This window comes from Carettochelys insculpta, chromosome 17 (genome assembly GCF_033958435.1).
Source record: "Carettochelys insculpta isolate YL-2023 chromosome 17, ASM3395843v1, whole genome shotgun sequence".
Lineage (NCBI taxonomy): Eukaryota > Metazoa > Chordata > Testudines > Carettochelyidae > Carettochelys > Carettochelys insculpta.
This window is the reverse complement of record NC_134153.1, coordinates 6505308-6632709: the sequence shown is the minus strand read 5'-3', so window position 1 is coordinate 6632709 and position 127402 is coordinate 6505308. Positions and strand designations below refer to the sequence as shown.

The following is a 127402-nucleotide window of genomic DNA, read 5'->3' as shown; positions in this document are numbered from 1 at the left end:
GTGGATACACTTCCCCCTTGTGCCTGATCCACGAAAGTAGTGAGCATCACAGCATGGGAGCCTAGTTTTGTATTTCCTGCTATTAGCTCTGGAAGCTCCTGAATCAGTCCGCAATGTGACCCAAGGTGGCCAATATGAGACTAGCTCCTGTCCTGAGGAACTTAAATGCTGGGCCTCTTGATCATCCATCCCTCATCCTGTACGCAGTTTTGCTGATGTCTAAAGGGACCATCTAACTAAGGGATGCAGAAGGCGGCCCATGTTCCCTCCAATCTTTTCCATCCATGTGCAGAATAATTTTTTATGTGCACCGAGACATGTGTGATGTGCATCACCATTAGAAAGCCCAAACCTAGCTGTGAGCACTCGGCTAGTAAACTGGGCAGCATTTGAATCTCTTGAGTGGTAGCACAAGCTCACTGCTTGTAGGGAACACTGAGAGAGCCCTAAATTTGAAAGCTCTCAGAGAGAAATAAAGGCCACAATGTGATGGACTAAGTAGAGGGGAGAGCAGGTGCGTAAGAATGGGATGAGAGTTTGCTCTTGGGAGACTGGCCAGGAGCAGATGACCTTGGAGCAGAGAACTCTGGAGGAAACATGCTATTAAAAAAGATCAAAATTTCCCCTGCTCCTCTGCTGCATGAGGTTTTCACTATAGGGCACCTTACTTTGAGAACAGTTTAATTTTCCTCTGGAAGGATTATTGGAGCCTCCAGTCCTACCCCTCTTAAACAAGGCTGAGTTCAGGATCTTGGGGGGAAAGGGAGTCCCTTGTTGCTCCTTCCCACTGAGGTCACTGTGTTTGGACAGCAACAGGCATTCAGTTTAGAATTGTGTTGAAAACCAGAGGCTCCTCTCAGGCTTCGATTTTATGGTTCCCAAAAGCAGGCCCCCAGGTCCCTTTCAGCAGCAGGCTTTCCAGCAATCTGCCTGCTTTGCATCCTCTCAACACACTGCCACACAATGCTTTCCAGAGAGGGGACGCATGGCTGGACAGGGGCTCTCCATTCTGGCTTTGCAGCATTCTCATTTCTTGCAGGCCTAGCCATTTGGGATGCAAACCCACATCCCCACTACACATCCATTAGAGCCCCTCACAAACACTCGAAGAGCTGTTTTGCTTCCTGACAGATTGTAAATGATGGGCCAGCGCTGCGTGGCTGACAAGCACAGTGGAAGCTGCAACGCTGTGCATGCCAAGGTGTCTGGCGTGTAAAGACCTAAATGCTGGTTGAAGCTGAAGGGAAGATTTGTTGGCCCTGCACGCAAGTGTGGGGTCAGCGGGAAGGCTCTGAATCAAACTGTCTCCAGTATCTCTGACAGCAACTGCTGTATTGCTGAACAGCTCCTGGTAACTCTCCCGATTTTGCTGTCACTCACTGATTGCAGGAGACTACAGGCCCTGAGTTCAATTGTCTTTATCAGCACAGGCCTTTCACTTTCAAATCCAGCCAACATCTCTGTAACATGTCCACAAAGGGGCAGGGGAGGAGAGAGGAAACCGAGTCAGTTACACAGCGTACACCTCAGCCTGACAACATAGAAATCAGGGACACAAGCCTCTGGGAAGATGATACCAACAAGGCAGCCACGCTAGAAAACAAGCAAGGTGGTTAACAAGAGCTAAAGGATGGGTTTGACGTACCTATGGCAGCATGGCAGATTCCCTCCTGGGAAGGGCCTCCCTGTTGTCTGCCCGATGCAGTTAATCCTGCACCCCAAAGATAGTTCATTGCAGCCCTGTAGTAACATGCAGCAGATTAAATATGAGCCTCTGGCCCAGATGGCCTTTGCTTTAATGCTAATAGAGCCTGTAGAAAAAAAGTGACGTTGGTTTCACTGCTTTTAGTTCTCTTATCTGCACCCATGACTGTCAGGTAAAGCGACAAGATCCACCACCCTGAAATTACCATACATTAGACCAAGCATTAGCCCCCAGCCTGCCCCCTCTGCCCCGGTATGGAACACACCAAAGCTTCACTACATCTTTTCCAGATCCCATTGCGAAGTTCCCATCATTTTGACCCATGTTAAGTCAGTCTCCCAGCCTTACTTTTTAAAGAGATACGTGTATAAAATTCTCCCGTGGAAGTCTCCGATGCCAAGAGCTACAATCTCTTCTCTTTCCATTGCAGCAATAACGATGTTCACATGGTGGAAACATTTTACCAGGGAAAAACCTAGTTATTCCATGAATTTCACATAGGACTATGACACCAGCTAAAGCACCCACAAATCAGGAAGCTCTTTAAAGCAAAGAAAAACATCTACAACATCCTATGACGCATTTCAGAAAAGGACCAGCAGCCTTTCTGCAAGGTTTGCTGAGAAATCCAGGGAGACTTTTCTCTTTGTTCCCAGGACTTGCTTTGTGTTATAGGTAGGAGTCTCTGGGGCTCATTGTGGATAGCCACCCCAAAAAAATGGCTGTTGAATGTTGTAGGGACAGTGCACCTCTGCCCAGTGTGAGGGCAGCTCATCTCCCTCCACAGTGATCTTCCCAAACTGGCAGAGTGATGTGGGATTTAGTCATCTCGCCAAATCTAACTCAAGTCTTCCCAGGGTTAACTTCTCTCAATCCTCTGGGTGTCAAGTTTCACTCAACCAGCTGGGGAACAGAAACATGCCTTGTGACCTTCTTGCACAAGCAAAACCAAAATGAAACAAAACAAAACAAAACAAAAACAAAAAACAAACAAAAAACAAAAAACCCACGTCAAACCTGAATGCCAAGGGTGTGTATTCATAATGAGCTTCTTTTAAAACCAAAAAACCAGGACATACCTAAAGCCAAAATTGCTTTGCCCTTTCTGTTGTAAAAAGGCTCTGAAAGAATGAAAAATATAATGCACCCTGCTCTCCTTTCTGTACTACCTATTTACTATGCCTTGAGTGCCTCTTTTATGTACATCCACCTCCCAGTTAACACCTCGTTGAGGCACACAGCTGTGAGGGTTTTACTTCTCACTGCAATCATTACCTCTAAATCACAGCCTCTCCCTTGCAGTGAGCAGAACCTTTAATAACCATTGCACAAAGCAAGGATAGATTAAATTCAAGGTTAGGAGCCTAGGCCCAGGTTTCTGAAGGCATTTAGGCATTGCAGCACCCAGTGTTGCACTGCATAAGTGATTTAGGAGCAATGCCTATATTCCTTCAAAACTCGGAGCCCTCACCCTACTTTGAAAAATCCCATTAGGTACCAGTCTGCATCTTCAGGGGTCTGAACTGCTTTGAAAAACAAACTCTAATTCCAGTCTATAACAGATGTGTCTCTTTTACAGATAGGGCACAGAAAGATATTCTTAAGTCATCTCAGTACTGGATTACCCGGGCATTGGGAAAAAGCTCTCAGGAAATACTGGGGATTTTAACAGTATCTTTAAGAAAGACCATGGGAACTAAAGTCACATACAGAACTGGGTTTTTATTATGAAAGAACCCTGCAAATACATAACAAAACGCTGTGTGCAGCATACATTTCCTGAGGCAAGTGGATCACAGTATTTATTTTTCACAGAATAACATGTAGCCTGCTATAACTTTCAGTGTGACTCTTTATTATTTAAATATTAACAGTATTCCTTCACATAAACAATTACTCAGTCGTTACATAACCAACACACAAACATGACCAAATAAATATACAAGAGCACAGTTCATTTGGACTTAAATATTAAATAAATAATAAATACAGAATTTTCATTTACTGTTAATCAGTGCCTGAAACAAAAGGAAGGAAAACAAAATCCCTAAAAGTCTCTCTTCCCCTCCCTTTGTGCCCACCCCTTCAAAAAAACAAACCAAAAAATTACCAAATGCTTCAGTTATAAAATATCTTTAAAAAATTCCCATTGTTAAAAGAATAAATAACAAAATATATAAAAATAACTTGGTTGCATCAAAATTACAAGTAAGAATTGTAGATAGGTGTTTTTTTTCCTTTTTTCCCTTTCTTTCTTTTTTTTGGAATATCTTTTTTAAGGTCAAAAAAAGTTTTACTTTTTTATTTTTTGCTTTTCTTTTCCATGGTGTGGTGTCCAGTTTAAAATAAGTAGAAAATTAATAAATAAGAAAAGTTAAATAAATAGCAAAAAAGTTAACGTAAGGTGTTGTGAATATAAATTACATACATCTTGCCAAAATTAAATAATTTACATAATTAAACTAGCTACTTTCCCCCTCTCTCTTTCTCTCTCTTCCAGGAAGTGCAATTTCTCTACTTTTAAATACTAACTGCAAGTTGGACTCTATTTACATGTTAAGAATTGTGTTTTTAACACATCAAATCACATTTGTTCCGTTTTAGTTTTGCACTTGCAATAGGTTCTAAAATAAGTGAATTCATGGGATCCGATCATGCCAGCTCTTAAGCATGTGATTAAATTTATTCATATGAGCTGCCCAGTTGACGTTAGTGGGGCTACCTACCTACTCACATGCTCAAGAACCTGCTCCTATGTGCACTGGAACCAAACGAAGTCATAAAGGACACAATATTCTTCACTTTATTATTGGTGAACAAATTCCTCTCCACCTCTTACCTCACTGGAAACGATATTAAAAACGGGGGTGGTGGCATTACGTGACAAATACTGGGGTGCTGCTAGGAGTTTCTATCTCCCTCTCGTCGAAAGTGTTATCATCAAACTGAAAAGGAATTCTGAATGATCGTTAGTGCTTGTGTGAAATAAGTTGATTAACCAAGCCTTCAGGATTTGTAATCTGCTGGGACAGACCAATACTTCTCCCCCTCTCTGCTGATTTCTTTCTTATGGATTGAAAACCACTATAATCACTGTGCTCTGCAACGCTGCATTCTTGGGTGAATGAGGTGCTGGAGAATCATTTTGCAAGGAGTTTCACGTAGTTGTACTTCTTTGAAGTGCACAGTGGGCTTCCTGTACCAAATTGCTTACAAAAGGTTTCTTTGGAAGATCAACACCCACATGCTCTTTGTGCACAATGACGTTTGCTCTGTAACCTTGCCCAAAATATGACAACCAAAACCAACCAACCAAAACAACAAAAAACCCATTGCCGTTATGTACAGCTGTAAGGAACCAGCCACAGCCCATGGCAGATAAGCACTTTGCTGGCCACCAATTAGCATCTTTCATTTTTGCTGATAAACACTTCAAATATTTCTCTGGCATTGATGTATGATGGCTGCACTGGCCATACTGCACTGCTGGAATGATGACCATAATATTGAAAAGAACCAGAACAATCCACCAAATTGACGTCCGAAAAATCATACACACTGGACCATAGCACATTTAGAATTCTTCTGTATGAAATATCTGGTATTGGTCTATTCATAATAGCTATTCTCATATTTAAGACAGACAAAGGAATACTGTAGTTGCAAACTCCAAAAGCTTCCCTGAGAACCTTTTTTTTGCCATTGCGCTTTCCACTGGAGATCCAGAACAGCTCTTCAGAAAATAAAAATAAGCTACTTTATAATACTTAAAAGTTCCCACACCCAGTGGATATCTGAATACCTTGGGGGTGAGAGGCCCAGCAGAGGTTTAGATTTACATGTAGCCTGCAGCTCCAGCTTCTCGTTTACAGTAACATATCACATAATTTACGTGTGAGTAGGAGATCTGGACATAGGACCATAAACAACACGAGGGTTTACGCCAGTCATACTCTAGTCTTAGATCAGACAAAACCCTGTTATTCTAATGTACTAACCCTTGGATCAACTCTGCTACAATGCCTTCTTGCTTATCAGTAACACATGGCAACTCATGTAGATGCATTTATCTCCACCAGCAACCAAGCCCTGCAACATATTATAGTGTCTCATTATCCATCCTCATCTACCACTTGCTACGGGTAGAAAATCCCACTCTTTGCAAGAAGGTCCAAGTTAAGTAAATGAAAACATGGAATTCAGTTCAATTCTGCTTCTTGTAAATGGCCTCTTGGTTAAATTTTGGTCCTTTTTTTTTTTTCATTCATGAGACAAGTTTTATAACTTGTAAACCTGAATACTTGGAGCGAAGGTTCCATCTTCGTACAGTTTGTTTAATTCTGCTCTCCCACGACACTAGACTTGAATTCCCTTGACAGCCTGTTTAATGCTTTCTAGCAGGTCCCTGTTTTCAGGGTTCTGGTAACACTCCTGGTTGGTGTACATGTCGGTAAGGGTATTAACATAAGCGTCAAAGTTCTGTTCACTGATTGGCTCCTGAATCCAATAAAACAAAACAAAAATATAAATTGTTAAAAAGAAGAGGGAGAGGAAGAGGAAGGAAAAAAGAGCCTAATCAGAGTGTTTATTTCTCCTGAGGGCGATACCATGACTATCAGTGGGTGTGTACCAACAAAGACTTAGGCATCTGGTTATCTTTATGCACTGACCATAACAGGACTAGTAACAGTGCTGTAAGGGACTCAAGGAAGGAGGGACTGTCTTCCCTCTGGGCTCAGCTAGTCCTGCCATACTTTTCCAGCAACCAGTGCCAGGCCTGGAGGGAGGAGAAAAGGAAGGAGCCTGGCTCAGTTTGGGGCTGACTTGCAAGGAGAGAGGAGGTGGTTCAGCAGAGGAATCACAGTGTGTTAGCTCACCAGCTGCAGGAGCATGTAAGTCCCCACATTACTCCTGGGAAAAGCAGGGAACCTACTGAGAGATCTCAACTAAGGGAGACTGACTATGGGGGCCACGCCCTACACTTAAGAACTAGTTAGGGAGTAGTTCAGGATTCCTGGGCTAGGAGCACAGGGGGCCAGCATGCTCTGCCACTTCTGCCCACCTACTCTGTGCTCTAGCCATTAGGATACCCAACCACCAGGGACCCAACCACATGTGGTGGAGAACATGGGCAGCTGCAGTACACGCCGATATGAGAGGCATTGAACATGGACTGGGTGAACTGTGCCCTGGAGACACTGGTTAACTGAAGGTTATAGACATTTGCAGTCCACCCCGATAGTAAAGTACAAGGTGAACTGGGCCTCAGAGACTAAGGCAATGAGAAATGGGGGGGCGGGGTAGAGGCACAGGTGCTGGCCCCGACTCACTGGACTCCTGGCTCAGGAACCCTGAAACACTCCTTAAATTTGAGGTGTGGCTCAGTCGTCCAGATTCCCCTTAGCTGGACCCCATCTCTCAGAGGGTTTCCTCACTTTTCCGAGAGGGTTAGGATGGGGGTTTATTTGCTCCTGTGGTTTACAAGTCTTTACTATCTGCAATCAGATACCTTCCACATCAACCCCTCATCTCTCTCTCTCTCTCTCTCTCTCACACACACACACACACCTATTTTTTTAAATAATAATTAGCTTCCTGGGAACAGACAGAAGATAATTAATAGCTCTTTTTGGTTTTCCTATTTTAAATGTCCTATTTTCATTTTGCAGTAATATTATGGCAGCATGCTGTGTGCTGTTAGACCTTGTTAAATTAAATAAAATACATTCTCTTTAAGGATCCTATTCCTTGGCTGCCAGCTATTCAAACCTGAATTGAAACCACGTGCATTATACTAGGAGCTGTAAGATCTTTCTGACATTGAAATCTAATCCCTCCTGATCTCTGCTTGAGTTGTTAGTCTGAAAGGTGCTATGTACATCTTGATAAAGTTCCTATTGTCTGATTTAGCTGCTAGATATAATGACACAGAATAAAAGGTACAATAGGGGGATCAGCAGAAAGTGACAAGAAAACGAAGATTCAAGTATATGCTTCAGAGATACATTTTGGGGACTGACATTAGGAAAGGCAGATGTATGAATAAAGAGATGGCAATCTTTAGCTCTCTCTCTTGTATTTAGCTGTATCTAAACTCTATCATGAAAATGGCTTTAGTATTGCTCATTTGATTGCAAGACTCATGACCAAACATTGTTAAAGTTCCTTACCAGATGTGGAAGGCGGATATTGGCAAGACTTTGGATAAGTGCCTGGCTCAGTCCTGAGAGCTCCAAGAACAGGGCTTCATTCTGCTCCTCTATGATTTTGTTTTCCTCCTCAATGTTCTTTAAGTTCTTCTCCATGCTTGAGATCTGCAGCAGAAAGAGTGCAACAAAGTTATGGGGCCTCATCCTCTCCTTCAACCTGCCTCTCTATCTAACACACCCTGGGGTTGGTCAAAGATTTTCTGTTGGAACTTTTATCCCCTGGAATGTTGGGTTTTCAGCTAAATGAACGTTTTTCTGGAAGGAGTCAACAAGTATGGTTTTACATTGGAAAGATGAAAACTACATTTTGATCTGTTTTCGGTGATGATGCAAAACGTCAAGATTTTCCACTGAAAATTCCTCCTGAGGAAAACTGGCAAAAATGGGGAAAAGTGTTAAAAATTCCACTGAAAATTTTGTCATCTTTCTCCATTTTTGCCAGTTTCCCTCAGTGGGAAAATCCCCTCCCTCCAACACTTCCCAGAGAGCTGTAATACATAGGCACACAGAACTTTTAGAAGCTGTTATTGTCATTAGAAGAAACGAATCAGTGTTAATGACACTTTCTTCCCTTCCGTACTTAATTTGATAAGACAAGTTACAGCTAATCATTGACATAGCTCAGACAGCAGTGGAAGACAAGGAGGTAGAGCCTACCCTTTGGCGAGCTTTTAAAATCTGCCCTGGTGGATCAGATGCAGTCCTGTTCCCCCCCCCACCCCGACCCCTGCCCCCACACGCTTTCCATTCACTCCAATGAGAGTCCACCAGGCCCACTGATGGTGGTTCAAACAAGCGGTTGTCCCCAGTCCCAGCCTTTCAACGGGGTCTGGAGCTGCTGCCACTTCAGCAGCGGTAGTGACTAGAGCTCTAGGGCACTCCGAAGTGCTGGTAGCACCACTCCACGCAGCTGCAGGGGGCCTACTGCATGGAGCTGGTCCCCCCTCCCATTTTGCCCCAGGGGCCTGCGGTGGATGTCAGCCCCACTGGACTCCCCATTCACATACCTGTGATTGCAGCTTCACCATGGCAGCTTCCATCTCTGAGTTGGACTCATTCAGCTCAGTAATCTCCTTGTTTAACTGCTTAATTTCTTCATCGTTCTCTAGAACTGCAGGTGGGAAAATTGCAGTCAGTCGCTTGCTGCTCTGATTCACAGATGAGGAAAAAAGCCACGGGGAGGCAGGCTTTTCTGGTGAAGACAAGCCTCCTGCTCTGGGAGTCTTTCTTTTACATACCCATCAGAGCCCTTCCTAACACCGCAACTAATGCAAGCTCACATTTCACATGGTTTCATCAGTTCCATAGCATCGTGGTTAATTATGCTATAGATCAGTGGTTTGTAGGCACTACAATAATAACAATAATAAATAATGATAATAATGTGTAAAAGCAGAACCAGGTAATGGACTCCCCTAACTCACCAGCTCTTCAGCACTACTGATATATGTTCTTCTTGGTACACTGCTAGTGTAAAGTCTGAATTTGTGAGGATCTCATTTCTAGCAACAATGTGTTTCAGTAAACAAAGTAGATGGACTATAAGTCACCACCACATTTGTAGAACTGTGTAGGATTTTCTTGTATCAAAAAGAAGGAAGTACAGGCTGAACCTCTCTAGTCCTGCAACATTTATAGTCTGGCATGATTTTAATTAGCCAGATGTCCACTTATCATGGATGTGGCTAACTTTGCTGTAGCCTCGTAAAGTTTGTTTACAGCCACCAGTCCTGGCTCTTAGTGTTCTGTGCTGTTATTTAGCTGTAATATATCCCTAAATGTCTTCTAAGAGACCAGTAACCAGTGTAAGTGCTGGTAATGCTGCTGGACAATACTGACCTCCTATAGTTTGCAAATTCTCTGGTATAACACCAGGCAGGTACCAAGGGTGCTGGACTAGAGAGGTTCAACCTGTATTGTAGGATAACAATGGACTCAATCAAATAGCAAACCAATAAACCAACCACAAAAATCCTGATTTGAATTTTTTTTTTTTTGTGAGTGAGAGCCCTGAGTAACTCTGATTACTATTTTTGGTTCCCTGTGCTTTAAATATTGAGTCTGTTCTGGTATGGCTATGATCTGAAGAAGTGGGTCTGTCCCATGAAAGCTCATCACCTAATAAATTATTCTGTCAGTCTTTAAAGTGCTACTGGACTGCTTTTTTGTTTTGATAGCCCTGAGTACACGTGAGAGTGTTGGAAAGATGAGAATGAATCCATGAAAATATCTGCAAATTCTTGAAATGTTATGAATGTCGACCCTGGTGATTCTTCATCTGAAAATTCACAATGGAAGCTCATTGTTTGTCATAGGCCTTTTCTTATCTTTTAGCCAGGAGCAGCAACACCACCAATTTCACCACCTGAGCAATGAATATTCCTAGCAAACAGTTTGTTACCAGCCAACAGGCTGCAAATTATTTGCTGAAGTGCTGGGCTGTACACAATAACTAATGAATAATCTTGCAGAATCATAAAATCCTAGGACTGGAAGAGACCTCAGGAGGTCATCTAGTCCAGCCCCCTGCTTCAAGCAGGATCAACCCCCACTAAATCATCCCAGCCAGGACCTTGTCAAGCTGGGACTTAAAAACCTCAAGGGATGGAGAATCCAGCACCTCTCTAGGCAACGCATTCCAGTGCTTCACCACCCTCCTGGTGAAGTAGTTTTTCCTAATATCTAACCTACACCTCTCCCTCTTCTACTTCAGACCATTACTCCTTGTTCTGCCATCTGACACCACTGAGAACAGTTTCTCACCCTCCTCTTTAGAGCTCCCCTTCAAGAAGTTAAAGTCTGCTATTAAATCACCCCCAAGTCGTCTCTTCTGTAAACTAAACAAGCCCAAATCCCTCAGCCTCTCCTCATAGGTCTTGTGCTCCAGCCCTTTAATCATTTTTGTTGCCCTCCGCTGAACCTGCTCCAGCATATTCACATCCTTTTTATACTGGAGGGGCCTAAAACTGGACACAATATTCCACATGTGGCCTCACCAGTGCCGAATAGAGGGGAATAACTACTTCTCTAGATTGGCTCGAAATGTTCCTCCTAATGCACCCTAGAATGCCGTTAGCCTTCTTGGCTACAAGGGCACACTATTTACTCATATCCAGCTTCTCATCCACCATAACCCCAGGTCCCTTTCCGTCATACTGATGCTGAGCCAGTCGGTCCCCAGCCTATAACAATGCTTGGGATTCTTCTGCCCCCGGTGCAGGAGTCTACACTTCTCCTTGTTGAACCACATCAGATTTCTTTTAGCCCAGTCCTCCAATTTATCCGGGTCACTCTGAATTCTCTCTCTACCCTCCAACGTATCTACCTCTCCCTCGAGTTTTATGTCATCTGCAAACTTGCTGAGGGTGCAATCCAGTCCCTCATCCAGGTAATTAATAAAGATGTTGAATAACACCAGCCCCAGAACCGAGCCTTGCAGCACACCACTTGAAACTGATTGCCATCCAGCTATCAAGCCATCGACCACTACCCATTGGGCCCGATCGTCAAGCCAGCTTTCTATCCATCTTACAGTCCAAGGATCCAATCCATACTTCCTTAACTTGTGGACAAGAATGTTGGGGGAGACCGTATCGAAAGCTTTGCTGAAGTCAAGGTATATCACATCCACTGACTTCCCCAGGTCCACAGAGCCTGTTACCTTGTCAGAAAAGCTAATCAGATTGGTCAGGCAGGACTTGCCCTTGGTGAATCCATGTTGGCCACTTTTGATCACTTTCCCCTCTTCCAAGTGCTCCAAAATGGACTCCTTGAGGATCCTCTCCATTATTTTCCCAGGGATTGAGGTAAGGCTGACTGGTGTATAGTTCCCTGGATTGTCCTTCTTTGCCAATGCTTTGCTAAAAATGGAGCTAAAATTCGTAACAAATATCACCCAGTGTGAAGGCCCTCATTCAGGGGTCAGCAACCTGCGGCCCTGGAGCCGCATGCAGCTCTTTAAGGAGTCACTTGCAGCCCTGAGCGCTGCCGCTGTCTCCTCTTACGACTCCAGAGGCTGCTGCTGCTCAAACAAAAATCTAAATTCAGTTGCCTGCCGCTGAGCCGCCTGAATTTCATTTTGTTTAAGCGATGGCAGTGGGAGCCGCTCAGCAGTCGGCTGCAGCAGGGAGCCCGGAAGAGAAAGCCGGCTGGGCAGGGAGCAGCCCCATGTGGGGCAGGAGGGAGTCTAAGCCAGCTGGAGAGCTGAGGGGAGGGTGGACGAGCCTGTCCCTGCTGGAGCCAAGCAACGGTGCTGAAAAGGAGGTGGCGATGGCAGGAGGCAGTGGGGGTAGGCAGCCGTGGTTGTGGCCACAGCAGAACTGCACACGGTGAGGCAAGTGGAGCCTGTAGGTGGGGGAGAGAGGCTGGGTCTCAGAGGGGTTGAGCTTGGGGGCAGGGGAGGGAGGTTAATCCTGGGGATAGGGGGCAGATCTGGGGGCTGAGGCAGGTAAAGCCTGGAGACGGTTAACAACTTTCTAATCGGCACAAATCATAGCGTGCACCTGTCCTGTTATTAAAATCGGGGTGATAAAAAGCACCGTTTGACGTTATTTATTTAGGACTGTCTCCTATTCCCATGCATTGCAGCTCTTGCAGGATTGACCTTGTAACTGAATTTAAAAAAATGGCTCTTCTCACTATTTTGGTTGCAGACTCCTGCCATAATTGGATTGTGGGACGACTGTAAAGTAGTTGTTGCTGAGCTGTGAACAAGACATGGAAAATCTTGAAGTTATAATGGACGTTTATTAATTGTGGTAATTGGCAAAAACCTGAGTAGAACTATTTATTTAAGAAAAAAAATGTTGGAACAAGCTAAACACTCAAGTATTATGTTATGTTGCTTTTTTTTCGGTAACAAGACGTTTTATTGGTCATGATTGTTCTGGGCACATAGTGGGACCCCCGCTGTGTGAGAGCCTGTCAGCTTGAACCCCAGCTGCCCAGGACTGACAGTCCAAGCGCCAGCTGCTATCAGCTCAGATAAATGGGGTTCTGTGATACTGATGGAGAAGAAAAGTGTATGTTGCAAACCTCAAAATGTATGCAGAATTGTGGATTGTGCAAAGTAAGCTAATTCAAATCAAAACAGCAGAAGACCAATATTGTGGGCTCTGCAGCTTCCACAGTATCACAAATAAACAGGGGAATAATCTGATTAGCAGTATTTAATAGTCAGAAGGGGTTACTGCATCTATTACCTATTTCCCAAACGGGAAAGACTATTAGCCTAGACTTGAATATCTATTTTTAAATAAATATTTTATGCCAGTGACCTCTGCAGATCTGACACTGCTCTTTATGACAAATGATGGCAAAATTGGCACAAGCGCCAGTTTTGACAATAGAAGAGCATAGGTGGAGGAAAAAAATAACAGGCTAAGCATAGACAGAGCAACCCTATTCACAGCGTCGAGCATAATCTAGTCCTGAACTCGGTGCATGTACAGAGAAATGATGTAACTGACCAATTGTGGGAGGGAGAAGCTGAATGAATAGCAGGGCTATCACATTATTAAAACAAATTCATATGTTAATGATCGAAGGTTGATAATGATTAGAAAATCAAATGCATTTGACATTTTCCTCCTATTTGTTAAATAAATTATGTCTCAAAAGCTTTCTTCATACAGGCAGTGTTACTGAGTGAACCAAGACTGGCAGTGCAAATAAGTACTGCTCAAAGTGAGCAGAAGTTAGCCCCAAATAATCTTTTTTCCCCTTCTCTGCTGGTCAGTGGCTGGCCAAACAACATGAAATAAACCCTATCAAAACAGGACATGGTACTCTATACCCTTCTTTCCCTGGGGAAAAGATGACAGCAAAAACAACTGTGGAGTCATATTGGTTAAGAAGCACTACTGGCAGGTGCTCAGATAAACACCACAAGTAGTGCAAGAATCTATGTAGAACAGAATGGGATACAATTATTTCAATTATTAGTCAGGAACAATGACAGCTGGCAAAATAGCAATTTTTTGCATGAGTCCATATGATTCTAATAATAATACAATGTGGATACAATACATTAATAAGCAGTTATCAGCACATGTGCAAGACAAGGCAACCAAATTCAATATCCTTACCATCACTGGTCTTGAACTTTGTGTTGAGAATTTCATCCCCTGAGAGTTTTCCTTTCTTTCCAGCAAAAGTAGCTCTTGGACACCCTGATAAACTAAAGGCAAGTAAAAATGGGTTTCATAAACTCTCGGCATCTATTGATGTTTATGATCCCAATAAGAATTCTTACCATGTGCCTGAGTGTGTGCCAAGAGGCAATTCTTCTAACCACATTCTACACTAAATATTACAGAGGAAATTGCATTGTGAATAAACCAGTTGTCCTCCTATATGAAACATAAGGGATTTTTGTTGTACAAGGATTAGGAAAAGCTAATCCTCTAAAGGTGTGGACATGATAGATTATGGGACAACTCAGACTTAAAAAGATATTTGAAATATTAAAAATCTGCCCTGACATGCTAATTTAATTAAATTAAATGATCATTTCCCACAATTTACCCAAAGTCAGATATGCACAATTTTTCAGAGTACAATGGCTATTTGTTTTGCTGGAGAAAACCTCTTTCAAGTTTGTGAGAAACTGGGGAAAAACCAAAACCAAACACCTAAACTTTTCTACCCTACTTTGTGGCTGAAGGGCTGTATAGAGGTAGCCCATCATCTCCAGAAGGGATTGAAGAACACAAAAATACCACAGTGACCTGACAAAGTTCCTTTCCTTGCTCAGTGTCGTTGTACATAGTATTGCTGCGCACCCAGTTATTACCTTCTGTGAGTGAGGAAGCTTCCATTGGCGTGACCTGAGCCATCACAGCCCGGGGTTGGACAGGTTGGCCCCTCATTCTTCAATGACTTCCAGGAAAACGAAGAGCCATTGAGAGATCCTTCTTTCTGCCGGCGGGCTGCAAGAGGACACCCTGACGCACTGCGGTGAGAGGCATATTTGCCACTGATGTGTCCAAGCCCAACGCAGCCAGGAACTGGACACCTAATGATAATTACAAGTAGTTATAAGATGAAGAAGGAAACGAACAGGATTTTAAAGGTGCAAACCACTAATGATAACATTGATGTCAAGACAACGAGAAGTCCTGGGGCACCTTATAGACTAACAGATATTTTGGAGCATAAGCTTTATTGATTGATTGATTGATTGATTTGGAGCATAAGCTTTATACAAATAAATCCAGCAAATGCAGTATAAGTTTACAGAGTACAGTACTACTGTTGGTGGTAAATAAAGTACTCTGCATACATTTTTGTTTGTTTCTTAACATCTAATCTTGATTTTTTTTTTTTTTAGTGTGATGCATTGCTGGGTGTACCTCTCTATTATTCACAATATTTGAATATATGGCAACCTCCTGGTCCCAGGGCTGCTGGATACAGAAGAGTTTACTGTATACACACACACACACACACACACACACACACACACACACACACACAAAGTACTGTGACACTACACTTGCTCACATACATGAAGTGACGCCACAAGCACACACACTCACAGTGACAAGACCCACCCACCCACCCACCCACACACACACACACACACACACCCTCATCTCTTGCATGCATTGAGACCTTCCCCACAGGGCTGGGAGCTTAGATGCTCCCTCCATCACAATAAATATCTGTCCTCACAGCAAACAGAGCCCTCCTAGGACACATCCCTCCTCTCTGGGAACGTGCCAGGACAGCTCCTCATTCTCTAGGGACCCACACTGCATTCCGCACCTGTGTTTGTCTCGAAGAGGCCACAGCAGTATGTACCAGGGGCAGACACTTGTGTTAGCCAGTTTATTTTCATCTCTTGTTCCCTACCTCAGACCCACAGGGGCTGGGCAGGGTTAGCCACTCTACCACAAATGGCAGCCCAGCCAGATTTTTACTCCTAGCTATGCCAACTATTGCTGAGGCCCTGAGACAGTATCTCTAAGAGGTTTGAACTGCTCCATGCACTGCTAGGCTTTAATGCCCAGCCTCCAGCTACTGGGGAGGAAGGAGCAACAACCTGCTCTTGAAACACCCTAAGCAATGACCTTTCTCCTTTGGTGCATTGGCTGGTGTGAATGGTGCTGGAGCTGTGACCGTTTACTCCAGCTGAGGACCTGCCCGCTCCCGCTCAGAGCCAGTGGTGTGCCATCTCTGGATGCAAAGCATGCGTTGCATGCCCCACTATGTTTTTTGAAAGAGGTGTCCAGCCGACTGCACAGAAGGTGGTTTTCTCTTGTGCCTGAACGTGCGCTGAACAAAGCGATGTCCTCTGCACAGCATGATTTCTCAGGCACCTGCTGTGAGGGGTTGTAGTGCCTGGAAAATGCCAAGCAAGCATAGAATTCCACGCCTTACTAAAAATACCTCCGCACACCACAAGTTAGATCAGCATCTTGGCTTTGGAGCACTCCCCTTACTTGGCTGTCCTTGGCTTCAGTCATTGGAGGGGTAGCCATATTGGTTTGTATCCACAAAAACAAGAAGTCCTGTGGCACCTTATAGGCTAATAGCAACTTTGGTGCCTAAGCTTTTGTTGGCAGAATACCGCATGTGAGCACGACACTACACACGCTCACATACGTGCACAGTACTTGTGTGTGTGTGTGTGTGTGTGTGTGTGTGTGTGTGTGTGTGTGTGTGTGTGTGTGTGTGTGTGTGTGTGTGTGTGTGTGTACAGTAACCTCTTTCATATCCAGCAGCCCTGGAACTGGGAGGTTGCTGTATATTCAAATATTGTGGATAATAGAGAGGTACACCCAGAAAGGCATAACACTTAAAAAAAACAAACAAAAAAAACAAGAGTCGATAATGAGAAACAAACAAAAATGTATGCAGAGTACTTTATTTACCAACAACAGTAGTATTGTACGCTGTAAACTTACACTGCATTTGCTGTAGTTATGTGCATTTACTTTTACTATACTACTGTACGTATGGAAAAACATAACTAAAATTTACTTGTGGTTAAAATGCTGGTTATCTGAGAGTTCTGGATGATAGAATGCTGGACACATAAGAGTTTACTGTATGTGGTTTCATTGTGTGTGTGTGGTGTCACTGTGTGTGTGGGAGGGGTGTTACAGCATGTATTTGTGAATGTGTATGTGGTTTCACTCTGCGTGTGCGTGTGCGTGTGCGTGTGCGCACACACAATCTCTGTCCAGGCCTGGAATGCAGGGAAAGCCTGATGACAGAGCAGGGAGATTGGAGACAAAGCCCCCAACAATGGCTCCCCTCTCCACCCTGTGGTCTCCCTCAGCCTTGAAGGAGTCTGTCCACGTGCAGGTGGGGCCACAGCTTGTTCCTAGCCCTGACATGGGGCTGTGCCTCCCCAGCCCAGCTTGCGCAGGAGGTAGTTCAGCAAATGACAACGCAGAGGATAGCTTTCCGAAGAGAGACCAGCACAACACCCCTGCTCAGATTTGGGTCAGCTGGGGTGCAAACCGGATGGGCTGTGGCCTGCCACTGGCTATGCCCTGCTGTGCAGATGTCACTCCGTCCATTGCATCCTTGTCATGCTTCAGACTCTTCTTTGCAACCACGGGGCCTGGGGCAGACTCTGTTGGTTGAAAGGAAAGCTGAGGTTCTGTCATGGACACAAGGCTGTGGGAGCCAAGCCCTATGGTGCCCATGGCTTTAACCACACTCTGCTTAAGTTCCTTGCTGAGCTGGGGCCTCGATGCTCTTGTCATCAGACTTCACAGCTTCTGACACCTGGATGGAACCAAGGGCCTTCTTGCGATTCAGCCTCCTGCTCTCCTAACGCAGCCCCAGCACATAATTCAATAGTGCTGTAGAGGTTTTGGCAGATGTGGCTCTCTGCACAGCCACGACTCCACAGTGCAGCAGCCAACAATAAGTCATAGGCTTACATTGTCTCCTTTGGTTGCCAAGGGTAAAGAGGAAGAGGAGCAGAGAATGGGTCCAGCACAAAACATAAACAACAGAGAGCTTTGTGAGCAGAGGGAATAGATGTTAAAAACAACAAGAGAGGGAAAGGCAAAGAAACAGTGGCCTGAGGCAGTGCAATGTGTAGATTAAAAACAAAGCAGCAGCCCCCAGACAACTGTGGGCACGCAGCATCAATTCACAATGACTAGATGGCCATAAGGCCCAGGGTGTTTGGCTATCCTGTATAGAGAGGGAGACTCATCTTCAAAGGTTCTAACTTCTCCTCAGGACGTAATGAAAGTTTAAACCAGTTTCAGTGTTCCCTTTGACTGGCTGTTCTAGTTTGCTTTTAAAAATACATTCATGTTTACATGTAAATGCATCAGAAAAAGGGTCACCATTTTGGAGTATCCCCTTAATTGCAAAGGTAAAAAATTGGTCAATGCATCAGCTTAACAAACGCAAAATAGATGTTGGGCTAATTTTGGTAGGGTGGAATTGTGGAAGCCAGGTGAATTTTGCCCCGTGACCCCCTCCTTCTTTTAAAATCTAATAAATTGATTGTACGCTTTTGGGCAGATTAACCAAAAGCACCCACATTTGCTATCAGCCTAATGGAGAAAGTGTGATGATTCTTCAAAATACTTTGTTATTTATCAGGTGGGCAAGTTTTGGTTATCTGGGGAGTTGAACAGAGCAGATCTCAGGTGAGGCAGGCAGCATGACAAATTGCAGGCTGGAGATCAAATAGAGGGTGCAGGGACGGTAGATGGAAAGCACAGCTCTCAAACTCCGTTCTGTGAAGTCTTCTTTCCTATGTTTCATTTGTGATAAGTTGACAAAACAGGCAGGCAGAGTTGCAGGACACCGAATCTGATTAAAGATGCTGAGAACTCAAACTAGTGTTACAGTGGAGGCTCTACTGTTTGTTTGATAGCTGCCTGGCCCTGGCTCACACTCATGAACTGCTGTGGCCACACAAGGTCAGGTCCCTCCTGAATTTTGATCCTCTCTCTCTTGCGCCATTCATCACATTTGGGACAAACTGTCCTGCCTTGAGGAGGGGAAGAAGGCAGACTCATTAGGATGCAGCACTGGGTTGTGGTCTGGGAAGACAGGTACCTTAATGGTGAAAAAGGAAGTAAAAAAGATTTGCTGTACATATATTAACTGGCTAACTGAAAAAACCCTTAAGTAGAGAACACTAGTAATAACCTTTTCAAACTTCCAACAAAATCCAGGTCACAGCCCTGTCTTAAGACCACATGTCTTGATTGCATCAATTACTTTAAGGCTATGTCCGCATTGCAGCCATCTTTCGAAAGAAGTCCTGGAAGATCTCTTTCGAAAGAGAGCATCCACACACAAGAAAGGGGATCAAAAGAATGATCTGCTTTTTGGAAAGAGAGCGTCCACACAGCCCCTGCTCTTTTGAAAGAATGGGTCAGGAATCGAAGAATCATCTTCTCGAAACGGCAGTGGAAGAGCACTTTCAAAAGGAGTGCTGTGTTCTTTTGATTTAATTTTGAAAGAATGCTTCTTGCGTGTAGACACTCCACTGGATATTTCGAAAGAGCCCCTTCTTTCAAAAAATATTTTGAAAGAACTTGCTAGTGTAGATGTGGCCGAAGGGTATGTCTACACAGCTACGTTCTTTTGAAATAACTGCTATTTGCAAATAACGTTGCTAGAGTACACACAACGCAACTGGTATTTCCAAATAATTTTGCAATAGTGGTTGGCTTATCGAAATAGGTAAACCTCTTTCCATGAGGAATAGCATCTGTTTTGAAATAGCTATTTCAACTTAGGGGCTGTGCAGACAGGAAATAGAGCCTATTTCGAAATAAGCCATAGTGCTCCCAAAGGCTCAATTTCAAATAGGCTCTATTGTGCGTAGATGCTGCATTTTGAAATAGCTGGAGGCTATTTCAAAATGCATTTTGTGCGTAGCAGTGTTATTTCAAAATAAGCTACTTTGGAAAAATCTCTTCTGGAATAGTTTATTTCAAAATAATGCTGCTGTGCAGACATATCCTCAAGGTTGAGAAGTCTTCAAACTGCACTTTGTTTACCTATAGGTCACAGAATAATTGTCTGAACACTATGGTAGCACTAAACCAAGGCCATGGCAACTATTTTTGTGTAGCCACAGCGAATCATACCTGACATTCATGCCAGGCAATCCAGGCTTTTAACTCCCTTTGTCCAAAACAACAACAGTTGAGACAACAGTTGCAGGTAATTCTGCTAAGGGTCAAGGCAAAGGGGTGTGAATGTGCCACTGATTTGTTTAAAGCTACTTCTGGGTTGTAGAAACACAAACATCTCCCTGGAATCAGTCACTCATTCAGACCTTCATCATTCAGCCAGACTCACATAAGTAAAAGGTGTGATTTTAGGATTTTGGGACTTTCTTGTTTTATTTTTAATAGCAGCCTTTAACTTCCTGAAGGGGAGCTCTACAGAGGAGGGTGAGAAACTGTTCTCAGTGGTGTCAGATGGCAGAACAAGGAGCAATGGTCTGAAGTTGAAGAGGCAGAGGTGTAGGTTGGATATTAGGAAAAACTACTTCATCAGGAGGGTGGTGAAGCGTTGGAATGCATTGCCTAGAGAGGTGCTGGATTCTCCATCCCTCAAGATTTTTAAGTTCCAGCTTGACAAGGTCCTGGCTGGGATGACTTAGTGGGGGTTGATCCTGCTTGAAGCAGGGAGCTCGACTAGATGACCTTCTGAGGTCCCTTCCAGCCCTATGATTCTCTGATTTTGACACTTAGAATCAAAACGTTAAGGAAGACCATTAAAATGTGTATAAAAGTAACTATCGCCATTGTTTCTGGATCGTGACCCTGTGGCAATTCTGCAGGTTGTATTTCAGCAAATGTTTAAGGACAGTTTCACAGTCCTAGAGGTAAGGATTTATAATGGATGTACAGAAATAGCTTACACTCATATCTATGTGGACAAGTGCCAACCAACAAAGGAAACTCTTCTCCCTTCTTCCCCTCCAAACTCATGGGCTAATGAGATGCTAATTAAAATCAGTCACTCAGCAAAACTTGGTGCCATTTGCTACAGTTTCTGCTGTGGTCTGCTTTTGTTTAAAGATGAGAGTCAACTATAAATACAGTTAAAAAATCATTATTCAAGGGAGAATACCACACAGTAGTCCCTTGAGTTACGTGAGGGTTGCGTTCCCATTCACCCTCGTGCAACTTGAATTTTGCAGAAGTTGAGGGGTGGCTTTTTTCCCCTGGTAGAACACACATTCTGCAGCCAGGGTCGTAGCAGGAGCACCTGAAGCTCCTTTGGAAAGGTAAATCCTGGGGCTGGGAGGGCATTTGGGGACGGTTAAACCTGCCTGTGGGTTGGGGGCATGGAGTTGAGCTGGGGCTCATGGGGGAAGTGAGCTGGAGTCGCGCAGAGGGGGTTGAACTGATGCTGGAAGGGTTGAGCCAGGCTGCGGGAAGGGGTTGACCTGGGGTCGAGGTGGGGGAGATTGAACCAGGGAGCCACACATGGGGTGGTGAGCTGGGCTGCAGGGGGTTTGAACCAGGGCTGGTGGGGGTGTTGAGCCAGGGCCAGGGGGAGCAGGATTTTGAGTTGCGCTTAACTCGCGTTAATGCAAGTTAAGTGCAACTTGAAATCATGCATTTTGAGGGTTTACTGTATATAAAAAAAGTGCATAGGAAATGACACAGCTAAGTCCCTTATACTTGTCAAGAGCGTAACTAGGGATTTTAAGCATTCCTATCAAAATATCCACTGAACTGTTCCTGGAAATCACAACCTACATTTCACCAATGAAATGATTACCTCTATTATTTTTACTATGTATACAAAGAAATTGACAATGGAGGAGGGAGCTATACACCCCCCTTTTTTTTTTTCCCAAGATAATTTGAAAACCGCTGATCTTGGTTTTAATCATCTGCAAATGCAGCACAATTCACTTATAATATCCCTGCCAGCAGGAGCCTTGCTACATTCATAACAGCGTTGCTTTTATATGATCACAAGCAAATTACTGAATTCCCAGGAGTAAAAGCGTGGAGGGGAGGTGGGGAGAAAAAAGAAAGACAGACCTGCTTCCCCCTGCATTTAGTATGCAGCCTCTGTGGCCCAGCCGTTACATATTTTATACTGTTAATTTAACTTTCATTACATTTTTATTGTGAAAAAAATAAACCAGAGCCTTATTGTGCAAAACAGCTGGCTTGGACTTTTTTATTATTATTATTTAACCAAAGTGTTAGTAATGGCTGATCAATTAGGCAGCCATTCTCTGTTGTTCTCTTGCTATGCCAGGGATAGGCTGAAGGTTGAGGTGATCTGTTCAGTCACATCTGTAGTAAATTACTTGAAGGATGAGCAACAAAACAACAGGGACTAAATTACTTTCTCCTCGGTGGCAATATGCAAAACTCGGATCGGTTCCAAGTGCCTTTTGGTACGCAGATGGAGTAATGGAATTACAGCTCAGCCTCTTCCATGCAAACCGGCTGGGACCTTCCCCAGAGCGTATCTTGTTACAGAAGACAAAATGCTAACTTCCCGAGGACTAGGGTAACTCAGCGACAAAGGGATCGTTTCCTCTTATTGCTGCTTTGCCCCGACTCATCTCAGAGGGGCTCCCTGTATTCTGATTGCCAGTCCCATGTGTTAATAATGGAGGGACAGATACTGAAGCCCACACTGTGGCATAAAAGGAATGCCACTGCAGGGGCCTGGCTGAGTACTGCTCTTACTTTCCTGTGCCACATGGTTTTCAGAAGGGTTCATAATAAAATGCCTGTAGAGCATTTTGACTCTAAAGGGACAGATATTTGGGCAAAGCAAAGTTAATTTGTACTGCTACAAGTGCTGCAATCCACCTTAAAGCTGGCTCCCTGTACCTCCCTCTGCCTGGGGAGAATATACTTCAGGTACATCCTTCGCATCAAATGACAAGACTTGGTCACAGAGGAGGAGCTTTGGAAGAGAGAAGGACAAGAACCGCTTGATGTTCAAATCAAGAGGAGAAAGTGGGGATGGCTAGGCCTCACTCTCAGAAAACCATCATCCAGCACAGTCTGTCAAGCTCTCCAATAGAACCCTGCAATGCAAATGCAAAAGACGACGACTTCAGACAACATGGAGAAGAGCTACTGAGGTTGAAGGACAAGAGCTGGGGTACTCCTGGAGTCCGCTGAACGTTTTGTCCAGAGAGAGAGAGAGAGAACTGGAAGAGACTTGTAGATGACCTATGCTCCAATCAGAGTACTAGGTTTTAAGTCAAGTCAAGTCCGAAGGAATCAAACCCCTCCACTGGTCACTGGTGCAACACAGTGCAGTAATGGCTCTTGGGACCCACTGACAGCTGTCTGCTGGCCCCAACGTTTGGACAATACAAAGTCCTTTTTATACCATGGAGCTGCATGGAGCTTCTTCTCCCTGGAGTGGAGGACCCAATCTACAAAGTGCTCAGTGAAAGGCCAGTCAACAATATTGGTGGAACAGTTTCCCATCAAAAAGCACAGCTTTGGAAACCTTTTAGCTTTGACGTTTCAATAATACTTTCAAAGGAGAAAAGCCGACTGAATCATGTCAACCTTCTTGTGCTATTAACATCAAAATAGTTCATCTTGGGAATAGCACATCATTTTGTTTGAACTTTATCATTTTGATTTGGTTAGCTTTTTATAGTGTATTATCATTAAATTCAATACCGTATACAGTATGTTGTATAGTGAGATAGAACATATTCAAATTAATATTTTCATATAAAAGTCTAAACAAAATGATGCAATGTGACAAAATCTGAACAAAACATTTCAACATTACTGAAATGATGTGTTTTTAACCTCTGAAAATGAAGCTTTGACTATCTAAATGGAATGATTCAAACATCATGACAACAAAATGTTTCAATGGCCCAGAACTGATTTTTTTTGAATGTTCATTTTGTGCAATATTTTAAAATTTCCATTTTTTTTCCTAGTTCAAAACAATTTTTTCCCAAATGTCAAAATTACAGAAATTCTATAATTTCCAAACAACTATATATAAGTTTTTTCCCATATGATGTCAGAAAGTGCATGGGCCTGAGTGTTCACGTGTGAGTATCCGCACATGCTCAGAAATTACAAAATGATGCAAAGGTCCATTCAAGGACCTCTTTCTCCTTTTTACTGATATGTGATCTATTCTGTACATGTAATTGTGGTTGTATGTAAGTTTCATATGAGCAGATTGGAGCTCTCTTTAAATTTTTTCACACGTGTACTTTGCCCACAATTCTGCCTTCATATGACTTTTCGGTGTCCTCACTCCTGCAGTTTTAGCCCTATTTTAGATCTCATGGGGCCAACACAGAGAAAGGCAACATTTCCACTAACTGGAACGCATGGCGTAGCTGCCTGCCAGTTGTGCTTCCAGGGCCCCAGCTGAGACAGTCAGCACTCTGTCAGTGCAGTCTTTCAATTTGCATTCCCCTCTCTGTGCCATTGGTTAATGGAATTAGATTATGGATTTTTTCCCCCTACAAATTTAGAACGTTTATGTCAAAAAGGATTTTTCTGAAGATTTTAGATGAGGTTGCTTAATTTTTAATAACCTCCTGCTAATTATCACACAGCTCTTTTCATCAAATACGTTTCTTCTTGTGGATTGAAAACTAACAACAGAACAGATGGCTCAAATATCACTTTGTTTTTAAACATCCTTTCTATCAGTTGTTGCAGCTCTATTTACCATGGGCACCCATTGGTGAGTAACAATATGCCATTGTCCCTGCTCATGCCAGAAAACTGTCACGCTGCTTTAGGTGCATTACACATGCACATGTTTGCACCTGCGTCTGAAGAGGGGGCACAAATAACTATTTTATCCACCTGACTGAGAGCAGACGTTGCAAATACTGAGACACAGATACTCAGATGTACTCACTGGCGATACATGATGAAAGGACAAACTTTATACCCACAAAAAAACAAGCCAGAACTCAGCCCAACAGAAAATATGCCCATTGTGGGTGCTTCAATTTAGTCTAGGTTTACACTAGCCCCTGCCTTTCAAAAGGGTGATGCTAATGAGACACTTCAGGATATGCTAATTAGGTACTTACATGAATATGCAGCACCTCATTAGCATAATGTCAGCTGCGGCGATTCAAAAGTGCCGCTTTCAAATTGTGTGCTGCCTGTGTAGACAGGGGCCTTTCAAAAGGACCTCCCAGTCTTCAGAAGCCCCTTATTCCTATTTGGTTTTAGGAATAATGGGCTCTCAAATATTGGTTGTCCTTTCAAAAGGCCCCCCGCCCCCGTCTACATGAGTGGCGCATGATTTCAAAGCAGCACTTTGAAATCACTGTGGTTGCCATTATGCTAACGAGGTGTTGCATATTCATGGACTACCTTATTAGCATATCCTGAAGTGTCTTATTAGCATCCCCCTTTTGAAAGGTGGGGGCTAGTGTAGACATAGCCTTAGAGTGGAATAAATTGGTTTGGCTAAAATACAATATGGCCTACCCCCTGTGTTCAAAAATAAGGCACTTGTCCCCTCCAAACCATGAGATTGTCTTAAAAAAATTCACACTTTTTTTAAAAGAAGTGAAAAAATTGAAGTGCTTTCTAGTTTTTAGAGATATCAGGATACAACTGGCTTACGTTTTCAAACTTTTCTGTAACCACAATGGCTAGAAACTCGCTTTTAAAAAAGCTGAAGACAGATTGTCTCAATCAAATAAATTTAGGATTTGTGTCTAAAAAACCACCCTCCAAGGGTATGTCTACACAGCAAAGTTATTCCGGAATAGCTTATTCTGGAGTTACTCCAAAATAAGCTGTTACAGAATAATGCGTATACGCTACAGGGAAGCTCTAGAATAAGCAAACCTTATTCTGAAATAGTGTATCTACACACCACAGAGCCTATTTTAAAATAAAGCCATTGGATGTACTATGTGTTATTTTGAAATAGGCTCTATTCTCTGTCTTCACAGCGCCTATTTCCAAATACCTATTTTGAAATAGGTGCTATTCTTCGTACAAGGAGGGTTACCGATTTTGAAATAAGCCAACCACTATTTCAAAATTATTTCAAGACATCAGTTGCATTGTGTAGATGCTCACAAAGTTATTTTGAAATAACGAATGTTATTTCAAAATAACTTTGTTGTATAGAAATACCCCAAGTATCAACACAATTGGCAACACATGACTTTTCCAGAAAACCTGTTTGGAGGTTTGAAAAGATTTGTTCATCATCATATGCCTCATTATTATTTTCACTTGCCTCTGCATTTGCTGGTTCCTGCAGAAGGACTGCAGGGTTCTGAAACAACTGTTTTTTGTGGCTGTTCTGGCACAGAGATGCAAGATTTCTCTCTGAAGGTATCTGACTCTTGTCACATGAGAGTGGTATAACTTTCTGTAACCCATATCAGGTGACTGAGGTTTGGAAATAAACCTCAGTTTTACCACTACTCCTGTGTGTCACAGATTTCTTACAAACCAGTACAAGTACTTCACAGTCAAGGAGATTTTCCAAAGTGGCCGAAGGGATTTTAAATCTCCATTTCTTGATCCTCTCTATGCTTTGAAAATCTCAGACGGACTCTAGGGCAGTGCTGCTCAATTCACAGCCTGTGGGCTGGCCCAGCCAGTGCTAGCTAACATGCAGAACAACATGACACCCTAAGGGCCATACAGGTAGTGCATATATCATGTGGATGCAGCCTACATAACACATAGAGAGCTACACATGCAGCCCACAATGCTAAAACTGGTTGAGAACCATTGCTCTAGGTTCTAGCTCCCCTTTTTAAGTGCACGGGAAGGGGCAGAGGTGACATGTGGGGCTGCACAGCGGGTCACATGCACCCCCCAGTGCAGAACCCTCTCACGCTCAGCCTCAGTGATGTGCTGCTTCCTGCGAGTGTGGAACAGTCGTCCCCCAACCCCCAGAGCAGTGTGGCCTGAGAGCAGATCGATTTTCCTGGCTCGTGCTACACTCAGGCCACACTGTTCCAGTCGGGGGTGGGGAATGACACAATGACTGTCCTGCAGTCACTGGAAACAGTGCAGTGCTTCCACAGGAAGAGGCAGGGGTGGGCAGAGGAAGGGTGGGGTGGCATGGGCAGAGCAGGGGTAGGAAGGGCAGGGGTATACGCAGATCAGGGGCAGGAAGAGGGCATGGCAGGGGTACATGGCCAGTGCCGTCCCCCCTCTGCCCCCCCGGAATTCCTGCATCAGTCACCTCTGGGAGGTGGTGGTGGTGGGGATTTGTTCTTTGTGCGTACATCATGCACACAAAATAGTCAAACTAACTTAAGCCCTGTTAAATGCTATCATGGGCCCGATCCTGTAAGGTTCTGCCTGCCTTCAATTCCCACTGTCATTAACAGGAGTTGAGGAAACTCAGCATCGCCAGTGGATTGCTCCATACCAGGCTGGAAGCCTAGACAGAACCTCTGTCTGGTCAGTGATAACAGGCATTTCCCCCAACATATTAAAAGAACTGGGGGGGAGGAAATTCATAAATTAAGCTGGTGAAAAATCTACATTTCCAATTTGGGAAGTAAGCGGGGAAATCTGACCACAAATTAACCCCTCCTCCCCCGTTTGTTTTTGTCAGCTCTAAAACTAGCAACAATTCCTCACATTTCAAGACCCTCTTGGATCACAGGGAAGAATAAATGGGAAAAAATGGAAAAAAAGTTTGACAATTTCTACCCTCCTCCCAGTTACCTCTTCAAATTAAGGTACTGAGCCTGCAAAGACTTATGCGCATGCTGAACATTGCATCAGGCATGGTGAGAATTAGCACTGACAACAGTGGATGGTGTAAATCTATGGATGAATTATAGATATTGATCAGTTTCCAGATCCTGAAAGGATCTGCTCAGAAACTGCTTCTGGACTTACTTCATCAGCTCCGGGTCTTCTTTGTCATCTTTTGTGGGGGCTATCTTGATACCACTTTTCTTGGCACGGGGGCAGCCTGACAGACTATGTTTAAAAAGAGAAGAAAGACCCATCTCATTGGCAGAATTATCGCTTCTAATATTCCCCTATCTGACTCATCTTTCCCTTGAATTTACTGTAGTGTTTTGATCTCGCTCATCTCAGAGCCTCCCATCAAGAGGAGAAGTGAGGAGGAGAAAAAAACCCACACCTTTTGAGGCAGAGGGATAGTAATTAATGGTGTCTAGATAAGAAGATATCTGCTAACAGACTGCAATGTTTAATGGAATTGTTGAAACAGAAGGCTCAGATCTCTTCTATTAATGTTCTAAAGTCATAATAGAAGTCATAAATAGGCAGCATTATTAACAGGAACATTGCATCAGCCAAAATCTGACCCTTTGTCTTTTATTCTGCTGAAGAGAGCTTCTAATCAAATTCTGGAAACATCAAAAAAAAAAAAAGAGTCAGATTAAAGACATGAAAATAGGCTTCAGTTGTCAGGAGCATTAATGTTTTATTCAGAACTCTACAACCCTGCCCATTGCAGAGGGGAAAAAAGGGTGGAGGGGAGGAGGGCTATGGAACAAAATAATTTTAGTGAAAACCTTACCTCCTATGTGATGCATAATTTCCTGTTATGTGACCAGAACCATCACATCCAGGAGTTGGGCACCTGAGGAAGAATGGGAACCACTGATTAGCAAGGAGTTGGGGCTGGCAGACTGATTGACTGGCATGTTTGAATAGCTCAGTTTAAAGGAAGAGTCGGAGAGCATCAAAGTGGACACATCTACCTCCTTCCTTCCCTGCAGCACCCCACCCCCCATAGAGTTCACAAGAATGCCCACCCCATATTGTTGAACCCCCAAACCCAAACAGCAACCATTTGGAAACCGGTAGATTGTGCTGTAGGATTTAAACAAAAACAAAGATGAAGGTTCAGAGCTATTGGATGATTGGGATTGGTGGGTGGAACCCCAAACAATAAAAGACCTGTCTCTGTAGCCATGGTAATGGAATCCTGCCATCAACTGAGTGAAGGGCAGGGAACAAAAAGTGAACAGGGCTCCAGAAGCTCATCAAAGGTGAATCTGAAGGTGAGCAGAGAGCCTTGGACAATGCATACTGCTCCAAGAAAGAACTTAAGGTGGTGATGGGCAAACTAGGCTAGGGAGTGGCCCACACGAATGGCCTTCCTTCATCTCAGTGGGCTGCAAGATTGCCATAACCAAGACAGTTTCCCTGGAAAGGATAGTTCTGCTAACTGCGCAGGCTTGCCTACAATGTGAGGGGAACAGGGAGAATGCCAGTTGAGCCATAGCAGTGCTTTGATTGGCTGCAAAGGGAGCGCATGGCTCTCACAGTCAATGTTGTGTGCAGCCAGCATGCACCTCACTTCATCTGCCCTGGCTTTATGCGTGCGTCACTTTAGTAATACCAGTAGGGCATGGCAGAGAAGCAGGAACGGAGACTATAGACGGAAATCAGCAGAATCTGGCAACCTTGCACATTGCAAAATGTCTCTCAGGCTACACATAGGACCCTGACAGGGCCATTGGTTGCCCACCACTGACCAAAGAGTCGGTGGATACCTCCCAGTGTAACACTTCAAGCCCAAGGGACTAGAAACAAGTCTCAAAGATACACACAGTTTCCCCATTAAGCAGCCCTCTGCCTAGAATGATGCACGGCAAGGCTATGAGGTCTTAGCTCTGGACTGTAAGAAGTCATTGAGGGGGACCCTAAATACACTCATGGCCTATCCCTGGAGTGAGGTATGGGCCCTAGAGCCCAGAAAACTGTTGATTTCATTGGACCACAGTTGATAACATGGTTCAAAATGAGGGGAGTGGACGGGGACTCTTTGTACAGAGCCCCAGACAGTGCCCAGTGCTCAGCAAAAGGAGTCCAAGGAGTCAGTGGATGCCACTCAGAGGACACAAAAAGATGAGAGATTGGCAGCTGACAGAACAGGTAAAGTGAGGACTGCAATTGCGCAAATTCTCATTATTTTAATCTGTCTTTTAAATTTGTTTCTAAACCTTCGTCTGTCCTCATCACAATAGAACCTGAGCACCTCACAAATGCCGGTGCATTTAGCATCACAGTGTCACCATGAGGCAGGGAAGTATTATTGTCCCTGTCCTACAAAACGGGAATCGACACACAGAGAAGTCAAGCCCTTTGCCCCTGGCTAGTCTGCAGAAGAATCAGGTATCCAGAGCTTCTAAATCCCAGTCACACAACAACCACAAGACCATCTGATTGTTACTGTGTTGTATCCCTGGACTGACTGGCCCTGGGCAGCTGAGAGCCTGTGCGGGCCTCTGGTCCAAGTTGGAGGTGGTACCATACTCCCAGAAGGGGTGGGGCCTCCGGTAGAGGAGGTGGGATTGGGGGAGCCAGACCACACAGTCCTCCAAAGCATGGCAAGGCCCCCCCGCTCTCCAAGTCTTCACAGCCACCCAGAGAGCACAGCCGGGCACTCTGGCAGTGATTTAACAGGCCCAGGGCTCCAGCCACTGCTTCAGTAGCAGTGGTGGTAGCAGCTGTGAGGCCCAGTCCTCTTTAAATTGCCGGACCCCCATTCCCCCAACTCACTGGCAGGCCCGGACAAGACCTAATCTACAGGTAAACAGCTTGTGCAGCGTCCATGCTCATTCAGCTCTCTTTTTTCCTGCTAATACTGCCAGTCAGGGTCCCATGTGCATTTGCCTGTGAGACCTTACTCAGTAGGAGCTGGCACGAAGACCACCATGGCTACAGCTACACTGGAGAGTTTACAGCATCACAACTTCCCCGACGCAGTTGCACCATTGCCGTGCTGCTAGTGCGGATGCTCCGAGCCAGTGTTCCTCAAACTTTGTTTTCCACAGACCACTTGAAAATTGCTGAGGTTCTTGTCAGGCCACTCACTGATCTTTCCCAATGGTGTGTGTACTGCTAGCTCACTATTGTAAAGTGATTTGGATAAAAACATGACATTCAAAAATATTGATAACAACATACATGTTTTGTTCTAGAAAACAAAATACGCAGCTCATGTTTTAATATCAGTTGAGAACTCTACCTCCAGCACAGCAGCTGCAGAGCGGAGGCTGGGAAGGAGGGCCATCTCTCCTCAACAGTTGCAGCCCTGGCGCTGAGGGAAGCCGCCTTTTTCTTGGACTACCACAGCACTGCTTGTCCCAAATTCTCCCCACCTTCTCTTCTCATCCCCCTGCCTTCCCACCTACCTCCTATTTTCCCCACCTCACTGCACTGCTCCCTCCCACTTTCCCTCTCCAAGGCCACCACCTCACCTTACAGGTGAGCATTCAGGCACCTAATTACTGGTCATGCTTGCAAGCCACTGATTAGGTGGACAGCCTTTCATTCTCTCATACGTGGCTGCCCAGGTGCACACAGAAGGAACTATCGACAGACCACCTAAATGGAGCTCACAGACCACTGGTCGTCTACAGACCACAGTTTGAAAAACCTCTGCTTTAAGACAACAGGAGAGAGCTCTTGGTCGACTTAATTAATCCCTCCTGAGCAAGCACAGGAGCTATGTCAGCAGGACACAGCATTGTCCACACTGGTGCTTAGGTCTGTATCAGTTATGTCACCTGGGGTGCGTCTACACTTGCATTCCTCTTTTGAAAGAAGCATGCAAATGAGGAAAATAAAAAATGAAATGATGTGCATATTTGCATATTCAGCATCTCATTTGCATATTCTTATTTTGAAAGAGCTTCTTTCGAAAGAAGAAAATCAGTGTAGATAATGCTCTTTCAAAAGCAAACCCCATCTTCGAAAGAATCCTTGTTCCCTTTATTTCATGGGAACGATTCTTTCAAAGTTGGGGTTTACTTTCAAAAGAGCAGCATCTGCACTGGTTTTCTTCTTTCAAAAGAAGCTCTTTTGAAAAAAGATGCAAATGAGATGCCACATATGCAAATATATGCCTTATTTGCATTTTCGATTTCACTCATTTGTATACCTCTTTCAAAAGAGGAATGCAAGTGTAGACACACCCTGGGGGTGTAGCTTATTCACATCCGTGAGTGATATTTGTTATATCAACTAAGCTGCAGTCCAAATCACATCACATGTGGCATCAGGAGTCTTTTATTTCTTTTTCCCTATTGCAATACTGCAAATCCCTCCCATCCCAGCTGTAAAGAAGTTATTGGCTGTTCTTTAAGTTCAGCTGTTGCCAGCTGTGCCTCATCTGAACGTACAGCAGCCAAGATTCAAAAGCATAAATGAAATTAAAGCATGAAAGGAAAAAAATAAGAGCACATCAATGCAGCTCATTTCCCATCCTTTCTGTGATCATTTAAAATGGCATGAGAGCTCGCTTTGGCTTAAACTGTTACCAAGCAAGAGATAATTGAGCAAGTCAAACAGTGAGTAATTAGGGCCACAGAAGCAGTGAAAGGTGTTGGAATAGCAACTGTGATGAGCAGAGAGCTCTGCTGGGAGTATTGAAGGTAATGCTGCAGAAACGAAAGTTGTCATGGGGACACACAAAAGATGTGAGGAGCTGTAGCAGAGGAAGTGCTTTACCTGCATGGCAGCCTGCCAATTGGCTCACAAAAGTTTTGAGTCAAGTTTCAGTAGCTGAATGAGAACTCACTGGGGGTACGTGAAATGAACTGGAGGTTTGCCATTCATTTCAATTTCAGTCTGAATATCAGAGAGAGAGAGAAAGAATTTCTTTCTGAAGATCCAGTCTCCCACACATAGGCTGCTCTGCACCTCAGATCACAGTCAATAGTGGCTAATTACAGGCGGAGGCATTGGTGTTCCCCCTCATTTCCTCCATCCACAGGCAGGCAAAATTTTGTTACGTGCCTGGAGGCATGCGTGGATATGCGCCACTCACAGAAACACCTGCTGCCCAGTGTAAGAGGATGTGGGCGCTCTGCTAATCAGCTGGGCAGCACCTGAATCTCTCCTGGGTGGCCGCTCAAGTGCCCAGCTTACAGGGAACACTGGTAGACACTACTCCTGGTATATAGAGGCAGAGCTCCTTTGACCCACAGTTTCATCTCAGCTCTCCCTGCCTAGTAACCAGAGTAAGTTGCACTCAGGCCCACCAATGGGGGCAGGGCAAAGGACCCAGAGCTCCCGGCCACTCCCACCACCATTGCAGAAGTAGCAGCAGCCGGAGCCCTTGGACTTTTAAATCACTGTCGGAGCACCACGCAGCTGCTATGGGTGGCTCAGAGCTGGTTGCCCCCACTCCTGCCCCTTCCTCCCAAAGCCCTGCCCCTTCTGGGAGTGCAAAGTCTGCCCACTTCCCACCTCCCCGAGGGGCCCAGCAAGACTGTCAGTTCCCCTGGTTGCACCATTAGAAACAACAGCCATAGTGGTTTTGCATGTTTCCAATAGGGATGTACCAGCTCAGGTTCCCAGGTGCCTGTGACTGAGTCACATCTCTGAGGCAGACAGACCCTTAGGCTTGGTCTATGCTAGGTAAGTAAGTCTATTGCAGATGAACAATTCTAGCTATGGCAGTTGCATAGCTACAATCGACTTGTCTGGCCATCTTCACTGAGGGAGGTCAACGATAGTGAGGAATACAGGAATCGACTGCCAACCCCACACGGTTAGGTTTCACTCGTCCCTACCAGGTGCTTAAACTGACTGGGTCGACCTTCCCAGAAGTGTAGACATAGCCTTAGAGTGTGAACCGTTCTTCCTGCCACTTACTCATGTAAAGTGAATCTTGCTACACTGATTGGATGCTTTCTTGATCCATTGTTTTTAAGGTATAAGGGCCTGACCCTATGAGACTGAGGCTAATTGTAGTTTTACTTTTAGCTTCCTGGGAACTAGAATTCATCCCCATATGTCCAGTTATTTAAACATCTCTAAAATGTACATATCAAATAATGTTCAAATATGTATGTGGCCCCTGAGCCCAATCTACCATGGACACAAGTATATAGTCACATCTCACACAGTCAGCAATTCAATTTTTGCCTTTTACTGTGATGTACATCACTTGCTTCCTGACATTCTGGAGTCAGCATAGATTCTGCTGTGATTAAAGCTGCATGGTCCGAAAAGAAATAGTGGGAATACTTTTTTCCATACCTTTGCTCTGGGTGCCCAGAACATTTGGACTAGAGCTGGTTGGAAAACAGAAAAACTTTATGTGCAAATTTTATCCCTGTTTTTAATCAGAAACTTTCAAAATGTGACCTTTTTCAACCAGCTGTTATTTGGGATTTGCAAGCCTAAATCCTTCAGGCAACTTTCAAAATATAGGCCTTGGAGGCTACAGGACTCCAGGATCTTAAGCCTTTTAAAATCTGAATGTAGAGCTATTCCTTTGTAGTTCTAGGGTATTTTTAGATACGTATCACTGACTTCTAATTCCTTCTTCCCTTTCAGTATCTTAAAAGAGGTGAAGAAAATTATTTGGTTTTTATTTTTAATTATCGTCAAAAGAAATCATCCCTGGCAGAAATCTTGTATTGGATGTTTTGGCCTGCAGCTAATTTTGTATATCTGAGATATTAACCTCTGAAATAGAATTTATAATGGGGCTGACAAACCTTTAGCTAGAATTGTGAAAAAGGTGACACTATAATATCAGTAATATCTTTGGAATCTATTTATTTCCCCCCTTTATAAGTGTGCTAAGCCAACACAGAAGCACAGTGAAATAATAGTATAAGGGTTGGAAATTTAGTACTAACCAGGATTCTTCTGGTTTGTATCACAGGCAGATGTTAGCATCAGAACATTAACGTGTTCAAGTGAAAAATGTCAACTTAGGGTGTCTGTTTACGAAAAAATTTTCTGAATCAATTATTTCAGAAACACCTTCAATCAGCACCTTTTTGCTGATCCACAGCAAATATGGTCAAGGTTGCTAACACAATGTAATGCTTCTTAGTAGAGGTGAAAAACATCTAGTGGTTCTTCTTTGGGCTATTATAAAGGCTGTGTCTACACTAGCCCAAAACTTTGAAATGGCCGTGCAAATGGCCATTTCGAAGTTTACTAATGAAGCACTGAAACTCATATTCAGCACCTCATCAGAATGCTGGCAGCCACGGCACTTTGAAACTGACACAGCTCGTCCAGAAGGGCTCCTTTTCAAAAGGACCCTGGCAACTTCGAAATCCCCCTATTCCTACCTGCTGTTAGGAATAAGGGGATTTCGAAGTTGCCAAGGTCCTTTCGAAAAGGAGCCCTGTCTGGACAAGCTGCGTCAATTTCGAAGTACCGCGGCTGCCGGCATTCTAATGAGGAGCTGAATATGTAGTTCAGTGCTTCATTAGTAAACTTCGAAATGTCCATTTGCATGGCCATGTTGAAGTTTTGAGCTAGTGTTGACATAGCCATAATGAATGAAGGAATATTGCTGAAATAAAGAAACCTTGGAGTATTTTTTAAAAAAAATCTGTATTTTACCTAAGACTCTTCATTAGAGACTGTATTTTTCATCTCCATGATGGTGTACGAACATTAACTGATTGAAATGCCCAATACTTCTGTGAGAGTCATTCTTCCCCACTATTTTACATGGATAGTTCCACTTCCAAACTACTCAGAATCAAAAAGGTCAGAGGCAAACGTTGGAGACAACTGTCCAGACAGAGACACGTATGTAAAAGAACAAACAAAACCTTTGCAAGACTCAGAAAAGGTCTGAATTTGACTTAGTTCAATGTTTCAGCTCAGTTCTTATTTTATCCAAACTGTTTTTACCCCTCTCTACCTTGAGAAGGAAAATACTAGGACTTTCAGCTTAGAAAAGAAGAGACTAAAGGGGATATGATGGAGGTATATAAAATTAGGAGTGGTGTGCAGGTAGTGAACAAGGAAAATTATTTACTTGGTCCCATAATATAAGAACTAGGGGACACCAACTGAAATTAATACACAGAAGGTTTAAAACAAATAAAAGGAAGCTCTTCTTTATTTAGTGAAGAGTCAGCCTCTGGAACTCCTTGCCAGAAGAGGCTGTGAAGGCTAGGACTATAGCAGGGTTTAAAAAGAGCTATATAAATTCATGGAGGTTAGGTCCATTAATGGCTATTGGCCAAGATGGGTAAGGAATGGTGTCCCGAGCCTCTGTTTGACAGAGGCTGGAGATGGATGGCAGGAGAGAGATCATTACCTGTTCAGTTCTCTCCTTCTGTGGCACCTGATATTGGCCACTCTCGGTGGACAGCACACTGGGCTGGATAGATCTTTGTTCTGACCCAGTAGTGCCGTTTTTTTAAAGGTGGCCTTGCTATAAAGGGTAATATTAGAATATGGTCGGGGTGGGGAAGGGGAGGTGGTCTGTGTCTGAAGGGGATGGAAGAGTTTTAATACCAGGATAGTAACGCAGGTACAGTTGTACGTACCTAACACCCCTAATTAGGTGGGACAGTATCTAGGCTTTTGACTAAACTATTTACCATTTTCCCCTCCTGTCCCTTCATTAAGCATTCTTGGCCCAAAGTAGTTCAGTGCAGTTAAAAGCCACGTCCCTATTTTTAACTTGGCACATCTAGAAGAGGCCCTAACTCTGTGCAGACATGAGTTAAAATGCAAAGAGAAAAGAATTACACCAGCCTGGAACAGAAGGAACCCCTGTGTTGTAATACCTTTCATTTTTAACATGTAAGCATCAAGCAGCACTATAAAATTATTTGCAAGTGTAATCCACAACCAACTGGGTGTGTTTCACTCTTCTATGTAGTGGTACCTAGGTCACTTACACAAAGAAAGAATGAGCCCACCGCTACACTACCGGAGAAGATTGACCCACTCAGGGTCAATCGTCCAGTGTTTGATTTCACGCATGTGGGAAATGATGCTCTCGGGGGTCAAAGCCGACCCGTGTGCTCCTCACGACAGGCAAGGGATAAGGAAGGTTGAAGGGAGAAATGCTCCCATCAACCTTCCCTGGTGTAGACAGACATGGAAGTCAATCACAGATAAATCAATTTTAGCTATGTAATTGGCAGAGCTAAAATTGTGTATCTGCGGTCAACTTCTATGTCTAGCGTAGACAAAGCCTGATTCTCCTCTACAGCCTTACCCAAGAACCAGATGGTTTTCAACTCAAGCTGTAGAAGCTCCTGCACTAAGCTCTAAAGGTCCCAGGTTCAAGTCTTCCTATTGGCAGTTACACAAATGCAAGTGTTTATGTATTTGTGGATAAAATAGCTGCTTATATGCAGTTGCCCAATTTGCAGGTGCTAATGCATCAAACATAAAAGTAGCCATACTGGGTCAGACAAGCAATTCATCTAGCCCAGTATCTTGTCTTCTGACAGTAGACAATGCCAGGTGTCCTAGAGGAATGAACAGAACGGGTTATCATCAAGCCTGTTTCCAGCCCTGATAGAGGCTAGGGACACTGTTCCTGCCTATCCTGGCTAAAAGCCACAGATGGACTTATTCTCCCATGTCTATTGGGAGGTAGTGGTTCTGCTTTGATTTGCCCATTCTTTCGTTTGCCTCCTCCAATCAGTCTTGTCTATTTAGATGGTAAGGTCTGCTGGGCAGAGACCATCTTTAGTTGAGAGCCTGAGCAAAGCCCAGAACAATGAGATCCCACTCTCAGCTGAGGCATCCGTTTGCTACTGTAATACAAATTCAATTAATAATAATTATAATAGCCACCAAATACTCCACTGAAAGCTTTGCTCAATGCAAAGTGAAAAACTGGCCAACAAGAAAACAAATGGCTCCATCTAATATGTACAGGGAACATGATTCACAACACTTTGTTTCCCATTGTTTTGGGAGGGATATTAAGTATCCTGCCACATTTGAAAAAAAAATCTAGAGGTTTGACCTAAATTTTCTGTAGAGGAGGGAAGCTACGGTGAACTCTCTGCAAGCTTTAGGATCCCTGCTAAAGATTATCAGCCAGAACCTCAGCCTTTGCAACTCAGACTGAGTTTCCACTAGCCCGGAAGATTGACCCACTTGCTAGGGATGTGCAAAATTGACCTCTCAGGCATCACAGTTGACCCCAGATTCCTTGCAAGGCATGAGGAGTAAGGAAAGTCCACCAGAGAAACTCTCCCATAGATCTTCTTCAGTAGGGACAGCCAAGTAAGCCGAACACAGATACATCAATTCTAGGTACACAATTCCTGTAGCTAGAATTGCATATCTGCAGTTGACTTACTTTGCCTAGTGTAGACATAGCCTCAGGTTAGCTCCATCAAGGCAAACAAGGATTTGGGGAGGGTGGAACCATTGCAGAGTAGAATTGTACGCAGATTTCAAATATGGATTCCTGGCTTCAGGATCATAACCAGAAACAGTGCAAATCTTAATTCTAGCGGAATGCTTTGGACCAGTGAATGGACATTGATGGAACTGGGCCTACTTGCAGCAGCTGAGAATCTGGCCCAATGAATGATTGTGCTTCTGCTCTGCCTCTCTCAAATCAAATTCTCACTGCAAGAAATGGAAATATGACCCATTTGATAATGAACAACAACCTGAGTTATGTGTGGGTGTCCGGTTGCTTGCAAAAAACTAGCTTCTTCTAATAATGATGGGTAACAAGTATTTTACCCACAGCAATTCTGTACAGGACATTACTAAGGAATGTGCCTTTTTCTGGATTTGTATTAATCCATGGCACTACATAAAATATTTTAGGATAAACACAATAATGTTACAAAGATATAGGAGCTCAGAAGGAAAGACCAAGTGAAAAGAAAACAGCACATATCTACTGCAGCCAACAAAAATCTGCCCAGGGTTAAAAATCATGCATCTGATCATCTTCATGAACCTTTATCTTTCATAATGAGACTTTCTGAGCATTGATGCTCTTATCTTAAGAATATCATTCTAAGTTATTATTTGTATTACCATAGCACCTAGGAGTGCAAGTCCTAAATCAAAATCCCATCTTAACTTTTCTTCCTCCTCCCCAAGCCACAGGAAGATGTTTGGCTCACACACTGGAGATCCATGCAGGCAGATTTTGATTGGGTTTTTTAAAGATGAGGGGTAGGGTGAAAGCAAGATTATAGCACAAGGAGATGGAGGAGGAGATTTGAGTTGAGCGCAAACATACTTGAGGTCAGCAGAGTGGGCAGCCATGAGGTTTCTGAGGCTCTTGTCAGCAAGAGGACAACCAGAAAGGCTGAAAGAGAAGAGATGGAATATCTGGATAAGCCCAAAATAAATTAGGGAAAAGAAGGGAAGGGCGAAGGAAGGGGAGAAAGAAACAGAACCAAACCATCCACACGATTAAAACAAACAAACAAACAAACAAACATTACTCTAAAGAGTCAGAACCTGAAACAGAAGGTCAACAAACCTGCGGTGAGAGGCATAGTTTCCCGTGATGTGTCCACTGCCATCACAGCCTGGGGTAGGGCAACTGAACAAAAATAATAAAAAGTGTAAGTGCCCAAAAGAAACGAATTCATTGAACGATTCATGCATGGGTGAAAAACAGGGAAGCAGCATTTTTGGTTGAAAAATTAAAAAAAGAAAAAAGAAAAAAGGAAAAAAAAGAAGAAAGGGCCATGTCTCTTTGGGTAGGTGAAATTCTGGTGTGTGTTCTGGATTTTGTTAGCACATCTTAGGATTGGCCTTGGTATTTACTTAGCATATTAGCAGCCAGGAGAAATCTGTACAAATAAACCAAATTCGCCCTTTTTGGCCTGCTCTCTTTCCTTTCATTCCCAAGAGCCCCCGGCATGTTTCCATCTTTGAAGGAATTTGTGGCAAAATATGAAGAATGAGTACAAAGGTGGTTTGCTTGGATTCCTTTTTTGTTGTTATTTTTAAAAGGAGGAACAAAAGCAGACCATATGTCATTGTAAATGGAAAACCAACTGTACAGACTCAGTATTGCCAGTTCTCACGGCTTTTATCACAGTCTTGTGACATTTGGTTAGAAACCCCAGCTGCTGGAATGAGGCAAATCTGTGAATTTCAGCTTTCATACAATTATATTTAAAGCAGTGTAAGACTGGAAGGGACCTCAATAGGTCATCTAGTCCAGACTCCTGCACACAAAGCAGAGCTAAATTAAATAATTAGACCATTCCTGACAGGTGGCTATCTAGTTATTGCAGCTTGCTTGCTTTCTAGCACTCAAGGCTGCAGAGAGAAGCTTGAAAACATGAATCCTAAATGTTTATCACCTGAAGGCAAATTTAAAGATCCCAAATGACAAGCACTTCTCTGGCACCTTAGCAACTTATTAGGTCATGAGCTTTTGTAGATAAAGAAGTGGAAGAGGAAGTGGGTTTTACGCACAAAAGTTTTACCAAAAAAGATCAAACAAATTTGTTAAGCTCTATTGTTCCACAGGACTGCTTGTCAGTTGTGAAGCTAGAGACTAATACAGCTACCCCTCTGACACTAAGGCCACGTCTACACTAGCCCTCTCCTTTCAGAAGGGGCATGGTAATGAGGGATTTCGGCAGAAGCTAATGAGGCTCTTCTGTGAATATGCAGCACCTCATTAGCATAATGGTGGCCACACACAATTCGAAAGTGCCACTTTCAAAACACACACCACCCATGTAGACAGGGACCTTTCAGAAGAACCCCCCCCCCCAGACATCTAAAGCCCCTTCTTTCCAAAACCAAGTGGGAAGAAGGGTCTTTCAAAATCAGGGGGTCCTTTCGAAAGGCCCCCCCATCTACATGGGCAATGTGTGTTTCGAAAGCAGCACTTTCAAATCACGCGCGGCCGCCGTTATGCTAAGGAGGCACTGCATATTCATGGCAGCCCCTCATTAGCATCTGCCGAAATCCCTCATTATCCTGCCCCTTCTGAAAGGAGGGGGCTAGTGTAGACGAGGCCTAAAAGACCCCAGTTTAAAATAAATCTCATGGTGTCTGGGGTTCATTCACAATTCTTGAAAACTTGGAGCCGGCCATTCTGCACACAGATAGTTTATCCTGGCTTTATGTTCTCTATTTCTACCTCCCCACTGCTTCCCAATGAATCTCCTAACTAATGCGATGGGTGTAGTGTGTTTGTGATCTTCAGGAAATCCACAATGCTGTAAGGGATTAAACAGCTACATTTGCATATGGTGGGGCTTACTATGCAGTGTAGCCAAACTATCTTTAAATAGGGATTCCTAGGTTTAAGACTGTATCTGGGAACTAGTGCTTATGAAATACTCTGGGTTGTGGTTGCGGTTCCCTCGACAGGAGTTTGGAGGGTAGGGTGGGGATTCTAGGGAGTCATCTTCCTCTATCCCTTATGCTGCACAAGGACCAATGATGATAAACCTAGTGTGCCACTAGCAGCGGTCAATATGCAAAATAGGCCATTACCTGGACATAACCCAATCCCACTTCCGCAGTGGCTAGTGGAATGAAGCCATGTGACAAGTAAATGCAGCAACTTGGAAAGGGTCGAGGGATCCCTGCCTGTCACATGCTTGGAGGGAGTATATAAGGAAGAAACAGCTGAGTCCAGGGTATCACAGGGGAAGGTCATGACTTTTTGAGGCCTTTGGGCATTACAGCTGGTGATTTCAGTGGAGTTCTTTTGTTCCGTTGTCTGACTACTGTGGTAAACAATATAAAGTGTCCTGAGGGAAAGGGACTTCTGCAGGACTTGGGCATGGAGTTTTCTTTCCTTCCCTGGCAGCTGGAAAAGCTCACCAGCCTCCAGGCCACCGATGGGGGAGCACAAGTGAACCTCTAAGACCTGCTTCTCAGCGAATCCCCACAGCAGTGCCACAGGCATCGTGTCTGCCTTGGACCATGCAGTAATACGGCGTCCTTCCCAGCTCTTCCATCATACAACCTGTCCAGTCGCGGTACAGCCCTCAATATAAAGACAAGCTGACTGGCTTATTTGTAGTGTTAGATGTAGGGCGACCATATCTCCTTGTCCCAAATATGGGACAGGGAGATATGGATGGGGAGAAGCCCCGGGAAGCTGGGAAGGAGGTGGCAACCTCCTGCCTTCCCCGGGAAGTGGCAGCCACTGGTCCACCCTGGGGAAGCAGCAGCCGCCAGTGCTCCCTAGGACCCCCAAGGAAACAGCAACTGCCACCGGAAAAGATCAGCGTGGAAGGGTCCAAATCTGGGACAATTCATCCTTTTTAAAAAATAAGTCAGGATGCCTTTTTGGTGTTCCAAATACAGGACCATCCTGCCTAATACGTGACAGATGGTCACCCTAGTCCTATCCCCAAACTGCCAAAGATGAAGGGAATAGAGGAGTCCCGCAAAGATAGTGGTCACCAATCCTTCCAGGGAGGGAATGTCTTGCATCAGCCTGAAGTAACCATGGTAGATGCACAAAGCAATTGTGACAGGGTGCGGTCAGAGACCGGTAAAACATGGCCACTTTGAGGGTGGCAGAGAGTAAAAATACCAAGAATGAGTTAGGGGCAAGAAAAGGGCCATACTCTGAAAACACAAAGCAGCGACCCACAGCAATACACCGTGCACAGGAATTGGAGAGATTCTTGGTACTAGGGCAGGACAACTACCTCATAGTTTGTCCATGAAGATGGTCCTGGGACTCTTGTTTCTGATGCCCCACAAAACAACTTGTTTTATACCCTCTGTTGTTGGTGCCTCCACTCCCTCTGCATTATGGGACAAGGGGCACATGCAAAAGTTACTCACACCAAGAGACAGAAAGGAAAAATATATCAACCCTAAATCCCTCTCACAGTAACAAAAAACATAATCACTGGAACTACCATTAACTTGCAGATGTTCAACTAACCATATACATTGCCTTGTGGCATTAGAGTCTTGTTTATGGTCTCCCTTCCCATACAAGACAGAAGTGGGTGATGCTTTCCCAGACACTGGTCACCAGCAGCTTGAGATGATGCAGACACATTGTGGACGTGAAAACAATAAGTCCTGTAGCACCTTAAAGATTAACTATTTTATTTAGTGGGTAATGAGCTTTCCTAGGTAAGCCCCACTTCAGATTCTAGAACAGAAATAAGCAAATGGTAGATATAAAGCAGAGAATTATCAAAGTGGGGAATGGGGTATTTGAAGGAATGGCAGCCATCCCACTTAACTTAATTTGGTCTTTCCAGAGGCCCTCTTAATGATAGGTGACTCTCCCCCATCCTATGTTTTTCTCTCTCTCTTTTTTTCTTCTTTTCTCCATCCTTCTTTTCTCTTCCCCGCCCTCTGCTCTATATTTGCCCAGTTTGCTCATTTCTGCTCCAGAAGCTGATGAACTGGGTCTTACCCACAAAAGCTCATTGCCTAATAAATAAAATTTTAGTCTCTAAGATACCACAAGACTGCTTGATTTTTGTGAAGCTGCAGACTGACACAGCTACCCCTCTGAAACGCGGATATGGAAACTCAACTCTACATGACAAGTGAGTTTACTCATGAACGGGCTGCATACAGTGCATTGTAGTTCAAGATGGCAGTGGAAGGATCAAAGAGGACTTGCATGCCTGGTGTGGAAAAGAAGCGTAGAGCTGCCTAGAACATTAGGGAGATTCCTTTCCAGGGTGATTCAGTGCCCTAAAACAGTCCCCCATTTGTGGAAAAACATTTACAGCTTTGACTCATGTGCCCTCCACATGAAGGAAGAGTTCTTTCTCCTCTTCCTCTGTTCACCTGGGACTTCCACATATCCCCTTTCCTCTCAGCATCACACAGTCCTCTTCAAACCTCCCACTGGCATATCTAAATAATGTTAGGCTACGTCTGCACGAGAGGCTTTTCCCAGCAAAACTGGGCTTTTGTTGGGAAAAACTGAAGAGCATCCACATGCGAAATGCAGTTTGTCGCCAAAACCCAGCAGATACGTTGACAGTGTTATATGTCTCCCCATTCAGGTACAACGCCTCTCGATGGCGTTCTGTTGACAAAAGAGCTGCGTAGACGTGCCAGGGCCCTTTTGTCGACAGACAGGGCTTCTGGTTCACCATGCGGCCTTGTTTGCTGAGTTCCTGGTCTGCTGTTCTGTTGAGAGAGGGCCGGGCAGTCTGGCTGCTCTCTGTTGATAGAGTGGACTGCTCTTTCAGTCTGCTTTTACGACACAATCTGTCAACAGAAGTTTTGCCAGGAAATCCCTTCTGACAGTGACTTGCGTAGACAGGCTTCTCGTGTAGACTTAGCCAAAGAGGTCAGCAAAACGAAGGCTTGCTGAGAGCTTCCCCTCTTATATGTAGAAAGGTCAACGTTACTGGGGAAATAGTCCTAGGAAGAATAGCTCCATTGACAGGTATACTTTGGGGATCAGCCTGCCAGACCTTGCACCTGAATAGTTTACTCCAGCATTTCTTTGATTTGAGGTGGGTTCAAGCAGCAAACACTGGGTCAGGATCTGAATTCTGCCTTTTGGTCACGTGAGTTATCTGGATCCAGGATTCTTTATCTTACCACAAGGAGTGGGAAGTTCTGGATCCAAACCTCCCACAGGTTGTGTCCAGGGTTTGGTTCAGGGCCCTCTTAAGTGTATCATACAGCACAACAATGTACAGTTGGGTTGGTTCAATAATATACATTGCTGGGCTTTTCATAGCTTTCTTTTGGGGGACTGTACTCCCTGCTCTGCATTACTAGAAAATGCTGTTCCACTAGCTGAGATGGCTGCAAGACTGGCTACGTACCTGCCTTCCCAGATATGGGCATAATAGTACAGGTTGAACCCCTCTAATCTGGAACTCTCTCATCCAGGAACATCCTAATCCAGCATGATTTTATTTAGCCAAATGACTGTTTATCATGGGTGTGGCCAAGTTTTCTGTGGTCTCATAAAGGTTGCTTATAGCCACCAGTCCTGGGTCTCAGTGTTCTGCATTGTTATTTAGCTCTAATTTACCCCTAAATGTCTGCTAAAGACAGTGGGAGTGTTGGTAATGTGCTAGACAATATTGACCTCCCATGGTCCAGAAAATTCTCTCATCCCGCACTGGTCAAGTCCCTACGGTGCCAAATTAGAGAGGTTCAACCTGTACTGGATTCTGAGCACCACATGCTAGTATCCCTTGGCCACTATTGTCTTGAGAGAATAGTTTGGCATCTCATGCACAAGGAGGTTGGGAATTGGGCAAACTCTTTCCCTCCATCACCTCACAAGTATTAATTTTTAGGAGGAAAGATCTAGGGAATGTGCTCTCAGAAACACTTTTTACAGGCACTTTTATGAATCCTCCACTTAAAAAGATTTCAAGGAGATCCTTTAATCATAATGTAGTTCTGCGAAGACCATCTGGGATAACACTTCATCTTGATAATTAGAAATAATCAGAGGCTGAGATCTCTCTTGAAGCTTTTGGTTTGAAGTGTTTGGATTAAATAAGACCATCACAGTTTAAAACAATGCTGAACTGTTTAGTTGTTGTTGTTTTTTATTTAAATAAACTCATTCCCACTTGCCCACCCTTTCTACCTCGCCTGAGCAGTCTATACATGCCACATTGTCTCCACCATCAAAGAGTCAGGACTTACGTGAGTAGCTCTTTCTTGATGTCCTTGGGAAGGAATTTAAGCTTGAAGTTGGTTAAGGTAACTTCCCCTGGGTATTTCCGTTCTTCAAAGTTCTCCTCTGACACCTCCTGCTCATCTGCTTCAGAGGAGGCAAAAGAATGGGCTGCAGGCTCTGACTGTAAGAAACCAGCGGGAATAGTATCTTTACTGACCCACATGCTGTGAACATGGCAGCTCTGGGGGATCAAAAGAGTTCATCTACCCATTTTAGGCCTTGCAGCCCCCATCATCTGAATGCCTCACCGCCTTTAGTATTATTTCTTCTTCCAACAACTCTTGGGGCAGGGCAGAACTATTATTTCCCTTTTTCAAAAGGGAAATGGAGACAAAGGAACGCTAAGTAGCCGGTCACAAAGCAAGTCTGTGGTGGAGCCAGGAATTGACCCTAGGTGACCCAAAATGCAGGCTAGCACCCTACCCCCTGCATCACCTTTCCTGTCTGGAATTCTAAACATCTGGGGCCTGGTTCTGGTCTTACTCCCACTGGGTGTTCACTCATGCAATTTCAGCTGGAGTCACTGCTGATTTGCCCTGCTTGCACTGAGATCAAAATGAGGCCATTGGGTTTATGCTTTAACAAAAAGTAAAAGATTATTTATCCCATCCACTTGGCTCATTAATTCACCATGCAACCTTCTCAGTCAGGAGTGGGAAAACTCATTTTGCTGGACTTTGCAGTCACTTGCACATTGTGGTAAACCTAGACTTTAAGAAAGCATTTGATACAGCCCACTTGACCTTCTTATCAATAAACTAGGGAAATGCAACATAGATGAGGCTACTATATAAGGCGTATGCATGAGTGGATGGATAACCATTCCCAGAGAGTAGTTATCAATGTTTCAGTCATGCTGGAAGAGAAAAACATGTGGAATTCTGCCAGAATCAGTTTTGAGACTGGTTGTGTTCAATATCTTCATAAACAATTTAGATAATGGCAGAGAAAGTGTGCATAAAATCTTTGCAGATGATACGTAGCTGGGAGGGGTTGCAAGTGATTTGGAGGATAGAGTTCTAATTCAAAAGGGTCTGGACAAACTAGAGGAATGGTCAGAGGCAAATAGGATGAAGCTCAGTAAGGACAAATGCAAAATATTCCACTTAGGAAGGAAAAAACAGTTCCACACATGCAAAATGGGAAGTGACTGTCTAGGAAGGAGTAATGCAGAAAGGTATCTTGAGCCATAGGGGACCACCAGCTAAATATGAGACAACAGTGTGTTACTATTGCAACAAAAAAAGCAAATACGATTATGGGATGCATTAACAGGAGTGGTGTAAGCAAGACACGAGAAGTAATTCTTTTGCTCTGCTCCGTGCTGAATGGGCCTCAGCTGGAGTACTGTGTCTTGTTCTGGGCACGACTTTTGAAGAAAGATGTGCAGAAATTGGAGAAGGTCCAGAGAAAAGCAACACAAACAATTAAAGATCTAGAAAACATGACCTATGAAGGATGATTTAAAGAATTGGGTTTGTTTCGTTTGGAAAAGAGAAGGCTGAGATGGGACATGGTAACAGCTTTCAAGTTCCTAAAAGGCTGTTACACGTAGGAGGGGGATAAATTATTCTCCTTAACCTCTGAGGCTAGGAACAGCAGCAATGGGCTTAAATTACAGCAAGGGAGGTTATGTTGGACATTAGAAAAACTTCCTAACCGTCAGGGTGGTTAAGAACTGGAATAAATTGCCTAGGGAGGCTGTGGAAGCTCCATCATTGGAGATACTTAAGAACAGGTTAGATAACATCTGTCAGGGATGACCTAGATGGTGCTTGGTCCTGCTGTGAGGGCAGGGGGATGAATGCTATCACCTCTCTAAGTCCCTTCCAATTCTGGTATTTTATGGATTCTGTGGTTGAGAGTCAGAGTCCAGCCTTCTCCCCTCCCCACCACTTCAGCGACATGAATAAGGAGAGCTGTCCTAATGTGAGGTAGCAGAATTCCCAGGGGACGGAATGCAGGCATAAACAGCTGTATACCACCTACTGCACAGGGGGATTCCTGTTCAGCCTGGCATACAAAGGCCCATAGCCTGAGCATGCTGAACTGTGGTGCTCCCTGTCTGTGGGACCCATCCCTATGGAATTACTCCAGAATGTATAATTTAGAGCAGCTGTTAGGTTGCTGTAAATTATGTGGGATGGCTGAGTCAGCCCCCATCCAACCCTAGAAGCAGGGTGGAAAAAAGATGTCTTAACGTGGTTCTCATCACCCTGGCTACGTCTACACGTGAAGCCAACATCGAAATAGCTTATTTCGATGTAGCAACATCGAAATAGGCTATTTCGATGAATAACGTCTACACGTCCTCCAGGGCTGGCAACGTCGATGTTCAACTTCGACGCTGCGCGGCACCACATCGAAATAGGCGCTGCGAGGGAACGTCTACACGCCAAAATAGCACACATCGAAATAAGGGTGCCAGGCACAGCTGCAGACAGGGTCACAAGGCAGACTCAACAGCAAGCCGCTCCCTTAAAGGGCCCCTCCCAGGCACAGTTGCACTAAACAACACAAGATCCACAGAGCCGACAACTGGTTGCAGACCCTGTGCCTGCAGCATGGATCCCCAGCTGCCACAGCAGCAGCCAGAAGCCCTGGGCTAAGGGCTGCTGCCCACGGTGACCATAGAGCCCCGCAGGGGCTGGAGAGAGAGCATCTCTCAACCCCTCAGCTGATGGCCGCCATGGCGGACCCCGCTATTTCGAAATTGCGGGACGCGCAACGACTACACGGTCCCTACTTCGACGTTGAATGTCGAAGTAGGGCGCTATTCCTATCCCCTCATGGGGTTAGCGACTTCGACGTCTCGCCGCCTAACGTCGAAGTTAACTTCGAAATAGCGCCCGGCGCGTGTCGCCGTGACGGGCGCTATTTCGATGTTAGTGCCGCTACTTCGAAGTAGCGTGCACGTGTAGACACGGCTCCTGTGTCCTGTGCTAGGTGCAAGCTGATTGGACATGAGGACCTGGGCCAGAGGGTTTAAAATTTGAATGAGTCTCCTGTCACATTTGCATTCTACTAAGGAGACTCAGGGAGAAAAGGTGCAGAGAGGAAGAAAACAACTGATAAAACCAGAATGCGAATTGGGGAGTGGAGTGAGCACAGTGAGAAGTGAACACAGAGATAGTGAAAGAGGATCAGCACAGCAGAGAGAGAAAGAAGGTAAAATTAAATGCAGTACAGCATGCTTGGGATTGTCCAAAGTACTTATCACTGGCTTAACTCTGCTCCCACTGATGTCCCACTCCCTCCTGACTAAAGTGTCCAAGGAAGTGAAGAGTCACCGGTTTTTAGAGTGGGAACATGATACTCTCTGCTTCTCAGTGGAAGAGGGACCCAAGTACAAGGTCCCATCACTGCTTACCTCCTCTGGCTCCTCTTCCCGCTGACGATTTGGTTTGGTATAGTCAATAGGGCCATCCCATTCATCCTGACGGGAGGTCTGGCTGGACTGGGGTGAGGTCATGGTGCTGCTAGTGGCACTCGTGCTATTTTGGCGTTGGGACACGTCGGGGGACTTCATACTGGGACTGCTGCTGCAGCTGCTGCTGCTGGGGAAGGTGGTCTCCCGCTTGCGATGCTTGTTCATGCTCAAGTCCAGAGTCCCATTTTCATCCACCTCAATGTCCATAGACTGAAAGATTGGGGACAACATTCAAAATGAGTAATGGCAAGCAGCTTCCTGACTGTATCTTTGCTGTACAGGGCAGCCAGAGGCCTAAAGCAATATAGAGTAGGTGGTACTAGTATGCCCACCCTGTTTCTTCTAACCCTGGCAGTCAGTGGGATGGAATGGAGCAGAATGGGCTTTCCTCTCAGCAATGCATTCAGAAATGCCCAATGTCAATATATTCCAGCCACCAACAGCAAATGCAACAGCTGTTTGGAAGGCATGCTTGTCTCAGAAAAGTACTTTGTATAGTCACATGTCTCCACACTAAGCTCTACAGACACCGTTGCAGCTACTGGGTTGTTTTCCAAATGAACAGTCAAGGATGTCTTCTTCAAAACAGGACATACGTAACAAGAGACAGACGTACAAAGTCCAGCACAAATGGTCACGGCTCTCAGCACAGGCACTCGTTACTTTAGTGTGCTGGTGCATTCCTCCCAATTTTTAGGTTTAGGCCTGAGCCTGAATGGTGCTAAGTGCCTTTTAATGGCACTAAGTACCTTTTGTTGCTTCAGGTATGAGCAGGCATTTCTACTGAGGAAACGCGCAGCTCCCTGCAGTAGCAGGTGCTTGTGAAGTCCAATAGTACCAGTGCCCTTTAGGTTTCAAGTAGAGCTGGCCAGGAATTTTCTGTCCAAATGTATTTTCCATCGAAAATGTGACGTCTTAAAATTTGATATTTTCCTATTTGAGCCCCTCCCCCCAACCACTCCCTCTCCCTCCCCGTCGCCCCCAAAAAGACTTTATATTAGGAAAAATCTAAATGAAGCATTTAATTGAGGGACAATTAAATAATAACCTGCATTCACCTGAGCCGATGTGGGGCCTCATTGGATCTGTAGTGCAGATGCTTCATGCACCTTTTTACCCCACATTGGCCAGGCTTCCTGACTAGAACTACATCTCCCATCATGCACCAGGGTCTCTGCCATTTTGGAAACCAAAACTTTTCAGAGTCTTTTTGTTCTGCATCAAGTTTTGACATTTGGTCCCTGACTAAGGATGCAAATGGGTGTGAAAATACCAACATTTCCCTCAGGCCAGAAATTCTGATTTTCATCCAGCTCTGGTTTTAAGTACTTTGCCCTTAAACCATCGGAAGACAGCGTCCCATTCACATTGTTCTCTTTGCTGCTATGGATTTTAAATTCAGCTCCCTGCATTTCCCGGCCACCAAGCTCACCTTGCTGGGAAAATCCTGCTGCTTGGTACTGAGATTTTCTGGCATTTCCCAGCAGCGGGTGGAGAGATTTAAGATGGCCGTGGCAGCCATGTGTGCAGCTTCGGCATCATGAGAGTAGTCGAAGCCTGTAGAAGAAGATGAAGTGCTCTTCACATAACTACTGGAAGGGCTGTGGCTGGGGGAAGAGGCCTTTGGAAAAGGTTTAGCTGAAAAAGGGAACAATACAGGTCTGATGTATAACTTACACAGGAGTGTCACAGGCAAATCAATCCAACGTCACCGCTTTCAGTGCATATACACACAGGTTCAGTCTCCCTGGTCCAACATCCTCAGGACCTGAGCAGTCCTGGACAATGGATTTTGCTGGACTGGGGTAGTCAGTTCTGCCCCCTGCTAGCACTTCCAGCTTCTGCTCCTGGGGTCCCCTCCCCGCAGCTGCCTATGGCTCCCTGACTCCCTCTCTCCCTCCTGCTGCAGGCTCTCCAGCTTCCTGCTTCTGGCCCTAGCTGTGGCTTCCCAAAGCCAGGGCTTTCCACCCAGCACAGGCTGCGGATTTCTGGGGCTGAGGCTTCCTGCCTGGCTCTGTGAATGAGCCACCACAAGCTGCCACACCCCAGCCTGGGGGTTTCTGTCCAGACCCAGCTGCAGCTTCCCACCCAGTCAGCCCTGGCCTCTTTTGGCCTAGGGCAAGGCTCTCCTGCTACAGCTCCCTGGCTCATTCACCCTGGCTGCTGGTGCCCCCCTCCCTTGCTGCCAGGCCAGCTGTGACTGCCCTGCCCCGGGCTCCTGACACTGGTCTGGCTGGCTCCTCCCCCTCCGAGCCCCAGGACTTTCTGGTCCCAGAAGATCTGTGGTCCTGTCAGACCACAGATGTTGCCAGACAAGAGAACGTTGGATTTGGGAGTTGCAACCAGTACTGAAATGGTAACGTTTACTTATTATAAACCTGTCCGTGAACTTAGTGCTCCTGGAACTGAAAGTGCTAACAGTAAGGAACTCACATCCAAGCGAGCGAAGGTGAAAGGCTCCCACATTGACCGAATGCAGCATCGAATTCCCAAAATAATGTAGCCCTCTTCATTAAAATCAAACTCCCGTTCTATCCAGAGGGCTTCAAAGGGGAAACAATAGCTTTTTGCCTTTGCATTCTCCGCACTCGTATATCATGTCATTATACAGAGATACACACATTTGTTACGAGGGGGGGGAAAATCACATTTTAACAGGAAAACCACAACACTCAGAGCTACCACATGTGGCTTTCCGATGACGACACCGGTGAAATACAGCTATTCTGACAGTTGTGTTAAATCTTCTTTCATATTGACCAGACCTACACTGTTGTGTACATTATTATACACTGTTCCAAACCTGGGGTCTGAGCCTGCAAGGTGATGAGTACCCATGGCTCCCATTGAAGCTCGCGAGTTGTGAGGAGATTCACTCTCTCAGAATTAAGGCAGTATAAATCATGGCCCCAGGCTTGTAAACCGATGCTTGTGTAAGGACTCCGTCATCCACATAGTGCACCTTGTAAGTGCATGTCGCAATGAAGATGGAGGGATCTTCTCACATGGATGCAGCTGCAGGATGGGCAAATTTTCAGGCTAGATGCTGAAGTTCTAGGTCAGTTTTCCTTTGCCCTTTCCCATTAACTTCAGTGACAGTTTTGCCTGCGAAAGGCCTGGAAGATTTGGCCAATGTTTGGAATGCAGCATGACAAGCTCAGGTGCCACAGCAGAGCAAAATGATTTTATTGTTCCCATTATGAACTCGAAAAATAAGACAATATAAACTGCTAATCTTCTTGAGGACTGCTCCCTCACTCATTATGTGTGCATATAATACCTTGTGACATTAATGAGAGTTATGTGCCACATCCCTCTGGATGACGATCTCTTTAAAGCAAGTCCTTAATGAAAGGAACAGATTTGCCTGCTATGATTGGCAATCATACTAATCTCATTGTTCTGATTAACCCATGGGAGTCTTGCCCAAATGATTATTCTTGTGCATTACCCTTTTTTTTTTGTTTTGTTTTGTTTTAATTTCGGTCTGGTTTAATCCATGTCTTTTGGTGGGGTCAGGGTATTTGCAAGCACAACCTGACAATATCCAGAACGGTGACATGCCAATTTCAATTTCACACTGTACACTCAGCGATGGTTTTCCATTTCGTAAGTATTGCTAGCACTAATGGACTTGCAATCAGCAAATTAGTAAAAATGAGTGACGAGAAAAAATAGAAAGGATTATCCTTGTGGGGCTGCTGGAATTATTTTTGTCAGTACAATTACCCTGAAAATTCTTTGCGAATATTGCAAATAACACAATCTATTCAGCAGGAGAATCACTTGTGCTGGGAAACAAATTACTTTTCCATCAGCCCTAACCCAGGATGACAGTGGCAGTTGTGCTCTCTGGCCTCCATCCAATTTCATTGTCTGATCCTTTACAGATTTAGTACTGTAATAAAAGGGAGCTTGCATTGTAGTGCAACAACTGGGAGGCTTTCAAGCATGAGCACATTTTAGAGAGCAGCTGCGTCAGGATTAAACAGGACTCTGAAAGTGGGATTAGCTACAAAGAGAAAGCCCTCTTGAGGGCTGCTGACTTCTGCAAAGTGGTTTCCTATTTTTTTTTTTATTATTTAAATGATGGATTCAGCATGCATGTGTGGAGGCTAATGGAGAAGGAACATTAAACAGTCAGTCTGCATGATTCTGCATGGGCTATCCACTGTGGAGGTGTAACGATTGCTAGTTTTAGCTCACCATGTCCATCTCCAGTCCTACACCCACAGATCCATCCTCAGGTGTGGGAGGGGAGGTTTATCTGAGCATTTCACTTTACGTATACATTTACTAAGAGGCTTCCTTTTGTCAAGGGCTCTACCTACCCTTGGTAGATAAGAGTGGTAGGTAGATAAGACAGAGACAGTATTAGGAAAGTGATAGATAGGGTATGGTTAAAATAATGTAATACATGGGATAAATGGAATATCTCACTAGGATATCAGATACAGAAGAGATAAAATATAAGCCAGCTAGCTAGAATAGAAAAAGATGGATGGATGGATGAATAAAGGAATATATGAGAGCTGTAAGATATTGGGAAAGAACTGGAGACTATTATGAGACTTATCCCACCGAGATATATTGTTCAGATGAATGTATGCAAGGCTGGGTGCAATTCTCCCCAAACCTGAAGCCAAAGAAGCTGTCCTTCGGGCTAAGCTGTTCTTGCTTATTCCATCCCCTTCACTCAACCATGCCCTCCCAAGAGCATCCATGTTCTCCAGCCAGCGATATTTAACAACACAGCCCCAAACCCCTCACTCAGCCCAACTTACATTTAAAGGCTTTCGGTGAGGTTTCGCTAGTCTGAATCTTTGGGGCAAGCATGCGTTTGCCAAAAACCTGAGCATCAAAACTTGCATAATCGAAGGTGACCTTGGAGTACTTCTCCAGCTCCTTGGCCAGGTTGGCCCTAGGGGTTGCTGGAACCACGTTGGGCCTGTAGCTCCCATACTGAGGAATCTCCAGCTGTTTCACAAAGCACATAGGCCTGCAGGGGGAACAAAAAAAATACAGAACCAAAGCTCAACAATACTTCTCTTTCCTTTCCCTGCTTTGTGAGTGACTCACAGAGAAAGTGCCAAGCCATTCCTTTGCTCCCGAGGTTGGTTTACCAATGTGATGCTCAAAACAAAAAAGAGGATCATTTCTCCATAACTCCGTTCATGTGCTTATGAGGTTTTTCTTACAAAATACTATGCTATTCTGGTTCCATTTCTTCCAGACTTACACCAAACTAAGAGATCAGAGTTTGAGCATGAGCTTGTAAAGTATACGACTGGGAATTTCACATTCCTAATTCTGGCTGTGTTACATACATAAATCACAATGCAACATTGTACTGTGGGATGCTACAGTACTGTAAGCTCGAAATAAGCAACACCATTTGCACTCCGCAAATTGCATAGCTCATTTTGAGTAGATTTTGAAAAAGCCTATTTCAGCACATGGCGCTGTCTAAATAGCCTGTTTCTAGGCATCCCTGTACTCTTCCTGTGACGAGGTGTACAGGGATGCCAGAATAGTGCGCCTGTTATCTCACAAACTGTTTTAAGACAACCGGTGTGTTGCATAGGGACGGGTAGCTATTTTGGGATAGGCACCATTTCAGGATATGGTGGTGCCATCTAGGCATAGGCTATAGCTTTGTTTGAGCTTTGCCAACAGAAATAAAATCTTGGGGTAGTTCTGTCCTTGGGGAGAGCTGGAAAGAAATGACACAAAAGAATCCAGCTCAAGTCACAATGTAGATTTGACTCCACGACAAATATGAACATGCTCTAAGGAAAGGCCAAGACACTATCTGCAGGGTCCCTTTGAAAGACCCATTTCTGATGTGCAGCCCAGAGTGAATCAATTTGACTTGCATATAAATTGTATATAAATTGCCCATTGTTATTCACCTTCACCTGACCCTTTCCCGCTGGTTATTCCTTACACTGTGAACTCCTCAGACTGTGGATGGTCCTTGTTATATGTTGGGAGAGAGCCCAGCTCATAGTGGGCACTATCACAAATAAAATATCTTAATTGTCATTTTTTCCCCCAAAGATGCTGAGCACTCACATTAGCTGATCTGGGTTTTCAGCTATTCACGGGGGAAGTGGGGAAAGCCATCAGAGCTTGATGTTTGCTAGGCTAAGGCGCATCAACATTCAGACAGGCTTGCAGAACAGTCTTGCCCTAGACTTCACATTCTAAACTAACTAACCATATTCCAGCCCATGTGTAGCATCATGAATCACGAAACTGCATAGGCAAGGGATCATCAGAGGCACACTCAGTGCTGGCCGGTGCTCATCCCAGGCAGATCAGATAAGCACAAAACAAATCAATCAAATCATTTGAAAATGATGAGGCTCCCTTCTAGCGAACAGGATCCCTCTCCTGTAAACCATGGGGTTGCAGGAAAATAGGTGCTGGTATGTATTTAAATGCAACTGTGACTGAATACTGTGTACCTGGCCTTCAAAAAATCCCCCTACTTAAAATGCTAATATAATAGCCACCATTCTCAGGCAGTTTGCATTGTAGTGTAATCAGCACAAGTGCCTTCTGCTGCACTGTTAAAACCCTTTGGCCTGTAGCCTCAGCATTAATTGATGCTACAGAAGCAATTCATTGTCCTGGATGCCCTCCATGGGATCATCCATTAAATAACCCTGCACCTTGGAGAGACCTGTGATCACAATAACAGGCATCAGCAGTACCAAGACACAGCAGTACAGGGCTGGATTGTGACTGAGTTCTTCTGGCAACAGACTTCATTTTAGTGGAAAGAAATGCTGTTGCCAATCTTGTTTTAAAATCGTACATACCTCAGTATCCGGTCAGAATTGGAGCTGCTTTTAGAGGGGTCGCCGGCCTGCGGTTGTTGCTTTTCGTGAGACTTGGCTAATTTTTCAGCAGCGGCAATGGGGCACCCAGATAAACTGTGTGGAGTTAGATCAGAAAGAAAGGAAAGCTAAACATGTGAGACTGGGCTGAAGCTCTCTATATGCTCTATGGACCAGGATCTGAACTGAGCCCATGAGAAAGTCTGGCCTTCCAGCCACCCGCCACCCCTTAATTTTTTTGGCAAGCTGCAAAGCATTCAGGCATCCCGTGTGATATTGCTCAGACAGCAGTTCAGAGGCATTAAAGAACCAAAGAACTTGGATGGTGATTAAAAAAAAAAAACAAAAAAACAAAAAACCATCAATACACTGGGCCAGGTTTCTCAAAGACAGAATGAGGGAGGTATGGTTCCTTTGGAAAAGTTTTAAATGAACCAATGCAATTCCTTGTCCTTACTCATTCTGGTTCCTTCCTTCTCCTGCTTGTATCAGGGGGCTTGAGTGTAGCTTTAAGTAGCAGCGGTCCACAGGCTGTGGTTTTGGGCTGCCCTGCCCCAAAGGAGCCCCCGTAAAATTTTGCCTTTAGAGAGAGGCACAATCCTCCTCAGCACAGCTCCATGAGCCATTGCTGCAGCGGTGGGTGATGGAGCTAGGACCCTCTGTGGAGTCTTGTTGTCTGCAGGGGAACAGAACATGCCAACGGTGGGCTCTCCACCATCCAGGGAGTGAAGGGACTGCTGTTTTGCGTGGAGCTGAGAAGCTACTTACTCTCCACTCTGCCCTGGCAAGGCTGAACAAGGGCCATTCAGAGCACAGGCCAACTACATTCTGAATTGATTGCTAGGATTGGCTGTAACTCAGAATTACATTAGAGGCTCCCATTTTAGCAGAGCTGCATCTGCCTGTCTTTAACTGTTCTGCAATGTCCCCATTTTCTGATGCGTGTAGGGAGCTTGCCCCCTTCTTATCCTGGATTGGGAATGGGAGGTGCTGGGAATTCTGGGGCCATCCCGAGGTCAAGCTCCCATCATCTGTTCCCACAGTGGAAGTTCCTCTGTCAGTGGCCTGCAGGTGTCAGTCTCCATGGACATGGAGACAACAAGGCAAGCCCAGGTGAGAGGTAGGGCATGGGGTAAGCAGCCTGCAGGCTGACACTAGATTTTCCCCTTCCCATCTGCAGGAGAAGCTGGTGAAACTTCCCCTGGAGTGTGTCTGTAGCAACTTAGATTGCTCCCCATCTCAGTGGCACCCCCTCAAGCCCAAAGAATGGCTCTGAAGGAGCAGATACCAGGTGAGCCACTAGTAATTTTGCCCTTGTAGAAGCACGTCTCTCCAGGGGTGAGTGGGGGTCTGCAGGCCCTGGCACTAGTGCAGGGTGCTAGTCATAGTCTAGTTCTTTGTCATGGTCTCAGGGGATTCATGGCTCTGACGGGCGTGGAACCTCAGTTTAGCAAATGAAGTAAGCCTGCTGCCCTCCTTGTGCAAGGATTGGATTGGAATTATGTGCGGCCTGGCTTTGTTCCCATGGAGACAGGCTTTGGGCCCCTCCCTGTTTACTCAGTCCTGAGTCAGGCATAACTCCTGTGGACTTCTGGGAATTCTGCGTTCATTTAGGAGAGATGCTTCTAGGGCTGGCTTGAGCAGGCATACTATAGGAGGTGCTCCACAATCTACCCCTGCCGAACTCTGCATCTGAACCTCAGTCATGGATGGGGTCACCTCTCCTATTCCGGTCATAGATACACATGGAGCAGAGATTATGTGGCAGTTTTGCTCTGTTGACTAAGCCCTGGGGCTCATTATCCCCGGCAGCCCAAACCAGGATTTGAATTTGGGCCACTAGCCTCAAATCTAGTTCATTAACCTAACTCCCAAACCCTTGCTTCCCAATGCTGAGCTGCTACCATCAGACAGAACACAGCTGAAAGTCCCCTGTGTATCACTGGGTTGAGCTGAAAATGAACTTCTCTCCTAACTCTTCCTGCGTTTTAAAGGCTCTGCTCTTTTCTGGGCCAAGTGCCACTCAGCAGGATCTGCAGTAACTGTGGATGCTTCCATGGTTAGAGAGCGTGCAAGGCAAATAGGTCCCCTCAATTAAATGAGAGCATTTCGCTCACTTTTTTCTGGCCTCTCTGGCAGTACAGACACATTTATCAGATCAATTTATTCCACAGCTTCCCCACAACGTATGAATAAATAATTAAACAAACTCACCTAGTGCCTATAAACAGATTTCATATTTATGATTCTGTCAATCAATCTGTACATCCATTAAAGTCAAGTGATTTGACCAGAACTCTCCTTAGCTTGAGCTCAAATCAGCCTAGCACTTAGTTATACAACTCATATTCTCCAACCAACACCACGGATACTTCCTTGCACAACAAGCTTCTTTGAAACCCTCCTGACTAGTGAAACATTCTGGGGACCATCACGGAATTTTGATCCGCCAATAACCTTCTTTTACCCTAGAGTCAGGGCAAAACCGGAACCTGAAGTACAGTTCTGGATCTTCAGATTAGAACCAATCTCTACTGATTAGATCCATCACAAGATCCAAAACTAGCAGGGTCTATTTTTCACTTCTGGATGGAGCTATAGATGAAATTCTTGCTGAGATGGCAGAAATTCATGTAAAAATAGCTGATCATATGACACTTTTACCAACCAAGAAATCTCACAAGTGTTCTGTGCCTTATTTGGACTAAAACCTTGTCTTAAACATCCTCTGAATACCATCTCCTTGACTCTAGTAAACACTTGCACCCGAGCCAAGTTACTGTGCTCTGCTGTACTGTCCATTGCCATTCGACACTTGATATTCTGAGTTCCATCTTTTTTTGTTTTATAGCCATCCATAAATAATCTGTTTTAGTTATATCATAATGCAGTGTGATGTTCATTATGCACGAATAAAACCAATGTAATTTTTGCTGTTTGCCTTTATGACACTTCAGCCCCTTCTGTAATTGATTAGAACTTGAAGTAAGTACCTTCTGTGTGTGTTGCGATTGCTGTTCACATGACCCTGTCCTGTGCAGCCTGGTGTTGGGCATTTCAACACATTCTCGTGCATAGCCAAGACTTTGTGGCAAGGAGAAGGGAAGAGGGGAAGGGAAGTAAAAACAACTTTATAAACATAGAGCAAAAAAACACAAACAGACAAGTTTTGATGCTGGCTTCCAAATCAGCAAACATGAAATGTCAATAGTAAATTGTCTGCATACAGGAAAGAGTTAGAAGCCAACACTGCTCAGGTCAGCACTAGATTAGCATTTCTGCACAAGCCAGCTTGGTCTTTTTTCTTTGTTAGCTGATTGCAATCCATTTTTCCTCCTCCCCCTTTGTTCCAGGGCCAGGCCTGTCCATTTCAGGTAGTTTTAAGTGATTGGAGTTGTATCTGTGCTTTTATCCTTAGGACTAGTCTTTGTTTGATTTTTAAAATTTTTAATCTTCAGGATTATTGCTCCCTGCAGCACTGACCTTAAAAGTAATGAAAATAATTTGCTTTGCAAGCCTTTAGAAAGCACTCAGCTTGCTGCTTTTTTGTTGTTGTTGTTGTTGTTGTATCCACGCTTATGTGAAGATAACTGTTACTTTCTCCTTGTCCCCGCAGTTCTGTATTTATGACAGGTCTGCAACATTTGAAATTACAGATAAAACAGCAGTTGTGGGGTTTTTGGGTCATTATTCCATTATCATGAGCCCACAATGCTGAACTTTATTTATATGTACAGAGCATTTTAATTAGGATGTTTGTACAAATCAAAACAAAAACAAATCAAAACAAAATCTAAAGTTGTTTTAAAAAAAAAGCCAGTGGTATAATGATAAACATTTTCTGCACAATAGTTACAAAGAGGTAGCTGTGTTAGTCTGTATCTTCACAAAACAAAAAAGCAGTCATGTAGCACTTTAGAGACTAACCCAATAATTTACTAGGGGATGAACTTTTGAGGGAAAGACCCACTTCTTCAGATCTGGATTTCCAGATCTGAAGAAGTGGGTCTGTCCCACAAAGGGTCTTCACCTAACATTTTATTCGGTTAGTCTTTCAAGTGCAAAATATATGAATCTTTATAGGGTATATTGTAACTGCCAGAGTGATGAGTGATTAAAAATTGATTTGACACATATCTGCACATATCAGATGAGGGTTTTTTTTTTCTGGACGATAACAAAAAATAAATTCTGCTGTAGCGATTTCTTTTTACGTCCTTCTTCCTTCGCCTAATTTTTTTCCCCATATGGAACAGATCTGTGCAATACACTAGAGGGACCAAACCAATGAGTTTCCATAGAAGCTCAGTGGGATTCTATAGAATTCAGCAACCTCTCAAGAAGACTAAGGGACCATGAGATCCTTTCTAAAGGTTGCATTTTTAAAAACTACTTATAGCATTCTACAGCTGGGAGAGCTGTAGGGGATGGAGCTACACACCTATAAAAAGGTTATTTTCTATTAAATTTGTACAGAATTTTCCTGTTAGGGTAGGTGTAACTTTTGCCTTCATAAGGGTGCCCCTTGTTAACACAACCAAATGTCTGTAACTGCATCACATAATGCCAGAAACTAAACCATGCTCCTAAGGCAAAAGTAACCCCTGGGCAGAAAGCTATCACATGAACTATGCACCCACCATTGAAGCTGTATTTAGAGGTCTTAAATGGGACTTCAGTGGTACCCTGGCCTTGTGGTGCAGCTCTGCTGCCCATGGGTGAATTGACTCTAAGGGTGCATCTATAGTGCAGCTGAGAACGTAAATGGAATCTTGTGCAGCCAGACCCCCATTTGCTGTTCTCTGCCAAGCTCACTAAAAGCAGAAGGAAGGCTGCCCCAGAGTGAGCTGCCCCAATCTGCCTGACTCCCACTAGGGTACATACATACTTGTGCAACCGGTGCTGAAGCCCATGCCACTGTGTCCTCCCTTCTACTTTGGGTGGGAGAAGTAGGATACAGCTCAGCAGGGCTGACAGCTGCCATGGGCCCTGGGGCAAGGTGAGAGGAGGGCCCAGCTCCGCTCACTAGAAGGGGTGGGGCCAAAGGTGGAAGGGGAGGGGCCTAAGGCACTGCCCCCCCCCACTCCTTCACAGCTGTGCACAGCAGCATAGCCTTGGCAATTCAAAGGGGTGGCCAGAGCTCCAGGCCCCTTTGAAATGCCACGCACTCCCCCGTCGCTCCACTCCAGCCCCAGCGGTGGGCCTGGTACAGCTGGCGTGGACAAGGTACCACTCACACTCAAAACTGCAAACCAGTTGTGCTACAAGACACGGATCAGCCCAGTGCCAGAGCACCCCAGTTTTGGTAGCCCGTTTTCTGCGGCGTGGAAATTCCTGCAGTGTACTCACTTTCTGGAGGGATCCGGTCTTTGTGCGGGCAACCAGACAGACTGCGGTGGTGAGGGTAGAGTCCTGTCACATGACCAGTGCCATCACAACCAGGAGTTGGACATTTGATCTCTCGCTTCTCAGGTCTGGAGGGATCTAGGAAATATGGAGATGAGCATGTTGGGAACAAATATTACCCCAGGCAATGCCAGCAACTGGGTACAAATAATGAGTGACTGCCTAAAAGAGAAGTGGCTATTGTCCAGCACTGCTGGGAGAGAATTTATCAAAGTTCAGGGTATGTTTGCGCCTGTAGTTCAAGTGAGAGTCCAAATTTGAATAGCCACACTGCTTGCTGCCTGATCGTTGGTGCAAATCAGGCAGTTACTGGTGCAAAGACTCTGATTTGTACACCCAATTACATTTTTAGGAGTTTAAAAATACAAGCACAAGTTTTGCATATGAAAGGGAGACCAGCTGTGGCTGAAACCATATCCCTTAATGCGCTATATCTGGTCAGTGAGGATGTTTAAGAATTATGCCATGATAATCCCATTGGCTCATCTTCAGTCATGGGTGGAGCCAAGCCAAAATGAGTTACCCATCTTAGGCCAGGCTTTAATTCCTACAGGTGTGTCTAGCACTTCCTGCAGAATCCAGTAAGGCTCAGCAGGTGAAACCCTGCTTGAAAAATCTGAATTGCATTAGTTTTCAGGTTGACAGTTTCAGATGAGTCCTATGCAGAAGGGGGTTGACATTTTTTTTTCAAATGTTAATAGGATTTTGACATTTGAAAATGAATGAATTCCTAAATTGGGAACATATTCCAGGAAATCCTTCCTGAATGTTTTCAGTCCATTTTCAAATGGAGATGGATAGAGCTGGTGGAGTTTGTGTTTCAGTTTCAAAAATTGGTAAAATGTACAATTTCAAAAATGAAAAAGGAGAAACGTGCAAATATGCCTCCCCTCCTGCTTGTTTTTTGAACCTGGCCTTTGCAAGGAAAGAGGATGACACATTCTCAGTAGAACAGGTGCGCATGGAATCAGGTGGTTTCAGTGGATTGCTTTGAGTTTATTGTTTTAATTCAAAAAATATATTTAAAAGTAAACTGGCACTGACCATAGATTCTGACGAAACTGAAAATATGGATGGAACTTGCTCAGTGTGTCTGTTCAGCACATACATCATGGCACCAAGGAGAAGGCCCTTCCTTATCTACTACTCAAGGAAAATATGGTACCGACGCCCAAATCAGGCTACAAGGTCCACAATATCTGGTCTCACACACTTTCTGGAATGGGAGGAATGAGCAGAAGGGTGGCACTGGTGGGAAAGTGTTTGTCCTGAACTTATTTTGGAGAGACTTGGCTAGCGGATTTTGGTCATTGGAAATATTATATTGCTGGAAGACTGGGCAGGAACATTTTAATAAATGGAGAGAAAACAAAAGAATATAAATAGACTTCTGGATTATCATTTTTTTTCTTAGTGGTACAGGCTGAGATTTTCAAAGTCTGTTAGAGAACTTGCCTCGCAATTTCCATTGAGAATAATAGGACCAATGTGGCTCAGTGCTCTAACTGAGATTGAAAATCCACAACCATCTAATTTTTATGGCACACTTAGCAGCAAAGCTTAGATACTTTCACAGTGCAAGGCTGTTGGGCAGAAGATATAGATGGCAGCTGGATCAGATACTCCACCTTTGCTGTAGTAGTTTTTTCTAATTGTGTCCAAAGGTTTGTTTTGTTTCTCATCCCCCTGGAAATGCTTTACGTGCTCCCCTGGCAGGCGGCTGGGCTCCCTCATGATCTTAACCTGCTCAGCTTTGAGTGCAATAGCCTGCTCCAGCAGTCCTAGGTTCCCTCTGGTCATCATGTCGTACATTTCGGACTCATCAGTCACGGTGGATTTCTGGGAGTGAGCATCATCATCTTTGTCATCATCTGACCTGACCTCCACGATGACCGAGTACTCAGGTTTGGGGCTGAACCGCCCTTCACAGTGGGTTTTCTGGGAGTCCTGAGATGTTTCAGGAGTTTCTTCACAGATCACTTCAGGTGCCATCTCTTCTTCTTCTTCCTCTTCCTCTTCCTCATCCTCATCCTCTTCTTCCTCCTCCTCCTCCTCCTCATCTTCCTCCTCCTCATCGTCCTCTGCTTCTGCTTGCATGTCCTTTTCCAACTTGCAGGACTCCTCACAGCTCATGTCGTCCCGATGCTCTGGACACAACTCACTGCTGCGTTCGCTAGCAACCTCAATGACCTCCTCCGCATCCTCTGTTTGGATGATAATTTCCTTGTCACATGCTTCCTCAACAACCTCTTCTTCCGACCCTTCATGGACCAGGTGCACAACATTAATGGGAGGCTTAGAGGTCTGCAGCTCATTTTCAGGCAGCTGCCCCTCTATTGCAAGGGTTTCTTCTGCTATTTGGCCTAGATTTAGGAGAGAGTTGGCAATGATTTCTTGATAGCTGCTGTAATTGGCCTTGCTAGGGCCAGGTGTACTGGTAGGTGCATTTTGTCCATAATGTGATGATTTTGCTGGGCTTCTTACTGCAAGAAGGAAGAGGAGAAAATGTTATACACTTGTAGACCGCTCTTGATCTTCTTTCAGATTAAATTAAACCTGGGTCTTGCTATTACTCCCTGGGTGTAGCCTGATGTATTGCATTTAGTAACTGCAGGTAAAAAAATGGGTTGACATTTTAAAATTATTCCCACTGGTCACAAGCAGCACCCTCACTATCTATGTTCTCCACTGAGCCATCAGAAACCATCTTTTTTTTTTTTTGAACTTTGCCTGCACTAGCCCAAGCAGATGTTCATGCTAAAGAGCATCCCATCAGAGACTGATGTAAACTGCCTCCACAGATGGGGATCCATGATACAGAAACACATTTAAAGTGAAAAGAGACAAAGGAGATCCCAAAACACTACCTCAGCTGTGCATATACACCTCCCCCCAAAGCCAATGAGAGCGGCAGGATTTTGGTTCGAGAGCTCTTACTTTGACCACTGAGCATAAGAACGGGTCATCCTGGCTCAGACCAATGGTTCATTTAGCCCAGCACCTCGTCTTCTGATGGTGGCCAATGCCAGGTGCTTCAGAGGAGAGGAAACGAACAGAATAGGCAATCATCAAGTAATCCATCCCTGTCCTCCATTTCCAAGCTAAGAGCCGTTGATGGACATATGTTCCATGAATGTATCTGGTTCTTTTTAAATTGCTATTTGAGTTTTGGCCTTCACGGCATCCCCCGGCAATGCGTTCGGCAGGCTAAAGACAACTTGTCACTGAATCAGGTTCCACCGCTCCAGGCTGCCTCTCCCATTGCTTTGCCCATCAAGCCACACAGAGAGGTGCTTTTCTGTTTTAAGTAATTCCTGCCCCTGGAATTGTCGCTGATGGAAACACTCTTATTTTTAAAATTTTGGAGACAGCCTGTGACCATGATAGCCGGGAACAGCCCCTCTCAGATACAACAGGGCTTTTTTTTTTTCATTCTGCTGAATATAATAATGGACGAACCCGTTCGATATATAATTTAGAGGCTTTATAACTCTTCATTATTAACACTTAGTACCCAGTATCCAGCTGTAAAAGACGCTCTGCAATCAATAATGATAAAGCACCTTCTGCTGGCTCAGGGCTGCGGGTCTCCTCCTTTTCTATCGTCTCTGCCTCTTCCTCCTCCAAAGTCCCCTCCGATTCATCACTGACAGACTCCTCCTTCACCTCCGTCTCCTCGCTCCCATCACTGTCCACATTGTAGCCTTCATCAAGGGCCAGCTTGAGGGGATGTGATTTTCTCTTTGACCCCAGCAGTTCAGCCTCAGCATCCTGAAGTTTCCTCTTCTTTGCTAGAGGGCAGCTTTGTAAACTAGGGTAAAAGAAGATTTATTGCAAGATGAGGAAGGCACGTCTGAGAAAGACCCTCACCAATGGCCACTTTATTCAATGAAGCAACAGGTAAAAGACTTAAGGACTTAAGAGAAATGGGCTAATTTCAGGGGCTGCAGAGGAATGGGCATAGCTGGAGCTGGTTTACAGTCTCATTGTTCTGTGGCTTGAGCTCTAAGATCTGGCCTTCATTCTTTTTCACTCTTCCCTAAGGAAAAACACATACCAACAGGCCAGCATCTGACATCTTTGCTCAGTTTTTGCTCAGAGTCCGTTGGGAGTTTGCCTGACTCAGTGAAAACATTTAGTCTGATGGTATTTTATATCTACCATAACAATTCATGGCATGCCCAGCTGTTTCCAGCCTGGCCACTGTTGGCTCCTACAGGCTGTGAGTTGCTTGTAGCTGTAAAACTAGAAGTGGTACTCAGGCCCAGCCATTGCGGCACGTGTAACTCATGGGCACCAGGGCTACGTCTACACGTGAAGCCTACATCGAAATAGCTAATTTCGAAGTAGCGACATCGAAATAGTCTATTTCGATGAATAACGTCTACACGTCCTCCAGGGCCGGCAACGTCGATGTTCAACTTCGACGTTGCTCAGCCCAACATCGAAATAGGCGCAGCGAGGGAACGTCTACACGCCAAAGTAGCACACATCGAAATAAGGGAGCCAGGCACAGCTGCAGACAGGGTCACGGGGCGGACTCAACAGCAAGTCGCTCCCTTAAAGGGCCCCTCCCAGACACACTTTCATTAAACAGTGCAAGATACACAGAGCCAACAACTAGTTGCAGACCCTGTATATGCAGCACGGACCCCCAGCTGCAGCAGCAGCAGCCAGAAGCCCTGGGCTAAGGGCTGCTGCCCACGGTGACCACAGAGCCCCGCAAGGGCTGGAGAGAGAGTATCTCTCAACCCCCCAGCTGATGGCCGCCATGGCGGACCCCGCTATTTCGATGTTGCGGGACGCGGATCGTCTACACGTCCCTACTTCGATGTTGAACGTCGAAGTAGGGCGCTATTCCCATCCCCTCATGGGGTTAGCGACTTCGACGTCTCGCCGCCTAACGTCGATTTCAACTTCGAAATAGCGCCCAACACGTGTAGCCGCGACGGGCGCTATTTCGAAGTTACTGCCGCTACTTCGAAGTAGCGTGCACGTGTAGACGCAGCTCAGAAGTTCAGATCTGCACAGTATGATGCACTGATGAAAAATCTTTTAGTGGAAGAATGGACTTCACAGCAGCCACCTAAACATTATTTCCCACCCCACCCCTCTGCATCAAGCACACCAAGTGCTCAACCAGAAGACCTCTTGGGAGAACTAATAAACTCTAGCAATACAGCTTGTTACTATCTGCATCAGCAATGAGCTTGGAGAACCTTGTTTAGGACCTCTTCCAACTCCCCTTGCAGTCAATGCTACTGGAACAGGTCCACAGAGATCAGTCTGTCCATAGGCACTGGAGGCAGGCGTATGGGTGTGTGTGCACACTGCTGCATATCCAGGTTTCCATCCATCCGTCTGAACCTCAGGGTCACCCTCACTGCCAGCTCCATCAGACCCAGGTCCTGGCCTCCAGCCACAACTCCCAGGTTTCCTGCAGCCCTGCCGCAGACTCCACCCCAAGTCCCTGCATTCCATCAGCCCTGACATAGGCTCCATCATCCCTCCCAGGGTACTACCAGCCCTGCCACGGGCTGTGTCATGTCCCAGGCCTCACTGCACTGCCACGGCCAGAGTCCTGACAGTCTGCTCTGCTGCCTTCCCACTGGGGTCATGCTGCCTCTTCTGGCTCTGCTGGGAGTCCTGTGGCCAACCCACCTGCTTTGCCACATTCACCACTGATGTTAAGGGTTCCACCCCCTGTTCTTCCCGCCCCCCACCCTCCGAGGTCCTACAGCCAGCTCCAGGCTCTGCAGCTCACCCCAGCTGCGGTCCTCTCCTAAGGCGCTAACGGTTGCCGACTCTCCAGAACTGGATGGACTGGAAGCTATTTGTAGTAAAGGAGTCCAGGCCATCCAGTCTGGGAGAGTTGGCAACTTTATCTCAACAGATCTGAAGTGGGGGTTGGGCGGGGGGGTGGGGAAGGTGCAGCTCAGCATCCCCATCCTAAGAACAGTTTCAGCACCTGTAAGCCTGTCTTGATTCTTACATTTCTCTCTACCACTGGCATTCAGGTTCTCTAGACTGGGACTCCTCCAGACCAAATCTTACCTTCTGTGTCTTGCATACTTTCCACGGATGTGTCCTGAGCCGTTACATCCCGGAGTAGGGCAGCTTGAGTGGGAAACAAGCAACCAACAAGAACGGTGATGACTTGCACAATGCGTTTTAATTAAAACATGTAAACCGCCGAGAGTTAAAAAGAATCTCTGCCGAAGGAACAAAAACGGCAGAAGGGAAGATAATTTCCTTTAAATAGTTCATTTCATCGCTTTCAATTCTAAGCAAGGAGGGCAGGATGGCGGCTTTGCAATTTGCTAAAAATTAATGAAATGACTCACCCCATTTAATTAAATGAACAGTTCATTACAGTTTTATGAGTACGTTTAATTAAAGATTCACATGTGTAAAAGCAAGCCTTTAAACACCCGACAACTACTCAACCCTGCCTCCCACCACCACTGTTTAGGGTTTTGTTTTGGTTTTTTTTCGTACTAGTGCACAGAATAAATCACGGGTTCTTAATTTCTTTGTATGGCTTGTCAGATGAGTATTGTTGGAGGACACTAGGAATGGGGGACCAATCAAGAAGGCCAGGTTGAGCAGTTCCCATGGGAAACCTGCCTTTGGTGCTAGGAATCACAGCATATTGGGCTAAACTCACTAGCTCCCCTTGCCCTGGCTTTGGACTCAGCTGCACAGCCAGCCTCAGCACAGAGGGCCTCTAAAAAGCCCAGGCACGACTTATGCCCTCTAAAGCAGCAAGCCACAATCTGTGTGCCATGGCACACTGGTGTGCCAGGATGTGGCGCTTAGTGTGCCTCAGCGTTGAGCTCTGGCAGTGCCGTTCCTGCTCTGCACATCCGCTCCATTGCTTGATGGGAGATGTGTGTGGCGGTGGCAGCAGCAGCAGCTCTGGGGTAGCGGTGGCAGAATAGCAATTAGTGCAGGGGGCTGGAACTAGCACCAGAAGGGGAGTGGGGTCCACTGGTTCGAGTGGAGGGAGGTTGGGAGCCAGGACTAGAGTTCTATCACTGCCCCAGGAGGGGGAAGTCTAGTCTAGTGGTTAGAGCAGGTGGGCTGGGAGACAGGAGTTCTGGTTTCTCTTTACCCCTGGGCTGGGACTAGTGCAGCACTCTGCAACCAGTGTGCCTGGGGCAGCGGTGGTGGCGACAGCACTGGTGAGTTACAGCTGTTGAGTTTGAGTGTGGAGGAGGGGGCCGGAGTGCCTGTCTCAGGCAAGAGGGGATCAGGTCATATCCCGGGTGTGCAGTGAAATGATAATGAGTGCAGAAGTGTGCCACAAGGTGCTAAAGTTTGCTCAGCACTGCTCTAAAGCCCTTAACATGGACTGGCGTGGTGGGTGCTGCTTTGCAGAGCTGCTCTGCATTGCTAAGTCCTGACAGACTGGCCAGCCTCCAGGGATTCTAGGGGATCCAGTGGCTAACAAGCAGCTGCAGGCAGTTTGCCTGGCAGATACACATACGGCTTTGGCTACAGCCAGAGGCTGCAGACCCACGGGGACCAGCTGGGAGAGCGCCAGGTCACTTTTTGGCCAGCCTGGCTGGTTTCTCAGCTCTCCTGCCAGGTGCTGGTCGTGAGATACTACTTGCAAGGGAGCTTTACTGCATGTCCATGCAGCGGTGTGCACAGTGATCTTGTAACTAGCACCTGTGCATGTGTAGCGGGCCTCATAACCCGACATTATTATGGTTAACTCTTGGCCAAGGTCCAGATGGAAGCTGATGGAAGTGCAGGGCTCAGCTCCCCAGAATTCAGGGCACAGAGCCCTAGCAGAATAGAAGCACTTCCCTGTGTTCAGTTTGAGTGGTCGCTGACTGGAAGGAAAGCTGAAGCCAGGGACTTGAAACCTGATCTCCCAGGAAGGGTCTTGACCTATCTTACCTTCAAATCCTGCTGGGCCCACGTGTCCTTGTAACTCTGCAACCTCTGGGCTGGCTGCCTTTTGCAATAAACTGATTTGTGGCCTGCTTTGTATCTGAGCATACATCTACACTACCTGGGAGATCACCTAATAAATTATTTTGTTAGTCTTTAAAGTGCTACTTCACTGCTTTTTTGTTTTGAGCTGGGCAGAGTTGATCTTCCAGTGCTTGATTTTGTGCACCTAGTTGGGATATACAAAATCAAACTATCAGGGTCAACAGTCAACCCCCATACTCCTCAATTTCATGAGGCGCAAAGGAGGTCGATGTGAGAATTTCTCCCATCAACCCCCCTCCATAAGGACAGCCTGATAAGTCGCTCACAGATATGTCGATTCCAGCTACACGATTGCAGTAGTTGGAACTGCATATCTACCATTGACTTTAAGGTTTATCGAGGACTCTTCCAAGTATGACAAGCTCAAACTCTCACATAAGAAAATCTCTCCAGGCTAATCTGCATAATTGGAAAAGGGCTCCCCCCCGCATGCCCTTTAGCGACCATCTTAAAGTCTATTTGATTTTAATTGCCTTCAGTCATGACTGAGATTACTCTGTCCCAAGCAGCCCCAGACACAAAGTGACTGCACACGGAGACAAGGAGCAGCATTTATGCTCACAATAACTCGTGCAACAAGACCAGCTTTCAGGAAGAGGGTCTGGGCATTTCTAAGCTTTGCTCAATCAATTAAGGCCGATTCCCTTTTTGAAGGCAGCAAATTACATCCTGTGGTGGGAAAAAAACCCCAAAGGATAACAGCCTAGAAGCACTGAGCCAATTGTATCTGAGCGACTAGTGATTTTGGATACCTCAGTTTTTGGTGCTGAGCTTTAGACAACTTCAAAGGTGTCAGATATTCAGAGGGTGGGTGCTCGGTGCTTTCTGAAATGCCAGGTCATTTTATCTTGGCCTAGGACTTTGATTTGTGAAATCCTTAGAGATGGAAATTTCTTACTTCTTGGCAGGGGTCACGAGTGGTAAAGGCCTGTGTGGTTCATTAACAACTCTCCTTCTTTGCAACATTCACCAGCTCCTTTCTCCCGCTCTCTCAAAAGCTTTAATACTTGCACAAAAGCCTTCTTATTGCCATGCAGACGATGCCTAGCTCCCAATTAGTCGATTAATCGTCCAGTTAATCAGGCAATTAGGTGACAGCTGCAGCGATGGCTGTGCGGCGCACTCTGTGCTGCCCCTGAAATATGTCACCTGCTTCAATTACCACCTCTGCTCAAGTATTCAGCAATAAAAGTTAGGGAAGTGGAATGCCCAGCATTTCCCCTGCTGGTCTCACAGGAGTCATCGCGGCACGCAGGAGCAGAAATGCTATGGAATTATGACAGTTAAGGTCCAATTACTCTTTGACATGGAAAGCTTTCTAATAGGCACCACTTTGAAATGCAACCCCTGCCACTAGCTCACGCCCAGGGTAGGGAATCCTCCTCTTGCATAAGCACTTATGTCAGCTGCACAGAGATCTGAGAGATCCAGGAGCCCTGTGATTTAGAATAAAAGCTTTGTCAGCCTGCAAAGGTTTGCGCCAGTTTTTTTATCCCCCTCTTGCTATTGCAAGCTAGCATCAAATGAACAAGAGGTGCTCCTGGACCTCTCAGGCATAGGGCTACAGGATGGCCAGCCTGATGTGGGGGGAGGAGGGGACCGAGCACCCGGGTTGTACCAATGGAACATCCCGTCCCGTAGCTCTCAGGCTAAATGATTTTATTCGGCAGGGGAGAGGCTGGACAGAGAGAGACCAGGGACCCGGAGAGAAGTGAGGAGAGGTGGGAACTAGAGAACGATCCAGGAGTGGGAGCAGGGGGAGGATCACGGAGACAGAAGGAGCATTTGTGGTTTTGACCATCGTATATGAAAACACTTTTTGGAGTGCCGTTATTCAAGGATGCAGCTCCCCGGGAGAACAGGATCTGCGGCAGAACCCACACTTGCTGCAGCCCAGAAAGAGGATGCCCAAAGCCTCATTTCACCTCCTCTGCTCCTGGAACAAGTTATGGGCTGGAACAGGGCCTAGCAGTTCGGCAGTCACAGGGCAGCTGGACCAGTCCCAGGGGCTTCCCTGGCAGCCAAAAATGGCTCCTTCTCACCCATCAGGCCACTCTTGCCCTCAGTCCTCAGTGCAAGACACCTTATGTGGAGCAGGGTCGTGGTGGGTAAAAGCCACTTGTGCCAGCTTAAGTCCATTGGGGATTCCCAGCCATTAAAGGGAATGGAGAAGTGCCAAGGGAACCTCCTCCTCCTCTGCTCGGCTGGGTAAGCAGTGCTCCCACACAGCACCTCCTACGCCAGTTCAGTGAGCACTCCCCTTTCCTGTTTTAAGCTGCTAACCCCCAAGGGGATCCCCCTACCTCCAGGGAGCCCTTTGCCCTCTGAGCTGCAGCACTGGGAACTCATCCAGGGCCAAGGGTCAACCCTGGAGCGTCTACCCACGGATGTACAGGAAGCTGCGACACAGTGGAAGTCCTGCTCATGTTTCTTCCCCTTCCCTCCAGCCATAAAATGGGTCTCACCAAGTGGAGGGACAGATGATAGGGCTGCAGTCAGAGTTAGGGTTGGGATCAGTACTAGGTTTGCCCTGTCTAAAGCTTTCCCAAGCTCTTATTTCTCTGACGGAATTGGCAGAATCCCTTTCCCTCCCCCACGCTGAGAAGAAATTTTCTTACCTCACCTCCTGTCCTATGAGTTCCGTGGGCACTGAGCAGAGGGGCAGGAAACAAGAGCAGAAATAAACACAAGGTTGTCAGTAAACACACACAGATTTCTCTGCCTCTCTTGAGCTAAGCCCCTAGAACCTAAACTATACAAGGCTACCGAGTGGGTAGAGGGGCATAAACACTCTGCGCCCCCCAACCTGCTAACACTTCCGCACATGCTTAACTTTAAGCTTGTTACAACTATGTATGTTGTATTTCCAGGTCCTACATCTCTGGGTCAACACACACACACACACACACACACACACACTCTCTCTTTCTCTCTAAGACAGATTCTTAGCTGGTGTAAACTGGTATGGCAACATTGAAGCCCATGGAGCTGCCTTGACTTAAACCAGTTCAGGATCTGGACCTCTACATGTACAGGAGCTGGCTGAATTATCTCTTGTCTCTCCAGTTCTTTGGCAGGTCATTTAAAATGGTTCTCTACATTAGCATTCTACTTTCCCATTTTAATCCCCTTTCTAACTATCGCCCAGGTTCGATTTTTAGGGATGATTCTTTGTTTCTGAACAATACAGATGACATCACTGTGTCTTTTCTGAAAAACTCATGTCTAGCCAGGAAGCAAAACAGCCAGGAAAAAAAAAAAAAAAAAAAGGAAAAGCAACGCGCTACATGGCACAGGCTAAAAAGCATAACAGCTGCTCAATTTGTTTGTGCTAATTGGGTTTCTGGGGGGATGCAAATCTCAGTGGAGTGACTCACAAACTTCATCAAACTAGAGGCCACAGTAAGTGGCATGGTGTGTCCAAGAAGTAATCTTTTCACGTCAGGTGACCTGGGTTTAAATGCGTCAAAGGCAGGTTTAAGGTGTGAAAATAAACAGATGCAGGATGTTCTCATTCATTGAGCATATATTATGCATATATTACAAAAACCAACCCATACAGTGGCACAGTTCAGCCTGAATGGCTGTCTCTGCTTCTGCACACATCTGGAAGGAGAATGATGCTGGTCAGTAGGGACTGATGCACAATGTCCCAGCTGTTTGCAAAACTCTTTCCACATCACCCTTCATTGTAGCCAGTGCTATTACTTCCTCACTTTCAGTGATCTCTGAAATGCATCAAATCCATAGGAACAGAAGAGAACAAATACATTCAGAAGCTGATCTGTAACTGTAATCATGACCCAGGCTACCAGTGATCTGGACATAAGTTTACACACTGCAATATAAATTATACCACCTTCCTTCTTTACAGGGAAAAGGCACCTGGAGGATGAAATATACATGTTTTGTGAAGCTGGAAAATAAATAGCAATCAAACGTTGAATTAACAAATCTTTTGTCCTCAGATCCCCACCATGAGCTGGCCTGTTTGCTACTGCAGCATGTACAGCCTCTGTCAGGCACTCTCAGATGTTCAACTTCAAAGCCTCTAGGAGAGCAGGCATGATGAAAGCCTCTGGAACTGATTTGAAGAGATCATGATTCCTATAGAATGAAGCATGGAAGGATTTTTTTTGTTTTGTTTTTATGGTGGGAGGGGGAAGGAGGGAAGGTTAAATACTATGTGGGGATCTAAGTGTTTGTTGCTGGGGCTGTTTTTGTGAACAGGTCTTGCAGGTTGGAAGCTGATTGGGGGAACCACTGTTTAAAAGCTTAAAAGAATGAGATTCAGGGTCTGAAAGCAAAGCCTGCTTGGAAAAACCAGAGCATATTAACCCCCAATTTAGTCAGACTATATAATTCCACAGAAGGAGAATAATAAACAACTCACCTCTGATAGACTTTGATCGTGTACGTGCTCTCTTATCATTTTCTAAACTCATCTGAAATCAAACAGTGACAAAATTAGCACTTGAAAAAAAATATCTCAGTCACATAAAATGTATTGGAAACAGTTGTTACCTGACATAGATGCCTGGAGCTCAGGATGCTGTAATGTCTTTTTGAGAAAGATACTCATTGTATTATAGGTTGAACCTCTCTCATCCAGCATCCTCAGGACCTGACCGGTGCCAGATGAGATAATTTTCTAGAGCGCAGGATGTCAATATTGTCAAGCACATTACCCACACTCCCACTGCTTACTGGGCTCGTAAAAGACATTTAGGGGTAAATTACAGCTAAGTAAAAGCACAGAACACCGAGAGCCAGGACTCGTGGCTGTAAACAAACTTTATAGGACTACAGCAAACTTGGCCACACCCATGATAAGTGGACATCTGGCTAACTAAAATCATGCTGGATGAGAGAATTCCGGATTAGAGATGTTCAACCTGTACTTTTAAAAGTAAGGCCAAGCTGGCTTTGCTGAGTTGGCTCTAATGGAAGCAGCCCCAATTTTCTTTCCCAATAATATGAAGAGTTCACCCAACAGGAATGTAATGTTTCTCTTGTTTTATAGATTGAACTGCTGAAAACATGAAGTCAGTAAGAATTTTGCCATTGATTTTGATGGGTCCATAATTTCACCAAGATTATTTCTACATGGTTAGCATGCGACATGCTGATTATTGTTGACTAATATATTAAACCATGAGTGATTCCTTTGAAGTCAATGCTACTGAGTGGAAGAATGGACATGATGATATTCTGGACCACCAGGTAAACGGCTGGCTTCCTTTTGCAGACAGTGCTATTAAGGGGCTGAGCACCCACTGGTGGGAAATGGTATTATTCTGTTGACTTCCTCGGACTCCCATCAGCTGAGGATTTGCCCCTTTTAGTACAAAACAATTTGCCTATTTCCATCCTGAAGTGGTGGGGGAGGGACTTTATAAGGATACAATTTTGGAGCCAGACCCTATAAAGTTTTACTCATGCGAGCAATGATTTCCCATTGATGTTATTGGAAGCTGCTCCCATTAGCAGAGATTATTCATGTGAATCAAACTTGTCAAGAGGCAGCTTTTTATTTTGGGCCAAGGGGGTGGGCCTGCAAGGTACCCAACACATCAGGAACCACCGAAGGCAGTGAGACTGAACGATGACTCCATATCAAAGATGAGGCCCTAAACCTGTATCCCTACCAACTCCTCTTCCCAGCTGCATGCGTGATGGAAAATAGCTACAGCTTTGAGGGACCAAATGAACTTCAGCATGATCACAAAGGAGTAAAGTCATAGTGAGTGAAATTCTACCCTCTGCACAGACCCGGTTCCAGGTCTATGCACTCTGGAAGTATCATTAAATTCCATTTTAAGAGTTTTAATGAGACAAGATGAAAAGAAGACTTTTGTGGGTCCCCTGCCCAGAGGAAATGTTACCCAGAGGTCTTCAAAACCCCAACGACTGCTGTTTTAACTGGACAAAAGTACAAAGACTTTTTTCCCAGCAGAAACAACACTTGTCCTCTACTAACAGATGTGGTGACTAACGATATCAAAACTAGACCACACGTTTTCACCAAACTGAAACAAACCCTTTAAGGAATTTGAAAAAAAAAACAATTAAGTTTAGAAAAATACATTGCAGGATCAAGAGGGACTACAGTGATGATGTCCCTGTCCTGGGCATCTCAGCTTTGAATAATCAGATTTTTATTGGTAAGTGTTGACTTCCTCTCTCTCTCTCTCTCTCTCTCTCTCTCTCTCTCACACACACACACACACACACACACACTCTGACCGATGACGAATATTTCATACAGATGACCATTGAAATTCACTGACAGGCAAAGAAACTAAAATGCTGCTTGAAAACTTGGCAGTTGGTTCCAAGATACTTACTTTGTATATTTCACATACAATACTGACAACTTATGTTTTAATGGTGATAAAGCTTGAACTTTTGGACTCTTACTGTCCATTGTCAGTGCCTAATTAGTGTTTGCTCTGCCCCTGTAACTTCTGCAACTGTGTAGACAGAGTTTGGGTGAGGTTCTGATTAGCACCTGAACTTTCAGAGCTTTACCTGAATACAACCTCCACATTTTAACATTTCATTGCCCCCCACCCCCACAAATCATGCACTGGATCAGACAAAGTTGGCCTCATGTGTGAAAGAAAAAAATTTTTGCAAGGTGTTATGCAACTCTTTCCAAGTACTTTTTATTAGTAGGGTTTAAAGTGATGTGTCAAAATGTTAATAGATCATGGAGATCTGTATAGGCTTTTTCATTATTAAACGTTTATATTGGTGTAGAACTAGAAGTCTTCACCAGGTCAGTGCACTATTGAGCTAGGTGCTGTACAAACATGTAGTAAAATGACACTCTTTACCCCCTTATCACTTACATTCTATACCAGCTAGAGAAGACTGAAAACTACGGAGGACGATGGGTAACAAATGCAATGGGATGTTTCAGCAAAGTACAGCTGGAGGTGCAGTTCTCAGATAACCACTAACAGTTACACCACCTGTTTCACATAACCCTTTCCACCAGTAACTCTCAAAGGAGATAGGTCATTATCCCATTACCCCAAATGGGAAAACTGAGGCAGAGAGTTGATGCGACTTGCCTCAGGTCATTCACCAGGCCAATGCCAGAGCCAGAAATAAAGCTTAGGTCTCCCAGTGCCCAAACCAGTGCACTGTCCACTAGGCTACAGTGTCTCTGCTGTAATAACAACTCACTACCTGCCTGGTTTCCAGCAGCTTTCTGTGTGCATTATGAGAGAAGTGAATCCTGAGGAGGGCTTTGAAGGTGGATAAGACAATGGTTGTATTTTGATTGGGAGCTTCCCCCGCACCAGGGGCCTTAAGGGAGACAGCATAGAGATGTGAGGGGTAAAAGCAGATGATCAGGGCTGGTATTGTTGGCAGGCTGTGAGCAGGGCTCGAGTGAGCATTAAGATATAGGACAGGTAGTTTAGTTTTCTAACACCACCATCTCTGGAGACTGGTCTCTGCAGGTTTGAATGAATTCCACCTATTATGAGACTTCTAGACAACAAAAGCAGCACCTGCACTTTTGTAGTGTGGTATTATATGTAAAACACACCATCTATTGGCATGTGAATATAGGACATGTTGTCGTCTTCACAGGTCTGTATGTTCAATAAACTTATTGTTGTGCCCTGTACACAGCTTTTTCTGTCCAGCTTCCTCCTCAGAGCACTGGGCACCTCTCCTCTTCCTTCACCCAGACACATTTTACACAGCTGGAAGGAAGCAGCCAGCTAACCTCTAGACTGTGGACAAACATAATGCTCTATATGGAATAACAATATGAATAAATAATACTTAGGGCTTCAAAATGCTGAACATTGATTAATTAAGCATCGCAGCAAAGCACGAAGTGGTAAAAGGCTGCCATGCAGCCACCTCCGGGGTGGAATGTGGCATCTGCCAAACAGACAGTGTCATGCAACAGCTTAGGCAGGCTGAAGAGAAATAATTATATATATTACAGCAGCACCTGCAGTCCCCAATAAAACCCATTGTCTTCGAGGAGGGTAATCTCAATAGGGCATAAGAGAACAAGAGTTGGAAGCTAGAAGAGAAATGGGCACTTCTTATGAAAGACACCAACAGGGCTTTAAAAGCATTCAGGGCATCAGACGGATGCCTCCTACTGAAGATGGTCAAAGAAATGTATGAAGTTAGAAACTTTTTTCTATGGGCAAGACTGTGCCCTGTTCCACTGCAGGTGTACAAAGCAGCAGTGCTCTTTCTGAGCCAGTACTTTCCAGCACCGAGTACCAGCACCTCTGAAGCCCCAACCATGGGATTGGCTCAGGGTGGGAGGAAAGGAGCCAGCTTTGTAAAAAAGGCACTGTAAAGACGTAACTAGAAATAAGATTACACACACACACCAGTTTGGATCCTGATCTTCTATCAACTCCATGTAGACACAGGGCTGTGTCACTACGGAATCAGAGCAAGAACCTAATAAGATGTTTTGAACGTGGGTGTAAATGTTTATTATGAGGTACAGTGGGTCTGTGATTAGGGAAACTCTTGCTTTCTCAACTTCCCTTTCCACTGAGCTGTCGGTCTCCTGCCACAAGCAGAGTGCACCTTAGTGCAGAATTACTGTGCTTCTGTTGCAGTGCCTTGACTGCTGATTACCTGAACCCTGCCTAACCAAACACATTTTGCCTTATCTAAGTGGTGCAGAGAACTGGGCTTCTACTGTCCATGGGAGAGGAAAGAGACAATCATACATTTTCTTGGGGCTAGGTCATCCCCAGGATTATCACACATGGCTGGCTTGGAGAGAGAACAAGAACGTTCAAACCAGATTTGCCTAATAAGGATGAATTACCTTCTGTACAGACTGTCCCTGACTAAGTGTTCTCATCTCATCTAAGTCCTGCTGGGCATCATGTGATAAGCTTCTGCAGTGCAACCAAATGAAGGGCCTTTAAAAACTGAAACTGGCGAGGAAAGAGGGTGCATGTGGATGGAATGCTAGGGCTGGCTAAATAAATTCAAGAGGAGGAAGAAAGGAACAGGACTGGAAAGTGCAGCTGGAGCACGCAGTGTAATGAGCACCCTGATGCTGCTTCCCTTGTCTATTGCTTTGCTGGCTTAGTGTATAATGAAAACAAAGCGCCCTGGCTCCTCATTGGAATATAGCCCAGCACAAGAGCCAGCTACGGCCCACGTGATCTGCTCTTCAATGAGGAGCAGGAGGGGCTGTATGTAAATGTGTGGCTCAAAAGGCCTTCTTTCATGCTGCTTCTGTCCTCGAACGCACCCTGAAAATAATAGCTGCACGCGCACGTTTCTTTCCTGCAAAGATGGATCGGGCACAAAGCGCGATACGCACCTGTGTTTTTCATAGTGAGGTGTTTATATAAGCCTCTGAAAGCCAGGAGATGACAAAGCTCCCTCCAAGTGCCAGCACTGATGAAAATGCCTCAGATCAGCAAGATGAAATTTCCCCATGTTGCCCCCTCCCCCTGGTAATACAGCACTAGCACAAAGTGATTTATGTCATTTGTTAGGGGGGGCTGGGAAAAAAAAAATCAAAACCTGGAGTAATTTATGCATCCTATCAGCTGTAGTCTTATGGAGCCGTAGCGTTATGCTTCCCGGTTTATTACAACCTTCCCAATAACCCAGAAGACAATTACTATAATTTCTATTTTTAAAGCCCCAGTTCCCCACGGACCAATGGCTCACATTTAAAGTGGGGAGGGGAGCAGGTGTCAACAAGACTTCATTACATTTAAATGTGCCATGCTCAGAGCTAGCTCTCTAAAGCCTTCCGATGTGTGCTCTACAATAGAACTAATATGTTTGATTGCTAGGTGGCTACGTTGAGCTGAAATGCAATCTAGTGGTTTTTCTTTTTGTCAGTTTTCTCGGGGAAATTGGCAAGTCTATGGTTGGTGCCCTGGCAATTTGGTTTTCCCCACAGATGAATTATTTGCAGAGCAGAGAATAGAGGGGGTTGCAGAAAGCATAATGGGCGCTGCTCGCAAATGGCTAACTCCTCCTGGAGCTAACTATGGTGGGATTGTTTTTTTCAAAGCACCTTGCCCTTTGCAATGGATCAACCTTTTGGGATTTAGGGTTTTGTTTTTAAAAAGGCCAACAGGAAGTACTTCTTGGCTTTGGTGCAAAGAGCTTCAATTTAAAGGGACTAAAGTGCAGAAGGGTGAAAATTCAGGGCTTACTCTTGCCCTTTTGGGGAAGGTAGGCTGGAAAGAGAGGGCAGAGCCCAGAGAGTTTGTTCATAACTGACAGTTAAGCAGAGCTAGTGCCCAGAAGTTAGTACCTTCATACCCAGTACATGGAATGGATTTTTGCTCCTAATCATTCAGAAAGCCTGTCCCCATTTAACCCATTCTTGTTAGCAAACTCAGAAGCTGGGCCATGGATTAAGTCATCATGGAGACTGAATTACAAGTTGAACCTCTCTAGTCCAGCACCCTCGGGACCTGACTGGTGCTGAACCAGAGAATTTGCCAAATCATGGGAGGTCATAGTGTCTAACAGCATTATCAATCCTTCTACTGTTCACTGGGCTTTAAGAAGACAGTTAGGGGTAAGCTAGACCTAAATAACAGCATAGAATGCTAGGAGGCAGGACTGGTGGCTCTAAACAAACTTGACAGGACCATGGGAAACTCAGCCACACCCACGATAAGTGGACATCTGGCTAATTAAAATCATGCCAGACCATGGATGTTGTCAGACAGGAGAGGTTCAACCTGAACTTCCTGTCTCTTTGAGATGGAAGAGATATGCACAAAGTCCTCCATTTTCCATGCTACCTTTTGGCTAAACCACAGGAAGGACTTCTTGGTCTTTGCTCTTTTACACACACCCTGGCATTGATCCTCAAATAAAACATGCTCATTTGTCCATGCACATCATTTATACGGAATGCAGAACGGCCAGGACCAGGGCCCACACAAAGCATCTGGGTGCAAACGCAGTGCACTGGAAATTTGAAGAGAGGATTGACAAGCCACACAGCATTCCCACCCATGTGTAGGTCCTCAGCATTGGCATCGCATGACTGCTTTCTGCAGCTCCTACAAGAAACATCTGTAGAGAGCTTGGACAGATCATCTTTTGATCTGCTGGTGTGGCAAGTATTGGAATGTGGAAGAGTTAAATGAGCTGGGAGGATGAGTTGACTCTACAATGTCTTTTTTCACACATTGTCCCATGAATAAGACCCTCGGTTTCTCAATAAGAGCATAGTATGGCTACAGAACTGGGGAATTCATCAAAATATAGGCAATAGACTTTTAGAGCACTAAGATTTTTCCTGGGGGCTTAGGGTTTGGTAAGGAGGTAATGCGTGGCTCACATCAACAAGTCCATATTTTGTCTACTTATTTATCGGGTTTTGCCAAGCAGTTACAACTTGCTGAGTTCTGAATGTTCTCCCCTCATAATTTACATAAACACATTCCATTGTGGAGTTACAGGATTTCAAATCCTAGGGGAGCACTGAAATTGTTCAAAGAACAGATTTCTCAATGCAGCAGCTGGACCAAAAATAATGGAACACAAAGTAACCGTGGGTCAACTCACAGCCACTAAGTTATTTTGCAGAAAAAATAAAGTCAAAAATCCTACAAAACATTCCACTCAAAATGAATCATTTAGGTTGAAGATTTTTATTTTCAAATGATGCTAAATTTAAAAACAAAAAAAGGGCATTTGGCATTGAAGTAGCAAAACATTTAATTTAGAAATGGTCAAAATGGAAAATTTCAACTCTTTACAAATGATTAATTTGCCCCCCCCCCACCTTTATTTTTTGCTGAAACAATCTACTTTTTTCAGTGGGGAAGAAAAAAGGATGTCTTAAAATTTCACCTAGCTCTCAGCAGCGCTAGCATTGGCTTTGAAAGAGAATTCTCTGGCTCTCTTCTCCAGCTATAAAAAATACTGATATTTTCACACCTTTGGTTTCTCCCTGCTAGATCAGATTAAAAAAAAAAAACAAACAAACACACACCCTCTGGTCTGCAAGCACGAGCTCGATGTACTCCTCTGTTTGGCAGTGGGGAATGCCACACACATGGGACTTAATGCATGTGAGGGAGAGAGATGTAGCTGCACATCATGTGCCTTTCCCTTGAGCCCATGAAACCCCCTTTAAACTGTTACTGAATGATGAAAGACTGCTGGTGGAGTGCTGAAAGGGGGCGGGGGCATTCTGCACGGTATACTGGCTTCCTATTCTATGGATTTCTGATAGCAGGCTCAGATGGAGGCTAACTGTCCTGGAAGACAAGCCCTTTTGAAAGGGTGGGCCTATATGAAATAAAGTCCTTTCCATCAGAGCCCACAAAGCTGTGTACAAGGAAACTCCTGCCAACACAAAAAGCTGTCAGGTTTTGTCAACCATTAGCATAGAAAATAAACCTTTTCCCCAACTCTTGTGTGAGGATTTCCAGCAAAGTAGAAATCTACAAGAAAGTGTTCCCCTTTGAGCCCCATACCACCTTTCTCCGGTGGCTTAATCTGACAGCACTGACAGGGAGCCTGACCACACTGAATCTCAGGATGGTTGTGTGTAGGCGGCTTACGAAAGGACCGTGGTTTTCTGCTTTTGCCTCATCAATGAGAAATCTCCTAGACAGATCATTTTAACAATGTTGCAGGTCTCAGAGTGCATGTTGGCAGTCTTGGGGTAAGGCTACACTACGGAGGTATTCTGGAATAGTTTATTCTGGATTTATTACTCCAAAATATGCTATTCCAGAATAACCTGCAGGGATGCCCCAAAATAAGGAAAAAACTTATTCTGAAACAGTGCGTACATATGCAATAGAGCCTATTTTGGATTAGAGCCCCTGGAAGCACATCTTCCAGGGGCTCTAATCTGAAATACTATGTATACACAGAAGCTTTATTTCTATGTACCTATTAATGCTGCTACGCACAAAAATGCATTCTGAAATAGCACTTAACTATTTCATAATGTAGCATCTATACATAGAGCCTATTTTGAAATAGAGCCATTGGATGCACTATGGTTTATTTCAAAATAGGCACTATTCCCTGTCTTAACACATATTTTGAAATAGGTGCTATTCCTCATGGAAGGTTTATCCATTTTGAAATAAACTGACTGCTATTTTGAAACAGTTTCAAAATAGCAGTTGCATCATGTAGCTCCTTGCATTGTTATTTTGAAATCATGGCTGTTATTTCAAAATAACACTGCTGTGTAAACATACCCTCTGAGATGGACAGGGTATTTCCATTTGATTTTCCACTAGTCTTCATAATAACCCAGTTGGAAAGCTCCCCCGATCTGTGTTACTATTATTTTAACTCAGACTGAAAAAACAAAAGCAACTCCCTTGCCCCTCCATGAAAACCTCTGGGCATTTCCCTGCACTGTAACAACCTTTTATGGTTGCTGAAAAGGTGTAACACTACTCTGATACTGCACTAGAGAACCACAGAATGCTAACCATAGAGGAGGTTAGTTCTACAGTGTATTCATAATACCACAAAGACACTCTGGAACCAGCCACTTACCTAACCATTTTATAGGGCTACCTACTACATTAATATATGATCAACTTCAGGGTCAAATCAACCCCAAAGTCCCTATTAGAGTCACAATCCCAATGCTATGTGACAGGACAGCCTAGTGGATAGGGTATGGGACTGGATGGCAAAGAAACCTGGGATCTCTGCCACTGACCAGCTTTGTAGCCTTAAGTATGTCACTTAACTTTTGTTTCCCCTTGTCTGATTAGTTTGCAAACTCTCAAGCATAGGAATGGTCCCTTACTGTGTGCTTGTACAGAGCCTAGCATAACAAAATGATGTGGATTAGGGCTCCACCTCTAATCTGATGAATGTCTTAATACTATGGGGCCAAATTACAAGCAAGCTTCTGGAAGTTTTCCTTGAGAAAGGTATGAATCAAAATGGACAGTAAACCCACCCACGCACCCACCATCGCTCTAGTAGTGAATGAGCATAATAACTAAAACATTACTTCAGTGCTATGATGCAATACAGGTCTGAAGCTTAATTCGATAGAATATTTATGTTTCTTACCCAATAAAGCAGACATCAAATGTTTGTTGGTGCTAATGGAAATATTAAGAAACAATTTTCACTTAAGCCCAAACTCTTGTTTTTTATGATGCCCGTGTGTGACTGCCTTTGTATGCCTCTCAGCCGCTCCTGAGGTGGAGCCCACATTGTCGTTTTGACAGCTCTATGCAAATATATCATTAAAGGCCATGCTGAAATTCCCCCAGGCCAGCATTAATACTCTATGTATATTCAAGAGCACCACAGAGCATGGAAGAAAGACCTCCTTAGAAAGCATTGGTTTTGACAAAAAAAAAAAAAAAAAAAAAAGTAGAATTTGGAATGGAATATGTATTTTAAATTGAAAGAAAAAGCCAAAAAAATGTTTCTGTTCCTGTTCATTTGTAGGTAGATGCTAATTCCGCTGACAAGAAGTCTTTGACTGAAAACAAAACGTTTCCACTTGAGGGTAGGTTTTTATTTAGTTTATGTTAAGGAACTGCCTCCTGGCTTGCAAAAAGGGATAAGAAAATGATGCAGAGGATCTCATGTTTCTCCAGCAAAAGGGACCAAACAATAATAATTCTCACTCCAGTGTTTTCAGTCCTTCCTCTATCCCTACCTCCAAAAGGCTGTTCCAAAGAGGAAGTAGTAATTATGACACCGGATTTTAACCCAGCTGCAAAGGGGGAGTAACTAGCTCCACCCTGTTGGATGTTACATAGTCCAGGTCTTCAGTGCAGCCAATCCCAGGGCAGCTCCTGTTGTCCACTCCACGCGGATGCTTAGGAGGAATTTTCCCACTGTGCCTCCCTCTCCCCAGGCTGAGCAATGGGCCTGCCCAGTGGGGAGCGAGCTGTATCTCTGCCGCTAGTGAGGCAGTGTTCCCAGGCCCTCACCTGGGCAGGGGCATTCTGCAGAAGCCCTGCTCCACCGGAACGTGCCCAGGCACAGCATCTCCCAGGGTGATGCAGCCTGCCTGCCACCAGGAGTAGGGGGGGTGGGGGGTGCCAGTTCTGTTTCTGGTGTGGGGGTGCTGGCTTGTGCTTGACACGATGGAAGCAGGGAGAGGAGAGCGACAGCATGGGAGGCAGAAGGCCTCTGGAGCTAAGGCGTGTGCTTTAAGCAGACCTCATGTATAAAATCCAGGGGGTTAAACTTTGGGGGGCGGGTTCTACTGCCTCTGCTAGCCGCGCCCCCCCCCCCAGAATCAATGGCACCCTTGCCTTCCACTCCACCCCCAGGGCAATCCAGCCCCCAGTAAGCCAGCACAGCTCCTATTTAGGCAGGAAAGAGCCAGGCCACTTTTCCCTGTGCACACCACAGCCTCCAGGGGAGCCCTTCTAAAACTGAAGGACTGACCAGCCCGCGCAAGTTCACCGATTGGCACTTTCAAATTACTGATGTCATCATGTTTGCAGTAAGATAGTTCATTAGTTGCAATACATTGCTGCAGAGGGGTTGTTTTACATGAGTAAAGCTTCAGGAAAGCTACTGGGTATCACCTCCTTCAAAAGCACTAGGTGCTATTGTATGCGCTTGTCCCTTTCTCTCTCTGTCAAGTGCCACCACTATCATGGGGCCTCAAAGCAGGCACAGGCCCATTTGGAGACCTGGGCCTAGCCTAAGAAGTAGGCTGAACGGAGGGAACCAAGCTGGGGTGTGCAGGTAACAAACACATGCCGCATCAACCTCAAGGGAAGAACACACCAGCCTGGGGCATGGATGAAAGACCAAGTGGGAGGCCAGGTTGTTCAGCACCTCTTGGGAGTGGCTCAGCACCCTGCACCAGCAAGCCCTTAGACTCATGCTGTCAGAAAGTGGAAACTATCTGCCCTACGGCTGGGTATGTCTACACTTACTGGGAGATTGACCCATTCAGGGTCAATCTTCTGGAGTTTGATTTTGTTTGTCTGGTAAAGACGCACAAAGTCAATCTCTCTAGGGTCCACAGTCAACCCCCTGTACTCCTCTTGCAAGAAGTAAGGGACGTCAATGGGAGAAACCCTTCCACAGACCTCCCTCAGTGAGGATGGACCTTAGAGTTGACTGCAGATACATCAATTCTAGCTACACAATTGCTGTAGCTAGAATTGCACACCTGCAGTCAACTGTAAAGTCTACTATAGACCAAGCTGCTGTCCGACAACTGGGGAATTCACCATCCACCTGGAGATCAACAATGTACCTTGGAGCAAGCTAGTAACCAGCAGGATAAGGCTCAAGAGACCAGATTCTGATTTCACAGTCACTCCCCACCCTCAGTCCCTGCAACAACGTTACCTCGGGTTAAGAGCTGGTCTAAGCCAGATCAGCATGTGGTCCAACAGCCTTGCATCAAACCAAAGTTGAAAGATTGGAATCAGGTGCCAAGAACCTTCCCTCCTACTCCCACAAAAGTATTTTTCCATCAAACATTCCATGAAATGATAATGACGACTTTGGCGCTATGGGCCAGCTGGAGCTGTTAATTAAAAGAATAAAAGCAGGGAGAGGAGGGACCAGGGGAGGAAATTTGCCTTCAGCTCAAAGCCCCCTCAACTTTGAAAACGCAGAATGCATCTCGAAGCCACACATCAGTCCTGTGGCTCCCAGCTGTTATTTTGTAAGCACACTCTAAGGTTGGTCTTTCCCCTCCCCCTTTTTCCCCTTTAGGGTCTTCCCTGCTGCTTGATTTAAATCCTCCTGACATTCCACCCATTGTGAGTCCCCTTCGCAGCTGAATAAACTAGTGGCTGCTTTTTGCTCCCTGGCTGCTTTAGAGAAAAGACACCCTGTGTGGCTTTCTCCAGCTTCAAGTCTTGGGAGGATTTCTCCTTGACATCTTTATGTGTAAGACTGCAGCTCCTACCAACCCCCAAATTAAAAATTACAGCTGGATAATAAACACCCTAATGAAGCTGTGCTGTCAGGTTTCATTTGCTAAAATTTACGGCACAAGAGAAACATTACCAAGGGCCAATGCTTTGTAGCAAGAGCAGGGAAGCGGGTGCGGGGGGGGGGGGGGGAACAGACCAGAAAAGCTGTTACACAGCATCACATCTGACAGAGCCACAGCTGTATCCTCTGCATTTACAGGGCTGACGTTTAGGTAGGCAGCCAAGGTAATTTCTTATGCAGTAGCTTCAGTTTACATATAGTTCCCTACTACAAACGCTACAGCATGCGATCCAAACACTCCATCCTCAGGAGGGAACTGAGTGGTTTAGGATGTACCAACAGTTCTCATCCTTGAAGAGGGGAAGGAGGGGGAACTGTGGTAGCAAGTGGGCATCTTCATAAGCTTCCCTCCCCACACCCCTTGTGGTACAATCTCAGGAAATGGTCACAGCGTGGCTCCATGTCTCTCTTAAGTTGCCACCAAGGTTGGCGTCAGAAGGTTATGCATAGATTCTGATAGGCCTGTATGTAATCTCTACCAGCCTTCTGCTGTCCAACAGTCTGTTTAACGGGTATTCAAGAACATAAAAGAATTAAGCGGTGGGGTGGGGAGAGAGATTCTTTTCTGCATGCAGTGCCAGGGCCCAGAACACTTACAGAATCAGAACTGGAAGGGACCTCAAGAGGTCCTTGATTCCAGTCTCCTGAACTCCAGGTAGGACCATGTAGCGTCTAGAATGATCATCCCAGATAGATGTTTATCTAACCTATTCTTAAAGATCTCCAATGATGCCAATTCCACAAGCTCCCTAGGCAACTTATTCCAGCACTTCGCCACATTGACAGTTAGGAAGTTTTTCCTAATGGCCAACCTAAACCTACCTTGCTGCAGTTTAAGCCCATTGCTCCTTGTCCTATCCTCAGAGGTTAAGGAGAATAATTTTTCTCCCTCCTCTTTGTAAGACCTTTTTTGGTGCTTAGAAGATGTTATGTCCCCTCTCAGTCTTCTATTCTCCCACACCCAACTAAACAAAACTTAATTCTTTCAATTGTTCCTCAGAGACCCCTTTTTCTAGGCCTTTAATAATTTTTGCTCTTCTCTAGACCCTCTCCAATTTCTCCTCCTCTTTCTTGAGCTGTGGTGCTCAGAACTGGACACAATACTCCAGTTGATGCCTAATCAGCACAATTATGAACAGATGTTTCCAGATCAATGGGTTCATATGGATCTGTTTTAAAGCATCTTTACTCACCTCTTTTCAAACCTGTAAAGATAAATTTTATCCTGAGCTTTTATTTCTTTGCATGCACAAAACCCCATCCATACAACACATTGTCCTTCTCCGCAGCACAGTTCTGCAAACAAATCACTCCCTGACCTCCCACAAAGGAGATGTTTATCTTTTCTACACATAAAAGAAGTTTAACACTTTACCCAAGTCCAAAGTGTGATCTGCTGTGCTTTCATAATGCTGATAGTGGTATTAACAGTATATTGATATGTCATTGTACAGACGTACATCTTAGGTGCGTGATACAGGGGAAAGCTGTTTAGTTTAGCTTTAGTTTTAGTTAAATTACAGTAAACTCTTTCATATCCAGCAGCCCTGGGACCAGGAGGTTACCAGATATGCAAATACGCTGGATAATCGTGAGGTACACCTAGAAATGCATAACACCAAAAGAGAAACAAGATCAGCTATTCAGAAGCAAATAAAAATATATGCAGAGTACTTTATTTTACCACCAACAGTAGTACTGTATGCAGTAAACTTACACTGCATTTGCTGTAATTATTTGTATTTACTTTCACTATACTGTATGTATAGAAAACATAACTAAAATTTACTTATGGCTAGAGTGCTGATTATTGGAGAGTTCTGGATAATGGAATGCTGGATACAGAAGAGTTTGCTGCAGTTAGTTTAGCTTTAATAATACAGAATCAGACCCTTCAGACTGTGGTTCAAGGACTGGTCCTTACTAATTGCAAGGATTGGTCACATGGGTAGAGGATTGCAGGATCAGCCCCAAGCTTGCACTATCATGTGCATGTGTGTGTCCAGGCCCACACTCTGCATGCACAACATGAGTGGTCATGGTCAGGGGCAGGCAAGCACATAGGACTTCTCCATGCCACAAAAAGGAAGTCTGCTTTCAGGACTGCAAGTGTAACTGCCCCCAGGTAGACTGGAACCTGGACCCTCTGGAGCTCAGTGCAGGTGCCTCAATAGTTTAAGCTAAATGCCAGCTGCCTCTCATCTTAGGTCATAGAGGACACTTATTTCTTTGCCAAGAAGTGGTCTAGGTACCACTACCTGGGACCATGAACCACACATAGGCATGTGGGTTACACAAGCATGAAATGTGATGCTGTATTTGACTGGATCACGGGGAGGGTCAGGGGAGCAGAAGGTGCTCCAACTCCTCTGGAGGAAGTAAGGGAGGAATGGAAAATGACTCCTTTCCATAATACTCTGAGTAACTCCAGTAAGCCTACCATGAACGCTCTCTGGCTACGTCTACATTTGGCCCGTACTTTGAAGGGGGCATAGTAATCAGATGGGAGATTAAGGATTAAGAGCTGCATTGAATACACAGCTCTTTTCTCCTCCACAGCATCTTCGAAGTACGGGGCAAGTGTAGATAGAGTCCCTGACTTGCATGTGAACTTTTGAAGTGGTGGAGTTGTCAGTCGCCAGTCAAACTCCTGAGCCCCAACCCCAGTTCTAAGACTTATCCCGAGGCCACAGGCAAATCTTTTCACCTCCCTGCCTTACTCTACCCATTGGCAAAACGGGGATAAACAGCACACTCCAACTAGAGTGTTGTGAGTGAATATCTGCTTTGCCAAAGCCGAGTGCTAAGTCTTTGTGGGAATATTTTTTTAGTCACACATTGCAGTCTTATTCAATTCAAAGAAAGTGCTTATCCGGCAGGTCCAGTATCAAAGTCATAACGAACCCATTTCAAACGTGGCAACACCTATTTGCTTTCTCAAGGCATGAATATTCCTGACCACCACTTGCCTACAGTTCACAATTTGCTAAACAAAGAAGCCTTCTCTGCAGATAGGTTTAATTTTCGATTTGGCAGAAGTCAGTTAAAAATCAGTTACAGGGCAATTCCTAAGCTATTCAAATCAACTGATAGTCCATCACATGAGGATGTTGGTTATCAAGATAATTCCTGAGGGCCAAAGAGAAAGCAGGAAGTGTCGTTTGAATAGGGAGCAGTTCCCGTTTTGTGGTGAATTAAAGCTTCTGAATCTGCCGTGAGTTTGGACAGTGTTGGCTTTGCCCCTTTCACGGGGTCACAGCTGCACCACTCTTCCCTAAAAGAGTGGCTGTATTGAGAACAGAGATGCTTCCCTCTCCCTGAGCCGTCTAACAGGCCAGGTTCATGAATGAATGAATGGCCCATTTATCTCCTTCCAAAGCTCTGAGGTTTCACCTGGTGCACAAGGGGCTTCTTCTAGTGAGCCCGTGTCTGAGAGAAAGAGCCTTTTTAATCAGAGAGGGAGAGAGTCAGATCTCCAGACCCAGCATGGGGAAGGAAGGGATTTTTAAAAAAAAAAAAAAAAAAAATCTAGACATGGATCTGGATCCAAGTTTTACAGCTGGGGTCAGTCTCTCCTTTTCTGTGTAGTGTCTGGGTTACACAAAGGCTAGACACTTCTGCTAATTCCTGCTTTGAAGACCAGTCACCTTGGGTTCTGTCTGCACTGCTAGAGTCCACAGCTTCTTTAGGGGCTGAGACAACACACGGGCCATGTGCTGGCCTTGCCTGGATTTCACCTTTTTATATTGCAGGGAAGGTCAGGTAATGGGATTCTCTAATGGTGCAGTTTACAGTCCTACAATACAGGGGATACGACTTCCAGGCTGCTTCCCTACGAGGCTGTGGCAAGGTTGCCCTGCTTGCTCACCTTGATGTGTCTGCTGTGTAGGCTTTTTGCTGTCTCACAACTGCTGAGCTTGTCTCCGCAGGTCCACCTTTGATTCAGCAGCTCGCCCCGGAACTCATTTTCTGAAGGGTTAAGAGAAATACAGTTTCAGGAAACAACCAGCCTTGTGGCCACTGGCCCCACCAGAGCCTTCTGGACAAAGAAAGAAGTGTTGATTGTTATTTGTACAGGAGGTCACACCTAGAAGCCCAGACACTGGACCGGACCTTGTGGTGCTAGGTGCGGTACACACGCAGAACATAAAGGCTACGTCTACACGTAAAGCCAACATCGAAATAGTCTATTTCGATGAATAACGTCTACACATCCTCCAGGGCTGGCAACGTCGATGTTCAACTTTGACGTTGCGCGGCACCACATTGAAATAGGCGCTGTGAGGGAACGTCTACACGCCAAAGTAGCACACATCAAAATAAGGGTGCCAGGCACAGCTGCAGACAGGGTCACAGGGCGGACTCAACAGCAAGCCGCTCCCTTAAAGGGCCCCTCCCAGACACAGTTGCACTAAACAACACAAGATCCACAGAGCCGACAACTGGTTGCAGACCCTGTGCCTGCAGCATGGATCCCCAGCTGCCGCAGCAGCAGCCAGAAGCCCTGGGCTAAGGGCTGCTGCCCACGGTGACCATAGAGCCCTGCAGGGGCTGGGGAGAGAGCATCTCTCAACCCCCCAGCTGATGGCCGCCATGGAGGACCCGGCAATTTCGACATTGCGGGACGCGGATCGTCTACACGTTCCCTACTTCGACGTTGAACGTCGAAGTAGGGCGCTATGCCGATCCCCTCATGAGGTTAGCAATTTCGACGTCTCGCCGCCTAACATCGAAGTTAACTTTGAAATAGCGCCCGACGCATGTAGCCGCGACGGGCGCTATTTCGAAGTTAGTGCCGCTACTTTGAAGTAGCGTGCACGTGTAGACACAGCTAAAGATGGCTCCTCCTCTTGAGGGCTTATGTACCTGCTGTTAGGGAAGCACAAAACTGAGACCTCTGGTGTTTAATGCAGGAGTCTACAGTTTGAGCTAAGAGCCAGCTGGCTCTCAGCTATAGCTGTAGAGAATACTCTCTGTAAGAAGGCTAAGTACGAATACATGGGACAGAGGCCCAGCCCCTAGAATCAAGACACTACCTGTGTATTTTTGGTACGCAAACACTGGGAATGACGGCCCAGAACAGACTGAAGCTTAGTCAAACACACGTCAGAGGAAAACAAAGCAACAGCTGGAGAGCTGTAGGTCAGCTTACCACAATTGCTTCGGAATCTCACTACCCCTGTGCAAAGATAGGACGCTCACTAGATTTACAAAAATAGTGTTTTACCTGCCCCCCAACAAGTTCTCTTGTGTTGGGATGGTGGGTTGAAAGTGCGGGAGGTGTCGTCTTACATGCCGCTATTGCCTGCTCACACCAGATTCATTGTGCATGGAAGGCCTACTGCTTAGTACAGTCTTCCCCCGCCTTACAAGGGTAATTCGTTCCTGAAAAAACCCCTCTTAGGGTGAATTCTCATAAGTCAAAAATGTCATTACCATTAATTTCAATGTGAAAAAATTTTATGCATTCCTGAACACCAAAATGTACACCCATTTATGCTAAAACCCCACCAAATCCCATTAAATCTGGTGCAAGGGGGCAAGCAGGGCAGAGCAGGGCACAGGGAGGCAGCCCGGCCTAAGCGCAGCTTAGGTTAAGTGGGAAGGGGGTGCTGCCAGGGGCTGGCCGCCTGGGGAGCTAGGCAAGCACAGGGGGCCCCCAGCTGGCGAAGGGCGATGCCTCTTCATCATGACCAATGCAGCCGACTCTATCCCCTCGGTGCTTGCCTACCAGAGCTGCCCGTCTCCAAAGTCGGTCCTCAAGAACGCGAGAAAACGCCTCATAAGCTGAAGTAGGGGGTATTAAAAATGAAACTCCTCGTAAAGTCGGATTCTCGTAACTTGAATGGGCGTATCGTGGGGCATGACTGTAATTTGAAGGTTTCTGGAGGAGTAGGTTAAGGTCAGTGGTCCAGCAATCAAAGAGTTTGGCCTGAGCATTTATCCTCCTCCGTTGCACAATTGTTTTGAGTCAGCTCTTGCACTCTCCCTTCAGGGCTAGATCAGTCCAATCAGGGAGGGGCCCCAGTGCACATGGACTGACCCCTACCTCCCTGAAGAGAAGGATGTGGCCTGACATGGCTCATTCCATCCACCCTCTGAATCCAGAGGCCGCTGTGGGCCTGGTATTTGTGCTGGGAAGAGTGTGGGTGGATACATACGGCTCCATGGAGCTTGGTCAGAAGGACTTCCAAGGAATGCCCGATCCTTACCAGAGCCCACCATCACTGGGAGCCAGCCCCCAGGTGTGGTCTTGAGCAGTGGTTTTGATGCATGGAGGCACAGGGCCTGCACGCAAATGGCCTTGGTTTCTAAGGACCCCGCTTGTGCAGAGGCCCTGGGGATATGTCTGCAGTGGGGGAAGCAGAGAAGGATGCTTCGCTAGGAGGCTCTCTTTTGTGGATTTCCTGGTCCAGAGCCCACCATCCCTTTCCACAGCAAAGCCTATGAGAGATCAACCCTACCGTCTTACCCGAGCTCCTGCTCAGCTGCCTGGCTGTGCAGCTTCCTATTAAGCACCCCCCCGGGGCTCAGGGCTGCTGAAGGAAGAGATGGCCCTCCCCGCCAGCACCAGCAGGGAGCTGCTGTAACAGTGGCAGTGGCAGCTCTGTGCTGGGGCAGATGCCTCCTTGCCAGCCGTGGCAGCAAGGCCCCTCTCCCCAGGCCAGGGCAGTTCCAGGCTGGGGCCAACAAGGAAGCAGCCAGTGCAACATATTTGGCTCCTAAGCAGGGAGAACTCCACACATCAGGGAGACCCCCAAGTGCTTCAGGATGGACAAGTGCCTGGCAGCCTGCCTTAGTGCTGCTGCCCAGGAACTCTCAGCTAAGCTCAAGCTCCAACTCCTGACTCTGGAGATACCTCCTGCACTCCAAACCCCTCATCCCTATCCCTATCCCAAAGTCCACAACTCATATCCTTCCTTCATCGCAACCCCCTGCCTCAACCAGCAGCCCCTTCCTGTATTCTGAATCCTTTGGTCCCACCCTCCAGCCCGGAACCCTCTATGCACCCAAACCCTTCCACCCCAGAGTACAGATCCAGCCAGAGCCCTCACAGCCCTGCACCCCAATCCTCTGCTCCAGACCCAAGCTCACTCCCAGCATGTTAATTTTGTTGTGTGCGCAAACATGAAGGTCATACATGAACCAGTGTGGAGATGATGGGCAAACAAAACCAAAATTCATTCCTCTCAGGGGTGGAAAAAGCTAGTGAGAACACTGCAGCTTAGTTCAGTACAATTGTCATTGAAGCCAAAGAGTTTTGCATGAATGAAGACTAAGGACATTAAGATGTGGTCCTAAGGATAGTGCATGAGGTCCAGAAACACAAGAATTCCTATCCCTGAATAAGGAGCCAAGCTTGTACTAAGCTTGGTCTGTTCCAAATTTCAGTCCTTGTGTGTCTAGGGTGTCTTGGTGCACTTCAGCCATGAACCAACCCACAAAACCCCAGCGGAACATTCTCACAGCATTCAAATGACCAAAACTAGGGTAAGCCTGAAATGGAGAACGTTTTTCGCTCAAAAGTTTTGCAAAAAATTTTGACCCTATGGGGGGAGGGGGGAAGAGAAAAAAAATCAAAAAGTTAAAAAAGTTTTCAAGCAGTGCTACTAGAAACCGCATGAGATAGGCCAGTCTCATGAGAGGTCGTCCCCATCTCGCAAGCCACAGCTGAACAGGCTGTAGAAGGAAATTTATTTAAACTCCATCCCAAGTTAGAGCTTTTGAGGATCAGTACCGATCAGGAGACTAGCTGTGGAGTTAGCTATGCTATTATTTCCATTGAGGTAGCACCTGAATGGCCCAGTCATGGACAGGAGCCATCTGTGCCAGGTGCTGTATAAACCCAGAAGAAAAATTTGGCCCCAGAGAGTTTATAACCTCAGTAAGTTAGAGAACATGCTGCTCCTACTAATCTTTGTGGGATGAATTCCCCTCTCAGGACTGGGAGATAGTACTTCCCACATCAGACTGGGAAACTGGGATGCGGTCCCTAGTGGGACGGCGGACAAAAACACACCCACTGGTCTGTCCTATGGCTGAACCTCTGAATTTCTCTCTGATCTTGAGGCTCCTCCTACATATCTCTGAACAGATCCTGTGAAATTTGTAATCCTTCTTCTATGCTCGCACATCTGAGCGGAGGCCGAGCCCATTAGCTGGACACTGAAGAGCCATGTGGCATGCCTAGTCTCATTATAGGTTTCCATGACAACTGTCTTGTCCAAGACCAGCATTTCAGGAGTGGGTCATTAAACCAAGCCACACTAGAAATAGAAAACCAGGGCTTTCAAAGGGAAGGAAGTTTCCTGCAGACAGAGCCACTCTGGAGTGAGGTTGGACAGAACTCACCATCTCAAGGGAGGCTCGCTGGCTTGAATAGGAATGGATCAGACTGGACTATTGACCCTTGTGCGGACTTTGGCAGAGAGATGGCTTTGCATCAACATATTGGCACCTATGATGTGCTGGAAGAGGGGGAGCCATGGCCCAACCTCTGCAGAGAGAGACACTCAGCCAGGAGCATCAGACACTCCTTAGAACAGGGGAGGTCCTCCTGCACCTGAATCATGGCCCTGCTCTGTGCTCCACCCCCCTCCCCCCCCCCAACTGAGGCCCCATCCCTACCCAAGCAGGTGTTCCCACCCCAGCTTTGCCCATAAAGCTCAAATTGGTGCATCAATATCCCCTGCACATTAGCACTAGCTCAGGAAGGGGCCTGGTGAGATTTCTCCCCATTCACATGCTCAGCTGCCTGGTTGGGAGCACAGTCACCATTTTCATTAACTTAGCACCAGGTCTTTCCTCCTTGTTTCATCTTCAGGTTCGAGTGGGTGTGCTCCTTATGAAGGACAAACAACATTGACTAACTGAGGTTTCCAACAGGTTCTGGAGCAGTAGCCACTAACCATGGTGTCCAACCGGTTCTAGATAGCGGCTACTGCTCCAGAAACCAGTAGGACACCATGGTTAGTGGCTCCTGCTATAGAGAACTAGCTGCATAATTCTGAAAACAAATCATTTTGTGAAAAAAGATCCTTGGAACTTTCTTCTGAGCCTCTGAAAAAAAGTTTGATTTTTGACTAAAAATTTTTTTGAATGCAACAATTGAGTTTTTATTGCTCAACCCAATCAGCCACACCCAAGTGGCCAAATTGCTGTATACGGCTAGTGAGTTGGATGCCACAGGAAAGCACATGTCAAAGTTCCACACACACCACCGTGCCAATGCAACGTTCTCCAGTTCAGGCGTGCAATGATCATAATATTCCATTCTCGCCCCACTCCCCACTCGCAGACCTGCCACTAAACCTCAGTACGGACCTGCTGTTGCCAGTTACTCCAGTCCTGGAAAAGTCAGCCAGTCATCACCAGTTCTTCTCAGCACTCAGCCACAACAGCTGCTATTATTGGCATCGTAAACTGCCCTTGCAAAGCCACCCAGAGTGATCTTATAGCCCAGACTGGCTTGAGCAGGAAGAGCAATGATAGAAGCATGCTATTAGCAGCATCAAGTCCACTGGGACAAGGGAGTGTGTAATTATTCCATCACACCCCATGTCAAAGATCTTAATATAAGCAAGGATCAAGTGCACAAGGACCCCTATGCCACAGACAGCAGAATTCAGCTTCCTTTTCCATTGGTTGACTGCAGTGACGTTTTTCGCAATGCTGTTATAAACCCAGGGAAACAACCCTTCATCTGCCCTTCCTGGATACAAAGGAAAAAACCCAAAGGCATTTTACCACTTTCCACGGCTGTGTCAGCAAAGCAAATGTGCTGGGCTTCTGAACTAGATGGGCTGTGATCTGTACCCTTCTGAAGGAAGGCAGGGTGGCTGAGTGAAACTGGGATGCCCTTGACCTCAGCTCTTGGCCTGGCTCTGCTACATGACCTTGTTTCCCTAGTCTGTTAAAACAGGAGTCATTACTTTTCCCTTCCGGTCTGTGGAGGAAAAGTGCAGTGTAAGAATTCGTTATTATTCCCTGCATTTTAACTTGGAGAAAAAACACACACACACACACACACACACAGGCCCGACACCTGAGTGAGAGGAATGATTCCTTGGTGTTTTCCCCCTCATCTATTAGGGCAGAGATGTGCAAAAAGGGGGGGGGGGGGGGAGACCCCCTTGGAGGTTTGTGAAATTTCCTAAAGGGGTGTGGAGGTGCAGCACTATTAACTACTGGGTCTTAGGTTCCTGCTTCTATGTATTCACATTTACTTGCTGGATTAGTGAAGTTTTTGCATTCTACAGACTTATTTTCTTAGACTTGCCAAGAAGGTTCCCCACCCCCCATATGAACGTAACCGAAATTTCCCTTGGTTGGAGGGGGCGGGGGCTGCTAATTACAGGGATGAAAAGTGGGGCCACACACAAAAAGTTTGCTCACTGTTGTATTACGGAATGAGCTAAATGTTGAGCTGGAGAGGTAAATACCAGCTCAGGGAGACATACCTGCACTAGCTCTGTCCATGCCAGAGTGCTAAAACCAGAGCAGAGCTACAGCCTCATGGAGCAGTGTGAGGGGCAAGTCATCCCCAGAAACTACTGTCTGAGACACTAAGTATGTGCCAGGGCAGCTAGCACCCCTCTACAAACCCCCCACTGAGCATTTAATGCTCTACCTGGATCACAGCTCCAGCTCAGTTTAGGTCTCCAGCCTGAAGTATAGAAATAATCCCTCAGGTCTGTGGTCCATGACCTCAGCTGATGTAATGTGAAGCAGCTCCATTGCAGGGGGGGTGGGGGGGGGGGGGGGGGGGGGAGAACCACACACACAGGATCAACACCCACTTACATCACCAGAGGCTCTGCTCCTAGGTGAGACCTGCAGCACCCGTGTATGAGGCTGCCTTCCTTCCTTCCCCTGTATTAAGTTGTACCTTGTCACAATCAGGCCCAAAGGGGCACACACCCGCCTCCCCGCCAGAGTTTGGCCTCAGGGCCCTGACTGTCACAGCTCACCTTGGCAAATGGTGGTTGCTTTGGGCGATTCTGCTGTGATCCTTCCCCTTGAATCTAACTGCGGCTCCCTATGGTATTTCATGCTGAATAATTTATGGCCCCTTCTGCAAGCACTGCTCCATTTATCTTCTACCATTGACAAAAGAAGAATTACAAACAAGTAACCTATAGGATAAAGGAGGAAATGTGCCATATGGGGAATCCTTCCCCTGCTCCTTGAGTCATTTCTAGTTGTTTACAGTTGAGGGAAGAGCTAATCTGATAAGTTGCATTTGTTATTGCTACAGCGAGTTTCCACCTTCTCTAGGTCTGGTCATTTGTATTATTGGAGGCGAGTTTAAGGCTTGGTCCACACTAGGGAATTAAGTCAATTGCAGATACGCAGTTCTAGCTACAGCTATTGCATAGCTAGAATCCACTTATCTGCTATTGACTTACCTGGCCATCCACACAGAGGGAGGTTGACGGGAGAGTTTCTCCTGACTACTTCCCTTCCTCTTCACAATATTGAGGAGCTTGGAGGTCAACTGCCAACCTTAGATTGTTTGATTTTGTGCGTCTCTACTGGACATGTGAAATCTAATCCCAGAAAAATCAACCCTGACCAGGGTGATCTTCTCAGTAGTGTAGACACACCCTAGAGAGACACTGGGGACAGTTGGTGCCAACTCTCCAATTAATGGAAGTTTGTTTATATTTCTGAAAGTCACCTGGATTATTATAGTAGCTACAGTAGTAATTTACTAGCATAAGGGTAGTAGTATAGGGAGAGCTTAGCCCCCGGACCCCAAGTCTGGTCCCCACAAATAGACAAAGGTAACATTTACTTCTGGCTGGAAGAAGAGGTTACAATCTGGATAGGCAGAACAGAAAAAAAAGTGAGAAGAAAAGTTCATGCTCTCTGGTTTACACATGAGGAAATTAAGACCCAGAGAGACTACGCTGGCCCAAAGTCACACAGATTTTTTAGCAAATCTAAAATTTGAAGCTAGAGCTCTCAAATCCCAGTCTGGTCCTTTATCCGTGGTGAGAAGAAAGTTGGACCAGTGATTTAGGACTCCCAAATCCTGTGTTGTTTTTCTCTGCTCTTCCACAGGATTCTTGTATGATCATGGGCAAGTCACAGAGATGCTCTGCGTTTTAGAGCCCCAAGTGTGCAATGAGGATAACAGCGCAGCCCTGCCTCTGAGGAGTGTTGTGACATTAAGGGCTCTGGGGTGCTCAAACTGGGGCCAATGGGATCTAAGATTAGTAAAAACTACTGCTCAAACTGTTACTCACTTGTATTCAAATTAGATGTGTGCGTGCGTGTCACGCGCACAGCTGCCAAAGTTTTACATTACCTGCTACCCATTGGGTTGGCTGTGGAGCCCCCTGGAGCAGCACTGGTGTGACCCCTTATATATGACCCTGCCGACTCAATCACACCACAATTCCTTCTTTCAGGCTAGTCCAGCAGTGGGAAGGAGGGTGCGTATGGAATAGACATGAGCAACACATCTCGAAGAACAGTCACAAAGGTGAGTAACTGTTTTTCCCTTCGAGTGCTTGCTCCAATCTGTCCCTATTAGGTGACTCACAGCCTTACCCAGGAGGAGGGATCAGAGTCAGAGTCAATGCATGGCTGACTCAAGAACAGAGGCACCAAAAACTACATCATGCCTGGACCATTGCACAATATGACATGAAAATATGTACTGAGGATCAGGGCCTTTTTTGTAAAAAAGGATGAACTGGTACTCAGCTGGCTCCCTGCCCCACATCCAGCCCCATAGCTGTGGCTGCCAAGGTGCTGGTACTCAGTACCAGCAAGTATCAGCACACACACACACACACACACACACACGCACTGGTGAGGACCGTGTTGCAGCTCGACAAATTTCCTGAAGAGGAACATGAGCCAGGAAGGCAGCTGAAGAGGCTTGTGCTTGAGTAGAATGTGCCATAATAGATGGCGAGGCAACAGAAGTGCATTGTAGCATGCGCAGAGGCAGGATGTAATCCAGGAAAAAAAAGTGCATTGATAAAATGGGTAACCCCTTCTTACACTCGGCAACCATCACGAAGGGTTGTGAGGACTTGCAGATGGGCTTTGTCCTGTTGATGTAGAAGACAAGTGCCCATCTTACCTCTAGAGAAAGCAGTCTGTTCCCAGAGCTGTGGTGAGGTTTAGGGCAGAAAATGGGAAGGAAAGTGTCCTGACCAATATGGAGGCTGGTGACCAACTTCAGCAGGAAAACTGGATTAACACACCATTAACATTTGGTGTAGTCGCATAGCAGTTAGCCACAGTTCCAGTGGCCATCCCTAGTGGTAAGAAGCAACTGGGGGGGGGGGGGGGGTCGAGTCAGCAGGGTCTTATATAGGACATTGAACCAGGGTTGCACCAGGGGGCTCTACCACCAGCTTGACAGGTAGCAGCTAGGGTAGAACTTTCCTACAGCTGTGCACATGGATTGCATGGCACACACTTACTTGGAACAGATATGAGCAAGCATGCAAAGAAGAACTGCAAGATCACCCTCTGTTTGTCCTAAACATGACCTTCATTAGATCTGGCCAGGTTATTTTTCTGGCTCTGCATTACTGATGCCCCAGAAACCCCCATGTTAGAGAGGTCATTCCAAAATTAGGATTCAGAAGATTAGCAAGTAACGCGAGAAGTTACTTTTGAATCACAACACACTCTAATTGGAAGGGACTTCAAGAGGTCATTGAATCCAGTCCCCTGCTCTCATGGCAGGGCCAAGTACCATCTAGACTGTTCCTGATAGATGCATATCTAACCTGCTCTTCACCATCTCCAGGGATGGAAATTGCACAACCTCCCTAAGCAATTTATCCCAATGTTTGACCATCCTGACAGTTAGGAAGTTTTTCCTAATGGCCAACTTAAACCTCCCTTGCTGCAGTTTAAGGCCATTGCTCCTTGTTTTACCCTCAGAGGCTAAGAACAATTTTTCTCCCTTCTCATTGCAACACTTTTAGGTACTTGTAAGTCACTGTCATGTCCCGTCTCAATCTTCTCTTTTCAAAACTAAACAAGCCCAGTTCTTTCAACCTTTCCTCATAGCTCAAGTTCTCTTGACCTTTAATCATTCTTGTTGCTCTTCTCTGGACTGTCTCCAATTTCTCCACATCTCTCTTGAAATATGGTGCCCAAACCTGGACACAATACTCTGAGGCCTAATCAGCACAGAGTAAAACAGAAGAATGACTTTTCCGTGTCTTGGTCTCACTACTCTTGTCAATGCATCCCAGAATCACATTTGGTTTTTTTGCAACAGCATCACACTGTTGACTTATATTTAACTTGTGGTCCACTATGACCCCTAGATCCCTTTCAGCAGTACTCCTTGCTAGGCAGTCCCTTCCCATTCTGTATGTTTGAAACGGATTATTCCTTCCGAAGCAGAGTACTTTGCATTTCTCCTCATTAAACTTCATCCTGTTTCCATCTCAGGCCATTTCTCCTGTTTGTCCAGATCATTTTGAACTATGACCCTGTCCTCCAAAGCAGATGCAACCCCTCCCACCTTGTTTCAAATTGGAACCCCCGAGAATAGTATGGGAGTCAAACATTAGCGGTGTTATTAGGAGCATAGTCTGCTTTGCAGAAACTATGAAAAGGGGAGCAAAAACAAAGACAAATGACACAAGTGAGGTGAAAATGGAGCAGAACATTGAAGAGACACAGGAGGCAATGGAGGGAGTGGGAAAGATATAAATTAAAGAACAAAGACAAAATTAAATGGAAATTAAAGGCAGGTCATATACCATATATATGGGTAGGGCTCACCAAACTCATGGTGCATTTTGGTTAATTTCCATGGTCATAGGATTTTAAAAATGGGATGGTTGAGGATTTCAGCTATTTAAATGTGAAATTTCAGTGTTGTAATTCTAGGCTCCCCAATCAAAAAGGAGGAGTTGGGGGGCGGGTCACAAAGTTCTTATGCAGGGTGTGTTACAACACCGTTCCACTTACTTCTGAAAGCAGTGCTGCTACCAGCAGCTGCGCAGAGCTGGGCAGCTGGAGATTAGCAGCTGCTGGCCAGGAATGCAGCTCTGAAGGCAGAGCAGCTATGAGCATTACCGCGGAAGGAAGGGTGGCAGAGCATGGTAGTGTTACCTTTACTTCTGTGCCACTCGCTGGGCCTCAGTCACAAACCACTACTCTGGACACCCAGCTCTCAGAGCAGCAGTGCAGAAGTCAGGGTGACATGGGCCTGGTATTTCCACTCATTTCTGGGCAGCTGCTGACTGGGTGCTGCCTTCAGAGCTGGGCATCTGGCTACCATTCAAACCACTGCTCTCCAGTTACTTCTGTGCTGCCTTCACAGCTGGGCAAGGGTGGCAATGCCATGACTTCTTGAAATAACCTTGCGATCCTCTGTCAACTCCCTTTTAGGGCAGGACCCCACTTTGAGAAACACTGGTCTCCCCACCTACAATCAGTAGGGGTGGGGTAAAACAGACAAGGTCAGAGTTCACAAGCCATGACACATCCCGCATGCTTGTGAATTTGGCAGGGCCCTGTATATAGGGCACCCAGCTGTCCCAGCCCATCTCAGAGGGGAGTACATGTCCTTCTCCATAGACTTCCCTTACACTACAAATATGGGTTTTAAATTAAACACACTCACTTGTGGGAAAAGTCAGCTTAAATGACAGGCAAAAGCTTTCATCAACTCAGGATATCTTTGCAAGCCCTCTGCATGGCCTGAAGGGTTTGCAAAGGCCTCAGGCTTTATCAGAGTCCAACACACCAACCTCCCCCAGCTTCTGCTGCCGTCGGCCCTGCTTTGTTCATATAGTGCCAACTTGTATGGTCAGAATGAGACAACTAACTCTGACCATCTAATGCCACTTTTCCCCATTCATTGGCCAATTATTGATGCTTTATCCGAGCCTCACCTCTTTGTGCTTCGGGTCACCATATGATTGCCTGTTCCTCTGCCTGCTCAAAGCATGTTAGTAAAAAAAAAAAAAAAAAAAAAAAAAAAAAAAAAAGAGTGAACCCCTGACAGCCAGGAAGGCTTCATCTGGGAGCTGCTTGTCACAGTCAACTCGCCACACTCCATCCTTAGTCTCCCCATCCTTACTTTAGTTCACTGGGATAACCTTGTTAAACACATGAATCATATTTCCAGTGCTTTTTTTTTTTCCCCCGCCAATGATTGCTGGTAACGAGTACCGGCACCTCAGCAGCCCCAGTGTGGGGTGGGGAGCACAAAAACCCCCCACACTGCATATTTCCTTAGGGCAGCAGCTTGGCCCCTCCCTCACCCTCAAACCCCAGACTCAGCAGAATCACAGCTCAGGAGCCCACAGTTGCAAGGTGTGGAGGGAGGTTCTTCCTATGTCTAGCAAGTTTCCCACACCACTCTGGAGGAGAGGCAGCTATTTTCACTCTGAGCTCCAGAGACCATCTGGCAGATGAGGGTGGGTTGGAGTCAGATTTGTGTCTGTGCCTTGTCACCTTCCTCCCGCTTGGCCACAGCTCTGAACTCTATCAAGCTGCTTTCGAATTGGATGAATCACCATTAAAAAAAAAATCCAGCACTGTTTCATCCTAGTCCAACTCATTCCTGTGACCCTCCATGGTATTTAGCAGGGAGTGTCGTATGTGCACAGCTCAGGGCAGAATTTGGCCTCCAGTGTTTTGAATCATGGCCACAGAATCAGTCACATCCAGAAATTCCAGTTCCCTGAGGGCATGTCTACACAGCAGCCCGATTCCGAAATAGCTCTGCTATGCTCACCACAATGCTGCATTTCAATATCGCACTTCACTATGTCAAAATACAGCCTCTACACACGGCCGGTTTCAAAAATAGAGCCATTGGCAGTGCTCTGGTTCTATCTCACGAGAGTCTTGAGGGATCTGTACGGAGCCAAAACGGGTCCCAGAGTGATGAACCTGAGTAAATATGGAGGGTCTTGTCCAAACCCTGCAACATTTAGGTGCCCAGCTGCCACTCAGTAGATTCCATCAGCCTGTTGCAGCATGTCACTAACACACCCGTATGTCTTCCCTACCTGGAAGATTGACCTGGTCAGGGTCAAATCTTCTGGGGTTTGATTTCAAGGGCCTGGTTTGATTTTGTGGACCCACTGATAGGGGGAGATAAACAGTCAACCCCTGTGCTCCTCAGTCTCGCGACAGTGCCCAGGAGGTCAACGGGGCAGTTTCTCCCACCAAACTCCCTCAGTGAGGGAGGTCAGATAAGACAAATTGCAGATATATCGATTCTAGCCACACAATTGCAAATCGCTGGAATTGTGTATCTGTAATTGACTTTAAGGTCTAGTGTAGATCTGGCCAGAGAAGAGGCAGGAGTTGGCAGTGCATTCCTCTTGCTCTGACCCAGACATCAGTGGGGTATCAGAGCATACTATCAAAAGTGGTATTCAGCTTGGTCTCAGGTGCCACTCAGGCTTTCAGAAGCAGGAGGTGCTGGGATGTGTTCACATGCTGCAGAGATGTACACAATGTGGCAAATGGAAAACATATCCTGGTCTTCCCTTTCGCCCTCTCTGGAGATATATCCTCCATCCCCTCAGCTCCTTGTCAACCAGTACACAGAAGGATAATGGCAGAGCTCTTGACTCCATCCAGACAACCACAGTGAGTCAGGGTGTAGTGCATCTTGGTGAACTAATCATCCCTTGCATTACAAAGGCCTGTTGAACCATTCACCCATACTCAGCCCAGCCCAAAGCATTCACAAATGCCTTCCTGGCCCATGAGATTATTTTTTGTCTTAAAAATCCCAAAGCATGAATTGCTTCATATTCTCCTGTTTTTTCAAACTTTGGAGCAGACTCCGTTGCATTTGCAACCTTTTCTCCACAACCACCAGGTCAAGAAACTTCTTTTAAAATGAAACTCAAGATTCTTGTGTGTTCACATGACTCCAGAAGCTGAGGCTTTAAAAAAAAAAAAAAAAAAAAAAAAAAAAAAAAAGCCAAGATGAGTCTCCTCATTAAAAGTCCCAACAGTTGGCAAGATTGCATGCTAGTTTTAGACTAGTCTAAACTCCACCAACTTCAATGGGATTGTTCCACATTTACACTTACTCAAGTGAAAGCTCCAGAAACCCCTCTGCTCTTTACCTGGATGCATATGGCAGAGTCCTTGTCCCATTTGTCCCCTCTGGACACACCTTCCCTATGGTAACTGCTTTAGTTCCAGCAAAGCAATAAAACGTTTTCATGTTTAAAAACAAGAGGTTTGTTTATGCCTCAGTGCCCTCTCTGGAAATGTAGCATGCATCCCCTCAGTTCACACTTAGGCTAACAAAGCAAGATGGACTCTAATGTGCAATCCCTTATGGGGCATAAACTTTTCATGCTGCTGGGGTCACAAATCATATCACAATTCTTTTGTTTTTAAGAAATAAGGTAGCCACCATATACTGGTTCAGAAGCGCTTGTCAAAATGAAAAAGTTACTTCCAAATACATGTAGCAGCTCATCTTGAAAGGGAGTTTCCTTTTAAGCACATTATAAAGGGCATTTGTAATAAATGAGGGGGGAATACTGTAAGCCACAGTTATAAAGGAAATTACATTACAGCCTAAGTCATTGTAGCCATGGGCTAAATGTGTCTGATAGTTTAATATGTAATCAAGCGTTTAAGACAACACTTTTTAAAGGTACTGCGTTACTGCTACTTCTCGGCAACATCTTATTCATTGCAGTACCGCCAATGTCTGCAAAATCATGTGGATTTTCCAAAAAGCCCATAAGTCAAATACCCCTTTACTCATTTTTTCTTTGTCTTCTGGGATTTGAGCCTTTCGAAGTCATATTTCCAAGTTTTTCCCCAACTCAATAAGGTATTTAGGTGTGTGGGAGGCTTGGTTGGTTGGGCTTTTAGGAAGGGGGAGACAAAAAAACCACCGAGTCTCTCCTAATCATGTGACTTCAAACATATGGATTTAAGGAAAACCTTAGTGCAGGTTGGAAAAACTCTAATGGAGCAATTGTCTGTCAGAGACCAGAGTTTTTTTTGTGCCAGAGACACTTTGCAAAGTTGTGTTGATTATTCAAAATTTCATTTCAGGACAAACATTTCTAACTTTATCAATATGGGGCATTTCTGGAGTGAAGCATTTTGATTTTTTCCCTTTAAAAGCTGAATTAGTTTGAATAAATTTTGTATTCTGTATTATAATACAGACAAAACAAAAAAGTGAAAGAAAATCAACGTGAAATGATTTTATTTTGGTGGAGAATTTTGACATTCAGGTTTCAATCTTCCTGTGAAGGAAACAGAGTTAAAGCACCCCATGAAATATAATTTCCATCCTGCACACAGCTCTAGGAGATATCAAAACACTTTTCAATGAAATGTTGAAAGTTTGCAGCACTTGGAAAATTTCAACCTGAAGGTAAAGGTGAAATGCCCTGTGCAGTAGGCAGGTATCATCCACCTATCATAGGATTTTATTCCATCCCTCACCACCGTGACATCAGCCAGCTCTCTGCTCTGAGCCATTATTTAAAAACAGTTGTGGAAAGAAAGGTGAGTTTAAAGTGACTAGACTAAGACCACAGAAAGAGCCACCAGTTTAGGAGTCAGGAGTGCCCGACTCCTAGTTACCATGCTTTTCCTTACTGATATATTGTTATCAATACCATGAAAAACTCAACTGTCGTCATTGAGAAAAGAAAGCAGCAAGGATGGAAAACTTTCAAATTAAGAGATTTTTTCCCCCCTGAATCCAGGGGTAAGAGCAGCACATCTGCAATTCCATGTGCAACTGATGACAACTCAACTTCACAGCACCACAGCTTTGGCAACAAGTTTTTGTTCCCACAGACAAGAAAAATAAATAAAATGAGGAAGAGGAGGAGTTCTCTCACTGCTACTCAAGAATGCTGTTGTGGCAAAGGGAAGCCTATGTCTGCATGCCTTGGAATGTGCTATGGAGGCATTGAATGCTTCAGCCAAGCTAGTCACACCCAGGCAAGGTCTACCCTAGGCACGGAAGTCACCTGTAGATACGCAATTGCAGTAGCTAGAATCAACTTATCTGCAATTGACTTACTTGGCCATCCTCACAGAGGCATAGTGACACCTCCCTTACTCTTTGTGATACTGAGCACATGGGCTGACTGCTGACCCAACAGGGACATGCAAAATTGAACTATTAGGCATGAGAAATCAAACCCCGGATTTGCCAGGGTCGGTCACTCCAGCTTCTGATTCTTGGCTGTACCCCTATGAGGGCAGGTCTATACTGCCCCAGATGGTCAAGCTACTCAGGGTCAACCTTCGGGGTGGGGGTGGGGTGTTGATTTTGCATGTCTATTAGAGACGCATGAAATTGACCTCTCAGGGATCGTAGTGGACCCCTGTACTCCTTGTGAGATGCAAGGAGTATGGGAGGTTGGATGGGAAAAAAAAAAAAAAAAAACCACACACCACACACTCCATTGACCTTCCCCTGTATAGCCAGACAAGTTAGCCGAGTGCAGAAACATCAAATTTTAGTTGCGCAATTGACATAGCTAGAATTGTGTATTTCCAGTCGACTGTCTTAGTTTAGTGTAGACACTGCCCTGGGCAAATTAATACATCCTTCCCAAAGCTGACCCAGAAGCACTATGAAGGCTTTTGTGGTGGGGGGGGGGGGGGGGGGGAGATCATAAACTTGAGTGGGCTAGATATGTCTGAAGAGAAGTGGAACCTCATTGTGTGTACAAAGCTCTCTAAGCAGCACATGACATTTGCTGGTTGCACTCAGAGCCTGATCCACAGAGCACAACAGGAGCCTCTTTTTTGATGCCAACAGGCTTGGCATTAGGCCCTCTGTACTTGCAGCCTGTACGCCCTTTATGGAAAGGCAGCCTGCATAAGGGCTCAGAGTCTACCTTAGATATGCTCTGCACACTGTTCTTTGGTAATGGGCATAAAGCCAAGGGAGTCATTTCACATTTAATTACAAATGCACGAACACAAATCCCCCTCTGCAATTTCAGAGACAGTTGCTGTGCACTGTTTAAAAACCAAGAACAAAACCAAAAAACCCCACACCATCTACTACTGTGTTCCACACCAGAGGTATTTGCATTACAGAGGTGAATGATATTTGTGTAATAAACTTCATATGTAACCCACCACATCTAGGGCTGTGGTTCACTGTCCCATGTCATGGCACCTAGACCACTTAGAGAAAGAAAGAAGCTGAGGCAGTAGAAGAGAAGAGCCAGCTGGCTTTTATCTCAAACTGTGGAGGCTCATACACTAGACTCCAGAAGTCCCAAGTTTGAGTCTGCCTGTGGGTAGTTACGTATGCACTGCATGAATGTAAGGGATTAAGAGCAGTTCAGGTGATTTTCTTTGAAATTAAGCATTGTAGGTTTCTTTTGAAAGCCTGCCAGTTATTAATTCACCTTCCTAGTACTTTGTAAGAGAGATGTGTTAACTGTTATGAAAAGAGTGCTACAAAGGAAAGCAACAGGGCTTCCCACTGCCCTTCCCCCACCAGGCAGGGGTCTGGTTCTCAGCAGTGTAATAGCCAACTACCTGGAGAACATTAGCCAGAATGTTTCCTTGTGGTCAAAGCCAGGGTGTAGCGAGAGCTTTTCTTCCTGCAGGTGCCACCAATGACCGTTTCATCTCTGCTTTAAGGCTACTGTCTGTTGGATCTTAGTGGCATGACTCAACCTCTCTTATACTTTACCCAGGATGTAGCTCCAGGAAGCCCAGGTTGAAATGTGACCAATTTCTGTGCGCCTGCTTAATACCCACACTGCTGCTGGGAACACAGATTTGCTTGAATTTGTACACTGAGCATCTGCATCACTTTAGCCTTCAAGAATACACCAGCCCAGTTACGCATCCAGGGGCTTTTTCGAGGGAGATAAAATTTATCTCTGCTGATCACACAAACAAAAATGGCTGTTCCAGGCCATCTTAGCTGTTCCGCCCATTCCTGATCCAGCAAATGGAGGTTTAAGCCCCTTTCAAGGCACCACAATGTTTCCTATCCAATGTGACTGTCATCCTATGTACCGCAGAAAAGCAGAGCCCGTTGCTTGGAATTTAGCTGCCCAAACATGCAACTATATATTGCACCAACCATTAAAATATTGACATTAAAACAGCTGTGTAGTTGACACACATCTAACCTTTACCAATGAGTATGGTTTCAGAAAGAGATTAGGAGTGAGATGTACAGATGGAAGTGCGAGTGGTTCTAGATTTCCTGCAATTTTTTCGTTTCCATTTGTTCCTCCCCTTTGGCCTGTCTGGAGAGGAGCCTAGTTGATTGCTTAGGAGAAAAACTGAGTCTTAGCAGTTTTGTATGCTCTAAGCCTAGCAAAAGGCCAAGGAGCTGACAGGCTAAATAAACAAGACAGAAAATTAATGGGAGAAAGAAAGGGATTAATCACCCCTCTTTTGCAGATTGAGGGGCTAACACACAGAATAAGTGATTTGCCTAAGATCACAAAGAGCCTGTAACTGAGCTGGGCAATGGACCCAGATTAGAGCTGTAACCGTGAGGCCATCCTTTAACTCCTTGTATAAGTGAGGTACTGTCCCTTTCCCCAAAGGGAACAGAACAGATCTCTCCATATGCATGGGTTGGGGAAGAGGCTGGATTAATTCAGCCCCTTATGTCTGGAGAACCAGTAGGCCACCCATGAGCATTTGCCTACCCAGTGGTCAGGTGGGGGTGAACCAGAAGAAGTCAGAGTGTGGGTCCCAACTGGGGCTTGAATTCCTCACCCACTCTCCCAGAATACAGGTCCCAGTAGCAAGGGCAGTCTCCCTCACACCACCCCCCCGCCATGCTGCAATTTATGTTGTGAAGCTCCATGCATGCAAAAAAACTCAGAAGTTCAGGTTCATTGGAGCGATTGTGTGACCAGTCTGGGTGCTACGATTCCCCTGCAGCCTGCCTTGCAAACAAAGCGCTAGCATTAGAAGTTCTGAGGAGTGTGCACTCGGCAAACAAGGGTGCTTCTAGGAATGCCTTTGCACTGTAGGTCTCCAGCATCCATTACCAGCAGCATTCCCTGTAAGCTGAGTGTTTGGGCAGCCACTCTGCAAATTCAAGTGCTACTCAGCTGATTAGCAGAGCATCCACAGCTGCCAGCGTGTTTCTGTTGGTGGGACACATCTGTACATGCCTTGGTGCACATAAAATTTATTCCACACATGTGAAACACCACATCACACGTGGATGGGAAAAAAAAAAAAAAAAACCACGAGAGGAAACATTGGTTACAGCCTTAGGTAAGGACACTTCCCTGCAATGCACGATGAACATTTAGAATCAAGCTTAACTTTTCTATACAATATTTGCACAACATCAGAACTTTTTTTAGAGCTGTAAATTGCATTTAAAGTAATTAGGTAAATGGCTGTCATGTTGACAAGAAATCCAAGCACTGGCTCCAACAGTTCAGAGAGCACCAGACAGATTTCCCTCTCTCCACCAGCTTTTCCCCCCAGAGCACTTCCATTCTGGACACTGACCCACTGATGGATCAATTTCCCATGACCAGGGCAACATACATCATGCCTGATGTGACCCATCTTGCTGCCATCGTCCAGGGCTTGAATGCACCTTGCCAATGCTCCTGAGCACTAGCCTGACCTTCCCCACTACTTTATACCAGCCAGTCTCCTGTACCCCTTGCTGAATCCTGCAAAGCTGTGTCACAATCAAATTCCCATTAAGGATTAAGATGGGACAAAATGCTCATTTTGCTTTACAGACTGATTGGAATTCATTCCTCCAAAGGTGAAAGACCATTATGGAAACCCACCATCCAATCCCATGCTTGGACTTTTGTAGGGATGCAAAGCTGATGAAATCCAGAAGCGTTTCTCTCCCCCTTTGCTACAGGAAATAATGGTTTGTGATTTCAATAGGGTCAGATCTTTGCACTCTCTCTGTTGATGGGATGCTCCCAGGATAGTTTGCACAGCTAACAGCTAAGCCATCAGCTCAGCAGGATGGCTCAGAGGCGTTTCCCGCTGACAGCTGGGCATAATGCCGTTTAGCTCTGCAGGCGGCAGGGGGAGAGGAACACCAGGGCCTCTCGCTGGCCCTGTCAAGGGAAAGTATAGATTGTTGTGATCAGGACACAGCTGTTTCATTGGCATCAGAAGCATCACATGGCTGCTATCCTTTATTCTGTTCCTTCAACATCTCAAATGTTTAGCCATCACACTCAATTCAACCTGTCCTGAACCAACTCCTACTGCCTCTCCCCTCTAGTGGGGCATCATCTCCTACTCAGCACGCTTGCAAATCCCAGTTTCTAGGATGTCATCTTTCTGGATGACATTTATAAGGCACAACCTTTCCTAGTCTTCTACATGGCCGAGCTTCTTCTCAGCTACTGCAACATCCTTATCTTGGGTCTGGACAAATGCAATTGCTCTCCATTCATCTCCACTCAGAAAGATGCGACAAAGATTGATCTTCCTAGTTTGTGGCTTTGACTGCCCCGCCCCGCCCCTTTCTGTGCATCCCCCTATGGGCTCTGTTCACCATTGCAAAAAGTAAACTACCTGTCTTCTCTCAATTGACCTAACCTCCCTCTGCTTCTCCTTAATTCACTCCTGGGCTATCGGCTCCTGCTTCCTGTTGGACGATGGAATACACATTCATAGCCCGCTGGACATATTCGTGCACAAGCACCTATTTTCTCCTGTTCTCACACTTAGGAAGAGCTCCCCAAATATATCTGAGTCCTCCTCCAAATCCTCCTTTGCCTTGATGGAGGGGCACCACACCAGGATGTTTGGGGGGGGGGGGGGGGGGGAAGGAAAAAAAAGAAGTGCCATGATGCTCCTGCTTTTGAAATTAGGTGGGTCTGCCCCATCCATACACCCATCTCTCTCCCCCCCTGATTGCTCCCTCCTGCTTCCCCAGGGCCCTGCCTCCCTGCCAGGCCAGAAACTGGAGCCTGTCTGCTGCTGGGAACCATGGATCCTCCACTTACGTGGGAAGAGACCCTGCAAGAGCTCCCACCAGTTCGTGTCCCCACCCCCAACCCAGGCTTCCCTCTCAGGGCAGAGGGAGGGTCTGCAGATCCCCACAGCTGCTCAGGTGGCTTGTGGGCCCCCAGACCAGGCTGAAGCTAGGTCAGGGTAAGAGCCACGCAGGTAGCTGTGGGGAGCATGGTCCCTCCTGTTCTGAATGGGGAGTGTGGTGACAGAAACAAGTTAGGACTGCTCTCGGGCCCTCCTGCTCTGGGCAGGTGGAGGGGACAGTTCCCCAGCCTGGCTCCAGCTTCTAACATAGCCAGGGGCAGGGCCCCAGAGAGGGTGGGGAGCCAGGTTCCCCCCTCCATACTTTTAGGGAGAACCCATCACCCCCGCCACAATGCTGACAAAAGACTTAAAGGCCATGACTATGCTTTGGTCACCACCGCCTGTCATACTGACTGACATTATCTCCTTGTGTTCTTGTCCTCCTCTTGGCCGTCTGTATAGATCAGTTGTTTGTCTTACACTTCAGGCATTTGGTGGCAGGGCCATTTTTTTGCCCTGTGTTTACAAAGCACCTAGCAGAGCGGGGTCAGAACTGCTCCTACCAAATATGACTTCAAATAAGGCTATGCAGCTGCTCATAGAAAAAGGCTACTTAGGGTTCAGTGTTCCTGAAGTGTTAAATACACAAAGCCTTTTCCTGAGTGACAGAAATAAATGAGCAAAAGCTCTTTAAAGTTAAAAACCTAAATTTTTAATTCTACTCTGAGGTTCATAACACTCACATGTTCAAGAAAGGAGAAAAAATATCTTTCATGCACATGGCTGCAGTTTTTATTTGCATGTCATGCCGATTTAAAAAAAAAAAAAAAAAAAGGCACTTTTGGCCAGTGAATATAATTTCAGTACTTCAGCATTTTTCCCCTGCTCTGTGGCTGTCCAATGGGAACACTGCTCTTCTATCTTCAAGGGAGGGAGATAAGCCAAAAAAGGCAGGAAAATATAAAAGTTACAGGAGGTTCAGGTCAGGCTCAGAAAAAGCAAATCTACCATTGTACAATGGAAGTTACTGTGCTTGGCTAAATGATCCTCATCCTGCAAAGAGTTAAACACATTTAATTCTACTTATAAGAGTAGCCCCATTGAATTCTATAGGGTAAGAGCTATGCATGTACTGAAGGGCTCGCTGAATTGGGGATCTGACGTGGAAATCTAATGCAACTGGAGAGAGAAAGAAACTGGCTGCTCTGTCTAACACATCTCATTTTGTTAGGAATTCTCCCATCTTCACTTAAACTGGTTTATAAGTGAGCGTGGCCCAAATGCCATTGTTGGTGCCACAGGAGAGGGCTGCTTAGATGAGGAGTACAAAGGAGGAATATTCGATCTGCCAGTAATTTCCCACCGCCTGCCAGTCCACGTCCTGAGAGAGGAGAGATCAACAATAACGACACCTGGTTTTAATCTTTCACTGTTTTCTAGGCTACACCTAGTCCTGCTGCGCAAGGGGCACTACCTGGTACGTTAGCCTGGTAACCTGGGAACTACAAAAAGCTGTGGCCAAAAAGGAACAGATGGGCAATGGGGGAAGCTTATACAAGCATATTGATAATTACTAACAACTGAACAGACCTGAGCATGAACACAAATTACACTGCTGGTCTATTCATTTGCAATGTTACTCCCAATGCACCACCTTCTGCCAGGTACAGTAAAAATGTAACAGGCCCTCCTTGTGACCAGCTTTGCCCTACAATACCCTTTTGCATGTGTGATACCCCTTGGTGTCTGTCTGGGCATTTGTACATTATCTCTGTAGGTGGGATGTGTTACACATGAGTGTGCCTGGGAAAGGAGTAATGGGATGTTGCTTCTTCATTCATTCTTGTATGTGTACCTTATTATGGTATTCACATTCAGCTTTCCTGGTAACTTTTCTATTCAATAAAACCAAATACAAACCCTGCCCCTTAATCTCCCAAATAGCAGCTCACTGCTGAGAAAATAATATAGCTGTAACATCCAGCCTCATACACTTTCTTTTCCATTTATATGCAAATACTGACCTTTCACCCAAGCTGCCTCAAAGAAGTATTTCTTTAAAAATGCAAATAGCACGTTGCAGGCAGTGACTCTGGCTGAGTCTCTTATATTATTTCTTTTAACCTTACCAGCATAGTGAAAAAACAACTGCTAAACAGCACCACACTAATTACTTTTCATACCAAATCAAGAGCCTCTGTGGAGCCAATATGTCGACGCAGCAGGAGAATTCCCCAACGACAGGTTTTCAGGGATCATTCAAGATGAACACCACCAAGCCTTGGACTGCTGGGGAGGTGGCCAACATTGGGATAGTAATGGCTCAGTTGAACACGCCATACAGAAAACATGTCAGGTGTGCGTTTGACACACACACACACCCCCCCCCCCCCAACATGAAGTAAATAGGAACACCTAGCTCTTAGATAAAGAGCAAGCAGTTCTACGGCACCTTAGGCTACAGCCACACTGTAGCCCTATTTTGAAATATCTGATTTTGAAACCACCACCACCACCACCACCACACACACACAGCCTTTTGAAATAGCATTTCCAGGTCCATAGCACTATTTTGAAATAGTGCCATTGGAGCCCATTATGGCTTATTTTGAAATAGTGCTGTTCAGTCTCTCAAAAGCACCTATTTCAAAAGAGCAACTTTGAAATAGGCATTATTTCCCTCACTTTGGGGCTTACCAATTTCAGAATAATGCACGCACTACTCTGAAATTATTTCAAATATAGATGATAGCTCAGTTATTTTGAAATAACTGAGCTGTGTAGCCATAGCCTTGGAAACAGATTTATTACATCATGAGCTTTCATGGGTGAAACCCACTTCATCAGATGGAAATGGAGTGGAAAAAATAGAACCCAGGGTTTATATAAGGGGGAGGGAGATTTAAGAAAGTTATCTGTCGCTAGTAGGCCCAGTTAGTGGAGCAAATTAAATAGGATGTGTCTGTCTCATTCCTGCAAATATGAAAAGGTGGGGAAATTGCCCTTGTAATGCATAAGATAGTTAAGATCTCTATTCAGGCCAAGGTTAAAAAGGTGCCATATTTGTAAATGAATTCCAATTCAGATATTTCCCTCTGTGATCCTGTGGCAAAATTCTTTGGTGGAAGAATGGCCAATCTTTAAACCCATTATTGAATGCCCAGGGAGGTTAAAGTTGCTCATAGTATTTTCATCAGTAGAGCTCAGTGTTTTGCCTGAGCCTTCTCTCTTATAAATGGAGAAACTAAGGCACATAGCTGGGAAGCAGCTTGAGAGTGATCACCCAGCGAGCTAATAGAGAACCCAAATGGTCCAAGTTCCAGTCAAGTGTTCCATCTCATATCGAGATCTGTGTGTTTACGCATCTGTGTTTCAACCCAGATCTAGAAGCTAGTCCAAATGGGAGTTTTGCATGACCAGTTTCATGGATGCACAAACTCAGTGGGGAAAGCACGCATCTGGCTGGAAACTGCACATGAGACTATGCAGTCAGGGAGGTACGCCTGGCAGCTGTATACAGCTACCTGTTTGCACGTATATGAGACATGATTTGTGAGGGCAGGAGCTTATTTGGTGAGCTCACATTTTGAAAATTTGGGCTATGCCATCATAAACACAATACTGTTTATACCACGTATTTTGTGGCAGCAAATATCTGGAGGGTGCTATTGGTGTAGACGATCTCCTCTTTCTTGAGTGGAGAATTGCTCTAACTCCCTCCAGATTTGCAGCATTATTGGGGCCCTCCTGACCCCTGTGGAATTGCTGCTTGCTGCTCCACGCCCCATTCAGCTGGAGACACGCATCACACAGTGCAGAGAAGGGGGCTTCTGTAAGAAGTGCTACAGGAGCTGACCCCACAGGCATGAGTATCATAGGAAGGGGCCAGTCTCACCTTAACTGGAGAATGAGAAGGTGCGAACAGACACCTCCATACATGTCTTAGGTTTGTACAGCACCAAGCACAGTGAGGCTCTCTCCATGACTGGAGTTCTGAGGTGTGGTGGTTAAACAAATATTAGTGTGGGTGAGAGGGTGGTGAGGAGAGGAGCCATGAAGAGAGGCCTGTGAGGTGGAATAGGACAAGGTGTAGGAGATGGGCCAAGAGACAGAGGTGAGGCCCTTCTGAGGGTCCAGTCCCAACTTCTGACAACAGGCTAGATCAATCGAAAATTGACCTGTCTGTCCCCTTTGGAGCGTTTGGCACAGCACAAGACCTATGAGGAGAGGCTGAGAGTTGTGGGCTTATTTAGTTTGCAAAAGAGAAGACTGAGGGGAGATTTGATAGTAGCCTTCAACTTCCTGAAGGGGCGCTCTAAAGAGGATGGAGAGAGACTGTTCTCAGTAGTGACAGACGGCAGAACAAGGAGCAATGGTCTGAAGTTACACAGGGAGAGGTGTAGGTGGGATATTAGGAAAAACTATTTCACCGGAGAGGTGGTGGAATCTCCATCCCTAGAGGTTTAAGTCCCGGCTTGATATACTCATGGCTGGGATGACTTAGCTGGGATTGGTCCTGGACTTGATGACCTCCTGAGGTCCCTTCCAGCTCTAGGTCTCTATGATAAATCAATAAGCTAGATGGACCTTTGGTCCGACACAAGATGGCCATTATTATGTTCTTAAATACGCAGATGAGAGGGCAAAGTGAACTGAGGAGGGACAGAGGGGAAGAGGAGAGGAGCAGGGAAAAGAATAAAACAAGAGCAGAGTGAGAGAGACAGGAGCTGCACATATATTACATCCTAAGAGGCAAGCACAGAGGATGTAGCTTTGGCCTTGGCCTAGTCAGGTCTTAGTGTTAGTCAAGAAGAAAGGGCCTGTAAGATTTGGTGTTAACAGATGAAGTCAGAGCCACCTGAGCCAAAGTCAGAAAAGAATGAAAACAAAAAGGGAGGTGAGGAGGGAAGTCAAAATGATTTGGGTATTCACACACTTCCAAACTGTCTGTTTCAAAAAGATTTTTTATATAAAAGATCCCACTCACCACACATGCACCCCAAAATCCCTCAGGCATAGTTCAGATTCAGAACACACAGCAATATATATAGGGAGATACACATTTCATAGAGCTGGAATGGACCTCAGGAGGTCGAGTCTACTCCCTGAGGCAGGACCAAGCACCATCCCTGACAGATTTTTAAGAATCTATTTGCCCCAGATGTCCTTGTCAAAGGACTGACATCACAACCCCAGGTTTAACAGGCCAATGCTGAACCCACTGAGCTATCCCTCCTTCTGTTCCCCTTTCCCTTTGGAAGAGTGTGCTGTACTGAGAGGGACGCAGATTACACCTACTCAGTGTGTCAGATATGCCACTCTAGATCTAGCCAGGGTCTGTCTGATGGCATCAGATCCCCTCCACTCATGTGTATGTAAGTCACATTCCTTCCACATCACCTGTAAGTTTAACCCACTCAGCTTCAGGGAGGTTCTAAACTGGGACAACTAACATGCCACCGAGAAGGTGTACTTTGCATCAGCTTTGTGTGAGGGCCTGATTCTTCTCTCTCTCGGTTTTACAGGGCTGTAGTGCCATTGACTTCATGGGAGTTGCTTCCTGTTGGCACGGATTGATCAGAAGAATGACCACTGACTCAGCTGCCAATTTGGCACAGTGCCTCCAAATTGTCAATATCGAGCCAGGGGATGAGGTCTGAGTGGGGATAGTAAATGCGGGTCTGTGCTGGGGGTGGGGTGGAATATTATATATTGCTCACATGGAGTTTAATGTAATAAATGAAATCCCTGATCCATTAGTGAGTGCCAAGAAAGTCTGTGGCTGGTCAGCAAAACTCCTGTGTGCATCACTAGGTCTTCCACACCCCAAATGGGTCCAAATCACCCAGTAATCACCCAAACCTACAAGTGCCTTTCAAATTTCAATCCTGGATCATAAGTTGCTCAGCTCTCCTTCTGCTTGAAAGGGATCAGACAGGAAGAAAGGGCATTTCCAGCAGCATGGTGAAAAACCATGAACGTCCAGGGTGAGATTCTGTAAGCAGGGCAGCACAGAACTCCCAGTCGACTGGGCAGGAAGATTAAGGTGGCTTTAAGCCACTATTCCAGCTTCTTGGTCTTGGGGCCTGTCACACATCTAACAGCCAAACAGCCTATCTCCACAACTGTAAGTGGTCCAGTACCAGTCAGAATCTCTAGGCCACATTCCAAGCCTAACATATCCTTACCTCAGCCCCACAGCCCACATCTACCACACCCACTATGTTAAGACTTGCAAGGTGGTTCTCGAAGCCAATGTATGGCAGAGCCCTGCTGTTCCTGAAGGGGAAAGTCTTCCCCAGTAAGAGCAAGGCCTCTGGCCCATCTACACCATGCCCAGGACTACAATAGAGGATGGAAAAAAATCTCATTCCTTGTCAGTGCTGACTCTAGCAAGACTGGGCAAGCGTCCCCAGGGGCCCACGTTTGATTAGCCAAGACAGCCCTATACAAAGATGTAGGGAACTGCAGAACATTCTGACGGCCATCACAAAACTATATAAAATACAACACCCCCCAAAAAAAACACCCCTCACTTTGGATGGTTTTAGTAGAGTTTTTGAAGACCTGGGTGGTTTTAATCAATCAATCACATCTTCAGTTCTTGTTAATCAGTGGGCCTGTGCCAATCATATTGAGACACTGACCCATCATGTAAAACTTGAGTAATTTCAAAGAGACTTCTTTGCTTCCTAAATCAGATCCATTCCCCATGAACCAAAAAAAAAGAAAAAAAAGGGAGATGTCAGAGATTTCTGCCATTTTTGCTCCCTTCAAATACTCGTGTCCAAGTAGCTGAGAGGGGCGGGGGGGGGGGGGGAGGGGAAAAAAAAAAAAAAATCACTGAGTCATGTTGGCCAGGTTCCATAAAGACAGACAAACTGATCTATTTTTACATATATTAGCTGCTGCATTGGCTGTTGAAAGGAAAAAAAAAAAAAAAGGATTAAGGAGTAGAGAAACTCTCCTTAAAGCATGCAGTGAACACACTGACTGTGCCACTGACGTAAAGTTAGATGGCTAAGTGGGCTACTTCCCAAATGCCAGCTTGTCGTTATGATATTAAGCCTTCTCTCTCCTGTCAAACAACAAGTGAAAACTTGACACATCTGCGTGTCATAGAGTCAAACAGACTGAAGCAATAAGGTATAATAGGAGGTGAGATCATCAGGAAATAATCACCCTCTTGGGGTGACACATGCCACTTCTCAGCACCTTACAACTCGGCCTTTACAAGGGTCCATGTCTCAACAGCACCCCGCCCCCACACTGCCATCCTTGGTAGGGCTGCAAGTGTGTTCGTTTTGCATGTGCAGGCAGTAAATGAACCCAATAGGAGCACCGAGAGCCAGAGTTCCCTATAAGCTGAGCGCTTGGGCCGCTGGCCAGGATCGATTCAGGTGCCATGCAACTGATTGGCACAGCGCTCACAGCCAGCAGCGTGTTTCCACTGGTGGTGTACATCCACACCTGCCTCAGTGCATATAAAATTTATTCCACCCATGGATGGAAAATATTAGCAGGAACCTTGCTAACAGCAGAGGGGAAGGACAGCATAAAACAAGATAGCCTCACACAAATATCCCAGCATCATCGCACCCTAAGCAGGGCTTCTGCTGTGCCTGGTTTGCTTAAAAGCAAGAACCACCATGTTAACTTTGTCCTCCTTGTGGGGCCATTTTCCATGCTCTTGGGGGACCCACTTGAATTGGAACAGGAAAGAGTGACACCCTTGTACCTATTGTGTCAGGTTACATGGAGGCTCCGTGATCTTTAAGTATGAAGTAGACGGAATAAGCTCGTGATTATGCATTCATGGCTGGGAAGGGCGAACAGGTACAGCACCAGGAGCAGTGGCCAAAGACCTGCTCTCTGCAGAGCTCTGAAGCAGTCAGAATGCCTCCAGGATGCTGTGGGCAGTATTCTTATGTAACCCCAGAGACAATGAGCCCACATACTAAGGGCAGTGAAGTCCCTGCTCTACAGCCTTGGCTGGGAGACAGCTGGCCCTTAGCTCATGCAGTCAAGCACAGGGCTTTAGCCCATAGGGTGGCAAGTCCAATCCCTCCTGCTAATGACCTGAGTTTGTTGGTGTTACACTTACCTGTGGCTTTTACACCTTCTTTTCAGGGCTATGCAAAGAAGTCAGCGACAGTAGAGAGCAATGATAGGTCTGCTTCCAAGGGGCTTGCAAAACTGAATCCTTTAAAAGCTCAGCATGAACTCTCAGACTGGCCTCGGCATCAACAGCTGTGCTGCATGGGGAAAAGCCTGAGAGAAAAGTCTCCACCTTGCCAAGTTAGACTCTCTTCTCACTTCAAACCACCAACTTCCATCTGTCTCACCCACCAGCCATTGACTGAGGAGTTTACTACTGGGTGTGAATCAGAGGCCTGACTGTGCCCAGGCCAGGATGGGTATGTAAGTTACCTGTGGGCAGTTGAGCTGGGGGAAGTGGGATGTTCCTGTCATCTTGGGCCCCCTAAAAGGGGTCTCAGGCATAATCTCAGCCCTTTGCTTCCGAGTACAAATCCTGGACCAGGCCAGCAGCCATAACATTAACCTCCCTAAAGGGTCAGAGAAAGCAGAACCATTGTGTTGCTTGTGCAGTCCCATCCTGGTACAGAGAGAGAGAGAGCACACAGCCTTCAAGAGAGGGGCACAGTGGCTCCTAGTCCTGTTTTCCTTCCTGGGGCGGGAAGGCTCCCATACGAACTGTACAACTCTGCCCCTCCCTCTCTATAGGGATCTGAATTCCAGTTACAGTCACGCCTATGCCATTCTTCACTCTGCAATTCTTACATACCCAGCAAACACCATTGCTAGGTAGCCCCGTCATAGGGACTACAGTACAGGATCAGACAAGGGTCCATCTAGTTCACTCTCCTGACAGTGGCTGGCGTTAGCTGCTGGCGAAGGAATATGTAAGAGGCAGTAATGGGATGTCCTGGCCCTAATGAATGTTTCTTCCTGACCTTTGTTAATTAAAGGTCCTCATGCCCTGAAGCATGAGTTTATAGCTCTTCCAAGCCTGCTAAAAATAAAGCTATACTAATCGCTAGATATTCTAGGCATCCAAAAAACCAAAACACCAACCATCACCCTGTCCTGTTCAGAATCCTGAAAAGTTAAGCGATAGAGTAAACATACCAAGGGTCCTTTGCCTCTCCACTAGCAATCTGTTTTAATGCCAGTCAGAGATCCTCATTCTCCTCACCACCACCACCACCACGAAGCTGAAAGTTTCCAAGGGAATCATGAGAGGAGATTACAATCTGAAGCAAAGTTAACTGCTCAGATTGAAGGGGAAAGAAATGACAAACTAACTACATGGCTTCCATCCACTTCTCAAAAGAGCAGGTATCTTTACAGAGCCGCTAATCTTTGCTTGTCACTTAAAGCATCTCTATTGGCAAAACAGCTAATTGCTCACCAACTAATTAAATCAAAACTCTGGGACCACAAACTTTAAATCCACTTGCCAGAAACTAGCAAGGCACAAAGCTACAAAATTATGGAAGACAGATGTATATATCAACTATAGAAATTAAGACTGTAGAATTGCTATTATCCAGCAGATAACCTAACTACAGTATGATCATTTAGTTAGGGTTGATCCTTCTTCAGGCAGCAGGCTGGACTAGAGGACCTCCTAAGGTCCCCTCCAGCCCTAGGGTTCTAGGATCTCTAGAAATCAGCAGAAGCTTTCATTCCAGCCAAAATTTACATAAACACTTTGAGATGCTAACATTTGAAAACAAAAAACCACACACACCCTTAAGACATTTCAGTTCTCGCTAAACCAGTAACACTTATACCTTTGCCCAGCAGTTTATCCTCTCTCTCTTGTACTAAGTGTAACCTGACAGCAAGGGTGAAAAATTGGAAAAAGAGGGTGGAAAGATTATAGACAAAGACAAAAAGTCCTGAACGTTGAAATAGTCCCTATAAAAATCAGGACCTCCAGTCACCCTACAGGTGCTCTTGATTAGAATAGAGACTGGGCCTGAGCCACCCACTAGTTGATTCCAGTTTTATGCCACTGCTACTCTCCTCTAATCAGAGAGAGCGCCCAGAACTAAATTGGACCTACTAATGTGAGGGTTAAAAATAAAGGGCTCCCACAACTTCTGCAGTTCTGGGGGTTCCGCAGACCACTAGCAAAGTAGAGTTAAACCCATGCTGCCTGCCTTTCCAAAACCCACAATGTTGACCTCACCTCTGAGGCATTATTCATTGCATGGTGAGGTATCCATTCCAGTTTGACTTGTAAGTGGTCATGCATAAGGGAGGTTAAACAGATACATAGCAAACAGAAAGCAAAGATGGAGATAGGGGCTTGTTTGCATACTTGGCTTAATCTAATTCTTGACTCCCCCCACCCCTTCTGCCCCTCTACTTTCCGATTTGCTCACTGATTTTTTTTCCTGATTTGTCCACCTTGATTACTGTTTTTGGTTCTCTGTGCCTTAAATATAGAGTCTGTTGTGTTATGGCTACAGTGTGAAGTGGGTCTGTCCCGCGAAAGCTCACCACCTAATAAATTATTTCGTTAGTCTTTAGAGTGCTACTGGACTGCTTTTTTGTTTTGATGGAGTTGGAAAGTTACTATGTTAGTGAAGGTGGACAAGAGACTGAGGACTGGTAACTATGAAAGCTGAAGAGGCATAGTCTGGGGGTTGGCACAGCCTTTTGTAGAGTTTTCCTCCATCATATTTCCTATATTTAGTGGAGACCACACTGATCCTCATTGGTTATGGTCAGAATTAAACATGTTCTTCCCTTGTGAGGCTGTTCCACATTCTAGACCATTTCTTTGACAACAAAAGGCTAACATCGCAGCCTACATCGTTCATCTTTTAATTTCATCCCATTACTCCCAGTTACACACAGTTCCACTACCCACCACAGTGCGTACACCCCCAGAGCCCATTCCGACATCCCACCCAAGGCCCTGTCTATGCCAGGAGTGCTTTGTTGGTGCAACATACTGGTATTTCTATCACAGGAAAGCAGTACAATTTCTACCAGCTCTCTGCTATTACCAGCATAGCCTGTACCTCACCCACCCCTAACCAAAGCAAGCTCTTCTGGTAAGAGCACCATTTAGATTATGAAATCTAAAGCTCCTAGCTCTGTCACAAATCACGTCTCTTCACAACTTCAACCAGCATAAGTAGGTCCCATAGATCTGGAATGTAGACATAAGTCACCATTTAGCCAAAACTGCCCCTCCCCCCCACTTCCCCTAATCATTTTCCTTGCTTTTTAATCGGCTCCCACCAGCAAGTCAACAGGTGTCTTGTACCGTGGAGAATGCAGATCAATAGTACGGATGAATCTCTCTAATCTAGAACTCTTTCAACCGGCATCATCTGTAATCTGGCATGATTTTAGTTAGCTTGACCAACCACTTAACATTGGCAGGGCTGAGCTTCCCATAGTCCTGTAAAGTTTTACAGCCACCAGTCCTGGCTCTCAGTGTTCTGTGCTATTATTTAGCTTTAAAGAGCCTAGTAAGCTGTGAATGTGTTAGTAATGTGCTAGACAATATTGATCTCCCATGGTCTAGCAAATTCTCTCATCCAGCACTGGTCAGGTCCCAAGGGTGCCAGATGAGAGGTTCAGCCTGTAGTAACATCAGAATTTTTAAATGAGCTCATGGCCAAGGCTTGCTGAGCAGATGTGCCTTTCTAGTGTTTGGGCAAGTTCCTCCTTGAGCCGATAGAAGTGGTACTGGCGCATTAGCATAGCAGATACAGATTAGAACCCAAATCAGAACAGTCACAAGTTAGGAAATGCTAGAATTTAGTTCCAGGTGCAGTGGGAGAATTTTTGTGTCCCAATCAGTTCCCTTTGCATGAATAAGGCAAAGGAGAGGTAACATCTCCTATAACATCCTTGCTGGGAAAACCGTCCTCTTAGGGGAGTCACCAGTGAGTGCAGAGGTGACAAAACGAGCCCCTATGCCTTCATCCTCATAGCCCTGCCCATCACCTCTCCCAGCTGTGCTGCACTAAGCAACAAAAGCTGTGCATAACAGAGCATCTGCCCCACCAGCTTAGATGTAGGGACCCTCATGATCATCTAAATCTGATCTCCTGTGCACTGCAAGCCACAAAACCTTCATCAACAACTACCATAGGCCCATAATCTCTGGCTGAGTTACTGGATCTCAAAATGATTTAAAAGCTTCCAGTTACAGAGAATCCACCCTGTAGTTCAAACCAGCAAGTGACCCAAGCCCCATGTTGCAGAACAAAGTGAAAGCCCCCAGTCAGACCTAACAGAAGATTCCTTCCTGGCCCCAAATATGCTGGCCCTATTACCCTGGGAGGATGAGAAAGAGAGAGACCTTCCAGCCAGACCTTGGGGAAGAATTTGTGGTAGAAGTCAGCCCTTCCGTCTAGCATCTCATCTCTGGCTGTGGGAGATATTTGCTAATAGGAGTCACAGATGGGCCATATGCTATTGTAGGAAACTTGACAGCTGGTACATGTATGTACAAATGGGCTGAACCAAAACCTCTGTTCTAACCACCATCCCACATGAGGATGGAGAAATTGTGGATCAGGATCCCCACCTTCATCCATCTCCAGTGTTTGGCTACCACAAGTCTGCAAGTCCTTGGAGCAGCCTTCCCCCAGGTTAAGCAGGGTTAGGGTGATAATAAACTAATAAAAGAAAGTTTTTTCCACACAGTGCAGTCAACCTGTGGAACTCCTTGCCACAGGAGGCTGTGAAGGCTAGGACTATAAAGAGAGTTCAAATAGGAGCTAGATAAATTAATGGAGGTTAGGTCCATAAAAGGCTATTAGCCAGGGGGTAGGAATGGTGTCCCTGGCCTCTGTCACAGCCTGGAGATGGATGGCAGGAGACAAGTCACTTGATCGTTGCCTTCAGTCCATCCCCTCTGGGGCACCTAGCACTGGCCACTGTTGGCCGACAGGATGCTGGGGTAGATGGATCTTTGGTCTGACCCAGCAATGGCCATTCTTAGGAGCACAAGTGGGAAATGATAGTGCCTCAATGAGAGCGCAAACTTGTGCATTTAGACACTGCAACTGATGTTTAGAGTTCTTCTGAGGCATGCTGGGTGTGCCAACGCAAGCAATGGTGTTCTGAATACTGGGAAATTGGGCCCCAGATGCCTTCCTGATAGCTAACCCATTCCTTTGCACCTGGCATTTCAGGCTCAAGGAAAATGGAGAGAGTCACAGGTGCAGGAAAAATGGTAAATTCAGATGTTTGGGCATTCAACCCATCCAACGCACCTGGTGAAATGCTATTTAATTATCTTATGTTCAACATATAAGATTTGTGTGAGTGCGTTCTGGCTACAAAAGCCTAGTGAGCTTTACATAGAAACCCTGGGGACAAGGACACAGTGTATCAATTCATGTCAAATTGTTGCTGCGGGGTTGAATTTAACACACACACACACAAAAAAAAAACAAAAAAAAAAAACAAAAAAAAACACACACCACAAACCTCTCATAAGCAAGGGTTACCTGCAGATTAAGCAGTGATACGTTGGGTTTTAAGTAGTGTATCTATGAAGCCTCCCCCAGAGATATCATGTACCTTATAACACCACTCACTATGAGAGCTGCATCACGTGGGTTTTGAATTAGTTTCTGCTGAATACGCCTGACTCTTAAGTTGCTACAGAGCACTTGGGTAAACAAATCTGGAGTGATATTGCAAGAGATAGTATTTTTCCTCCCCTCATATTTTGCTTTCCAATGGGTTCGGATTTCCGGGGGGTCTGAGCAAACCCACTAGAGCAGCAATCACCTGCTTGTTTAAGCACACAAGTATTTTTAGAATTTAAGGGCAATCCAGGATTTCCCACAAACCCAAATACCCTGGTGCCACCTCATGCCCTGACCCTTTTCTGAGGCCCCACTGCCTGCCTCACATCCTCACTCACTTTCTCCAGGCTGGGGCCAGAGATTAGGCTCTGATCTCTGGCCTAGGGGTTTGGAGTGTGGAGGGGCTCTGAGATGAACCTGGAAGAGGGGGTTTGGCTGCAGGCTCTGGACAGGAGTTGTGTGCAGGAAGGGTTTGGGGCTGCAGGGGTTCAGAATGCAGGCTACAGCTGGACACCACTTACTTCAGGTGGCTCCTAGGCAGTCACACAGTGGAACTACAATAGCCTCACCCCTGTCCTGGCCCTGCACCACTCATGCAAGTGGTCCACATGTCCAACAGCAGCTCCTGGGGAAGGAAAAGGGCAGGTGGTTCCATGGTCTGCCCTCAGCCTCAGGCACCACCCCCACATCTCCCCTTGGCTGGGAATAGGGAACCATGGCCAATAGGAGCTGCAAGGCTCATACCTGCAGGCAAGTGCAACATGTGGAAGCTGCCTGTCCTGCCTCCCCTTGAGCACCATAGGGACATGCCAGCTGCCTCCATACAGGGTGCAGGGCCAGGCCAGGGGGATGTCAGTCCTAGCCTTGTTGCACTCCTGAGCTATTAGTTGCTGATCTCCCCCTTTGGCTGCACGAGCTTCCAGAAAACAAAACAAAAAAAAAAAAAAAACCAAACAAACAAACCAAGCCCGGTTCTAAGACTCCCAGACAGTGATCCGCACACAGATGAAACTATGAGGGGGAATGAATTTTGTTTTGTGCACAAAACTGCAAGGTAATGTGCAGCACCACAGAAACCAAAAACCTAGATAACATCCATTTTAAAAAATTATCAAGGGGGTAATGAATGATTCCTGCCACGCCAGGTTAGGCATTTTAGAACTCACTGTGCAAAGAATTAAATTTAAACATGAGAACTAAGAAATTATGGAATGCACTACCACTCACAAACCTAACGACACCACCCTTAGAGGGAAAGTAGTAACACTGCAAGTGTGTGTTGGGTTGGGAGGGGAGTGTAAAACCAGGGTGCACTTGTGGGAGAATGACAAGGATTTGCACTGCCCATTCAAAATATGCTGAACACATTTAGCCATAGGAGCAGGTATCAGCAAACTCCTTCCATCCCGAGCCTTGTGGCGTTCCCCCATCCCTGTGGATATGGTACAGGCAGAGCTGTCCTGTCCATAGGATGAAGCGGGGCAGTCACCTCAGGCCCTGCACTTTTGGGGGCCATATGGAGGCTGACCCAGCTGTCCTATGGACAGGATGGGGAAGGATTCCCTGGGGCATTGGTGGAGTGGCAGTAGTAGGGAAGTCTCCTCCCCAACCCCCGCTCTGCCACACCCTCCTTGCCCACTGAGCTCTCCTCCTTCACAGCAGCAGGAAGTAGCCTCTGCTCTCTGCTGCTCATGGAGAAGTGGGATTCAGTGGACAGGAGGGCATGGCCGAGTGGAGCAGGCTGACACTCCCGCTGCATGGCGAGTGGAGGTGACCTTCTGCTGCTCCTGGCCAAACCAGTCAGTCAAACAACTCTCAGAAGCTCCAAGGTCCATGAGTAGGTCCCGATCTACTGGTTGGTGACAACTGCTCTAGACTAAGCGTCAAACCATGGGCTCAGCACCCATTGGTGTCTGAAGTCAGTACAAATAAAAGATGCCAGCTTGGACATCACCTGGATAAACAAAGTCCGTGATGTCAATCGAGTGAGTGGGGTTGGGTTGATAAGTTGGTCACCAAAAGAAAAATTACAACTAACATTCTATCAGCTGGAAGGGGGAACGTCTGAACACTGTGGGAGACTGGAAAGTTAGAGCTGCTTTGAAAAAGAGATGGAGACACACCAAAGTGATATACCTGGACTGGCAGAGGTGCACTGGACTTCATTGGGGAGTGATGTGCGGTTGCGAAGTCATTTGGTCACTGAACAAAAAGTATGAGGCAGGAGTTGGATTCCTTTTTAGCAAAAGAACTAGAGGAGCATTGTTAGGATACAAACTGGTGAGTGCAAGAATGATGGTTGCGAGATTGGAAGCAAAACCGTTCAACATTTCGTTCATTCAGATGTACACACCCCTGTCGGACAGTACAGAAAAGAAATGAGCTATTCTATAAAGACATGACAAAGATGCTGGAGGAGTTACCGAACAAAGATGTGTTGATTGGAGGAGATTGGAATGCAAAGGTTGGAACAGATAATGAAGGTTGGGAGAGTCATGGGAAGGTCTGGATACGGAGAAAGAAATGAACGAGGTGTGAAACTACTAGGGAGTTTGCTATGGAACATGAGATGGTGATCTGCAACATGAGATTCCAACAAGAGGATTGTAGGAAGTGGACATGGAAATCGAAGACTGGAAGTCCAAGAACATGATAGATCTGATTTTGATACAAAGAAGATGGGTAACATCAGACTGAGCGTGGCCTCTATTAAAAAGGCTCAATGTGTGGCAGGAAGCTAGCCCTAGATGTATCAATTCCAGTTCCAAATGGTTCCAAGCTGGAAGGTTTCCTCTCTTTCCAACTGCCTCTGCAGTTATATTGAACTGGCATAAAGGCAGCTGATGCAGTAGTTTTGGTAACCTATTGCCCAATAGCACATTGCAGATATGTATCTTACCAGGTCAAGATCAATTTCTTTTGCAAAGAGAAAATAGCATGCCCGACATTAA

The 127402-nt window shown here is 45.5% G+C and overlaps 1 protein-coding gene across 1 annotated transcript; it reads right to left on the bottom strand.

Annotated features, from left to right (window-relative positions):
• Positions 1-6061: 6061 nt before the first annotated feature.
• MYT1 (myelin transcription factor 1) lies at positions 6062-73349 on the bottom strand. The gene is made up of 21 exons (XM_075011622.1): positions 73298-73349; positions 71523-71553; positions 66952-67014; positions 64461-64708; positions 62526-63380; positions 60841-60975; positions 58485-58575; positions 55474-55587; positions 53431-53645; positions 50079-50203; positions 48587-48856; positions 45183-45337; positions 39076-39138; positions 38830-38898; positions 28393-28455; positions 27741-27824; positions 14708-14929; positions 14001-14092; positions 8922-9025; positions 7876-8019; positions 6062-6202 (listed from the first exon to the last, which is right to left on the bottom strand). Exons 1-21 carry the CDS (start codon positions 73347-73349, stop codon positions 6062-6064), a joined length of 3336 nt encoding a protein of 1111 aa, XP_074867723.1.
• Positions 73350-127402: the final 54053 nt, after the last annotated feature.

Coding starts and splice junctions, on each gene's coding strand:
- MYT1 (XM_075011622.1), bottom strand. CDS start 73,349: ATGAGTTTAGAAAATGATAAGAGAGCACGTACACGATCAAAGTCTATC. Junction 27,825..28,392: donor AATTATGCATCACATAGGAG/GTAAGGTTTTCA, acceptor TTTTAAACATAG/TCTGTCAGGCTGCCCCCGTG. Junction 9,026..14,000: donor AAAGTTCAAGACCAGTGATG/GTAAGGATATTG, acceptor TCCCACCTGCAG/TTCTAGAGAACGATGAAGAA.